The 143,422-nt window shown below is 45.9% G+C and overlaps 5 protein-coding genes, 3 long non-coding RNA genes and 1 pseudogene across 18 annotated transcripts; 6 read left to right on the top strand and 3 right to left on the bottom strand.

The window, feature by feature from the left end:
- The first annotated feature begins 42,612 nt into the window (after positions 1–42,612).
- Positions 42,613–46,912, top strand: LOC100281685 (uncharacterized). The gene is made up of 2 exons (NM_001154605.3): positions 42,613–44,241; positions 46,110–46,912. Exons 1-2 carry the CDS (start codon positions 42,753–42,755, stop codon positions 46,583–46,585), a joined length of 1,965 nt encoding a protein of 654 aa, NP_001148077.1. The 5' UTR covers positions 42,613–42,752; the 3' UTR covers positions 46,586–46,912.
- A 1,692-nt stretch (positions 46,913–48,604) lies between these two features.
- Positions 48,605–73,087, top strand: LOC100276032 (uncharacterized). Of its 7 annotated transcripts, none has more exons than XM_035959483.1 (13): positions 48,605–49,102; positions 55,762–55,824; positions 56,500–56,928; positions 57,530–57,601; positions 58,474–58,599; positions 58,694–58,906; positions 60,633–60,680; positions 70,659–70,820; positions 70,907–71,068; positions 71,920–72,013; positions 72,092–72,210; positions 72,287–72,331; positions 72,555–73,087. In XM_035959483.1, the coding sequence occupies exons 1-13, from the start codon at positions 48,710–48,712 to the stop codon at positions 72,801–72,803; spliced, it is 2,175 nt and encodes a 724-aa protein (XP_035815376.1). In that variant the 5' UTR covers positions 48,605–48,709; the 3' UTR covers positions 72,804–73,087. The 7 variants fall into 7 exon arrangements, with proteins under 7 accessions (XP_035815376.1, XP_035815378.1, XP_035815377.1 ...); XM_035959487.1 differs by having other exon boundaries at positions 48,645–49,133; positions 72,567–73,087; XM_035959486.1 differs by having other exon boundaries at positions 48,645–49,133.
- A 1,063-nt stretch (positions 73,088–74,150) lies between these two features.
- Positions 74,151–82,007, bottom strand: LOC103631520 (protein NRT1/ PTR FAMILY 5.12-like; annotated as a pseudogene).
- Positions 82,008–88,363: 6,356 nt separating this feature from the next.
- Positions 88,364–100,892, bottom strand: LOC109940221 (uncharacterized). The gene is made up of 4 exons (XM_020539562.2): positions 100,717–100,892; positions 99,951–100,495; positions 98,603–99,853; positions 88,364–89,500 (listed from the first exon to the last, which is right to left on the bottom strand). The coding sequence occupies exons 2-4, from the start codon at positions 100,492–100,494 to the stop codon at positions 89,370–89,372; spliced, it is 1,926 nt and encodes a 641-aa protein (XP_020395151.1). The 5' UTR covers position 100,495; positions 100,717–100,892; the 3' UTR covers positions 88,364–89,369.
- Positions 100,893–110,181: 9,289 nt separating this feature from the next.
- LOC103630358 (uncharacterized) lies at positions 110,182–110,510 on the top strand. The gene is made up of 2 exons (XR_002263258.1): positions 110,182–110,314; positions 110,423–110,510. It is a non-coding gene; the product is annotated as an uncharacterized lncRNA (long non-coding RNA).
- A 403-nt stretch (positions 110,511–110,913) lies between these two features.
- On the top strand, positions 110,914–111,818 carry LOC103630359 (uncharacterized). Of its 3 annotated transcripts, none has more exons than XR_002263256.1 (3): positions 110,914–110,998; positions 111,086–111,513; positions 111,580–111,818. It is a non-coding gene; the product is annotated as an uncharacterized lncRNA (long non-coding RNA). The 3 variants fall into 3 exon arrangements; XR_002263257.3 differs by lacking the exon at positions 110,914–110,998 and having other exon boundaries at positions 111,001–111,329; positions 111,409–111,513; XR_002748553.2 differs by lacking the exon at positions 110,914–110,998 and having other exon boundaries at positions 111,019–111,513.
- Positions 111,819–120,036: 8,218 nt separating this feature from the next.
- On the top strand, positions 120,037–124,861 carry LOC100281420 (peptide transporter PTR2). Of its 3 annotated transcripts, none has more exons than XM_008649578.4 (3): positions 120,037–120,311; positions 123,035–123,747; positions 123,823–124,861. In XM_008649578.4, exons 2-3 carry the CDS (start codon positions 123,185–123,187, stop codon positions 124,721–124,723), a joined length of 1,464 nt encoding a protein of 487 aa, XP_008647800.1. In that variant the 5' UTR covers positions 120,037–120,311; positions 123,035–123,184; the 3' UTR covers positions 124,724–124,861. The 3 variants fall into 3 exon arrangements, with proteins under 3 accessions (XP_008647800.1, XP_020394525.1, NP_001147810.1); XM_020538936.2 differs by having other exon boundaries at positions 120,515–123,747; NM_001154338.2 differs by having other exon boundaries at positions 120,055–120,311; positions 122,964–123,747; positions 123,823–124,818.
- A 302-nt stretch (positions 124,862–125,163) lies between these two features.
- Positions 125,164–127,634, bottom strand: LOC103630357 (protein NRT1/ PTR FAMILY 3.1). The gene is made up of 3 exons (XM_008651417.3): positions 127,304–127,634; positions 126,385–127,180; positions 125,164–126,291 (listed from the first exon to the last, which is right to left on the bottom strand). Exons 1-3 carry the CDS (start codon positions 127,410–127,412, stop codon positions 125,394–125,396), a joined length of 1,803 nt encoding a protein of 600 aa, XP_008649639.1. The 5' UTR covers positions 127,413–127,634; the 3' UTR covers positions 125,164–125,393.
- A 75-nt stretch (positions 127,635–127,709) lies between these two features.
- On the top strand, positions 127,710–132,234 carry LOC103630356 (uncharacterized). The gene is made up of 7 exons (XR_554998.3): positions 127,710–128,469; positions 128,563–129,713; positions 130,157–130,213; positions 130,840–130,868; positions 131,012–131,159; positions 131,365–131,680; positions 131,765–132,234. It is a non-coding gene; the product is annotated as an uncharacterized lncRNA (long non-coding RNA).
- Positions 132,235–143,422: the final 11,188 nt, after the last annotated feature.

Below are 143,422 nucleotides of genomic sequence, written 5' to 3'. Positions count from 1 at the left end.
CCTGTCGACCCAGGGCGCCCTAAGATCTCTTTCCCCAGGGGGCAAGATCTAGGTTCCAGCGATGAGGAGTGAAAGTCGCCTAGAGGGGGGTGGATAGGCGGAATCTGAAATTTACAAACTTAAGCACACACTACAAACCTGGGTTAGCGTTAGAATTAAATCCGAGTCTGAAAGAGAGGGAAAACAAATCAACCAAGAAATAAAGCGAATGAACATGGTGATTTGTTTTACCGAGGTTCGGTTCCAAAGAACTTAGTCCCCGTTGAGGTGGTCACAAAGACCAGGTCTCTTTCAACCCTTTCCCTCTCTTAAACGGACACCTAGACCGAGTGAGCTTTCTCCTTAATCAATGGGTCACTTAGACCCCGCAAGGACCACCACACACTTGGTGTCTCTTGCTTTGATTACAAGTCACTTGAGAATAAGAATGGGAAAAGAAGAAAGCACGATTGCAAAAACCAAGCGACAAGAGCGACAAATAACACACAGATCACTCTCTCTCTCAAGTCACTAATCACTAATGATCACTTGTCTCAATTGTGGAACTTGGATAGATTGGAAGCTTTGACTGTGTCTTTGAATGGATTGCTAGCTCTTGTATTGAATGTGAAGGATTGGGATGCTTGGGTGTAGTGAATGGATGTGGTTGGGGTTGTATTTATAGCCCCCAACCACTTCCTAGTCATTGCTCCTTTCCTACCAACCGCGGACGGTCCGCACCCCTGGTCCGGACGGTCCGGCCCTGCACATCAACGGCTAAAATCGCAACGATCAACAGTAATGGCTATATCAACGGCTATAGAGCATTTAATGCGTCGTCAGATGTCAGGTAAAACAGTCTCGGACGGTCCGATCGTGCACCCCGGACGGTCCGCGAGGACGTTAAAATTACATTTTACCGAACCCGTCACCTTCGGGTTTTTCTGGTTTTCACCGACCGGACGGTCCGCGCCTAAGGCCGAACGGTCCGCGCTTGGTCTCGGACGGTGCTTGCTTCTCCGTCGAACGGTCCATAGTGTAGACTTGTGTTTTTGCAGTGTTCCTGTCCGAGGGTCACCTTGGTGCCGCGGACGGTCCGTCGCAAGGGCCCGGACGGTCCACGTGTAGGTGTTTTTCCAAAAAGCTTCTCCTGTCCGGAATAATCTACGGTATTTCGGACAGTCAACTTAGAATGGTTATAGATGAACTTATGCACCTGTGAAATGACCAACTGGGAAAACTGGTTAGTCCACAAGGTTTGTGATGGTCGTCAAACACCAAAATCGATTATAGGAAATGTTGAGACAATTTCCCTTTCAATCTCCCCCTTTTTGGTGATTGATGCCAACACAAACCAAAGCAAATACAAAGTGTAGAAATGTAACTTAGTTTGCTTTTTGACAGATGTGCATAAGTTATTTTGAAATGAAAGCATTTCTAAGCCTATAAGTTTGACTTGATATATTTAACATTTTGGACCACATTTGCACCACTTGTTTTGTTTTTGCAAATTCTTTTTGGATTTTTTTCAAAGACTTTTGCAAATAGTCAAAGGTATATGAATAAGATTGCAAGAAGCATTTCCAAGTTTTGAAATTTCTCCCCCTGTTTCAAATGTTTTTCCTTTGACTAAACAAAACTCCCCCTGAATAAAATTCTCCTCTTAGTCTTCAAGAGGGTTTTAATAGATACCAATTGGAACTTATACTTAGATACTAGTTTTGAAATTCCATCTTTAAATATACCAATTGAAAATATCATATCAATTGAAGAAATATCTATCATAAGATACCAATTGAAAAGACAAACATAAATTATCATTTTGAAAGTTTTTGAAGTTGGTGGTGTGGTCCTTTTGCTTTGGGCTTAATATTTCTCCCCTTTGGCATTAATCGCCAAAAACGGAGACATTTGAGAGCCCTTTTTTTACTTTTTCCCTATTGGTAAATGAAATATGAGTGAAGATTATACCAATTTGGAGAGTGACGTAGAGTGACAGCGAAGGGTAAAAGATATCGGTAGAGCGGAGTGGAAGCCTTGTCTTTACTGAAGACTCAATTTCCCTTTCAATCTATGACTTAGTAGAAATAAACTTGAAAACACATTAGTCATAGCCTTGGTACATATATAATAGGAATTATGCATTTGTACCAAAATGAAAGAGATATGATCAAAAGTATATAAATGAGCTATATGTGCAATGGTTCAATCAAAATTCTGAGAACCAAGAATGTTTAGCTCATTCCTAAGTTTGCTGAAGGTTTTCTCATCTAATGGCTTGGTGAAGATATTAGCTAATTGTTCTTTGGTGCTAACATAAGCTATCTCGATATCCCCCCTTTATTGGTGATCCCTCAAAAAGTGATATCGAATGTCTATGTGCTTAGTGCGGCTGTGTTCAACGGGATTATCCGCCATGCGGATTGCACTCTCATTATCACATCGGAGAGGGACTTTGCTCAATTTGTAGCCATAGTCCCTGAGGGTTTGCCTCATCCAAAGTAATTGCGCACAACAATGACCTGCAGCAATATACTCGGCTTCGGCGGTAGAAAGAGCTACCGAGTTTTGTTTCTTTGAAGCCCAAGACACCAGGGATCTTCCCAGAAACTGGCAAGTCCTTGATGTGCTCTTCCTATCAATTTTACACCCTGCCCAATCAGCATCTGAATATCCTATTAAATCAAAAGTGGATCCCTTGGGGTACCAAAGACCAAACTTAGGAGTGTAAACTAAATATCTCATGATTCTTTTCACGGCCCTAAGGTGAACTTCCTTAGGATCGGCTTGGAACCTTGCACACATGCATACAGAAAGCATAATATCCGGTCGAGATGCACATAAATAGAGTAAAGATCTTATCATCGACCGATATACTTTTTGATCTACGAATTTACCTCCCGTGTCGAGGTCAAGATGCCCATTTGTTCCCATGGGTGTCTTGATGGGCTTGGCATCCTTCATTCCAAACTTGTTAAATATATCTTGAATGTACTTTGTTTGGCTGATGAAGGTGCCCTCTTGGAGTTGCTTGACTTGAAATCCTAGGAAATACTCCAACTCCCCCATCATAGACATCTCGAATTTTTGAATCATGATCATACTAAACTCTTCACAAGTAGATTTGTTAGTAGACCCAAATATGATATCATCAACATAAATTTGGCATACAAACAAATCTTTTGCAATGGTTTTAGTAAAGAGTGTAGGATCAGCTTTACCAACTTTGAAGCCATTAGTGATAAGGAAATCTCTTAGGCATTCATACCATGCTATTGGGGCTTGCTTGAGCCCATAAAGCACCTTTGAGAGTTTATAAACATGGTTAGGGTACTCGCTATCTTCAAAGCTGGGAGGTTGCTCAACATAGACCTCTTCCTTGATTGGTCCATTGAGGAAGACACTTTTCACGTCCATTTGGTAAAGCCTAAAGCCATGGTAAGTAGCATAGGCAAGTAATATGCGAATTGACTCAAGCATAGCTACGGGTGCATAGGTTTCACCAAAGTCCAAACCTTCGACTTGTGAATAACCCTTGGCCATAAGTTGGGCTTTGTTCCTTGTCACCACACCATGCTCATCTTGTTTGTTGCGGAATACCCACTTGGTACCTACAACATTTTGGTTAGGACGTGGAACTAAATGCCATACATCATTCCTCGTGAAGTTCTTTAGCTCCTCTTGCATAGCCAACACCCAATCCAAATCTCTTATTGCATCCTCCACCCTGTATGGCTCAATAGAGGACACAAAAGAGTAATGTTCACAAAAATGAGCGACTCAAGATCGAGTTGTTACCCCCTTATGAATATCGTTGAGGATTGAGTTCACGGGGTGATCTCTTTGAATCGCTAGGTGGACTCTTGGGTGTGGTGGTCTTTGACCCTATACTTCTTGATCATCTTCCTTATCTTGATCATTGTCATCTCCCCCTTGATCATTGTCCTCCTCTTGAGGTGGCTCATCCTCTTGATCTTCATTTTCATCATCTTGAGCCTGATCCTCATCTTGAGTTGGTGGAGATGCTTGATTGGAAGATGACAGTTGATCTTGTGCTTGAGTGGGCTCTTCGGATTCCTTAGGACACACATCCCCAATGCACATGTTCCTTAGCGCGATGCACAGAGCCTCTTCATCATCTAGCTCATCAAGATCAACTTGCTCCACTTGGGAGCCATTATTCTCATCAAACACAATGTCACAAGAAACCTCAACTAATCCAGTGGATTTGTTGAAGACTCTATACGCCCTTATGTTTGAGTCATAACCAAGTAAAAAGCTTTCTACAGCCTTAGGAGCAAATTTAGATTTTCTGCATCTTTTAACAAGAATAAAGTATTTGCTACCAAAGACTCTAAAATATGAAACATTGGGCTTTTTACTGGTGAGGAGTTCATATGATGTCTTCTTGAGGATTCGATGAAGATAGAGCCGGTTGATAGAGTAGCAGGCGGTGTTAATCGCCTCCGCCCAAAACTGGTTCGGAGTCTTGTACTCATCAAGCATGGTCCTTGCCATGTCCAGTAGAGTTCTATTCTTCCTCTCCACTACACCATTTTGTTGAGGTGTGTAGGGAGAAGAGAACTCATGCTTGATGCCCTCCTCCTCAAGAAAGCCTTATATTTGAGAGTTTTTGAACTCCGTCCCGTTGTCGCTTCTTATCTTTTTGATCCTTAATCCGAACTTATTTTGAGCTCGTCTCAAGAATCCTTTTAAGGTCTCTTGGGTTTGAGATTTTTCCTGCAAAAAGAATACCCAAGTGAAGCGAGAATAATCATCCACAATTACATGACAATACTTACTCCCGCCGATGCTTATGTAAGCTATCGGGCCGAATAAATCCATGTGGAGTAACTCTAGTGGCATGTCTGTTGTCATGATGTTTTTGTGTGGATGATGGGTGCCAACTTGCTTTCCTGCTTGACATGCGCTACAAACCCTGTATTTTTCAAAATGAACATTGGTTAGTCCCAAATTGTGTTCTCCCTTTAGAAGCTTGTGAAGATTCTTCATCCCAACATGGGCTAGTCGGTGATGCCAGAGCCAACCCATATTAGTCTTAGCAATTAAGCAAGTATCGAGTTCAGCTCTATTGAAATCAACTAAGTATAGCTGACCCTCTAATACTCCCTTAAATGCTACTGAATCATCACTTCTTCTAAAGACAGTAACACCTGTATCCGTAAAAAGACAGTTATAAGCCATTTTGCATAATTGAGAAACTGAAAGCAAGTTATAATCTAAAGAATCTACAAGAAAAACATTGGAAATGGAATGGTTAGGTGATATAGCAATTTTACCATGTCTTTTGACCAAACCTTGATTTCCATCCCCGAATGTGATAGCCCTTTGGGAATCTTCATTTTTCTCGTAGGAGGAGAACATTCTTTTCTCCCCTGTCATATGGTTTGTGCACCCGCTATCAATTATCCAACTTGAGCCCCCGGATGCATAAACCCGCAAAACAATTTAGGCCTTATTCTTAGGTACCCAAACGGTCTTGGTCCTTTCACATTAGAAACAAGCACCTTGGGTACCCAAACACAAGTCTTGGAGCCCTTGTGTTTGCCCCCAAAATATTTGGCAACTACTTTGCCTGATTTGTTAGTAAGCACATAAGAAGCATCAAAAGTTTTAAATGAAACATTGGGTTCATTTGATGCAGTAGGAGTTTTCTTTTTAGGTATTTTAACATGAGTAGGATGCCTAGAGCTAGAAGCCTCATTCTTATACACAAAAGAATGATGGGAAACATAATGAGATTTCTTAGCATGAATTCTCCTAATCTTTTGCTCAGGATAACCAGCAGGATATAAAATGTAACCCTCGTTATCCTGAGCCATGGGAGCCTTGCCCTTAACAAAATTAGACAATCTTTTGGGGGCATTAAGTTTGACATTGCTTCCCAGTTGGAAACCAATGTCATCCTTGATGCCAGGACATCTCCCATTATAGAGCATGCTTCTAGCAAATTTAAAATTTTTATTTTCTATCTCATGCTCATTGATTTTAGCAGTTAGTTGAGCTATGTGATCATTTTGTTGTTTAATTAAAGCTAGGTGATCATGAATAGAATCAACATTAATGTATCTACATCTAGTACAAATAGTAACATGATCAACACTAGATGTAGAAAGTTTGCAAACATTTAATTCATCAATTTAGATTTTAGTATGACATATTCATCTCTAAGATAGGAAATAGATTCATTGCAAACATTTAAATTTTTAGCCTTAGAGATTAGCTTATCATTCTCAGTTTTAAGGCTAGCAATTGATTCATTCAATTTATCAATCTTAGCAATTAAACTAGCATTATAATTTTTAAGATTGGTAACTGAATCATCACAAGCATTTAACTTCTCAACCTTAGCACATAAATTAGCGTTCTCAGTTCTAAGGTTGGAAATAGTGTCATGGCAAATGCTAAGCTCCTTAGTCAAATTTCCATTTTTTCTCTACTACCTGAGCATAAGCATTCTTCACCTTAATATGCTTTTTATTTTCCTTAATAAGGAATTCCTCTTGGTTATCCAAGAGTTCATCCTTCTCATGAATAACACCTATCAATTCATTCAATTTTTCTTTTTGTTGCATGTTAAGATTGGCAAAAAGGGTAAGCAAATTATCCACATCTTCACTAGAGCTACCCTCATCACTAGATGTTGTATATTTAGTGGAGGCTCTAGATTTTACCTTCTTCCTTTTGCCGTCCTTTGCCATGAGGCACTTGTGGCTGATGTTGGGGAAGAGGATACCCTTGTTGACGACGATGTTGGCGGCACAGCATCCTCGTCGGAGGAGGAGTCGGTGGAGCTCACGTCGGAGTCCCATTCACGACATACGTGGGCATCATCGCCATTCTTCTTGTAATATCTCTTCTTCTCCTTCTTTTCCCCCTCTTGTCATCGCCCCTCTCACTGTCACTAGATATAGGACATTTTGCAATAAAATGACTGGGCTTACCACATTTGTAACACACCCTTTTAGAGCGGGGTTTGTAATCTTTCCCCCTCCTTTGCTTGAGGATTTGGCGGAAGCTCTTGATGATGAGCGTCATTTCCTCGTTGTCGAGCTTGGAGGCATCGATGGGGAGCCTACTTGATGTAGACTCTTCTTTCTTCTCCTCTGTCGCTTTGAATGCGACGGGTTGCACCTCGGGTGTGGAGGTGCCGCCTTGCTCCAAGTTGACAATTTGTCTGGAGCCTTTGATCATCAATTCAAAGCTCACAAAGTTTCCTATAACCTCCTCGGGAGACATTAGCTTATATCTAGGATCACCACGTATTAATTGAACTTGCGTAGGATTATGAAAAACGAGTGATCTTAGAATAACCTTGACCATTTCATGGTCATTCCATTTGGTGCTCCCGATGTTGCGCACTTGATTCACCAAGGTCTGGAGCCGGTTGTACATGGCTTGTGGCTCATCTCCTTGGTTGAGGACGAATCGACCGAGCTCTCCCTCGGTCGTCTCCTGTTTGGTGATCTTGGTCACCTCGTCCCCTTCATGTGCGATCTTGAGGACATCCCAAATTTCTTTGGCCGTCTTTAACCCTTGCACCTTATTATACTCCTCTCGACACAAGGAGGCGAGAAGTATAGTTGTGGCTTGGGAGTTAAAGTGTCGAATTTGGTCGGCCTCATCCGGATCGTAGTCCTTGTCCCCCACCTTAGGTACCTGCACTCCATACTCAACAATATCCCAAAGACTTTTGTGGAGAGATGTTAAATGGAGCATCATTTTATTACTCCACATAGAATAATCCTCACCATCAAAGGATGGTGGTTTGCCTAAGGGAACGAAAAGTAGTAGAGTGCGCTTAGAAATGCGTGAGTAGCGGAGGGGCATCTTACTATACTTCTTGTGCTCATGGCGCTTAGAAGTAGTGGACGACGAGTCAGAGCCGGAGGTGGAAGGCGACGAAGAGTCGGTCTCGTAGTAGACCACTTTCTTCATTTTCTTCTTCTTGTCACCTCTCCGTTGTGACTTGATGGAGGAAGAGGATTCCTCCTTATGCTTGTGACCGGACTCCCTCGAATGAGTTCTCCTCGAGCTTGCGGACTTGTCACCGCCGGTCACGATCTCCCTCTTGGCGTGATCTCCCGACATCACTTCGAGTGGTTAGACTCTAATGAAGAACCTGCTCTGATACCAATTGAAAGTCGCCTAGAGGGGGGTGGATAGGCGGGATATGAAATTTACAAACTTAAGCACACACTACAAGTCGGGGTTAGCGTTATAATTAAATCCGAGTCCGAAAGAGAGGGAAAACATATCAACCAAGAAATAAAGCGGATGAACACGGTGATTTGTTTTACCGAGGTTCGGTTCCAAAGAACCTAGTCCCCTTTGAGGTGGTCACAAAGACCGAGTCTCTTTCAACCCTTTCCCTCTCTCAAACGGTCACCTAGACCGAGTGAGATTTCTCCTTAATCAATGGGTCACTTAGACCCTGCAAGGACCACCACACACTTGGTGTCTCTTGTTTTGATTACAAGTCACTTGAGAATAAGAATGGGAAAAGAAGAAAGCACGATTGCAAAAGCCAAGCGACAAGAGCGACAAATAACACATAGATCACTCTCTCTAAAGTCACTAATCACTAATGATCACTTGTCTCAATTGTGGAACTTGGAGAGATTGGAAGCTTTGATTGTGTCTTTGAATGGATTGCTAGCTCTTGTATTGAATGTGAAGGATTGGAGTGCTTGGGTGTAGTGAATGGAGGTGGTTGGGGTTGTATTTATAGCCCCCAACCACTTCCTAGTTGTTGCTCCTTTTCTGCCAACCGCGGAAGGTCCGCGCCCCTGGTCCGGATGGTCCGGCCCTGCACATCAACGACTAAAATCGCAACGGTCAGCAGTAACGGCTATATCAACAGCTATAGAGCATTTAATGCGTCGTAAGATGTCAGATAAAGCAGTCGAGGACGGTCCGGTCGTGCACCCCGGACGGTCCGCGAGGATGCTAAAATTACATTTTACCGAACACGTCACCTTCGGGTTTTTCTGGTTTTCACCGACCGGACGGTCCGCGCTTGGTCTCGGACGGTGCTTGCTTCTCCGTCGGACGGTCCGTAGTGTAGACTTGTGTTTTTGCAGTGTTCCTGTCCGAGGGTCACCTTGGTGCCGCGGACGGTCCGCCGCAAGGGCCCGGACGGTGTGCGTGTAGGTGTTTTTCCAAAAAGCTTCTCCTATTCGGAATAATCTATGGTATTCCGGACAGTCGACTTAGTATGGTTGTAGATGAACTTATGCACCTGTGAAATGATCAACTGGGCAAACTGGTTAGTTACAAGGTTTGTGATGGCCGTCAAACACCAAAATTGATTATAGGAAATGTTGAGACTATTCCCCTTTCAAGGAGGAAGACGACCCTGCGCTATCGCGGACCGTTCGGCCCTGTGCGCGGACCATTCGGTGCGAAGCAAGGAAGGCGTCGCTCCTGCGCCTAGGTCGCAGACCGTCCGCGGCGCCGCAGAGAGCACCGCCAGGCGGTACACCCCTAGTGATTGGTGCTACCCAGATCGGCGCCAACACACTTTTTGGCGACTCCGCTAGGGAATAGGTTGCAGATCTATAAAATCAGGCTTACATGGCCGATTCTAAAGATCTCAACAGTGCTTCTCCAAACAGCGACACAAGGCTGACTAATTTATCGGTCACTGAGCATAAAAGATTAAAAGATGACATGAAGAAAATAGATGAGGAGGTTGTAACGCCCCGAATTTTGCAGTGATTTTTTTTTTCTTTTCTTTACTCGCCAAAATTCGGGCGTTACCTTTTCCTTTTCTTTTTCCCTTCGCTAAACCTTGACCTTTTCCAAAGTTCTAAGCGGGATTCGGTTTGGAATTCCCGTGTAAGGAAAAACCCTAAATACTTTATGTTGTTTGATGCACCATGCCGAACCTTGCATTTCTTTTGATTGCTTTGAAAGCGCAATTGCATTCATGTAGAAAGATCGGATTTCGAAAATGTGGAGAAGATCTTTTCTTTCTTTTTTTTCCCTCTCTTTTTCTCTCCTCTTTTTCTCTCTCTCCCGCGCCGTGGGCCGACCCCGGCCGGCCCAGGCCCCTGCGCGCCCCCCCTCTTGGGCCTGGAAGGCCCAGCCGCCCCCCCCTCTTTCCCTTATTCCCTAACCCTCTCCCTCTCCCCCCTCATTTTCTCCCTCCCCACCTAAGCCGCCGCCCCTACCCCCTACCCGCCCCCTGCCCTAGGTCGCCGCGCCGCCCCCTGCCGCCGGCCGCCCCTCGCCGTCGATCCCCGACACCGGTGAGCCCCCCCCTCCTCTCTCTCTCCCTCCTCCCTCTCTCCCCTCTCCTCCCTCCCCTTCCCCTCGCCGCTCGGCCCCATGGCCGGTTCGGCCGCCCGCCCCACCCCGCCGGCTCGGCCGCTCGGCCGCCCCGCGCCCTGCCCCGCGCCCTGCCCCGCGCCCCTGCGCGCCCTGCGGCTCGGCCGCCCCGCCCCCTGCTCGGCCGGCTCGGCCGCCCCCTGCGCCGCCCGCCCTCCCCAGCCCGACCCCCCCCCCCCCCCCGCGCGCCCGCCTGGCCGCCGGTTCAACCGGCCGGCTCAGCGGCTCAGCCGCCCGGCCAGCCCCGCCCGCGCCCGCGCCCCGCCTAGGGCCGGTTCAACCGCCCTAGGGCCGGTTCAACCGCCCCCCCCTTCTGTTTTTTTTATTATTTTTTTTATTTTATTTTATTTACTTTCTGTGATCATAATTACTGTATTTTAAGTAGGCTAATCACTGTTCATGCTATAGGAAAATAGGAAGTTTAATTTAAAATTTCGTTATGTTATTGATTCACGTAGTTAATTGTTTACCCTGTGCAATGTTGATCAACTAAAAGTGATTAGGTTTCCATCAGTATATATAAATATATATAACAGAATTATTTTGTTAAAAACCAATTGTGTCATTAGTGCATAAGATTTAACCCCCTGCGAGACCTTTCCCCGTTTCTTTCTAACCATAACAAATGCGTTATCGAATGTCATACTTGATGCATATTCGCTTTATTTGTTATCTTGTATGGTGTACTGTTCTTTTGTATTAAATATGTGGATGTATGTATGTACGTTTGCGCTCGCATAGAGAACGATCCGGTCGAAGAGCCCGAGGAATCCGCAGGAGAAGCCCCTGAGCAGCAGTCGTTTGGTGGAGGCAAGTGTCCTTTGACCTATCTATGTCCTATTCATTCTTTAATTCACCTCCCGCATTACACATTTATACCTAAGGATTGACTAGCTTTTGTTATCCATGTCCTTGTTTACCTATTTGGGTCGGATTATTACTACTTAGTCTGATGCTATTGCTCAACTCTAATCAATGAACATGATGTGATTATCTATGATACGCTGTTTTCCCTTCTCTTATTATGATGTTGTACTTGTGGTTTTCAAGGGGACTCGAGCGGTTTCTCGAGTGCCTCTCCGTAAGGACCTGTTCTATGGATGACCGCCCGGGAAAACAGTGTGAAAGGGAAATAGGCTCAAACCTTTTCCTAAATGATTTTGGTGGTTGAATTGCCTAACACAAATAATTGGACTAACTAGTTTGCTCTAGATTATATGCTCTACAGGTGCCAAAGGTTCATCTACAACTATACTAATTCGACTGTCCGGAATACCGTAGATTATTCCGGACAGAAGAAGCTTTTTGGAAAAACAGGCCAAGCGCGGACCGTCCGGGCCCTTGCGGCGGACCGTCCGCGACACGAGGATGTCACTCGGCCAGAACCAATGCAAAAATCCAAGTCTGTGCTGCGGACCGTCCGATGGAAGAGCAAGCACCGTCTGAGACCACACGCGGACCGTCCGGGCCCTTGCGGCGGACCGTCCGCGACACCGAGTTGACTTCGACCAGGAACTACAAATCAGGGACAGTCCGACTAAACCGCGGACCGTCCAGCTACAACGTGCGGACCGTCCGGCTATAATTCGCGGACAGTCCGCATGTGAAGACCTGGTTCAGCCCGAAGGTGACAAGTTGAGCAAAAGGAATTATAGAGCTGGCGCGGACCGTCCGGGACCAAGGGCGGACCGTCCGCGTGGTGTCACCAAGGCAGATAGCCGTTGATCTAGCCGTTGATCTGTCAGAAGTATCCGTTGAAGATGTCAGAATCGACCGTTGGAGGGTCGCGGACCGTCCGGGCCCTAGCCGCGGACCGTCCGCCAGTGCAATTCCTGGCAGATGCGCCCCAACGGCTATATGGATAGTTGAGGGCTATAAATACCACTCCAACCGTCCACTTCAAGGTGAGGGAGCCCAAGCAACATTCCAAGTCACATAGTTGACATACTCAAGCCCTCCCAACCACCTATATTCATTGATCCATCCTATACACAAGATTTAGTCCACTACAACCAACACAAGTGCCACAAAAGAGAGAGCAAGCAATTGAGAGCTACTCAATTGAGTTTAGCCCTAGCGCCTTGTGAGATTCATTGAGAGATAGTGTGTGCTACATCTTTGTGTTCATTTGCGCGTGGAGTTTTTGACTCCCATTCGAACTTCCTCCAAAGTGTTGGAGGCTTGTAAAAGCTAGCAAGAGACACCAAAGATTGTGGTGGTCCTTGTGGGATCGAGAGTGATCCTTGAGAAGAAGAAGAGCTCGCCGATCCTTGTGTGATCGGGAGAGAGGGAAAGGGTTGAAAAAGACCCGTCCTTAAGTGGACTCCTCAACGGGGACTAGGCCTTCGAGGGCCGAACCTCGGTAAAACAAATCACCCGTGTTCATTGTGCTTTTGCTTGTGATTTGTTTGCTTTCCCTTACTCTAAGTTCTCTTGCACTATTCTTTACTCATATCATTTGGTGTTGCTTCAAGTTAAACTCTCATTTAAGTGAAGCAACGCTCCGCAAGAAAGAACTTGAGTTAGTGCTCTTTTCATCTAAGCTTTCTTGCTTTATTATCATAGACTTATTAGTTGTGTTGATTTATCACTTCCGCATTATTTGAAAGCTATACTCTTTACTAGCAAGAACTTAGTTTTTATACTCCGATAATTGTTCATCTTGTTCTAACCACTAATCAAGGGATCTAGTTGGGGGATAAAGTTTTAATTTTCAGGTTCCGCCTATTCACCCCCCCTCTAGGCGACTTTCAATTGGTATCGGAGCTAGGCACTTCATCTTGAGTCTAACAACTCGAAGTGATGGCTCGTAAAAGATCCCAAAAGAACAAGAAGACATCTTCCAAGGAAAACACGGAGGTAACTCTTGAAATATTACTTTCCGATTGTTCTAATTATGATTCATGGTCTACTAGAGTTATAAATGCCTTTAGAACCGTAGATCCACAATTAGAACAAATTTTAGACAAGAGTATTATCCCTCCCAACTATGATAGGGAAAATGTTTCCGATGAAGACCAAAGATGTATTCGCTTAAACTATCTAGCTTTTGACATCTTGGTTAATTCTCTTAGCAAGGAAGATTATCATGCCCTCATAATGAATCATTATGAACATATTCCCGATGCGCATGATATTTGGACTAGAATTAAAAGCAAGTCTAATAAGTCCAAAAATGATAGTTCATTTTGTGCTTCTACTTCCTTTGGTATTTGTGATACTAACCCTTGCAAGGGAGAAGAAGAAAATGAACGATGGAGACCAAACGATGAATCCACCTCTCCAAAAGGTTTGTCTTCCCATTTCGATTCCCACATGTGTTGTGTAGCTAATGAAAATGATAGCGGAAGCACAAACGAGGATGAGGAGGAAGAAAGAAGCTTTGTGCATCTCTACGCTCGCCTAAGCCAAGAAGATAAGGCGGTCGTGCTCAAACTTCTAGAAAGAGCGAGAGAACAAAGCGAAGCTCGTCAAAGGCTAGAAGATATTCTCTCCATAAAGATGCAACACTTTGACGAGTTGACTAAAGAGCATGAGGAGCTAAAGTGCTCTCATGTTGATTTGGTCCAAAGGTATGAAACTATTTCAATTGAGCAAGATAACGCTTTACATTGTATCGCTCAATTAGTAAATAGGAATACCTTGCTTAAGGACCAAATAGAAAAGCTAAAAGTTGAAAATCTAGTTTTTCAAGATAAATATGATATGCTTCTATGTTCTCATGAAAATCTTATAGATGATCATATCATATTAAACATTGCTCATGAGGTTGTGATAGAAAATTTAAAATCCCAACAACCTCACTCATGCACATGTATTCAAATTGATACTATATTACCATGTGCTAATGCTTGTTGTTCGTCGACAAGCAAATCTTCTTTTGAGCTAGAATCTACAGGAACAAATGATGATTCATATCAAAAGCTCAAAGAAGAAAATGAGAGGCTAAAGAAGAGCTTGACACAACTTAAAGGGAAATGCATTGCCCAACCTTCTCAAGATAACCGTGATCACATGGTGAAGAAGCTTGAGACAGGAACAACCGTGGCATGCACTACATCCCTTGAAGAAAATGTCAAGGATTTGAGGATTGCCATGAGGAGGAAACAAAAGATGGAATTTAACACCTCCTCCAAAAGCCTCAACCACGCCTCCACAAAAGGTAACATCCAAGGTAATGATCAAGCCACACGTCACATTAAAAGGTGTAGTGAATGCTTTAAAGAGGGGCACTTGATTAGGTCATGTCCCTACATCAAAAATGGCTTGATTATTAACAAGGATGATAGACTTTGTTTTAAATGCTCTAAGAAGGGACACTTGCTTAGATCTTGTCCCCATTTAAAACAAAAAGGCATAGGGTTAGAAAAGAAAGTTTTTACTAACTATGTAGCAGGGAACAAGCAAGGAAAGAAGAAAACTTCAAAACTTGAAAAACGCCTATGCTACACATGCCGAAGAAAGGGACATCAATGCAAAGATTGTCCCATTGGTAAAAATCTCACTCCTAACTTGTCATTTGATTCATATATAACTAGGCAACCCAAGATTGCAACTTGTGCTAGAAAGGTAACAAGTTTACCAAGCGCTAGCACAAAGGACACTTGGGTTCCTAGATCTTTGTTTACTAACCTTAACGGACCCATCAAGCGATGGGTACCAAAATGTGCTTGACAAGATTTGTAGGAGAAGGAGATGGTATGAACCTTTGGGGTGCTTGAGGGAGTTAATTCAAGTCTTATCAACTCAAGCTATCAATCTTCAAATGATCTACATATTCAAGATTGACCCAAGGTTACTTCAGTTTATTGCATTCAAAACTCATATCATCTCGGGAAGATATTAATGTTGTAGGAAATAAAGAATCATCATGTGCGGAATATCAAGGCCTACAACATGGAGGAAAGTCAAGGGGTGGTAACATTTATATTCTTAAGTGCAATTATCTTAATTTGTCATGTGTCTTGTGTAGTCACATAAAAATAGAAAGCATTTAAGGATGTTTTAAAATTATGTCATCATTCTTTGAAGAAATTCCTCTCATATGGTAGATTGTGTATTTATCAAATTCTATATTATGACAATCTACATGTCTTTAAATTGTTGCAAGTTCACATGGCATGTCTTTACATTAACTATTCTATTATTGCCATGTTCTAGATATAGAGAGATATTTCATGTTCTTAAAAGAATAAGGTGTCATGTAAGAAATTCAAATACTTAGGACACTTATAAAAGGAAAAATTCTCTCTATAGCTAGAAAAGTGAGACCAATATTTTTATCTAAGTAATTTAAGTAGTCTCACTTGTAGAGAATAAGTTTCTCTATGGAAATGCGTATCTCGTCATGTCTAGGAAATTCTATCCAATAATTCATGTTGTATCTCTTATTGCTTAAGTGGATATGATTCTTTCACATTTATCGCTTTCCAAATCATGATTTAGATTTATTCCTATAATCTCAAAGGATTATTTATGCTTGTTTTATGAGTTAAAATTGAGCATAACATCATCTATGAATAATCTAGTTCATGCTATGGAGTTTCCATGTTTTGTTAATCTAACTTCTCATTCTTTATCAAAATGATTACTAAATGGAAACTAGTGCTTGTGTTGCTAACGTATCTCTTGAGCTTACTTATAAATATGCATAGAAGGGAAAGTACACAAGCCTCATGGGTTGATCTTCACCCAAAAGAAGAAAGGTAAAAGCAAAGGTATGGGAACTCATCTTCTTAAGTTAAGTTTAGTTCCCATCTCAATGAGTATTTAATCTAAATTATCATACTCTACTCTTGAGAGGAATAGATTCTTTATTGGACCGAAATTAACTGAGTATGCATTCAAATATCATTTTCTTAATGCTTATGTCCATTAGAATCTATTTAATGCCTTTGCGATATTTATATACATGTTATCATATTGATTTGCTTCCAAGTGATGATTAACTAACTTCAATATGATAAAGTAAAATCTCCAATGATTATTAAAATGCTTAAAAGGTGCTCACTCATTTTTCTCAAATGAAATGCACTAATGTTAAGGTTTTTACTTCATGTCTGTGTGACTTGTGGATGATGAATCTTGTATGCTAATTATCTAAAGTAATCATCCTTCACCATAGACTCCCTTGCGCTATTAACATGTCTCTTGAGTATTTTCAATAAGTTTGGAAGGTAAAAGAGACAAATATAAAGGGAGGACACTCAAATGAAAAAGAAAGAACATCAAGGACAACAACATCTACCTGGACAATAAGGTCTTCACAACAATCAATGATGTGGTTGTAAGCATTCTAAATCCTTTTTCATTATGAGATTACCAGGCTCAAGTTGTTTATTGCTAAATTTATGAGCCTTGATCAAAATGTATAATGCTTCTCCCTTTATGTTCTTAAAAGTGAATGCATCGAAATCAATTCTTTAAATTACTTGATGCATATCTGTAGGGGGAGTCCATTATTATATTTTGATTATGTTGAGACTATTGCCTTGTCTTAGTAATTTCATATAGTCTCTTGCATGAGAATAATATCTCTATGTAAAGGTACAAAAAGGTAAAACTACTCTATCTCATTCATACATGTACCTAAAATCTTCCTACATTACTTGCATATCATTGTATAAAAGGAAGAAAAAGCATGTTCATGCATTAACCCTGCTTCATACCTAGTTTAACTTCTCAAACATTCATTTTTACATCTTTGTTTAAACTGGATGAAGTAATTTTATTGTCAAGGAGCTTAAAGCTTAACCTTGTAACGAGGATAAGCTGCCTTTTGTTCCAAAAGGTGGATGGTCCTTAGGTCTCTTTGAAATCCTTAAGGGTAAATGCTTGAGATATTTATAACATGCTTTCATAAGTGCATAAAATGTCATTAGCATCACACTTATACTATGACACAATGCACTTTACACTCTTTACGATATAGACATGGTCTCATTAACCTAATTATGTGCACTTGGCATTTTAAACCAAAAATTTGTTTTCCTCTCTATGCACATATTTAGGGGGAGCAATCTATATTGTATATAATTGTTTAAGCTTAATTGATATATCCTTTTTAATCATGACTCTTTCCTTTGGTACATTTGCATATTTCTTATCTTCATTGTGTGCCAAGGCTAAGACTAATATGTTTTCATGAGCATCTCATGTATTAAGTCTTAGATTGAAAGGGAAATGGAGTATTCGGCAAAGACATCGCTTCCACTCAACTCCATTGGTATTATCCACTCTTTGCCGGTATCCCGCCGTCTCTCCGTATTTGGTATAATCTTCACTCATGTTTTATTTGCCAAAGGGGAGAAAGTAGTTATTTGAGGGCCTACATTTCACTCTGAGTATCCGTTTTTGGCGATTCATGCCAAAGGGGGAGAAAGTATTAGGCCCAAAGCAAAATGACCGCACCACCACCTCCTAATTTCAAATTGGTAAAACTAATGATTTTCAATTGGTGATTTTCAATTGGTAAATTTCAAATTGGTATCTTATTATGTTCAAAAGGGGGAGAAAGTAGTATTTTCAAAATTGATATCTTAAAACCCTCTTGAACACTAAGAGGAGGATTTCATTGAGGGGGAGTTTTGTTTAGTCAAAGGAAAAGCATTTGAAACAGGGGGAGAAAATTTCAAAATCTTGAAAATGCTTCTCAAAATCTTATTTATTTATCCTTTGACTATTTTGCAAAACATTTTGAAAAGAATTTCCAAAAGAGTTTGCAAAAACAAAACAATTGGTGCAAGCATGGTCTAAAACATTAAATGTAAATTGGTCTAATTTCAAAGTAACCTTTGCACTTACCTTATGCAAACTAGTTCAATTCTGCACTTATTTATTTGCTTTGGTTTGTGTTGGCATCAATCACCAAAAAGGGGGAGATTGAAAGGGAAATAGGCTCAAACCTTTTCCTAAATGATTTTGGTGGTTGAATTGCCTAACACAAATAATTGGACTAACTAGTTTGCTCTAGATTATATGCTCTACAGGTGCCAAAGGTTCATCTACAACTATACTAATTCGACTGTCCGGAATACCGTAGATTATTCCGGACAGAAGAAGCTTTTTGGAAAAACAGGCCAAGCGCGGACCGTCCGGGCCCTTGCGGCGGACCGTCCGCGACACGAGGATGTCACTCGGCCAGAACCAATGCAAAAATCCAAGTCTGTGCTGCGGACCGTCCGATGGAAGAGCAAGCACCGTCTGAGACCACACGCGGACCGTCCGGGCCCTTGCGGCGGACCGTCCGCGACACCGAGTTGACTTCGACCAGGAACTACAAATCAGGGACAGTCCGACTAAACCGCGGACCGTCCAGCTACAACGTGCGGACCGTCCGGCTATAATTCGCGGACAGTCCGCATGTGAAGACCTGGTTCAGCCCGAAGGTGACAAGTTGAGCAAAAGGAATTATAGAGCTGGCGCGGACCGTCCGGGACCAAGGGCGGACCGTCCGCGTGGTGTCACCAAGGCAGATAGCCGTTGATCTAGCCGTTGATCTGTCAGAAGTATCCGTTGAAGATGTCAGAATCGACCGTTGGAGGGTCGCGGACCGTCCGGGCCCTAGCCGCGGACCGTCCGCCAGTGCAATTCCTGGCAGATGCGCCCCAACGGCTATATGGATAGTTGAGGGCTATAAATACCACTCCAACCGTCCACTTCAAGGTGAGGGAGCCCAAGCAACATTCCAAGTCACATAGTTGACATACTCAAGCCCTCCCAACCACCTATATTCATTGATCCATCCTATACACAAGATTTAGTCCACTACAACCAACACAAGTGCCACAAAAGAGAGAGCAAGCAATTGAGAGCTACTCAATTGAGTTTAGCCCTAGCGCCTTGTGAGATTCATTGAGAGATAGTGTGTGCTACATCTTTGTGTTCATTTGCGCGTGGAGTTTTTGACTCCCATTCGAACTTCCTCCAAAGTGTTGGAGGCTTGTAAAAGCTAGCAAGAGACACCAAAGATTGTGGTGGTCCTTGTGGGATCGAGAGTGATCCTTGAGAAGAAGAAGAGCTCGCCGATCCTTGTGTGATCGGGAGAGAGGGAAAGGGTTGAAAAAGACCCGTCCTTAAGTGGACTCCTCAACGGGGACTAGGCCTTCGAGGGCCGAACCTCGGTAAAACAAATCACCCGTGTTCATTGTGCTTTTGCTTGTGATTTGTTTGCTTTCCCTTACTCTAAGTTCTCTTGCACTATTCTTTACTCATATCATTTGGTGTTGCTTCAAGTTAAACTCTCATTTAAGTGAAGCAACGCTCCGCAAGAAAGAACTTGAGTTAGTGCTCTTTTCATCTAAGCTTTCTTGCTTTATTATCATAGACTTATTAGTTGTGTTGATTTATCACTTCCGCATTATTTGAAAGCTATACTCTTTACTAGCAAGAACTTAGTTTTTATACTCCGATAATTGTTCATCTTGTTCTAACCACTAATCAAGGGATCTAGTTGGGGGATAAAGTTTTAATTTTCAGGTTCCGCCTATTCACCCCCCCTCTAGGCGACTTTCACAGTGCAACCATGAGGGTGGAATGGGGTGCCCTTAGCTGAATAATTAGAGGATCCGGGGTGTAGTTCACTTAGCCGTCGTGCCGTCAATGGGGCTCGGTGTATGCGGCTCGCTCTGCCAAGTTTGGGTTCGCCCCTTGGGGAGGAGTGCGGTGCATTTAGGAAACCTAACGGGTGGCTACAGCCCCGGGGAATCTTTGTAAAGGCTACGTAGTGAAACCCTGCCTATTCACCTTGGTAGTGTTTAAGGGTTTGATCGGCCCGAGGCAAGAGGGAATCACGGCTTGTGGGTAAAGTGCACAACCTCTGCAGAGTGTTATGAAACTGATATATCAGCCGTGCTCGCGGTTATGAGCGGCCAAGGGAGCTCCAGTGTCACACCCGGTTTTAAAAAGGCAAACCGAATGCGAACCATGTACGTGCCAGGATCAGTTATTCACGTACACAGCAGTTACATAATATGGACATCATCACACAGTGCTCAAAATAGTATTAATAAGGGGAAATAATCGATTACATCATACGTCTGAGACGCCCATATAGTTCTTACAATAAATCAAAGTGCGGAAAAGAAACGTAGATAACCGCGGCCTTCACAGGCAGCCGACTGGGGGTTGCCGCTAACCCACACCTAGAACTCGTCGTAATCTTGGAACTCCTGGAAGTCTCCTTCCACAGCTTCATCTTCGCCTGAGCAGTGGTTGCAATGCTGACAACCTGGGGGGGGGGTTTGGTGTGTAGAGCAAGGGTGAGTACACATCAACATACTCAGCAAGTATCCTGTTTGGCTGTAGTGGACTAGCTTTATGTGGGGATAAGTCAAGCAGTTGCTTTTAGTTGGTCAGGTTATTACTTACTAGTAGAAAGCCAAGTTTTAGCATTAACCCAAGTTATTAACCCAATGTATCCTTTCCAAACGGAAAGAATACCACTTACCAGCACCATAGCCATAACCAGAACCATCAATCTCATAACCACCTGTACCACAATGTCTCTGATCAAGTACCACTAATCATTGGAGCTCCCTTGGCCGCTCATAACCGCGAGCACGGCTGATATATCAGTTTCATAACACTCTGCAGAGGTTGTGCACTTTACCCACAAGCCGTGATTCCCATTCTGCCCGGAGATCATGACTCTCCATTGATCACTACCAAGGTGATCCAGCAGGGCATCACTACGAAGCCTTTACAAAGATTCCCCGGGGCTGTAGCCACCCGTTAGGTTTCCTAAATGCACCGCACTCCTCCCCAAGGGGCGAACCCAAACTTGGCAGAGCGAGCCGCATACACCGAGCCCCATTGACGGCACGACGGCTAAGTGAACTACACCCCGGATCCTCTAATTATTCAGCTAAGGGCACCCCATTCCACCCTCATGGTTGCACTGTTTTTCCCGGGCGGTCATCCATAGAACAGGTCCTTACGGAGAGGCACTCGAGAAACCGCTCGAGTCCCCTTGAAAACCACAAGTATATCATAAAGAAGAACGGGAAAACAGCGTATCATAGATAATCACATCATGTTCATTGATTAGAGTTGAGCAATAGCATCAGACTAAGTAGTAATAATCCGACCCAAATAGGTAAACAAGGACATGGATAACAAAAGCTAGTCAATCCTTAGGTATAAATGTGTAAAGCGGGAGGTGAATTAAAGAATGAATAGGACATAGATAGGTCAAAGGACACTTGCCTCCACCAAACGACTGCTGCTCAGGGGCTTCTCCTGCGAATTCCTCGGGCTCTTCGACCGGATCGTTCTCTATGCGAGCGCAAACATACATACATACATCCACATATTTAATACAAAAGAACAGTACACCATACAAGATAACAAATAAAGCGAATATGCATCAAGTATGACATTCGATAACGCATTTGTTATGGTTAGAAAGAAACGGGAAAGGTCTCGCAGGGGGGGGGTTAAATCTTATGCACTAATGACACAATTGGTTTTTTAACAAAAGAATTCTGCTACATATACACTAATGGAAACCTAATCACTTTTAGTTGATCAACATTGCACAGGGTAAACAATCAACTACGTGCGTCAACAACATAACGGAATTTTAAATTAAACTTCCTATTTTCCCATAGCATGAACAGTGATTAGCCTACTTAAAATACAGTAATTATGATCACAGAAAGTAAATAAAATAAAATAAAAAAAATAAAAAAAACAGAAGGGGGGGGGGCGGTTGAACCGGCCCTAGGGCGGTTGAACCGGCCCTAGGCGGGGCGCGGGCGCGGGCGGCGCAGGGGGGCGGCCGAGCAGGGGGCGGGGTGGCCGAGCCGCTGGGCGCAGGGGCGGCCGAACCGGGGGGGGCGGGGGGCGGCGCAGGGGGCGGCCGAGCCGGGGGGCGGGGCGGCCGAACCGGCGGGGCAGGGGGGCGGCGCAGGGGGCGGCCGAGCCGGGGGGCGGGGCGGCCGAACCGGCGGGGCAGGGGGGCGGCGCAGGGGGCGGCCGAGCCGGGGGGCGGGGCGGCCGAACCGGCGGGCAGGGAGGCGGCCGAACCGGCGGGCAGGGAGGCGGCCGAACCGGCGGGCAGGGAGGCGGCCGAACCGGCCATGGGGAAAGGGGGGGAGGGGATGGGGGAGGGAGGAGAGGGGGAGGGGGAAGCTCACCGGCGACGGGGACGGGGCGGCCGAGCGGGGCGGCCGAACGGCGACGGGGAGGGGCGGCGGCCTAGGCAGGGGCGGCGGCTAGGGCAGGGGGCGGGTAGGGGGCGGCGGCTTGGGTGGGGAGGGAGAAAATGAGGGGGGAGAGGGAGAGGGTTAGGGGATAAGGGAAAGAGAGGGGGGGGGGCGGCTGGGCCTACTAGGCCCAAGAGGGGGCGCCAGGGGGCGGCTGGGCCGGCCGGGGTCGGCCCACGGCGCGGGAGAGAGAGAAAAAAAAAGGAGAGAGAAAGAGAGAGAGAAAAGAGAAAGAAAAGAGAAAGAAAACATTTTCGAAATCCGATCTTTCTACATGAATGCATTTGCACTTTCAAAGCAATCAAAAGAAATGCAAGGTTCGGCATGGTGCATCAAACAACATAAAGTATTTAGGGTTTTTATACATACGGGAATTCCAAACCGAATCCCGCTAGAACTTTGGAAAAGGTCAAGGTTTAGCGAGGGAAAAAGAAAAAGAAAGGTAACGCCCGAATTTTGGCGAGTAAAGAAAAGAAAAAAAAATTCAACTGCAAAAATTCGGGGCGTTACAAACCTATCCCCCTTAAAAGAATCTCGCCCTCGAGATTCAGGGCTGGCTAGCAAAGAGCTCCGGGTACTTGGCCATCAGATCATCTTCACGCTCCCAGGTTGCTTCTTCCTCAGAGTGGTGACTCCATCTGACTTTGCACATTCTGACGGTCTTCCTTCGGGTGACTCTATCTGCAACCTCAAGGATCTGAGCTGGCTTCTCAACGTAGGTCAAGTCCTCCTGGACTTCAAGACCTTCCACTGGCAACTGCTCTTCTGGCATACGCAAGCACTTCTTCAACTGAGACACATGAAAGACATCATGCACAGCAGACAAATTCTCTGGCAAACTGAGCTGATAAGCCACTTCTCCTCGTCTTGCAAGAACCTGATACGGACCAATGTAGCGGGGTGCCAGCTTGCCTTTCACTCCGAATCTTCTGACTCCTCTGATCGGTGACACTTTCAGATAAACAAAGTCTCCGACTTCGAAACTCAGCTCTCTTCTTCTTGTGTCTGCATAGCTTCGCTGCCTTGATTGCGCTATCTTCAGATTCTCTCGAACCATCTTGACGTTCTCTTCGGCTTCGAGCAAAATGTCTGGCCCAAACACTTGCTTTTCCCCAGGCTGATCCCATTGCAACGGAGTTCTGCAACTCCTTCCATACAGCGCTTGGAACGGTGACATCTTCAAACTGGCCTGGTAACTGTTGTTATAGGAAAACTCTGCATAAGGCAATCGCTTGTCCCATCCGGACTGATCTTGCAACGCACAGGCTCTCAACATATCTTCAAGAATTTGATTGGTTCTTTCAGTCTGACCATCTGTCTGCGGGTGATAAGCTGAACTGAAATTCAGATGCGTGCCCAAGGCTTCATGCAACTGCTGCCAGAAATGAGAGGTGAACTGCGTTCCTCTGTCTGACACTATCTTCTTTGGCACACCATGAAGACAAACGATCCGAGACATATACAATTCTGCCAATACTGCACTGTTGTAGTTGGTCTTGACAGGTATGAAGTGGGCTGACTTGGTCAAGCGGTCCACTACTACCCAAATGGAATCGTAGCCGGCTCGAGTGCGAGGCAATCCGACTATGAAATCCATACCAATTTCATCCCATTTCCACTGAGGGATCTGCAACGGTTGCAACAATCCAGCTGGTCTCTGGTGTTCTGCTTTAATTCTTCGACAACTATCGCACATAGCCACATGCTCTGCGATTTCTCTTTTCATTCCGTACCACCAGAATTTCTTCTTCAGATCCTGATACATCTTCTCACTGCCAGGGTGAATCGAATAGGCTGTCTCATGAGCTTCCTTAAGAATCAACTCCCGAATAGACTGGACATTGGGGACACACAAGCGGTCTTTGAACCATACCACACCTTCTGCATCTTCTCGAAAATCTTTGCCTTTGCCTTCTAGAATCAATCGCCGAATCTCACTGATCTTCTCATCATTCTTCTGCGCGTCTTTGATTTCGCGCTCCAAGGTAGGTTCCAATTCAACTGTGACTCCTCGCGAATTGTTCAGAAATCCGAGACTCAACCTGTCAAACTCCTTGGCCAACTCATAAGGCATCGGACGAGCGACCATCAGATTGACTTGACTCTTTCTGCTCAAAGCATCTGCCACTACGTTTGCTTTGCCTGGATGGTAATGAATCTCCAACTCATAGTCTTTGATCAATTCTAACCATCTTCGTTGCCTCATGTTCAATTCTGATTGAGTGAATATGTACTTCAGACTCTTGTGGTCTGTGTAAACATCGCATTTCTGTCCATACAGATAGTGCCTCCATGTCTTCAGTGCGTGAACCACTGCTGCCAACTCTAGATCATGGATGGGGTAGTTCTTCTCATGAACCTTCAGCTGTCGGGACGAGTAAGCCACAACTCTTCCCTCTTGCATCAACACACATCCCAAACCTGTGTAACAAGCATCACAATACACCGAGAAGGGCTTGTGCACATCAGGCAAGACTAGGACAGGCGCTGTTGTCAACTTCTCTTTCAGCGCTTCAAAGGCCTCTTGGCATTTCTGGGTCCACTTGAACTCAACCTTGTTGCCTAGCAACGCTGTCATTGGCTTCGCAATCTTCGAAAACCCTTCAATGAATCGCCGATAATATCCGGCCATTCCAATGAAGCTCTTGATTCCTCGAGCATCCGTTGGCGCTTTCCAGTTCAGAATGTCTGCCACTTTCTTCGGATCCACAGCCAATCCTTCTTTGTTGATTATGTGACCCAAGAACAGGACTTCACTGATCCAGAACTCACACTTGCTCAACTTTGCATACAACTGGTGCTCTCGCAATCTCTGCAACACCATCCTCAAATGATCTGCATGCTCTTCTTCACTTTGAGAATAAACCAGAATGTCATCAATGAATACCACCACGAACTTATCAAGATAATCCATGAATACACTATTCATCAAGTTCATGAAGAATGCTGGCGCATTGGTCAAACCAAAAGACATCACTGTGAACTCATATAAACCATACTTGGTAATGAATGCCGTCTTCGGAATGTCCGAAGGTCGGATCCTGAGCTGATGATAACCTGACCTCAGATCGATCTTGGAGAACACACTGGCTCCTCTCAACTGGTCGAACAGATCTTCTATTCTGGGCAAAGGATACTTGTTCTTGATCGTGACCTCATTCAAAGCTCGATAGTCGATACACATCCTCTTAGTACCATCTTTCTTCTCCACAAACAAGACAGGGGCGGCCCAAGGCGAGGTGCTTGGCCGGATGTAACCTTTCTCTGACAGCTCATCAATCTGCTTCTTAAGTTCATCCAACTCTGGTCCAGATATTCTGTAAGCTCTCTTGAAGATAGGGGCGGTTCCAGGAAGAAGCTCTATAGCAAATTCAACTTTCCGCTCTGGTGGCATACCCGGTAAATCCTTTGGAAACACATCTGGGAATTCAGACACAACCTTGATACTCTCAATTGGGTCTGCTTCACTGCTATCGACAGCCATCTGATAACAACTTCCTTTCTTTGGCTCAGGCGGGACTAACTCGGTCACCACTTCCTCTCCTAGTGGGGACACTAACTTGATTGTCCTTTTATCACAACTGATAACTGCCTGATACTTATCTAGCCAATTCATCCCTAGGATGACATCTATTCCCTGAGTACCCATTACTATAAGGTTGGCGGGAAACGCTATCCCCCTTATTTTCACACTTATATTCAAACAAATGCTATCGGCTCGAATTCTACCACCGGCTGAGTCAATTTGAATGGGGGTTAACATGGTAGTAGTTGGAAGATTATGTGCTTCTACCCATGATGCAGTAATGAAAGAATGTGTTGCTCCAGTATCAAATAACACTTCTGCAATATGGGAATCGACTGGGAACATACCTACTGTCATGCCGGGGGTCTCCTGAACTGCTTCAGCTTCCAAGTGATTCAATCTTCCATGATTATAGCGCTGCTGAGAGCGATTGCCTGCTCCAGGCTGAGGCACATTCTGCTTTGCTGGGGCATTGGGGCCTGACTGCTGCTGGGCTGCCTTCTTCGGACATTGCATCACCCAATGGCCTTGCTCTCCACAGTGGAAACATGCCCTGTTTCCAACCTGAGCTGGTGCTGCCTGACTGTTCTGCTGATTTGCTGGGGCAGGAAGACGAGGTGTTTGCTGATTCTGCCTTTGAAACTGACCTCCTGACTGATTGCTCTGACGGTTCTGGTACTGATTCTGAGGGTACTGCCTTTGAAACTGCTGATACTGCTGACGCTGCTGATGCTGCTGAGGTGGACGCTGGTTCTGCCTGAACTGCTGAGGTTGATTGCCTGAAAAGCGAGGGCGACTGCTGCTTCCAGACTGCGGTCCACTGATCTTGCGCTTACGATCTTCCATCTCCTTGCGCTTCCTTTCTGTCATGATTGCTCTGTCAATCAGGTGCTGGAATGTCGGGAAGGTGTGATTCATCAGCTGATACTGCAGAGGGTCAACCAAGCCTCTCAGGAAACGGTACTGTCGCTTGGCGTCGGTGTTGACATCTTCAGGAGCATAGCGAGACAATTGCAGAAACTTGTCCCGGTACTCACTGACAGACAATGACCCTTGCTTAAGGGCCAGGAACTCCTCCTTCTTCACTGTCATCAGACCTGCAGGCACATGGTACTGACGAAAGCTACATCTGAATTCTTCCCAGGTGATGGTGTCGGGGTTGGCATGGGTGGCGAGGTAAGACTCCCACCATGACTGGGCTGCTCCTCTCAACAGACGGGGACCATACAGAACTTTCTCCCTGTCATCGCACTGAGCGGTATGCAACTCCCGCTCCACAGTGCGCAGCCAATCTTCAGCATCCATGGGGTCAGAAGAATGAGCGAACGTTGGTGGATGACCTCTCATGAATTCAGCACGCTTATCTCTAGGCATCTGAGGCATCTGAGGCTGGGGTGGTGCTTGCTGCTGTTGCTGCTGCTGCTGCTGCTGAATGGCGGCCAGAGTCTGACCGATAGCTTGAACTGCCTGAGTCTGCATCAGAAACATCTGCTCAATCGACATCGGGGGCGGGGGCGGCAGGTGCTGCTGCTGGGGCACCTCATCCTGCGGAGCGGCTCGCTCCTGCTGAGCACGCCTTCCTCCTCTACGCCTGTTCTCTGACATCTGCAGAACGCAACCACACATCAGAACTGATCTGGCAAAGCTTGCAGCATAAGAAAAGAGTATAGAATTCTCCAACAGCACTGAACAGATGAGCATCTTCACTGATCTCCAACACAGACCACACAGCTTCTCAGATAAAGAGGAAAGGAGAATAATGGGTTTCCCAACTATATAACTAACTTTATTGACATAGTATGTAAACCAAAATGCAGGGGATACCCACACTCTGGTGACAATCATTACAAAGATCCAAACCAAACATAGTTCATCATGACAAACATAGATGCACAGGATATAGCAAACTACCCTGTCTAACTAAAACTAACTAAGATCGAGACTAACGCTAAGACTGAAGCTTCCATGTATATATTTATTTCGTATTAATTACAAGATCCAACTCTAACGATCTATGGTTCTAGATTTATCTTGGTCTTGCAGGCGGGATTGCCATAAGACTGGTGTCCACGCTGAGGTGAGCGGTACGGGTGCTGAGTCCCAACGGGAGCGGGGGAACCACCATCCAGAAAACGACGTTCCGCGCGCTCAGCCCGCAGCAGGGCGATCTCAGCACGAGCCCTACTCAGCTCGTCTAATGCATGGTCCAGCTCCGTGTTTAGCACGGCGGCTAGGTTGACTGTGCTGCTCAACCTAGGATTGCCCTCACCGACAGGTGAGACAATCACGCCTCCTGTGCTGCCAGATGAACGGCGGGGGTAATACTTCAGGTCAAGACCGTCAGCTGCCCCACCGAAAACCGAGCAGTAGTGCGAAAGCGCACGCCGTGCAGCATCTTGCATGGCTGCCTCAGCTGAGTCCCGCTCAGAGATAGAATAGTGCTCTGAACAGGCCTCTGCACCCTGGAGACTGTCCTCCGGGCAGCGCACCAAGCAAGTCGCCTCCCAGCGGTCCGGGTAGACCCCGCGACTATGCTGGTAGACCACACAGCGATACTCGACGGACCAAGTATGCCGGTCAAATGCCCGACGTAGCAGGGTGTCGAGCGCATCATGGAAGTGACACCCGCGAGCAGCGTCGCGAGTGATGGGTCGAGCAACCCATCCTTCCGGCTCAGGATTAGCAGAGAAGTCGGTGTCGTGGCTCGAGCTGTCGTCGCCTCCTCCGTTGTCTGGGTCTCCTCCAGCAGCTACTCCAGAAGCTGGGGCGCCCAGTGGTGGTGCAGGGGGCGGCTCCAGAGAAAGCACAGGGGAGCAGCTCCTCACAGACTCTATCTCCTGGTGGAGCGAGAGGGAAGAGCTCCGCTGCTCCTGTCGTCGACGTTCCTGCTCCTCACGCAGGCGGTGGTGTAGTCTCTCCAAGTGGCTGGACTGTCCGGCCACGGGACGGCGAAGCGGACGCTCAGCAAGGCGGGAGGGTAAGAAGGGGATGACTGACTTTCGTGCAGTGTGTCTAAGTCGAGCCATCTACAAAAGACATCGCAAGCAAAAGGGTGAGAACAGAATTAATATGACCAGCAAATAATGAATCATAAGTAAATGAAGGATTGGAATAAAACATGATTTTCAGCAAGGTATAGTATATAGTAGAACATAGGTTTGGTCGGTAGGACCAACTTTTGAAGAGATATCAAAGTCAAGGAAGAGACAGAGGTCTATAATCCTTAGAACGACCATTCTACTCTAGGTTAGCGGTCCTACAGTCAGCACGGCTTTGATACCACTTATGTCACACCCGGTTTTAAAAAGGCAAACCGAATGCGAACCATGTACGTGCCAGGATCAGTTATTCACGTACACAGCAGTTACATAATATGGACATCATCACACAGTGCTCAAAATAGTATTAATAAGGGGAAATAATCGATTACATCATACGTCTGAGACGCCCATATAGTTCTTACAATAAATCAAAGTGCGGAAAAGAAACGTAGATAACCGCGGCCTTCACAGGCAGCCGACTGGGGGTTGCCGCTAACCCACACCTAGAACTCGTCGTAATCTTGGAACTCCTGGAAGTCTCCTTCCACAGCTTCATCTTCGCCTGAGCAGTGGTTGCAATGCTGACAACCTGGGGGGGGGGGGGGGTTTGGTGTGTAGAGCAAGGGTGAGTACACATCAACATACTCAGCAAGTATCCTGTTTGGCTGTAGTGGACTAGCTTTATGTGGGGATAAGTCAAGCAGTTGCTTTTAGTTGGTCAGGTTATTACTTACTAGTAGAAAGCCAAGTTTTAGCATTAACCCAAGTTATTAACCCAATGTATCCTTTCCAAACGGAAAGAATACCACTTACCAGCACCATAGCCATAACCAGAACCATCAATCTCATAACCACCTGTACCACAATGTCTCTGATCAAGTACCACTAATCATTGGAGCTCCCTTGGCCGCTCATAACCGCGAGCACGGCTGATATATCAGTTTCATAACACTCTGCAGAGGTTGTGCACTTTACCCACAAGCCGTGATTCCCATTCTGCCCGGAGATCATGACTCTCCATTGATCACTACCAAGGTGATCCAGCAGGGCATCACTACGAAGCCTTTACAAAGATTCCCCGGGGCTGTAGCCACCCGTTAGGTTTCCTAAATGCACCGCACTCCTCCCCAAGGGGCGAACCCAAACTTGGCAGAGCGAGCCGCATACACCGAGCCCCATTGACGGCACGACGGCTAAGTGAACTACACCCCGGATCCTCTAATTATTCAGCTAAGGGCACCCCATTCCACCCTCATGGTTGCACTGTTTTTCCCGGGCGGTCATCCATAGAACAGGTCCTTACGGAGAGGCACTCGAGAAACCGCTCGAGTCCCCTTGAAAACCACAAGTATATCATAAAGAAGAACGGGAAAACAGCGTATCATAGATAATCACATCATGTTCATTGATTAGAGTTGAGCAATAGCATCAGACTAAGTAGTAATAATCCGACCCAAATAGGTAAACAAGGACATGGATAACAAAAGCTAGTCAATCCTTAGGTATAAATGTGTAAAGCGGGAGGTGAATTAAAGAATGAATAGGACATAGATAGGTCAAAGGACACTTGCCTCCACCAAACGACTGCTGCTCAGGGGCTTCTCCTGCGAATTCCTCGGGCTCTTCGACCGGATCGTTCTCTATGCGAGCGCAAACATACATACATACATCCACATATTTAATACAAAAGAACAGTACACCATACAAGATAACAAATAAAGCGAATATGCATCAAGTATGACATTCGATAACGCATTTGTTATGGTTAGAAAGAAACGGGAAAGGTCTCGCAGGGGGGGGGGGTTAAATCTTATGCACTAATGACACAATTGGTTTTTTAACAAAAGAATTCTGCTACATATACACTAATGGAAACCTAATCACTTTTAGTTGATCAACATTGCACAGGGTAAACAATCAACTACGTGCGTCAACAACATAACGGAATTTTAAATTAAACTTCCTATTTTCCCATAGCATGAACAGTGATTAGCCTACTTAAAATACAGTAATTATGATCACAGAAAGTAAATAAAATAAAATAAAAAAAATAAAAAAAACAGAAGGGGGGGGGGCGGTTGAACCGGCCCTAGGGCGGTTGAACCGGCCCTAGGCGGGGCGCGGGCGCGGGCGGCGCAGGGGGGCGGCCGAGCAGGGGGCGGGGTGGCCGAGCCGCTGGGCGCAGGGGCGGCCGAACCGGGGGGGCGGGGGGCGGCGCAGGGGGCGGCCGAGCCGGGGGGCGGGGCGGCCGAACCGGCGGGGCAGGGGGGCGGCGCAGGGGGCGGCCGAGCCGGGGGGCGGGGCGGCCGAACCGGCGGGGCAGGGGGGCGGCGCAGGGGGCGGCCGAGCCGGGGGGCGGGGCGGCCGAACCGGCGGGCAGGGAGGCGGCCGAACCGGCGGGCAGGGAGGCGGCCGAACCGGCGGGCAGGGAGGCGGCCGAACCGGCCATGGGGAAAGGGGGGAGGGGATGGGGGAGGGAGGAGAGGGGGAGGGGGAAGCTCACCGGCGACGGGGACGGGGCGGCCGAGCGGGGCGGCCGAACGGCGACGGGGAGGGGCGGCGGCCTAGGCAGGGGCGGCGGCTAGGGCAGGGGGCGGGTAGGGGGCGGCGGCTTGGGTGGGGAGGGAGAAAATGAGGGGGGAGAGGGAGAGGGTTAGGGGATAAGGGAAAGAGAGGGGGGGGGGCGGCTGGGCCTACTAGGCCCAAGAGGGGGCGCCAGGGGGCGGCTGGGCCGGCCGGGGTCGGCCCACGGCGCGGGAGAGAGAGAAAAAAAAAGGAGAGAGAAAGAGAGAGAGAAAAGAGAAAGAAAAGAGAAAGAAAACATTTTCGAAATCCGATCTTTCTACATGAATGCATTTGCACTTTCAAAGCAATCAAAAGAAATGCAAGGTTCGGCATGGTGCATCAAACAACATAAAGTATTTAGGGTTTTTATACATACGGGAATTCCAAACCGAATCCCGCTAGAACTTTGGAAAAGGTCAAGGTTTAGCGAGGGAAAAAGAAAAAGAAAGGTAACGCCCGAATTTTGGCGAGTAAAGAAAAGAAAAAAAAATTCAACTGCAAAAATTCGGGGCGTTACATCCAGTGATTAGTGATACTTGATCAGAGACATTGTGGTACAGGTGGTTATGAGATTGATGGTTCTGGTTATGATTATGGTGCTGGTAAGTGGTATTCTTTCCGTTTGGAAAGGGTACATCGGGTTAATAACTTGGGTTAATGCTAAAACTTGGCTTTCTACTAGTAAATAATAATCTGACCAACTAAAAGCAACTGCTTGACTTATCCCCACATAAAGCTAGTCCACTACAGCCAAACGGGATGCTTGCTGAGTATGTTGATGTGTACTCACCCTTGCTCTACACACCAAACCCCCCCCCCCCAGGTTGTCAGCATTGCAACCACTGCTCAGGAGAAGATGAAGCTGTGGAAGGAGACTTCCAGGAGTTCCAAGACTACGACGAGTTCTAGGTGTGGGTTAGCGGCAACCCCCAGTCGGCTGCCTGTGAAGGCCGTGTTATCTACGTTTCGTTTTCGCACTTTGATTTATTGTAAGAACTATATGGACGTCTCAGACGTATGATGTAATCGACTATTTCCCTTATTAATACTATTTTGAGCACTGTGTGATGATGTCCATATTATGTAACTGCTGTGTACGTGAATAACTGATCCTGGCACGTACATGGTTCGCATTCGGTTTACCTTCTAAAAACCGGGTGTGACATAAGTGGTATCAAAGCCGTGCTGACTGTAGGACCGCTAACCTAGAGTAGAATGGTCGTTCTAAGGATTATAGACCTCTGTCTCTTCCTTGACTTTGATATCCCTTCAAAAGTTGGTCCTACTGACCAAACCTATGTTCTACTACATATTATACCTTGCTGAAAATTATGTTTTATTCTGATCCTTCATTTATTTATGATTCATTACTTGCTGGTCATATTAATTCTGTTCTCACCCTTTTGCTTGCGATGTCTTTTGTAGATGGCTCGACTTAGACACACTGCACGAAAGTCAGTCATCCCCTTCTTACCCTCCCGCCTTGCTGAGCGTCCGCTTCGCCGTCCCGTGGCCGGACAGTCCAGCCACTTGGAGAGACTACACCACCGCCTGCGTGAGGAGCAGGAACGTCGACGACAGGAGCAGCAGAGCTCTTCCCTCTCGCTCCACCAGGAGATAGAGTCTGTGAGGAGCTGCTCCCCTGTGCTTCCTCTGGAGCCGCCCCCTGCACCACCACTGGGCGCCCCAGCCTCTGGAGTAGCTGCTGGAGGAGACCCAGACGACGGAGGAGGCGACGACAGCTCGAGCCACGACACCGACTTCTCTGCTAACCCTGAGCCGGAAGGATGGGTTGCTCGACCCATCACTCGCGACGCTGCTCGCGGGTGTCACTTCCATGATGCGCTCGACACCCTGCTACGTCGGGCATTTGACCGGCATACTTGGTCCGTCGAGTATCGCTGTGTGGTCTACCAGCATAGTCGCGGGGTCTACCCGGACCGCTGGGAGGCGACTTGCTTGGTGCGCTGCCCGGAGGACAGTCTCCAGGGTGCAGAGGCCTGTTCAGAGCACTATTCTATCTCTGAACGGGACTCAGCTGAGGCAGCCATGCAAGATGCTGCACGGCGTGCGCTTTCGCACTACTGCTCGGTTTTCGGTGGGGCAGCTGACGGTCTTGACCTGAAGTATTACCCCCGCCGTTCATCTGGCAGCACAGGAGGCGTGATTGTCTCACCTGTCGGTGAGGGCAATCCTAGGTTGAGCAGCACAGTCAACCTAGCCGCCGTGCTAAACACGGAGCTGGACCATGCACTAGACGAGCTGAGTAGGGCTCGTGCTGAGATCGCCCTGCTGCGGGCTGAGCGCGCGGAACGTCGTTATCTGGACGGTGGTTCCCCCGCTCCCGTCGGGACTCAGCACCCGTACCGCTCACCTCAGCGTGGACACCAGTCTTATGGCAATCCCGCCTGCAAGACCAAGATAAATCTAGAACCATAGATCGTTAGAGTTGGATCTTGTAATTAATACGAAATATATATACATAGGAGCTTCAGTCTTAGCTTTAGTCTCAGTCTTAGTTAGTCTTAGTTAGACAGGGTAGTTTGCTATATCCTGTGCATTTATGTTTGTCATGATGAACTATGTTTGGTTTGGATCTTTGTAATGATTGTCACCAGAGTGTGGGTATCCCCTGCATTTTGGTTTACATACTATGTCAATAAAGTTAGTTATATATAGTTGGGAAACCCATTATTCTCCTTTCCTCTTTATCTGAGAAGCTGTGTGGTCTGTGTTGGAGATCAGTGAAGATGCTCATCTGTTCAGTGCTGTTGGAGAATTCTATACTCTTTTCTTATGCTGCAAGCTTTGCCAGATCAGTTCTGATGTGTGGTTGCGTTCTGCAGATGTCAGAGAACAGGCGTAGAGGAGGAAGGCGTGCTCAGCAGGAGCGAGCCGCTCCGCAGGATGAGGTGCCCCAGCAGCAGCACCTGCCGCCCCGCCCCCGATGTCGATTGAGCAGATGTTTCTGATGCAGACTCAGGCAGTTCAAGCCATCGGTCAGACTCTGGCCGCCATTCAGCAGCAGCAGCAGCAGCAACAGCAGCAAGCACCACCCCAGCCTCAGATGCCTCAGATGCCCAGAGACAAGCGTGCTGAATTCATGAGAGGTCATCCACCAACGTTCGCTCACTCTTCTGACCCTATGGATGCTGAAGATTGGCTGCGCACTGTGGAGCGGGAGTTGCATACCGCTCAGTGCGATGACCGGGAGAAAGTCTTGTATGGTCCCCGTCTGTTGAGAGGAGCAGCCCAGTCATGGTGGGAGTCTTACCTCGCCACCCATGCCAACCCCGACACCATCACCTGGGAAGAATTCCGAGGTAGCTTTCGTCAGTACCATGTGCCTGCAGGTCTGATGACAGTGAAGAAGGAGGAGTTCCTAGCCCTTAAGCAAGGGTCATCGTCTGTCAGTGAGTATCGGGACAGGTTTCTGCAGTTGTCTCGCTATGCTCCTGAAGATGTCAACACCGACGCCAAGCGACAGTACCGTTTCCTGAGAGGCTTGGTTGACCCTCTGCAGTATCAGCTGATGAACCACACCTTCCCGACATTCCAGCACCTGATTGACAGAGCAATCATGACAGAAAGGAAGCGTAAGGAGATGGAAGATCGTAAGCGCAAGATCAGTGGACCCCAGCCTGGAAGCAGCAGCCGTCCCCGTTTCTCAGGCAATCAACCTCAGCAGTTCAGGCAGAACCAGCGTCCATCTCAGCAGCATCAGCAGCGTCAGCAGTATCAGCAGTTCCAAAGGCAGTATCCTCAGCATCAGTACCAGAACCGTCAGAGCGATCAGTCAGGAGGTCAGTTTCAAAAGCAGAATCAGCAAGCACCTCGTCTTCCTGCCCCAGCAAATCAGCAGAACAGTCAGGCAGCACCAGCTCAGGTTGGAAACAGGGCATGTTTCCACTGTGGAGAGCAAGGCCATTGGGTGATGCAATGTCCGAAGAAGGCAGCCCAGCAGCAGTCAGGCCCCAATGCCCCAGCAAAGCAGAATGTGTCTCAGCCTGGAGCAGGCAATCGCTCTCAGCAGCGCTATAATCATGGAAGATTGAATCACTTGGAGGCTGAAGCAGTTCAGGAGACCCCCGACATGACAGTAGGTATGTTCCCAGTCGATTCCCATATTGCAGAAGTGTTATTTGATACTGGAGCAACACATTCTTTCATTACTGCATCATGGGTAGAAGCACATAATCTTCCAATTACTACCATGTTAACCCCCATTCAAATTGACTCAGCCGGTGGTAGAATTCGAGCTGATAGCATTTGTTTGAATATAAGTGTGAAAATAAGGGGGATAGCATTTCCCGCCAACCTTATAGTAATGGGTACTCAGGGAATAGATGTCATCCTAGGGATGAATTGGCTAGATAAGTATCAGGCAGTTATCAGTTGTGATAAAAGGACAATCAAGTTGGTGTCCCCACTAGGAGAGGAAGTGGTGACCGGGTTAGTCCCGCCTGAGCCAAAGAAAGGAAGTTGTTATCAGATGGCTGTCGATAGCAGTGAAGCAGACCCAATTGAGAGTATCAAGGTTGAGTCTCGGATTTCTGAACAATTCGCGAGGAGTCACAGTTGAATTGGAACCTACCTTGGAGCGCGAAATCAAAGAAGCGCAGAAAAATGATGAGAAGATCAGTGAGATTCGGCGATTGATTCTAGATGGCAGAGGCAAAGATTTTCGAGAAGATGCTGAAGGTGTGGTATGGTTCAAAGACCGCTTGTGTGTTCCCAATGTCCAGTCTATTCGGGAGTTGATTCTTAAGGAAGCTCATGAGACAGCTTATTCGATTCACCCTGGCAGTGAGAAGATGTACCAGGATCTGAAGAAGAAATTCTGGTGGTACGGAATGAAAAGAGAAATTGCAGAGCATGTGGCTATGTGCGATAGTTGTCGAAGAATTAAGGCAGAACACCAGAGACCAGCTGGATTGTTGCAACCGTTGCAGATCCCTCAGTGGAAATGGGATGAAATTGGTATGGATTTCATAGTCGGATTGCCTCGCACTCGAGCCGGCTACGATTCCATTTGGGTAGTAGTGGACCGCTTGACCAAGTCAGCCCACTTCATACCTGTCAAGACCAACTACAACAGTGCAGTATTGGCAGAATTGTATATGTCTCGGATCGTTTGTCTTCATGGTGTGCCAAAGAAGATAGTGTCAGACAGAGGAACGCAGTTCACCTCTCATTTCTGGCAGCAGTTGCATGAAGCCTTGGGCACGCATCTGAATTTTAGTTCAGCTTATCACCCGCAGACAGATGGTCAGACTGAAAGAACCAATCAAATTCTTGAAGATATGCTGAGAGCCTGTGCGTTGCAAGATCAGTCCGGATGGGACAAGCGATTGCCTTATGCAGAGTTTTCCTATAACAACAGTTATCAGGCCAGTTTGAAGATGTCACCGTTTCAAGCGCTGTATGGAAGGAGTTGCAGAACTCCGTTGCAATGGGATCAGCCTGGAGAGAAGCAGGTGTTTGGGCCAGATATTTTGCTTGAAGCCGAAGAGAACATCAAGATGGTCCGAGAGAATCTGAAAATAGCGCAATCAAGGCAGCGAAGCTATGCAGACACAAGAAGAAGAGAGCTGAGTTTCGAAGTCGGAGACTTTGTTTATCTGAAAGTGTCACCGATCAGAGGAGTCAGAAGATTCGGAGTGAAAGGCAAGCTAGCACCCCGCTACATTGGTCCGTATCAGATTCTTGCAAGACGAGGAGAAGTGGCTTATCAGCTCAGTTTGCCAGAGAATTTGTCTGCTGTGCATGATGTCTTTCATGTGTCTCAGTTGAAGAAGTGCTTGCGTGTGCCGGAAGAGCAGTTGCCAGTGGAAGGTCTGGAAGTCCAGGAGGACTTGACCTATGTTGAGAAGCCAGCTCAGATCCTTGAGGTTGCAGATAGAGTCACCCGAAGGAAGACCGTCAGAATGTGCAAAGTCAGATGGAGTCACCACTCTGAGGAAGAAGCAACCTGGGAGCGTGAAGATGATCTGATGGCTAAGTACCCGGAGCTCTTTGCTAGCCAGCCCTGAATCTCGAGGGCGAGATTCTTTTAAGGGGGATAGGTTTGTAACGCCCCGAATTTTGCAGTGAATTTTTTTTTCTTTTCTTTACTCGCCAAAATTCGGGCGTTACCTTTTCCTTTTCTTTTTCCCTTCGCTAAACCTTGACCTTTTCCAAAGTTCTAAGCGGGATTCGGTTTGGAATTCCCGTGTAAGGAAAAACCCTAAATACTTTATGTTGTTTGATGCACCATGCCGAACCTTGCATTTCTTTTGATTGCTTTGAAAGCGCAATTGCATTCATGTAGAAAGATCGGATTTCGAAAATGTGGAGAAGATCTTTTCTTTCTTTTTTTTCCCTCTCTTTTTCTCTCCTCTTTTTCTCTCTCTCCCGCGCCGTGGGCCGACCCCGGCCGGCCCAGGCCCCTGCGCGCCCCCCCTCTTAGGCCTGGAAGGCCCAGCCGCCCCCCCCTCTTTCCCTTATTCCCTAACCCTCTCCCTCTCCCCCCTCATTTTCTCCCTCCCCACCTAAGCCGCCGCCCCTACCCCCTACCCGCCCCCTGCCCTAGGTCGCCGCGCCGCCCCCTGCCGCCGGCCGCCCCTCGCCGTCGATCCCCGACACCGGTGAGCCCCCCCTCCTCTCTCTCTCCCTCCTCCCTCTCTCCCCTCTCCTCCCTCCCCTTCCCCTCGCCGCTCGGCCCCATGGCCGGTTCGGCCGCCCGCCCCACCCCGCCGGCTCGGCCGCTCGGCCGCCCCGCGCCCTGCCCCGCGCCCCTGCGCGCCCTGCGGCTCGGCCGCCCCGCCCCCTGCTCGGCCGGCTCGGCCGCCCCCTGCGCCGCCCGCCCTCCCCAGCCCGACCCCCCCCCCCCCCCCCCCGCGCGCCCGCCTGGCCGCCGGTTCAACCGGCCGGCTCAGCGGCTCAGCCGCCCGGCCAGCCCCGCCCGCGCCCGCGCCCCGCCTAGGGCCGGTTCAACCGCCCTAGGGCCGGTTCAACCGCCCCCCCCTTCTGTTTTTTTTTATTATTTTTTTTATTTTATTTTATTTACTTTCTGTGATCATAATTACTGTATTTTAAGTAGGCTAATCACTGTTCATGCTATAGGAAAATAGGAAGTTTAATTTAAAATTTCGTTATGTTATTGATTCACGTAGTTAATTGTTTACCCTGTGCAATGTTGATCAACTAAAAGTGATTAGGTTTCCATCAGTATATATAAATATATATAACAGAATTATTTTGTTAAAAACCAATTGTGTCATTAGTGCATAAGATTTAACCCCCTGCGAGACCTTTCCCCGTTTCTTTCTAACCATAACAAATGCGTTATCGAATGTCATACTTGATGCATATTCGCTTTATTTGTTATCTTGTATGGTGTACTGTTCTTTTGTATTAAATATGTGGATGTATGTATGTACGTTTGCGCTCGCATAGAGAACGATCCGGTCGAAGAGCCCGAGGAATCCGCAGGAGAAGCCCCTGAGCAGCAGTCGTTTGGTGGAGGCAAGTGTCCTTTGACCTATCTATGTCCTATTCATTCTTTAATTCACCTCCCGCATTACACATTTATACCTAAGGATTGACTATCTTTTGTTATCCATGTCCTTGTTTACCTATTTGGGTCGGATTATTACTACTTAGTCTGATGCTATTGCTCAACTCTAATCAATGAACATGATGTGATTATCTATGATACGCTGTTTTCCCTTCTCTTATTATGATGTTGTACTTGTGGTTTTCAAGGGGACTCGAGCGGTTTCTCGAGTGCCTCTCCGTAAGGACCTGTTCTATGGATGACCGCCCGGGAAAACAGTGCAACCATGAGGGTGGAATGGGGTGCCCTTAGCTGAATAATTAGAGGATCCGGGGTGTAGTTCACTTAGCCGTCGTGCCGTCAATGGGGCTCGGTGTATGCGGCTCGCTCTGCCAAGTTTGGGTTCGCCCCTTGGGGAGGAGTGCGGTGCATTTAGGAAACCTAACGGGTGGCTACAGCCCCGGGGAATCTTTGTAAAGGCTACGTAGTGAAACCCTGCCTATTCACCTTGGTAGTGTTTAAGGGTTTGATCGGCCCGAGGCAAGAGGGAATCACGGCTTGTGGGTAAAGTGCACAACCTCTGCAGAGTGTTATGAAACTGATATATCAGCCGTGCTCGCGGTTATGAGCGGCCAAGGGAGCTCCAGTGATTAGTGATACTTGATCAGAGATATTGTGGTACAGGTGGTTATGAGATTGATGGTTCTGGTTATGATTATGGTGCTGGTAAGTGGTATTCTTTCCGTTTGGAAAGGGTACATCGGGTTAATAACTTGGGTTAATGCTAAAACTTGGCTTTCTACTAGTAAATAATAATCTGACCAACTAAAAGCAACTGCTTGACTTATCCCCACATAAAGCTAGTCCACTACAGCCAAACGGGATGCTTGCTGAGTATGTTGATGTGTACTCACCCTTGCTCTACACACCAAACCCCCCCCAGGTTGTCAGCATTGCAACCACTGCTCAGGAGAAGATGAAGCTGTGGAAGGAGACTTCCAGGAGTTCCAAGACTACGACGAGTTCTAGGTGTGGGTTAGCGGCAACCCCCAGTCGGCTGCCTGTGAAGGCCGTGTTATCTACGTTTCGTTTTCGCACTTTGATTTATTGTAAGAACTATATGGACGTCTCAGACGTATGATGTAATCGACTATTTCCCTTATTAATACTATTTTGAGCACTGTGTGATGATGTCCATATTATGTAACTGCTGTGTACGTGAATAACTGATCCTGGCACGTACATGGTTCGCATTCGGTTTACCTTCTAAAAACCGGGTGTGACAGAGGTCCAGCGACAAAAGGATCAGGTGCTCAAGGTGGAGGATAAGTGGTTCCTCTCGCACTTTAGGGGAGATTGCCACGAGAAAATCGTCCAAGAGAGGGAAATAAACGGTGAGTACATGTCAGCCGTGCTGCAACAGCTCCCCACAATAGGTGATGCCAGGTCAGCCAATGATATTCCATCTATTATTATTTTTTTGATAATCGGATTAAAAGTATCACAGAGGATATAGAGAGGATGGCACATGCATTAGGAAAAACTCACATGCCTAATTTTTTATCACATAAATTAGACATCGAAACAATTGCGCCAAACACATCGGCAACAAATGGGTTTCCGCAGCCATATTTTGGTATGTCGATGGACTCATATCTAGGACGACCGTCACCGCCATCTCCGCTAAATGATGGGTCAACTCTGAGCACGGCTGGACCGTCCGCACACGATCTCGGACCGTCCGACCCTCCGTCAGACCGTCCGACACCCTACGCCGAACTGTCCGGAGTTACACAGAGCCCACCACAAGGGTCGCAGGTGTTTCCCGACGCGACCGGACAGTCCGAGAATAGTACCGGACTGTTCGATCCACTCGCAGGCCGTCCGACTGCATAGGTCGAACCGTTCGGAGCATCAGAAGTCACTTGTGACCCGCCTAGTGCGGAACGCCGACATAAATATAGCCGGCCACCCAAGCCCCAAGAGCCAGAAAAAAGTCACCTATCCCTGAGCTTGTTTGGCCCACTAAGGCCAAACCTTCTGTTCGCTCTCACCCGCACTCGACACAGAAGTTTTATCAAGTATTTATATTATCTGATCGCAAGAGCCGATGACTTGCATCGAGCTGAGTCCTTACTTCGGGAACAAAATAACTCATGGGGTCAATTGTTTTTGAAGTTTTTACTAGTGCTTTTGGTTCGCCAAGCTCCACCAAAAGACAGAGGGGCATGTGTTGAGCACCAAAAGTAGCGGACGGTCCGGCTCTAGGGCCCGGACGGTCCGCGACCCTGCGATCAGATCAACTCAGGTGATTATCCTTATCTCGTGCGTGGCCATCCATCTAATCACGTGAGAGTTGTTGGCTATCTTTTAGGAACATGTCCAGACCTCCTCCCCTATAAATATAAAGGGGTACGACCGATTGAGAACCTCCGAACACATTCCAATCGAATCTATCTACTTTATTTACCTTTCCTGCCCTAGGAGTAGATGTAGCGTAGTTCTAGTTGTAGTCTTTCGCATATCCACATCCACCCCTATTTGACTCTAGATCGTGTAGATTCGTCATGGGTGGCCTGTCGACTCCAAGACGACCATAGGATTTTATCCCTTCCGGGGGCAAGATCTAGTTGTACACCCAAAACCTATTCCTCGAATTGATCTCTTAATTTCTAGGCGACTCCACGTCGTCTGAGGTCGCCCCAGGTGACATGTCGACTCACGACGCTCTAAGATCTCTTTCCCTAGGGGGCGAGATCTAGGTTCCAGTGAGGAGAAGGAAGACGATTCTACGTCATCGCGGACCGTCCGACCTTGTGCGCGGACCGTTCGGTGCGAAGCAGGGAAGACATCACTCCTGCGTCCAGACCGCGGACCGTCCGTGCCGCCGTAGAGAACACCGTTAGGCAGTACACCCCTATTACTTGGGGCTGCTGAGATCGGCGCCAACAACTCTCACTTTATATTATAAAGTAGAAACTAGATTTACTCCACTCGGATTCAGATTTTTAATGTTTCAGTATGCGGAGCTCTGCCAACTTTTCTAACTGATTCTATCCGTCCGCAGACCGCAGTCCGCTAAATACTATGAGATCATGACCCCACATGCCAGCGCACATAGTCCCAGGCGTCTTAACTTCTACGTTACTCATGCTTAAAAGCGCTTTGAGCACGCCAAGTCGCCGGTGGCCAAGACTAGCAAGTCTAGATCTGACTGCTACTCACGCAGCCACATCGCCCACGTTTACTTATGAGCCAATGACCTATGGGTCCCGCTCAACCGTGGGTCCCTTTTGTCATTGGAAAGGAACAATAGATTCAGGGAAATTTCGAACAGAAAGACCGGATCAGGGAGTGACACGTCCCGAGCACGAGCTCGTCAACACCCGACCCCGTCTGCACTCTAGAGTCTCTACCCGTGATTTCCATTCTAAAAATTATCCTTCCTCCCGTGCCTACAGTCCTACACCTCGACGATGCCAAAACCCTAGCGCAGCAGCGCGAACTACACCTCTCCCCGTCCTGTTCCTCGTGGCGCGGTAGCCATGGCGGAGCCGGCCATCCTCGACCCCTCCCCCTTCGATCTCCGCCACTATCCGGCGCACCTCTTCGACCCGGACATCCCCCTCGCCGCCGCCGACTTCCCACTCGGTGAATTCGCCGGAGACGACGGCTGTGATGGCCTAGACTTCGACGTGCCCGTAGATTTCTCTATCGACGACTTCCTCCTCCGGTCTCCTGACCGCGGGCACGACGGCGACGACTCCGGCGAGGGCTCTGCTGCCGGATCCGGCCCCACCGCATCTTCCTTGGCCTCCCCGGCCACCTCCGGCACTAACTCCGCCGTGGCCAACGTCGGCAACCGCAAGGTGAAGCACGAGGACTCGGACGAGGGAAGGAGCGGCGCCACCCCGAATTGGAGCCTCAAGCGGAAGCAGGTGAGTCCCGGAGAAGCAACCTCGGATGGGGCCAAGTGCCGCCGATCCGGCGATGGGGATGTTTCGCCATCTGCATCGGCGTCGCGTGCAGCCACGGAGGACTCCGATGAGAGGGGCGTGGGCGGCGAGGAAGAGGACAAGCGCCGGACTGCGCGCCTGATGCGGAACCGTGAGAGCGCGCAGCTCTCTCGGCAGAGGAAGAAGCGGTACGTGGAGGAGCTGGAAGAGAAGGTGAAATCGATGCACTCGGTGATAAATGACCTCAGTTGTAAGATCTCCTTCATCGCTGCGGAGAACGCCACACTGAGGCAGCAACTCGGTGGTGTGGGGGTGAGTGGACCACCACCTGGGGTGTATCCACCGCCACCGCCAGGCATTCATTTCCCTTGGGTTTCTGGGTATGCAATGCGGCCTCATGGCTCCCATGTTCCACTTGTTCCAATCCCGCGATTGAAGCCGCAGCATGCAGCAGCTGCAGTGAAGGTATCCAAGAAACCAGATGTCAAGAAGTCTGTGGAGAGCAAGAGTAAGACCAAGACCAAGACCAAGACCAAGAAGGTGGCAAGTATTAGCCTTCTTGGTTTGCTGTTTGTTGCATTTGTCTTTGGCGCTTTTGTTCCGGGGTTCAATCATAGTCTCGGACTGAGAGGAAGGAGCGACAATGTGATGTTTGGAAATTTTGGCCAGTCTGATGCTAGGGTGTTTAGTGTCACTAACCATGGTAAAGGACCTAAAGGCAGTTTCAACAGTAGTGACATGATCAGTACTGATCATGACATGATGACTGGGCATGATGATGGAGCGGGGCAGAAACACCGAGCTGCAAATAACTCTAGTGAGATCTTGCCTGCTTTGTTGTATGTGCCGAGGAATGGAAAACATGTTATGATCAATGGCAATTTGATTATTCATTCTGTGATGGCTAGTGAGAAAGCAGTGGCACATAAGGGCTCAAATAGTCAGTCAGTTAAAGATCACAAGGAGACCAGTGTTGCTATAGCTCGCTATCTGTCACCACCTGGAAAGGATATGAATTCAAAAGAGATGTTCCCGCCAGATGCACCACTGCCACAATGGTTCCGTGAAGGAATGGAAGGTAAGCAAGTCAATGTTTAATTTGTTTAGCAATGTCATATTCTTTGTTTATTTGCGGTAGCACATTCATGAAATCAGGGGTGGGCAATCGGTTTAAACCGACTGTTTGGTTCGGTTTATTCGGTTCAAGTGAAGTTCGGTTTTGGACATAGCACAAACCGATCGGTGCAGAGAAATAAGAGAAACCGACGTTTTCGGTGTCGGTTTGTTCAGTACTGGTTTCGGTTTCTACCGAACCACTGGGAGCAGGACAGACCTGCATAGTATGGCAACAGTGCAACACCGTCGCCGTTAGTCCCTTGTAACGCAACGTCGAGCTTATCTCTGATCTGCTCCTTCTCGGCGTCCCTGATGGCAAGCACGATGGGGGGCGACATGAAGCCGCGAAGCAGGCTCGGCGGCTCGCCTAGCCCTCGGCGTCGGCGAGCACAAGCACCTACTGGAGGAGGACAGACATGATGCACATCCGTAGGTGCTCCTCGGCCTCCGTGCGCAGTGCTGGGAGGCGGTCAGGCGGTCAGACGGGGCGGCAAGAACGGACATGGTGGTTAGACGGGGCCATCGTCCGGGTCGATCTGGGAGCTGGACGTCGAACGAGAATGGCGGCGTGGCAGGGAGCCAGGGATGGGGAGTGCGTGTGGACAAAGCAAGGCCTTAATTTATTAGGATGTTGTGGGGGTGGGGGTTATCGGGCTCAAGAATTGTTGTGGCCTTGTGTGGATTTTTATTTTGGGCTGGACGCCTGTGCGTCATTGATTGATGGGCTAACGTGGGGATATGGAATGAAGTGTATGCTTCGGTGGTTCGGTAGTCCGGTGTCTGGTACATGCAAACCGAAGCCGAACCTAGAATATCGGTGTACAAAAAATGGATCCAATACCGTACCGAAAAACCAAAAAACCGAAAGTTCGGTTCGGTTTCGGCTCGGTTCGGTTCAGTTTTCGGTGGTCGGTATAAAAATGCCCAGCCCTACATGAAATTCATTTATCACCATGTGCAGACATTCTCTTATAGTCTTCTGTGATGTGGTAATCGTTAATGATTCTTGTATTTGTTATTCACGGTATGGCAACATATAATATAAAATTTAAACTTCAATTAATAATACAAATATAAATGGTAAGTTTGGTCAAGTTATTTTAGAAAAGCGCGCAAAAGGCATGTTAGATTGGGAGATAAAGCTACTACCTTGAATCATAACTAGATGGTGTTTTGGTTGGACATAAAAGTTGAATTTTAATTAGTTACGTTTTGCTCAAAATTCCAAAACGTCATCTATTGTGACCAAAGGGAGTATTTAAAGTTGCCAGCTAGTAACATGATGTGGTAGCACAGCAATAAAATGGCACTATATTCATACCTGAGGTATCTTTTGCCATATGGACTCATAAGAACTCATGTGTTGTTAATGCTTGATTATAGAACTTCTGTGGTCATGTATAATGGCAGTAAGGGAGTTTCAACTTGCACGGGGTGATCTTTGTATGTTCAACTATACTATTGCTCTCTTTGCCAATTTCTGAGGTGGCGAAGTACATAATTTTTCAGCCTATGCTCACAAAAATCTTACAAGCTTTAAGCCTAGTTCAAATTTCAAACTTCAAACATGGAAGTAAAGTTTCTGCATTTTAGGATATAGTTTTGACCTATAAGCTGAAGTTTGCTGTATTTGATAAGATATTTATTCTAGTGGTTATTTTTCCTCATAAAATCTGTGTTCATTTCTGGTATTTCAGCAATGTTTAGTAGGCACCAGATTTTTGGCTGACATTTCGTTCGAGAATCTCCAACTGTCTGGTTGACATTTGATACACCTTGAGTATTTATCCACAGTGTCTTACTCTGGGATTTGTGCGTAACAATTTTCAGGACCTGTTTTGAACTCGGGAATGTGCAGTGAGGTATTTCAGTTTGATATTTCTCCAGCTTCGGCCAAATCTGGTGGCATTATACCTGCTTCGGCCAAATCTGCCTCAAGTGTCAATGCTACCCAGAAAATTCTGAAACCTTCTCCTGCTTATAGGGGCAAGCTGAAAAACAGGAGGATCATGTATAACGAGGCAATTCCACTTACTGGAAAAACAGCGAACAACACAAAGCCTCAGGCTTTTAACAGTACTGCTGAAAGCAGCAAGGTACCTGATACTGATAGCAAGCCTGCATCATCAGTTATCGTCTCTGTGCTAGCTGATCCCAGGGAGGCTGGCAATGGGGATGGTGATCCAAGAGTATCACCAAAACCCCTCTCCAGGATATTTGTCGTCGTTCTGCTCGATGGTGTCAGATACGTGACTTACTCGTGCACACTTCCTTTCAAGAGTGCCAGCCCACACCTTGTGAACTAACCTTGGGGCCGGTGCAGCTTTCTGGTCCATGAGCGGCTAAATAGTTGGGGTTTTCTGATGCATTGGAGGTAGATGAATGAATACAGTAATGTGGTGTTGCTTGCTAACAATGAAAACAGACTTCAAGACTCGCACTCGGCCTGAGGTAATTTGAGTTTGTCGAAGGTTTGTAGTGTGGACTGGCGAAATGTTGTGCAAGTTCAACCTTAACCCATGAGGTTTGTGCTTCTATGTAGTCGAGTTATTATACTCACCTCTTTCTCTGGTACTCTTTATTGCGGAGCTGGAAAATATAACAGCTGATGAGAGAAGACAATATTTGGAAAATAACTTTGTACTAGTATATATTATATATATAGTGTACTATATATAGGGATGTAATATGGTTCGGAAAATATCCGTCCGGATCCGGATTCTAAGATGGTGAACACTGGTTCGGATGGAATTTTCGGATATGCGGACTTTTTTCTGGATAACGGATACGAATACAGATATTTTGTTCGGATATCGAATTCGAATACAATGTATCGGATATCGAATATTCGGATATTTTCTCGGGTAAATCTTCTTGGATATCTGGATATCTTATCCGGATAGTTGTGTGCATTTTATTGATTTTTTTAGAAATAAATTAATAATACACAAATAACTTTAGAAATACATGAAAATTTATGGAGGCATACTATATGTCCACATATAATTCTCTAAATATTTGGACTATAAAATCCATAATATGATAGTGTTTCTTTCATTTCACTTTCATTTGTTATGTGAATTACACGTGAAATCACTCTAAGTATCCAAGTTCACTTTATCATTTTCATGTGGAGGCTTGAGGTTATATTCTTATAGAATGTTTATTAGTTTTGGTAACTTATTTGTATTTTGATAATTTTATGTAAAATAAATTAATAACACGCACATAGACTAAAAATTCATGAATTTTTACAAAAAAATGTGACATATGTACACATATAATACTAAAAAATGTTTGGACTCAAAGAGTGGATGCATGATTACAACCATGATATGTGTGGAATGATGTCTTACACGATATATGACAGAAAATTTGTTACCGATAATATCCGTATCCGACTAGTTCCGTATTCGACACACAACTATCCGTATGTGTATCCGAGAACATCCGTATTCGTATTCGAAACTATCAGTATTCGAATCTGAATAAAAATATGAAAATAAATATAGTTTTAGTGATATCCGTCCGTATTCGATTCAATTACATTCCTAATTATATATGTATTATCTTGCCTTTAGAATTTCTAATGTTTTGATGCCTCGCCCTTGAATTTCTAGTGTTCTTAGGCCAGTCCGTGTAATCTGGCGTGTAAAACGCTGTACTGTTCCCTGGAGTTTGAAGTAGGGAGTGCAATAGGGAGTGAAATATTGAATTTGAAATATGTTGTCTGCATCATTCTTCTTAGGGGTGTTTTAGCAGTTTTTATTTTATTTTAGTCTCTAAATTACTATGTGCCGTTTGGTTCACATATTTATAGTGTAATTGATAATTCATAACACTAAAACATGTTTAAAGGGGTGTTTGGTTTATATGGACTAATGTTTAATTTATCTATTTTATTTTATTTTAGTCCATAAATTGTTAAATATGAAAACTAAAACTCTTTTAATTTTCCAAAATAGAATAAAATGAATGGACTAAATTAGTCTCTAGAAATCAAACACCTTCGATTCTAACTGTAATGACGTAATCAGATACTGTACTATTTATATTGTTCTATTTAAACTTATTATTATCGTAGCTAGTCAAGTCTTTCTTAACCAAATAACACTTTATAGGCATCACGAATATAGGAAATTCATAAGACTTTATTGCATATAGCCTGTTGGTTTGGTTTTAATCTGTACTAGTTTATACTATTTTTACAGTGTTTTATTTCTATAAATTGTATATGTAGCAGTACGAACAGCTGATATTAATCCGAAGACAACGATTTATTTCCACTTTGCATAAATTTGAGTGTTCAAACGAACACGAGGCCTCGTATTGACCCGGAATAAATCTCAGTCTAAAACCCACTCGCCACTCTTATCCACAGGGCCGCGCAAGCGCTCTGGCTTCTTCCAGTCCAGTCCACCATCCGCGCCATGGCGATGGCGTTCGCGGCTGCCTCCGCCTGGAGCCTCAGTCTTACAGCCTTCTCCCTCCCGCTGCCCCAGTCTCTGCGCCCGAAACCTAGCCAACTCCTCCATGGCGCGACCAGCTCGTTCCCGCGGCCACGCCGATGCGGGTGGGGCGCCGTGGTGCGCTGCGCGAAGCGCACGGGGAAGCAGCGGTACCCGTCGGAGAAGAAGCGGTTGAACAGGCGAAAACAGGAGTTGCTACGCCAGGCCGCCCCGGAGGAGGGGAGCAAGGGGCGGGAGTCCGGGTACTGGCGGCTCTCGAAGCTCGCTGTTCCCGCCCGCGACGACCCAGGCAAGGACTTCACCGGCATCTCCCTGCCGCTACTCCAGGCCATCGCCAAAGCCATCAAGTTCCCGGTACGCATCAGCCATCGCTTCAAATCGATAGGTCAGTTTAATTCAAAATGCCCTGCAATTGCGAGGTATTTAGTGAATCAACGATAGCTTACTGAAACAGAGGTTTCGGTACGTTGAACGGTAGGATTGAGCCTGCCATCTTGCTTAAAAGAACAGTAGGCTTCAGACTTCATGCATTCGACGTGTTGGAGATAACTCTGCTCTATATCTGCTCTGTTAGCCAGAGGCTTTTGATTATGGCCCTGTTTGGGACAGCTGCTGCTTGTTGAAAAAGCAGCTTATCTGATAAGCTGGTAAAAAGCAGCTTCTGCTTGTTGGCTGCTTTTAGTTCATTTTGAGAAGCAGTTGAACTGATAAGCTGCTGCAGAAGCTGCCTGTTTGGCAGAACTTCAGCTTAAATTTGTGAAGAAGCTGAAAATAAGCTGTGCCAAACAGGCCTTATATAGAGGTACAGAACCTTGGCAGCCCCACACCTCTTGGGCTGCCCAAGGTCTTTAAAGACTGTAATTAACTAACACAGTTATCTAGGAAATGCTTAGGAAGCAGGGCTTATTAACTACATTTCTCCCCCTAAGACCTGCTTCAACTAGTCTTGATCTCCTTGATCCCAATCCTGCTCCTCATCTCTTCCAGCTTGGTCTTGCCCAAAGCTTTAGTCAATATATCAGCGAGCTGATCTGCAGTGGGAATGAACTCTGTCTTGATGCTACCTTCTTCCACACAATCTCTGATGAAATGATGCTTGATTCTAATATGCTTGCTCCTGTCATGGAAAACAGGATTCTTTGCTAAAGCCAGAGCAGACTTATTATCTACTCTGAGTTCCACCACTTCAATTTTTCTTCCCAGCAAATCTGCAAACAGCCTTGACAACCACAAAGCTTGGGTTGCAGCTGTTGTCATCGCCACATATTCAGCCTCACAGCTAGACAGAGCAACAACTCTCTGTTTGACAGACTGCCAGCTGACCAGGCTGGTTCCAAGGAAGAACAAACATCCAGTTGTGCTTTTGCTTGAATCAATATCTCCAGCCAAATCTGAATCACTGTAACCCACAAACCATGATTTGCCTGTTGTTCTGGTGTAGCATAGCCCATGATCTAGAGTACCAGCCAGGTACCTCAAGATCCTCTTCACAGCCTGAAGATGTTCAGTTGTTGGCTTCTCCAGGAATCTGCTAACATACCCTACAGCAAAAGCCAAATCTGGTCTTGTGTGCACTAGGTATCTCAAGCTGCCAACCAGTCTTCTGTACTGAGTTGGATTTACTTCCTTTGCTGTACTTTCCTTGCTCAATTTCAGCCTTTCTTCCATGGGTGTAGTGGCTGGATTACAACCTGCCATACCACCAAGTTCAAGTATCTTCTTAGCATAATGGGTTTGCTTCAGGGTAATGCTCCCCTCTGATTGTCTTACCTCAATTCCAAGATAGAAAGACAGAAGACCCAGATCACTCATTTCAAAGGTTTGCTTCATCTTTGCCTTGAAGGATTCAATCTTCTGCTGATTGACTCCTGTGATGATCAAATCATCAACATAAACTCCAATTACCAGTAGGGAGTCACCTGATCCCTTCCTGTACATAGCAGCTTCATACACATTCTGCTCAAAACCCATCTGCTTGAGAGTCAGATCAAGTTTAGCATTCCATGCCCGAGGGGCCTGTCTTAAGCCATACAAAGCCTTGTGTAGCCTGTACACTTTCTTCTCCTCTCCTGATACTGCAAAACCTGGTGGCTGAGTAACATAAACCTCCTCCTTGAGTTCTCCATTCAAGAACGCAGACTTCACATCCATGTGATGTACTGCCCATCCTTCTTGTGCTGCTAAAGCAAGCAAAACACGTACTGATTCCATCCTTGCAACTGGTGCAAAAACATCTTCATAATCAATTCCCTCCTGTTGAACAAAACCACGGGCCACAAGTCTTGCCTTGTGCCTAATCACAGCTCCATGCTCATCCTTCTTCAGCTTAAACACCCATTTTAGTGAGATTGGGCGGTGACCGGGACGGGGAGAAACAAGTTCCCAAGTCCCATTCCGCTCTACTGATCTCAGCTCCTCCATTGCTGCTTGCCAATCTGAATCATCCTTGGCTTCTTCATAGCTTGTAGGCTCACCAGAATGGGTGAGATTCAGTTCTGCAAACAGCCGCTGCGCCGACAGAGGGGTTGGCTGATCACCAATAATGTCATGAATCTTTCGATAACGGAGTTCTTCACCGTCATGGTAGGCATCCACCCTTTCATCATCATCCTCCAAGGGGGTCACATGCTCTACCTGAGGACTTGCTGGAGCTGGTGTGGGTGTTCTGGGCGACGTAGATGCCTCCGCTGCCGACTCCTCTGCTTCTGCTGCATGCTCTCCTGCACTTTCCGGAGAGAAACCAGGTGATGCAGGATGTGGCGCAGGAAATGGTGAAGGCGACGCTGAACCTCCTGCTTCAGGGAATTCCTCCGCCCATGGGAATTCAACAATAAATTCTCTGTCCGCTGCTTCTGATGTGCCTGCTGCCGGTGATTCCCAGTCCCAGCCACACCCTTCGTCGAACACCACATCGCGGCTGACACGCACGCGCTGGGATACTGGATCATAGATACGATATGCTTTGGCCCCTTCCGCATAGCCGATAAACACACCAGCCTCGCCGCGGTCATCAAGCTTGTGAAGTTGAGTGAGCCGTCGGGTATAGGTCACACAACCAAAGACCTTGAGATGGCCGACTGTTGGTGCCCGGCCATGCCACGCCTCATAAGGAGTGACATTCTTCAGTGCCTTTGTCGGGGATCGATTCAAAATGTGCACAACTGTCATCACAGCCTCCCCCCAAAACCGAGAGGGCATTCGGCGTTGCTTGATCAAAGCCCGTCCCATGGCCACCACTGTTTGGTTCCTGCGTTCAACAACACCGTTCTATTGCGGTGAATAAGGGGCACTGAAATGCCGTTTAATACCTTCGTCAGCGCAGTATGCAGCAAACTCCGCGGCGGTGAATTCACCGCCATTGTCGGTGCGCAGGACCTTCAACTTGCGCCCGCTTTCCACCTCTGCTGCCACCTTGACCTTCTTGATTGCTTCTGCCGCTGCGTCCTTGGATGGCAGCAGCACATCCCACATAAAGCGGGTGGCGTCATCGACGAGCAGCAAGATATAGTGGTTGCCCGCCGGTGTCGCTGGCGTGACCGGGCCGCACAAGTCACCGTGCACCAGCTCAAGCTGATTCTGGGCACGGTATGCTGCTGCAACTGGAAATGAACGCCGCCTCTGCTTGGTGGTAACGCAGGTGTCACACACCTGCTCAACATGGTCGACCACCGGCATCCCGCGCGCCATCTCTTCCTTGCTGAGTCGCCGAATGGCGTCGAAGTGCAGATGGCCGAAACGCTCATGCCACTGCCACGCCTCAACATCCTTGCGCGCCGTAAGACAGATAGGTTGTGCAGCCTCAAGATGCAGAATATATAACCTGTTCTTCCCTCTATGTACCTTAGCGAGCAGACGACGGTTCTTGTCCCAAATGCGAAGCACGCCATGGTCAATCACAACCTTGGACCCTCCTTCATCAAGCTGTCCCAGACTTAGGATAGAGTTCTTCAGCGCCGGAATGTAGTAGACGCCATGAAGAACCCTCTGCTCACCGGTCTTGGCTTGGAAGATGATAGACCCAACGCCCTTGATCTCTACCTTCGACGCGTCCCCGAACCGGACCGTTCCTCGAACGCTAGTGTTCAGATCAGCAAAGAACTCTTGGCGCCCGGTCATATGATGCGTCGCTCCGGAATCCAGGTACCAACCGCTGTCCACTTCTTCGTCCACGCCAAGATAGGCACAAGCACGTGGCTTGGAGAACTCGACGTGCTGTGCCGTGTAGCTGTGCGCCGGCGTGCTCTGTTCCAGGCTGATAAAGCCATGTGCCAGGAACAAAGCGCCATCTTCATCACACTCGGCGTACTGGACGCGTGCCTCATGCCTTCCTTGGTTCCCGCCACGCTGTCCAGCCTGATTTCTACCGCCGCGGCCTCCACCACGGTTGCCACCGCCGCGGCCAGCACAGTTTCCACCTCCATCGCCGCGCTCTGCATCTTCACGGCGCGGCTGGGGACACTCACGTGCCCAATGGCCCTCCTGGTTGCAGTTGAGGCAGGTGTTGGGGCCGACGCGGCCAGCAACATTGCCATCTCCTCGTCCGCCACCACGTCCACCGCCTCTGCCTCGTCCTCGTCCACCACCGCAGCTACGTCCACCGCCACCGCGCTGATTTCTGAAACCAGAACCACCTGCATCTTCTCCCTTCTTCTCCTTTCTGCAGCACGCTCTCCACTGCTCTTCGGTGTACAACAGCTTGCCGTTGATGGCCACCGGCTCGGTCAGCACTTGTTCCTCGCGATTGTCCACCGCCTTGAGCCTTCCAGTCACCTCCTCAAGAGTCAGCGCCTCGAAGTCGAGAAACTGCTCAATGGCGACAACAATCTGCGCGTACTTGGCCGGCACCGTGCGTAGAAACTTCTCCACCACACGCTCCTCAGTGATGTCCTTGTCACCATGGATGACAAGTTGCTGGTGCAGGGTTGTTAAACGCATGGCAAAATCATCCACTTGCTCGCCGGGGTTGACACTAATGTTCTCCCAATCGCGGCGTAGGCGCTGCAGCGTTGCTCGACGGACCCGGTCCACGCCGATGCGGGTCGCAGCGATGGCGTCCCACGCCTCCTTTGCCGTAGCCTTGTCGAGGAGTGGAAGGCCCATTTCCTTGGGCACGACCCCGACAATCACTTCCAGCGCACGCCTGTCATCGCGAAACTGGACAGGGCCGCCCTCGATGGCGTCCCAGAGATCGCGCGCCTGCATCCTCAGCTTCATGGTCTGGCTCCACTCGTAATAGTTCGTCTTGTCCAGCATCGGCCACGACGTGCCGCTGCCGGAGTCGCGGTACACCACCCTTCCTTGCGGCGACTCGTAGCGACCGCCGCCACGACAGCGCCTCCGGTCCCGCAGTGGTGACTGCGAGCGCCTCCTGTCTCGCGGTGGAGTCCGCGTCCTCCGATTCCTCTCTGTCTCCTCTTCCTCCTCTTCGTCCTCCTCATCATCTCCCTTCTCGGCGGCGATTTCGGCCCGCAGCTCCTGCGCCGTCCTTGCCGCCGCTTCTGCAGCAGCCGCCGCCGCTGCTTCCTCTGCAGCCTTCAAACGTGCGGCCCGGCCGGAGGAGTCGCCCAGCTCTCCTTCACCGGGTCCCTTGGCCTTGAGCCTGGCAGCACGCTCAGCAGAGGTCGACATGGAGTGGAGAAGGTAAGGAGATGGCCCTGTGGCTCTCTGGTGTCTAACCAAGACTCTGGTACCAAATGTTGGAGATAACTATGCTCTATATCTGCTCTGTTAGCCAGAGGCTTTTGATTATATAGAGGTACAGAACCTTGGCAGCCGCACACCTCTTGGGCTGCCCAAGGTCTTTAAAGACTGTAATTAACTAACACAGTTATCTAGGAAATGCTTAGGAAGCAGGGCTTATTAACTACACGACGATGGTTAACTTTGTATGCTCGTAGAAGGTTTAACCGAACTTGGTTACTGCCATTTAGCTAACACACGATCTTATCCACTCTTGGCATGTGAACAATCCCATTTTTTCCTTGAAGAAGCAGGAGAGCTACATATCATTGAATTAAGAAGAAAAATGGGCAAGAGCCTTTGCAAACACACACCACACAAAAAGTAAAAGCCAGATGCAGTGGTTTAATTAGCCTTTCACGCAATCACGCCTATTGCAGTGAAGAACACATGACCACGACCTAAACTCCACTGTCGTCTAGCTGAAGTGGAAAGAGATAAGATATGCCTCACGTTCCATGGCCCCATCCAAACCCCACAAATGCAGCTCCTCACTATGCGAGCAGAAGAGCTGTAGCCAGGTTAGGAGATGCCCCATCAAACACACAACTATTGTGGTGCAGCCACAAGGTCCAGGCTCCGAGTATGATAAGAGAATTGACACCCATCTGGAATCGATTGTTAACACCGCAAGAGAAATTGTTCCACTCTTCCAACAAGCAATCTTCTAGCTGTGGCACAAAGAAATGGAGACCAACCTTCTGCAGTAACTTAAACCAAAACTCACGTGCAAATGCACAACATAGTGAAAGATGGTTGATTGTTTCCACAGATTAATCACAGTGATGGCATGCAGAAGGATGTGGGAGTCCTCACTGAGCAAGACGGCCAGCTATCCAGCAATAACCATGAGTGATCAGCCATAAAATGAAATAACATCCATTTCTTTGGGTGCCTATTTTCTTTCTAACTTGTTGGTTTGGGATGTATGTTCATGCACCCGACCATCTAGGTTCGATTCAAATATTGTCCGTGGTGAATGTAGGTTTGACACTAAGCCACTAAGGTAGGATTTGCAAGTGGATTAACATCTGCATGTTTTAAGGTAACGACAACATTGTGAACCTGCATTGAATGAATGCGGTATGTTAACTGGTAGGCTGAGTGTTGTACTGTTGTACTATCCATCTACAAAACTTATAATCCAAATGATCGCCTGGTTGAATCTGCCTTGCTCTCATTATTTCATAGTACAGCGTTCATCTTTTATGCTGTCATTATTGTGGTCAAGACATGCTATGATTATGTCTCTAATTGATGCTGCCATGCTTCAGGTTCCTTCTATGCTCCCTGACGAGGCTTTCACTGTCATCCGCAAGTCATTTGACGCACGAAAGGTTCTTCATGGGATGATATCATTTCTATCTTAGTTGATATTGGGATATGTATGCTTGATGTTGAAACTACTGAAACAATTCATATAAATTGGATTACAAAGGTCCAGATAGGCAAATAGACATGATGTTAAGAAACAATATAGTAAGTTTCACCATGCATCTCCACAGTTAAGTTTTCAGCGTTCTATTGGTGGTTCTGTGCTCCCACTCAGACTGGAAGGCAACATTTCAACCTTTTTCATAGTTATTCACCCGTTCTAGGCAGGCCCACATGTCAGCAATTTGTTGAGGGCAATAGTAATGATATGAACTTATGAAAATTGTGATTTTCTGCAATAGGGATAGTATTTTGTGATATTGTTTCCTCGAAAACATAGGAGAGCCGTGTATCATTATATTAAGAAGAAAAAGGGGACAAGAACCCATGCAACCCTACAAACACCACACACATGCACTCACGCCCCATGAACTATTTTGTGATATCTACTTCCTCCAAAGTCCAATCGACTAGTTTGTCTATGTACTTATCATTTCCTAGACATATTTATATGCAATTCATCATATAAAACTGGATTAGTTTGCACCGCATTTGTAATCGTATTTACCTATATTAGTATCATAAAATGGATATATTTGTTCATACCATCAATAGTAAAATATGTGTTACTTCTACAGGTTTTGAAAGAACCTCAATTCACTTATATTGTTGATATGGATGTTAAGAAGATTCTTAATATTGAGCCAAGGGCATGGGATTTTATTGCTCGGTTGGAGCCCAAACTTGGAGTTGTGGAATACATGACCGAAGAGAAGTTAGCAGTTGATCTGGTCAGCATGCTAAATGTTAGTAGCAAAGGTTCCAATAATGTACTAGGAATTAGAGACACTCATAGTGGCATGATTTATCGTCAACAAAAGAAGCCCAGAGTGGCAGTTATAGGAAGTGGACCATCTGGCTTGTTTGCTTCCCTTGTGCTAGGTGAACTTGGTGCAGAAGTTACCTTATTGGAGCGTGGTCAGCCTGTTGAACAGAGAGGTCGTGACATTGGTGCACTAGCAGTTAGACGAATTCTACAACCAGAGAGCAACTTTTGCTTTGGCGAGGTATTCTAATGATTCCTATTTTTCTTCAAGACACCACCAAAATGATCAGTGGGCTGAGTCGCCTTTGTTAAGCAATATTGAAATAAGCAATTTGTTGATTTCGTGTATATAAAATAAGTCATATGTTGATTTAATAATCTAAAAAATAAAGACATACATGTTTTGAATTTATCTACATATGGATCATTTAACAATGTTCCTGATGAACTGAATGAATTAAAAAAACATTCAGGCGTAACCTTTCATACGACCTTTTCATTTTTGGAAGCTGTTTGCATGCACACATTTGCTACATTACACTATTTTCTTATGTACAATCAAATTTAACTCACACTAAAATATTGAGTCTGAACAACTTGTGAACTCCTTTCTTGATTAAATGTCTTGCCTTTTTTTGCATTATCTGGACCATTAACATGCTTATACTTGTTTAGTCTGATACAAGTATTTCTGGCATGAGATAGGCCCAAGAACATGATTTTGGAGTACCAAGAACCCATTTGGGAATTAAAAGGAGTGATCAAATAATGAACCCAGTGTTCATATTCCTTCATAATCTTAAGGCCATTGATTCTTGATCTTCTGTTCTTAATCATAACAGGGTGGTGCAGGTACGTGGAGTGATGGGAAGCTGATGACCAGGATAGGAAAAAACACTGATGGTGTTCAGGCTGTGAGAATCTTCCTGACCTACATCGATCTGTTCCCATAAAACTTTACTCTCATAGTCTCATATATCATTTTCTTAGTAGTACACTATTTTTTCACGGTGTCCAGGCGTGAGAAAATTCCTACTGTACCTCAGCGGCTCAACCTCAAACATTGTTTTGTGTAATAGCTCACATTCATGTTCCAATTGTTCAAGAGTTCATGACTTTTTTTTGGAATGAAATAGCTTTCTCATAGATTTTAGCATGAACTTTTGATTGTGTTCATTGCCATTTATCTTATTCAGAGATGTGCATCATTGCCTCCTGATCGAAGGAACTAGTGCTGTGCTGCGTTTTTTTTCTTTGAACTACTCAGGAGGCGTGTGCCATTTCATTAAGAAGAGTACCAAATGTACGACACCAAGACACCACACACCAAACCCACCCTTGCACTAGATCACAATGAGCAAGCAAGCCACCTTCAATCAAAGAAAAAGACCAAAGAACAGAAAACAGAACCTAGATAAGGTTACGGATGCCCCGGGCCCTGGCTGAGCTCCATAGAGCTCCTTCCTCTGCTAACCACCAAGGAAATATTTGGAAGCATTGTTGAAGACTCAGTCATTGCGGTATTTCTGAATCTCCCATGCGATTAAATGATCAGGGAGCCGAGCCATTTCTCTTTAGCCTTTCCATTGACTCGACTGTGCGTCTCCCACAACAGGAGAATTTAAGTTTTGAATTTTTTAAATCCCATTAACTGATTTATCAGGTATTTTCTACAGTTTGAACTTTGAACACATTGGCATCTAAATTAGAGTATTTCCTTTTTAATATAAAACAAAATCGTAGATCAAACTTGGTTATTTTATTTACCGTGGGTCTTGGATTGCAGGTTATGAAAACATTTGTTCACTTTGGAGCCCCTCCAAACATTTTAGTTGATGGGAAACCACACTTGGGTACTGATAAACTTGTTCCACTGCTGCGAAAATTCAGGCATCACTTAAGAGAGTTGGGTGTAAGTTTCAGCATATATGTGTTTATTGAGCTATGTAGCTTCTTCTGTTCCGCAGGATCCATTGCATTGATGCACCATGTTCCTTTTTTTACAGGTTACCATAAGATTTAATGCTAGAGTAGATGACCTTATAGTAGAAGATGGGCAGGTAAAAGGAATTGTGGTCTCTGATGTGGAACTACAGCCAGGTCCTGCCAGCCAGAAACTAGCATTTGACGCAGTTGTAATGGCAGTTGGTCATTCAGCTCGTGACACATACAGTATGCTTTGGCAGCATAATGTAGACATGAGCCCAAAAAGTTTTGCTGTAAGTTTCCACTGCTATTAAAATCATATTCTAGGTTGATATTACTTACGTTGGTTGTATCAAGTGGTCACATGACAGACAATTTATAATGGAAGATGAGGCCATGCTTTTTAAAATGCAAAAGTTCATTGGGTGGCATTGTGGAAATGAAGATTTGAAATGATGTAGCACACATCCAATTCATGAGACAACCTGTTAATCCTGTGGATTAGAAACTAATGAGCTTCTGAACATTTCACCATAACTTATCAATGTTCTTTATTTTGACAATATTCTAGTACCCTATTATACTTTCCAGCTTCAAATACGACTTTCAAATGCAATGTTACTAGTAATAACATTTTGTGCACCCACACAGATCGTGCAACTTCCTTAGAAATGCCTGATGTGAATTCATTTGTTGGCTAAACTGGGCCATAAGAGGGTGTTTGGAAACAAAATATTTTTGGAGTTTTGAGGTGAAACCATGGTATTTTTTTTGCCAAGAGGTGTTTGGCTACATTGTAAAAAACTCTGTTTGAATACCATGGTTTTGTAGATACCATGACATTTTTGGAGTATTTGAAACTCCACTGCAACCCAAAGTTTTTGTCTATGACTAGCCTTGCACATGTATACTAAACACCATGGTTTGATATACTTTGTTTCCAAACACGTATTGCTAAGTGCATAAGTGCAAGAGGAAGGGTTTCAATAGTGTCATAATTCTTGGGGCTTGGTGCTTATGGCTCACTCGTAATAAGGCTGTTTTTGATGGAGTGAGCCCTTCCATTAGATCGACTAAGAGGTTGTTTTTAGATGAATTGATCAGTTGGAATAAGGCGGGAGCGAAGTATTTTGGCAGTTTGGGGCTTATTGTCACCTTAAATAGGGTCTAGTGGGGCCTGTCAGGCTTCCCCTCCCCATTGGTTTCACCTTGCTTGGGTGCTGGAGAGGAGGCTTGGGGGTTTGGTCTTTGCTTGTTTTTCTTTTCTGCCCTGCGGGTGTTCTATTTCGGTCCACTTTGGACCTTTCCTCTCTTAATATAATGATGCGCAGTTCTCCTGCGCGTTCGAGAAAAAAAACCATGGTTTGAAATACTTTGTTTCCAAACACGCCCTAAGTATTTGGACATTCTCTTCCTTGTTGCCTTTTATCAACTATCGTTCACTTTGTCCTATTTGGTTCCTTTAGTCTAGCGACTAAAGTTTAGTCTAGAGGCTAAACTTTAGTTTGTACCTTGTTTGGTTCTAGGGACTGAAAGTGTTTAGAACTCATTAAATAACTTGTAAGAACACCAAAATGCTCTTTATCATTCTCCCGTCAGTGCCCCTCTCCTGTGGCAATAGAAATAAATGAGGGGCAACCGGTGGAATCATGGTTTAGTCTCTTTTATTCATCCCTTGAGGGACTAGGGACTAAAGCAGTTTAGCCCCTCCTTTAGTCCTAATGTTTGGCAATTTAGGGACTACAATGCAGGGACTAATCTTTAGTCCCCAGAACCAAACAAACCCTTTATCTTTGCAAGTTACAGTACAACATAATATTCCCTCCATTCCAAATTGTAAGACATCTAGGCTTTTCTGGATACATTCAACTTAATATGTATCTAGACATAGTATATATCTAAGTGCACAACAAAAGCTATGTATCTAGATAAGCCAAAATGCCTTGCAGTTTGGAATGGAGGGAGTAATTGCTTACACTTCAGTTTATGTAACTTAAAGTCAAAGGTTCTTGTTTACAGGTTGGCTTAAGAATTGAGCATCCCCAAGAATTGATAAACAGTATCCAAGTAAGACCTTTTCTTTGTTCTGATCATCTTTGTGGATGACACTGTCCAGTGTGATTACCATTATTTTTCTCAAACATGCAAGAGAGTTGCATATCATTTATTAAGAGAGAAGTGTAATTACCTTTATTACATGCATGATATTTGTATGTTCAAGTTCAAGGCTAGTTTCAAAAGAGGAAAATTAAAGCCAAAGCCAACTATGCGAGGTTTGGAGTGTTAACTTGTATCTAGGTGATCTGTTAGTAATCAAGAAAACAATAAAGATACTACCTTTTGTTTCCCAGCTATTTCACCCAGTTTTCTAGTGCAGATAGCAGCTTGGATACTTATCTTTTAAACAGAGAGCAGGGTAGCCTGTGTACTATAGGCTAAGGAACATGTGTCATACTTGCATGAATTCACTTATAATTATTAAATAGTGCTAGAGATTGATATAGAACCCTAATCAGGCCAGGCACATGTGTGTGTGTGTGTGTGTATATATATATATATATAGGCCGTACATGGGTTGGGCCAAGGCCCATTCAATTAGGATAATACACACTCCAACACTCCCAACAGTCGCAACTCTATCCATTACGAATGTTGAGACTGGACTGAAACTTCGAGAACCTCGTGGACGGGGACCCTCGGTGAAGATATCGATGAACTAAGAGGTGGCCGGGATGTGAAGGACCCCGGCATCGCCGACAATGACACACTCACGGACGAAGTGAAGGTCGATCTCCACGTGCTTCGTACGCTGGTGCTGCTCGGGATTGGTGGAGAGGTAGACTGTGCTGACGTTGTCGCAGTAGACGAGGGTGGCACGCGTGAGAGGGTTGTGAAGCTTCTGGAGCAGCTAAAAGAGCCAGGACGCCTCGGCCATGCCGTTGGCCACAGTGCGGTACTCAGCCTCAGCGTTGGTCTGAAGGTCTCGTCGTAGTCCACTTTGGGACTTTGGGTGAAGCACCGAAGGATCCAATGGGCCTTGTACCGATGCAAGGTACCATCAGCCTTGAGCTTGTGATGGAAGATCCACTGTCGGTGACCACATTGGTGCCCAAGGGGACACGACATCAAGTCCTAGGTGTGGTTGGCCATCAGGGCCTCATATTCCTCCTGCATAGCACGACGCCAGTGGCGATCGACGATCGTGCTATGGATCGAGGATGGGACTGGTGAGAGAGGCGGAGTGGCGGCGGCTGTGAGCACCAGTCGGTCGACGGGACGAAGAACACCGACTGATCGCCGCGTGACCATCGGATGGGCGAAAGGGCCTCTAGCTGAGTTGGTTAGGTGGTCTGAGTAGTACTCCTCAGGTCCTGGGTTTAACTCCCCGTGGGAGCGAATTTCAGGCTGTGGTTAAAAAAATCCCCTCGTCTGTCTCACACAAAAGCACAGGCCTAAGGCTCAGCCCCGGTCGTGGTCATTCTCACATGGGCTTCGATGCCGCTGTGTATGGGTGGGGCAGAGGTTCGGGGGTTTTCTCGACCTGTGTGAGAAGGTCTTTTTCTTAATACATTGCCCGGGGGCTATCTTACTGAGAGCACCTAGAGGGGGGGTGAATAGGTGATCCTGTAAAATTCAACACTAAATTCCAACAAGCTTGATTAAAGAGATATTAGCGCAAGTTAATCAAGTCTATGAGGCGAGCTCTTGCAAACACAAATGATCACAGAGAGGAGCAACACAAGAGACACACGATTTTTATCCCGTGGTTCGGCCAAGTAACACTTGCCTACTTCCACGTTGTGGCGTCCCAATGGACGAGGGTTGCACTCAACCCCTTTCAAGTGATCCAATGATCAACTTGAATACCACGACTTTCTTACTTATAATCTTTCTCCCGTTTGCGAGGAATCTCCACAAGTTGGAGCCTCTCGCCCTTACAATAAAGATCACAAAGAAGACAAAAGAGTAAGGCTAGGAGAGCAACACACACAACACACAGATCCGCAGCACACCACAAGCCAAGACTTGAGCTCGAAACGTAGCACAGAGAGTTCGCAACTCGAACGGAGCTCAAATCACTAACACAATTGATCAAATGCGCGGAGGCAGAGTGTGAGAGTCTTAGAATGCTTAGTGAATGCTTAGGTGGCTCCTCCATGCGCCTAGGGGTCCCTTTTATAGCCCCAAGGCAGCTAAGAGCCGTTGGAGGCAAACTTGGAAGGCCATCCTTGCCTTCTATCGAGTGGCGCACCGGACAGTCCGGTGCGCCACCGGACAGCTACTGTAGCCTGTCCGGTGCGCGATTTCCTTCCAAATTGGACACAGACGACCGTTGCAGCTTCGGGCCCGTTGGCGCACCGGACAGTCCGGTGCCCTTCGCCAACCGTTGGAGCTGCCACGCGTCGCCCGCAGATTTCGCGGCCGACCGTTGGCTCACCGGACAGTCCGGTGCACCACCGGACAGTCCGGTGAATTATAGTCGTATGTCGCCTTCGAAACCCGAGAGCGGTGAGTTCACCGCGGACCAGCCTGGCGCACCGGACACTGTCCGGTGCACCACCGAACAGTCCGGTGTGCCAGACCGAGCAGAAGATTGGTTGCACAGAGCCGAGCTTTTCCCTTTTTCTCTCTTCTTCTTTAGTCACTGTTTCTAGCACTTGGATAACCATGTTAGTACATAAAACAATTCACAAAGTCTAGAAACATACCTTTTGCCTTGATTTGCACTTCTCACTTCATTTAGCACATAAGTACTCAAATACTGTGTTGGACATCTAATCACCAAAATACTTATAGAAATTGCCCAAGGGCACATTTCCCTTTCACTTACCCCCCGCAGGTCTAGTGACCATCTGATGGACGTGGCAAGGGTTGCGGTGGATGGTGGTAGGGTGGTACACCGGTCATGCGACAGGTGGGGGGGGCAATGTACAGGGCCACACATAGTGTTGGTAGATGTGTGCTGGATTGGTGAAGCGAGCCGAGGGTGCTTGAGGAGGCGGGGCCGCGCGTGGCATGGGTGCAGGGGACAGGGCCATGGGTGGCGTGAGCTAATGGGGCCGCACATGGCATGGTTGGGGGCGACGGGGTCACACGAGGGGCGATCGGAGGTGACGGTGCCATGCATGGCACGTGAAAGGTCGCCGGGACTAGACGTAAAGGAAAAGGAGGGATGTCGGCGGGATCAGAATCGAGAGTCTAAGTCGGGATGTGGGGAGGAGCCAACAAGGGAAAAACGTCTTCATCAAAACCACATGGCAAGATATGATGATGCAGGGGGTGAGGAGATCGAGGCACCTTTACCCCTTGTGATCATAGGTGTACCCGAGGAAAAGACAACTAGTGTATCAAAGCATGAGTTTGTGGGGAGCGGTGGTAGAGGTATTAGGATAGCAAGCACAACCAAAGACGCAGAGGTGTGTATAGAATCAGGCGATGGCGAAGAGGGCGAATGAAGGAGTAGGGTGATAGACAGTCTTGGAGGACAGACGATTGAGGAGATAGGTGGCGGTATTCAGCGCCTTCACCTAGTAGCTGGCAGGAAGAGACGCCTGGAAAAGGAGCCAACACATCATATTGATGGTAGTGCGAATCATGCGATTTGCTCGACCATTTTGAGGGGAAGTGTAAGGGCGCAAGCAGCTTAACACCGTGAGAAAGGAAGGAGCAGGAGTGGTTGAACTCGAGACCATTGTCGCACTGGAGAGCACGAATAGGGTGACCAAACTGTGTGAAGACCCAAACAAAGAAATGTGATAGGGTGGTGAAAGTGTCGGATTTCAACCGCAATGGAAAAGTCCGAAGAAAATGAGTGAAATCATCCAGAATCAACAAGTAATATTTATACCCCGAGAGGCTAAAAATAGGTGATGTCCATAGATCACAATGTACAAGATCAAAAGCTTAAGCAACCCGAGAGGAGGAATTGGAGAAAGGGAGACGAGCATGGCGGCCTAACTGACAAGCATGACACAAACTATCAAAATGGCTACTGCTACAAGATATGATAGAGCTACTAGACAAATTGGTCATAATATCGGACCCTAGATGGCCGAGACGATGATGTCAGGTGGTGGCGAAGTGGTCGCAGCCAAAGCATGCGGGGAGGACGTGGCGGTGGAGGATGGGGGGAACCGAAGAGTGTACAATGGCCCGAGATATCACATCGGGTAATAAGGGTCCTGGTAGCCAAATTCTTTACGGATAAACCAAAGAGGTCATACTCCATAAAACAAGAGTTGTCAGTGGTAAAACAATGAACAAAAAGATCCTGGATGATGTTGGGAGCAACAAGAACGTTTTTGAGGTGGAACGGTCCTAGGAGAACTAAGTCAACTACTGAGATAACCAGGAGACTGGAACCGTTCCCCACAACGATAGAGGAAGGAAGAGATGGATGAGGGGGATGGAAGTGGGATACGTGCCAATGTCAAGAGTGGTGTGGTAGGAGGCGAGAGATTTCGCCACCCAATCCAACGTGGTGGCGAAGGAGCCGGTGAAAGACTACTGATCCTAGCTACCGCCTCACGTGGACCAAGTGGGTGAGGTCGAAGTCCTCGGGAGCGGAAGGAGAGGCGGAAGTGAGTTCTGTCACACCCGGATTTAAGGGCAAACCCGGGTGCGTCTCATATGTACGCTAAGTCGAAATCCACACATATAACGACTCAGTGTATAGAGACAAATGCCACAACTTTATCATATAACGAGAATGTCTTACAAAGTAGCTGATAATAAATAAATCAAACTAAGGTAACTATCTCCTCGGCGCCAATCGTTGACTGGGAGACGACACCTAGATCTCATCAAACTCGTCGTAGTAGTCATCCTCCGGGGGTATCTGCTCCTCACCTGTGTGTGTGTGTGTGTGGGGGGGGGGTTATAGTGAGAGTGAGCTCACATACGTTCATCGTTCAGCAAGTGTGAGAAATAATGTGCATAAGCTCACTTATGGTGGGGGCTCATGTGTAGTGTAAGGCTTATCAACAAATAATAGTTAAGGCTGAGCATTGCTTTTAATAAGTTAGTCAAAATTTTATTAGCAGTTACTAAATATAAGTGTATACCAACCCAATTACATAAGGGATCACAATTATAATAAATCCCACAATGCAATGCATATGACAAATTAGGTTTAATTCCATAAGTTAATCATGCGAGAGTCCTGACTTGTTTTTGACCGTGAGCACGACTGATAAACCAGTTTTACACTCTGCAGAGGTTGCACATCTTTACCCACAAGCCGTGTTACCCATTTGCCAAGGGGACTAGAATTTCCATTCATCTATACCGAGGAGACGAGGCAGGGTAGCAATACGAGGCCTTTCCAAAGTTTCACTAGTTCGAGAAAACCCGCTACGAATTCAGGAAGAATGAAGCATAGGAATCTCTTGTCCGAAAAGCTTTTACAGACAGTTCGATCCGAGGACCTCCCTATACTCTGCCCCTTTTGAGTAAGGTAATACTCCCCGCTTTCCCCTTTCGGGTAAGGTAATCTCTCCTTAGCTTTCCTAATTACTTGGTCAAGGGCGTTCCATTCCACCCTTGTGGTAGCACTGTTATCTCAAGTTCAGCTCCATCTCCAATTAACACCATAATCTTATCATGAACAATAAATAATCCAACAATAATGATAAAGCATGATCATGATTCATATATAGCATTAATCCCAAAAACCAGATATAGCAATAGCAAGACTACCCAATAGTTCATTTGTTTGCAAGATGTAGGGTGAACATGACTAGGGTAACCTATTAGGTCCCATCAAATTAACCTGAACATGTCACGATGATTATAGAGAACATTATTGGGTAAAGAAAAGTGATTAAGGGTAACTTGCCTTATTCGAGCTCCTGCTTAGAATCTTCAACCTGCGGGGCTTCAGGTTCCTCGTTCACTTGCTCGTCTACTCGCAACAATATAAACAAACAATATAGGGACAAAAATTAACATTATACCAAACATGGAAACAATATGCGTAAGAATATTCTATGTGTTGCCACGAAACCGTAGGCTCAAGAACCACTAAAATCGGAGTTAAAACGTGGGAGTTATGATTTTTCTAAGTTTTAGGTAATATTTATATACTAAAATTCATTTTATTTATCCAATTTATGAATTCTTACGCCTGATGGACAATGAGCATGATTTCCTAGAAGGTCAGGGGTTACTATGCTAAAAATAGGACTAACTTGCGAGGAAAGTACTACTGCAGAGGAGTGCGGGTTGATTCTCATGTTTTCGGGGGATTATTTTGCAATTTGGCCATGGTGACTTATCTTGAATCGTCCTGGGCCATCCAACCTCGGATCGACGGTCCATATTTAATGAACGAAGGGGTATTTTTAGATCTAATTGCGACCGTAGGTTTGAAGATCCATGGCCCCGATTGAAACACCGAATCAGATGCGCTCGATCTAATCATAGCCGATTAGCCGCAATCCTACGGCCCCCGATCGACTCCCTCCCTCGGCTGCTGGCCACGACGACACAGTACTACTCATGGCGACGCATGCACAAATCAGACGAACACCCACTCTGTGCACCGATGCCTTATCCCATGAACTCCCAGACACTAGACTACGGCTACGCACGATGTGCAACGAATAAACATGGGTAAGACTCACCAAAAATCTCGGAGCAAAACGCCTCCCCCACGTTGCAGCGCGGACGACGACGATGTCCTTGCTCCGGCGACAAATCCTTCACGGTCCTGACTATCCTTCCACCCGATCAAGCCACGGGGATCTTCAGCGTGCTCCTGCGATTACTCTACAGTACTGATTGTGGCTCGGACCAAGGCGAAGGCGAGAAACCACCATGGCGGCGCTCGATCTCTCCCCTCCCTACTCTCCCTATCGACGGTGGTGCTTTCAGTGGTTTGGGGCGCGACGAGCATGGCTGAGGAGACCCCTTTTATAGGTGCGGAGAGATGGTTTCCGAGGCCAGCTGGAGCCAGGGAATCATGGTGACGGTCGTTGCATTGCACCGCAGGGATGGCGGTATTCTGTTACGCGGGCGCGAGGTGGGTGTGGGTGAGGGAGGTTCTATGGAAACGCCCCCACCACACAGTGACTCGGAGCGTCGAGCGTGGGCGGCTTGTGCGTCTGTCCCATGGGCCCACACGCCAGTGGCCCCGATGGCATCGGCGTGGTGTGGCTGGGGGAGGAGTGAAGGTGTGGATGCCCGGTGGAGCCGGGCTGTTGGCGCCGAGCGGTGGGGTTGGGCCGCGCGGGTAGAAAGCGATTGTGGGCCGAAATCAGGAATTTTGGCCTAGCCGTTATTCTTTCTTTCTTTTTCTTCCTTTTATTTCTTATTCCTTTTTTTCCCTTATTAAGGATTTGACTCAAATTTAAGTATAATGTGATCCCAAATTCACATCAAATGCATCAACAAGAAATACCAGCATGGTGCATATTTATATTATTTATTTGATGATTAGTTGCTTTAATCAAGCCCTTTATTGTTGATATACATAAAGATGAAAAGAAATCACATGGACCATGTAACTTGAGGAACTATTTCACCTTTCTTAAACTTCGGGTATTACACGACTGATGCTGAAGAGGGGACACCGAAGGTGGAAGGGCACCGTAGTGAGGTGTGGTTAGCAGAGCCGGCGGATGCGCGACAAGGAAACACCCTCAGCCGGACCCGACCACATGGAGATGGTCTTGGTCCAAAGGTTGCAGAAGGACGGACACATTCGACTGCCGCGCCCGAGGGGACCACCTCCACCACAATCATCCTTGCGGGGTCGGCGACCGCCTCTGGAGGTCGGACGAGGATCTTCGGGAGGAGGGGTGGGGCAAGTGGGCATGAAGGCCTCCCCCCTTGGCGACGGAGGACGAGAGGGTTGGCTAGTGCAAGACACGCCATAGAGAGCGAGGCGGACTCAGCATCTAGGGTGAGCTCCTTCGTTGTGGCCGTCTTGGAAGGAGGGGAAGGACATCGAGCATTTGATGAAGCCTTCAGGTGGTCGTGGCACCGATTGAGACCACATAGAAGATTTAGGACAAGCATGTGATCAGATATAGGCTCCCCAAGATCTCGAAGAGTCTGCCATGCCCTTCATTCGATGACAGTTCTCAGTCAAGGAGAGATCCCCTTAGAAGAAGTGCTGGAACGAGGCGTCGAGGTGGAGTGCATGAGCGTCCCGGTTGTCGAGAAACTAGGCCTCGAGAGCAACTCATGCTTGGCGAGCAATGCCACCCGCTCACGATTCACGAACGACGTCTTAAAGCTAGACAGTGAGCGTGCCGAGAATCCACGAGAGGACCACATTATCCATCCGATGTCAGGATGGGAGCAGGTGGGAATTGGTGTCGACGAGGACATGGTCATCGAGGGCATAGCGCGAAGAGTGAGGAGCATCTGGTCGCGCCAGTGGGTGTAGTGAGTGGACACGAGGTCTAGGACGAGGGAGACGACCGTCTGAATGTTCTGGACACCGGCCACCTAAGCGTGAAGGTTGACGATAACCGCGACCTCAAATTTCGAAGCAGGCAGTGGCACTGGGGCCGACGGAGGAGGATCAACGACGAAGGAGCCGAGGAGGTGATGCTCAAGCTCAGCCAGCTGAGAAGCGAGGGCATGTGCCGTGGTGCACTCGTGCTCCCAGGTGAGGGCTGCAACACGTTAGTAGTCCCGAGTAGCGACCACATCGACCTTGGTAGTGGTGAATGCTACGGTTAAGGTCGGTGAGGAGGGTGGAGCCCACATGGTTGCATTAGCAGCAGAGGTCGGCGCACAAGTGGCAGGGACGATGTCCAATGTGTGGTGGCTGGCCATAGGAACTGAAGCAGGGATAGTCGGGGCAGCCTGTAGGGCGTTCTGGCGGTGAGAGGAGCGATGGAGGTTGTGAAGGTGCACATTGGGGGCGGTCCAGATGTCTGAGTGTGCGGCCAAAGATGCCACGACCGCCCATGTTCGATGGTATGGGGGAGGAGATGCCGGGTAGGGGAGACGCCGGTAGGCGGTACCGCCGTGGGAGGTAACGCAGATGGGGGTAGTGGGGCCGCACTCGTCGACGCGACTGGATGTAGAGGGGGCGCCGACATGTAGTGGAGAGAGCTGGGGCCGTAGAGGAGGGAGATGGCGAGGCTCAGCGCTGTGGCCACCGTGGCTTGCTGGAGATGAGGCGCCGACGCCGCCGACTGTCGAGGGAGGAAGCCGGGGGGAGGGAGGTGTCCATGCCGGCGGAGCGGGTGGGGAGGAGCTCCGACAGGCAGAGAGATCGCCGACGGGAGCAGGGAGGGGCTACGGCGAGCAGGCGTGAGGGAAGGCCACTTACGGGAGCAAGGAGGTCGCCGATGGGAGGAAGGCCCCTGGCGGCTAGGAGCAGGGGAGGTGAGAGGGAAGAAGGCTTGATACCATGTTAGAGATTGATAGAGAACCCTAAGGTCTCCTTTGGAACACAGGAATTTCAGAGGAACCATATACGAATTTCACAAGAACCAATTCGTTTTTACAGAAAAAATCAGGAAACGGGAAAGAAATCCCGCATTCCAAAAGAGCCTTTATCAACTAGGCACATGTATATATAGAAAGACTGTACATGGGCTGGGCCAATGCCCATTACATTAGGATAATACACACTTCAACAGACAGAACACTGAAGCATGGTACTGTGCCTTTGTTCCTGGGCTGTGACCAAGGATCGACATCGGCCCAGGGTAACTCAATCTTTGCTTCCATCAGTGGTTCTGCTGTCCAGTTATAAAGTAATACTAGGGTGAAGGCAGCGATGGAAATCCATTGATTGAATCTTTTCCAAAACATATGAAACATGGAGAAATGGAGTGCAAATTGCCGGAAACAATAGCAGAAAGAAAATGTACTATTTTACTATTTTGAAGTATCTGCTGTGCTCCGTTTGATGTATCTGCAGCCTGTGGGCTTGGTAAATCATGATTTAATGCTCAACTTCTTGTCTGCTTGGTGTAGCTAAGCATATGCGGATGGGATGTTGCAGTATTTTCTCTATTTCTATGATGTGCGGATGCCAGTTTATATAATGCATGGTATTGCTAATGTCACAAATTGCAGTACTCTGAACTGGCAGCTGAAGTACAAAGAGGACGTGGACGGATTCCTGTGGCAGATTACAAAATAGTGAAGTCTGTTGGTGAAAGAGACGCAGAGAATGAACTTGACATAGCTGAGCCAACTCGCAGTTGCTACTCGTTTTGTATGTGCCCTGGTGGACAGGCAAGGCACTCGCTCTCACTCTCCCTCTCTGATACTCCATTTTGTAATATAATGATTTTCCTTCAAATTTTTGAGAAAGCGTGCAGGTTGTTCTAACCAGCACAAACCCATCAGAATTGTGCATCAATGGCATGTCGTTCTCACGGCGTGCATCAAAGTGGGCAAACTCAGCTCTTGTAGTCACTGTATCATCCCATGATTTCAAGCCATTTCAATCCCATGGTCCTCTTGCTGGCGTTGAATTCCAGGTACTTGTTATGAGAATTATGTGTGATAACAACAGAACCACTCAAATTGCTGTAGTAACTTGCGTAATGTGTACCTGTATTCAAATAATGTACATTCAATAAGCAACACACTAGAATAATCACAGGCGTCACAACCCGCAAGAGTTCTTTTTGACAACTTGGAAACATATTTGTTCCTCATGTTTGAACTCAATAATTTAGGCTTTATACAACCTGGAAATATATTTAGTATAATTTGATATGAAATATAATTGGTTGGAGTGATCTTACTGGCCAGTGGCCACTCCATCACTCTGCAAGCGTGCTTGTAGAAGTTCTGTATCCAAGTTGGGTAGGAAAGATGTAAACTATCCATATTGTCTGCTCAGTTTCATCTTTTCATTAACTAAAAGGGTAAGTTGAATTGTTAGCTGTTCTCAAAGGATATCAAATGAATAATTCTAGGGAGTTACGTTAGCTAATTCTCTGTTATGGTACTGTAACCTGGTGATTACTGTTCCTGTATCTAATTTGAAATAAAGACTCAAGTGGGTGGAAAATATTGAATTTTGGCAAATAATGTAACAAATACATTGCCCGCCTTTGTTCATCAACTTAAGTGTTTGAATGGACTTGCTCATACATTTAGCTCAACAATAATTAATGTAAAATGACAGCTTAATCACTGTCAGCCATCTTAAAATTTACGATGGATGTGCATTATGTTCTAGTATGAAATGTTGATAGTTGTAAACATGCACAACACACCTTACTTTTTGCTCTACAGATTTTTTTCTTCATTTATAGTGCATTTTAATGGAAAAAAAATTCCCTCCTTAAGCTCACAAAAAATGGGTACTCGTTTAAATCAGAGACAATTTGAAAGAAGAGCAGCTATGATGGGTGGAGGGAATTTCGTTGTTCCTGCACAGTGTGTCACCGATTTTATCAGCAACAGACTGTCAGGTACTGGCAGTGCTAAAACTTTTAAGGTAGTAAGTAATTATTTAGTTTTTCTTTGATTAACCTGGTTGTCTGTTCTAGTTACAACACTGCCACCATCAAGCTATAGATTAGGAGTTCGTCCATCTAATCTTCATGAGCTATTCCCTCCTTACATAACTGAAGCTTTACAAGAGTCACTAATAATGATTGATAGAGAGGTATGCCAATTCTTATTTTGTGTTTTATGATTCAAATCCCACATGTGGTGATTCATTTGTAATGCAATATTTTCAGATGCCAGGCTTTGTTTCTAGCAAGGCCCTACTTCATGGTGTGGAGGTATGCAAATTGCTTGCTCTTTCCTATGATTCTTCACCTGCTAAATTTCTAAACGCCAAGTAGTTAAACATGAGAAAGTTCACTTCTAGTTTGATAGTGACTTGTTAATCATTTGTGTGTGTTTTCGTGCTGTTCTATTCTCAGTGTTCTTAACACAATGACACACAGTTCTCATGATTATTCGAGAAAAACCCTTTGATTACTTTTATGCTCATTGTTTAAGGTCTGTTTCCAGACCAGGACAAGTTCTCCCTTACAAATTTCACGACATGGAGAAACATACGAAAGTACATCACTGCGAGGATTATATCCAACTGGGGAAGGTGCTGGCTATGCTGGGGGCATCTTAAGTGCTGCTGTGGATGGTATGTATTGTGGTTTTGCTTTAGCTAAACAACTTTCTTTATTCCATGGCGATATAGAGCCATTTCTAGGCAAAACACAAAAACAAACAGGTTTTATAAAGTATTGAATGGACTAGTGCTTGGTATTTTGTTGTTCCAATTTTTTGGGGGAAAAGATCGATGTCATTATAGCTTTAACCATAGGATATTTTTGTCATGTTTAGAGCAGCTGTGATTGCCTTACTAAATTCATCAGCTAATTTGTGCACGGTTGATGTAGAAGGGTAGAGCAAGGCATTGATGTTGTAGGAGAGGTTCTGGTATAGGTATAGCTATGTAACAAATAATTTATAACTTCCTATGTGATGCCACCTTAATTTTGTCAAGATAATTCACCAAGCATAATACCATATATTCTCTTGTGTGATGGATTGATGAACATTAATGTGAAGAAGATTACAAGCTCAAGTATTAACTGAGTATTGTGACCTCCTAGCTCTCTCTTACCGTTTAGTTATGGCTAGAGCTATAGCCAAACGATCTTTAGTTTACCCTTATGCATGCTCTTAGAAGATTGGGAATTCTGAAGTTTATTTGGATCTAGTTCGTAGCCCTGTTTACGTTGCTCTAATCCCTTTTATAGACCAAGGGAGGAAAGCTGATTATATATTGTCTGGATTATGGTTCTTGGTCAATCGTGGCCCAACAACCCTATGCTTATCCTGGTCGTGGAGCCATGCTCTTGGTCGTGCCACAATGTTGAAGATGTCTTGCTATAGTGGCAGACATCTATCGCTGAAGTAGGTATGCCATGCCGTATTGATGGACATCAAAGTCCACGATATTGGTGTATGGATACACCGTAGTTGGTAACCAGTGTAACAATAAGTACTTTATAATACTTACTAGTACATTAGCATGCATGGCTACAAGGTCGATGGCACATATCGAATCGTGGTCTTGAATACGTATGATGCCAAAGTCGTGGCAACAATGCTCCTATCAGACCATAACGTCGCACACCACATTTAGGGGTTGTCATGAGATCATTAAAGTAGATCTTGAACCATGGAATCATGCTTTTAGAGGCTGTCATGCCCTTAGCAGGGGCCAACTACATTCTTTTGACTTGTAGGTGCATCCATACTTAGTCTCTATAGGAGCTCCTTTGTCCCCTTGGGCGGCCCCTGGCCCTAGATTGCTCTAGGGCGTGACCATTTGGATTATTTGAGGCTAGGGACCTTAGAGATCCGGAGGCTGATAGAGGGCTCTAGGCGACTAAGAGAATGTGTAAGTGTCCTGCTATTAAGAGTGCCTCGAGTTTTATGTCTTGTGAACGGTGTGGCCGAACAAACTGAAGTATGGAAATGTCCTGAACATTAGAACGTTCTAGGGTCCTTGGGGTCGGGGGTTTTAGGCTATTCTTTTGGGACGTAATGTCTGAGACAACTTTATTCCTTTGAGATCCCTTGATATCAAGCTCTCGAGGATGATGCCCCCTGCCCTTGTCGGAGCCAAGGTAGGTCCTCGAGGCATGGGGCCTCGGGAGTACATGTTCGACAATAGTTGGACTCGATAATTTCCTTATTTGGGATTTTGAAGCCGTCTAAGCAGCATCTGATGCTATGGTTTTCCCATGCCGTCCGCTTCGTCTCCCCCTCTACGACCGCCGACACTACTACGTTGCTCAGCATGCTGATGGTGAGGCCGATGCCCGTGCGCTGGAGCTGGAGGTGCGTGATGCCCGTGGGCTGCACCGTGACGCGTCGCAGCCATGGCACCAGCAGAGTGCGAGCGAGGGTGACGAGCATGGCAATGTTTGAGAATATGAGCATGGAGGCTGGTGGTATCTCGAGGTGCGCTATGATGCGCATGTCTATGGTGCGCGCCGAGGTGACCAGGAGGATCCCGGCGCCCCAGATGGGCAGCATGCGGACGATCGATTTGAGCTCCTCCACCCGGTGCACCGTGGACAGCCGCCATGGTCGCGGGACGCCGCTGCTTGTCAAGTCGCCATCCGTCACGGTTGCAGCCCGGTCAAAAAAAGCTGAAGAAAGATGTTTTTAATTTGTCTACATTTGGAACATATCTATTTGTTTGTGCAGTAAAGGGAAACTAAGGAGACCTACCTGAGTTGGTTCGTGTGGAGCAGCCGTCCGGCAGTAGAGATGGCAGCGTCGAGCACCTGGGCGAGCCGTGTGCACGGGCTGCCCCCGGGAGCCATATTGACGTACAGAGGGTTGCCCCACATGAACGCGGTGACCGCGACGAGCATGGCGACGATCGGGACGCCGAGCCCCCACTCCCACCCCACGTTCTCCTGGACGTACACCACCAGGGTAATGGCGGCCAGCTTGGCGAGCTCGACGGCGAAGAAGTAGAGGTTGAAGAAACTCCACCTCCGCTTCTTCTCGCCGTGGCACGGCCCGTGGAGCTCAAACTGGTCGGCGCCGAACGCCGCCATGACGCACGGCCGCGTAGCACCGGTGCCTATGGACGTGCAGAACAGCGACAAGTGGAGGACAACAAGTGCCGAGGTGGACGCGCGAGCGCAGCTGTCATGATCCGATGGAACAGGGCGGCGGGTGGAGCGACGGGAGCAGCGCGGAGACGGTCAGGCTGACCATGCCGAGCTGGTAGATGACGGAGCCCGCCACGATAGTCCAGAAGCGGCCGGCGAAGGAGTCGGCGACGAGGCCGCCAATTATAGGGGTGAGGTTGGGAGAAGCCATGGAAGTTGTTGAGCGTGTTGGAGGCGTCGACGAGCGTCAACTGCAGCTGCTGCGTCAGGTAGGTGATCAGGTTGGCGTTGAACCCGATCGTTGCGAACCGGTCGCAGAAATCGTTTGATGCACCACCACGGACATCTTAGCTCTTGTTTAGCTTTTACACTGGCTACAATATATGATAGACGCGTTGGGTAGTAGAGACTAGAGAAACACTTCATCTAGGATGAACGGCACGGTCTTGAAGCCGCCCTGCTTCCTCTTGTCGCCCAGATCCCCTTCGCCATGCCATCGCCTGCTGGCGTCTTCCTCCAACATGCCTGCAAGGTGTGCAGCAGCACGGGAACCAGAGATCCCTCCCTAGGAGTTGGATTAGGCCTTGTTCGTTTACGTCGGATTGCACCCGGAATCGTTCCAGCTAATCAAAGTTTATATAAATTAGAGAAGCAATCCGGCTAGAAATCGTTCCGACCCACCAATCCGGTAGAAACGAACAAGGCCTTAGGGAGAGAGTGAGAGTGAGAGTGAGGAAGAAGAGGAAGTTGAATTTTGACATTTCAGAGTAAATAACACCTCCCCTGCTTCTGCACTGGGTCACCATGTGTTGTTATCTTGGTCCACGTTCCTGCTTGATTGTTTTTTAATCACTTAGTTTCAGGGGAAAGAAAAGCCGATCTAATTACTATCTCTGGACTCAAGTGTCATAAATCAGTATCATAATCCGACATCTTACTTGTCACGGATGCAAGTACAAGGCCAATGTTAGTGCTGCTTGTGCCCGGAACTGGCTTCGGCGTACTACGCATGCTACTAGAACCGCGTAGGCCGTAGCGTCCTACTAACAAAATAAAATTTGTTTTGTCTTTTTAGTAGATTCATATAATACTTAGTGTATATGTTCTATATATATATATATATATATATATATATATATATATATATATATATATATATGTCCATATTCATCAGCATCTAGTTGAATATAGCTATAAAAATCAGAGCTAAAACAAATATTATCTTGGAACGGAGGGAGTATTAAGGATCCAGTGGTGGGCCACGATGCGGACACGCTGCATCTATGACCGTGTTTTACTGGAAACAACCTAAGAACGACATGTCACATCCAATTTGTAATACCCCCTTCTTAGCTTGAAGGAGACAACTACAAGTTATAAAAATATATTAATCTAATATTATTTATTAAATATTATAAATATTATTATATTGTATGTATTATAAATACAAGTTAGGTTACATAATCATGTTTGTTTGGTGTATATGGTGTTCGTGGCCATATTGGTGGTAATTAATTTCATTTTTTGAAGGATGTGCATGAATATTAAGTATCATGCTAATTCTAAGTATCAATGAGATGAGGGAAACTTAGATTAGTGATAAGATTTTTGTTTTTCCTTTGTCTGCACTATAAAGAGGGCATGAATGGGTAGGTTGATGTAGTCGGGTCTAGTTAATGGATGTAATGCACACTTGTTAAAACTAGCTCTAGGTAGCTCCATGACAGCCTGACACAAGGTTGAAAACAAATCCAACCCAAAGAGCGCATGAATTGGATGAGTTGGTGGTGTTGCATGTGCTATGGATGTATTCAGTATGCATTAAACCAGTTCATAGGATGCGTATAGTGAACTAGATTTCATTTAAAGTAATCAACACAACACCTTGTCATCTAGTATGCACTAGACACATTGCACCAAACATGAGCTATTATGAGATAGTAGCCTGGCTAAGGAGTTAATGCACTCATCGAACGTGTCTAGTGGTACACTAGACTCCTCACTAAATAAGAGTTATTCACAGACAAATAATCTCGAGTGGTTGGCTCTATATTCACCAACATGTCTGGTGAGCACTAGACATCAACAACTAGAGGTCCCGTACTGTTAATGATTAGTATTGAAACTAGTTATAGTGTTACTATTTATCTGATGGGGATAGTAGTGTTGCACCAGACATGCTTGGCGCCCCATCCTAAGTGGAGGGGAAATAGCTAGCCATTTGTCTTAGGGCTATTTATACCCATCCATATCATCATTAGAGACTCTCTTGCTCATTTGTTCAGTTAAAGAAACACATTAGAGAGCAAGAGGGAGTCATTGCCTAGTGGGATGATTGAGATTTGATAATCACAGGATTATGGACCTTATTAGTACATAGAGAGTAGCAAGTGTGCATCTACCTTACTCATTAGGATTGTTTAGGTCAAGTGGGAGTGTGTGTTTATTACCCTCGTTGATCGACATCATCTAGATGACTTGGTGGCGATTAGGAGCTTAGTGATCACCTGGTGGATCTTATGGGTGACCAACTCATGGTGTGAGCAGTTATGGGAGATCCACCACCTCAGAGTGATAAAGAATCAACTCAAAAGAAGCACTTGGTCCTTACATGGATCGAGGGGAGCAATATCCTTGTATGTGTTCTCTAACTATGACTAGTGGGGAATGCTGACTCTCGGACACCTTAGGAAAAATGATGTGTTCCTATCCCTCTCTTTACTTTACACATTTACATTCAATTACTTTGATGTCTTTACATTTCTAGAATTGCCATGCTAGCGTCGGATTGAAATTAATGGTGCAAAACTTTGTGCACAGAATATAAATCACTATTAGGCACAAGGGGTGAACTGGACTAAGCGATAGGTTTTAATTATTTTGAGAAATTTTAGATTAGCTCAATTCACCCTCTCTTTAGCATCTTGATCCTTTTCGTTGTATTTAGCAATTGATACCACAAGATACATCATTGCACATCTTGGGGTTTGTCCTATCTATCCTTAGTTTTTTACTTACTGCTTTTATTGCATTCACATGTGCTTTGCTTGTGTGACCTTTTCCTTCCTATATTAGCTATATGTTACTTGTGTAACCTACATAGATTTCTAATCTCTATGTAGGTTAACATTAGAAAAATCTTGAGGGCACATTTGATTAGAGCAGTGTTTTTTCTCATGATAGGTTAAATTGAGCCCTATCATTACTACAAATTTAATTTTAGGAAAATATTGATTTTGTTAATACTGGTAGGAAACAATGTGCTTCTCAGCCAAAATACATGACATTTCGAGAGGTAATCTCTTTTATTTATAGAGGCAACCATATCTTTCAAAATTGATTTAGAGGCAAGCTTATATGTGGCCCACCTCTAAAAACAAGTGCAAGGACCATGACTAGCCCACTAAACAAACCCTAACACCACAAAGAGTCATAGGGTCTCTCTCTCTCTCATCGACCTCCCTCTCTCTTGAAACCTTCACTTTTGCCTTCTCTTCCTAATGGGTTCTTTAACAACAATGGCATCGTTGACTTTACCTCAAGCTAGGGCATCTCCTTTTACCCCATGCATTCTACTACAGACTCTTCGTGGTGCATCCATCCCTTGTCTCCACTTTCATCAACAACCAAGTTTTTTGCTTTGGGATCCTATACTTCGTGATCGATAAAGTCAGCAAGCTTCACCTCTACAACCTAGCTTTGTGATAGGCTAAGGAACTCAATGATTACTTCTAGAACATTCTAAGATAATCAACAAACTTAACCTCCATGATTTGGCTCTAGGCTTGTCGGTGGAGATCGCACTAGATTCATCCTCTGAACTTTTGTTATAGTTGAGGAACTCAATGCTCATTTTCCATAATGCAATCACTTGGTGAATGAATCACACACATGCTAAGTTTTTTCACCCATCAAGTGTCGATCTGCATTTGTGGATTATCCCACTCCATTTCTAACCTCCTCACCATCTCCCCTTTCTCTAACATAGATGGGGAGAGCTAGGGATGCAAGCACCCCTCTTGGGAGGACTTGATGGCCAACATTGATGAGCTCTCACAATAAACTCTGAGGAACATGGTGCTTGACTCGTTAAGAGGCCAAGAGCAAAAAATGAGCCTGTCTACCTTGATGCTAAAAGCAATGCCTCTAAGCTAGTTAAGAAGCCCTTGATCAATAGTGAACACAACAACGACATGTCTCAGGGTCTAATGCCCTTAGATCATGCTACATGTACTAGTCGTTTAAATGTTACTATTGTCACCTCAACATCTATTTTTTGTGTATGGTCTGATGCCTTAAGTCCAACAACATTAGACCAGCAAACGATTTGATGCTCGCCAAAAACGCACTAGAGAGCATCTAGTGGCATCAGACCAGTCTGATGCTCTTCATCAGACAAAATCACACGGTCTGATGCCCATGTTCCCAATCACCAAAAAATGACAAAAAATGATATAAAAGAAATGATGTGACATCCATGTATTTTACATGGCATACAACTCACTAAATTTGAAATTTTATTTTTAAAATAAACTAAATATTGTTTTCCAGCATTAATTGTAAATACAAATTTTGGTTAACATGTATAAAAAATATCACTATATGCATTTGAAGTGTTCACTACAAGAAAAAAGGCAAAGAGTGTCGGCCAAAACCCCACACTCTTACTGAAATAAGCCAACACTCTTAGCCGACACTCTAAAATGGACGCTCTTATTCGTATAGAAGTATGGGGACCGACACTCTTAAGTTAAGAGTGTCGGTTCCACACGCAACCGATACTCTTATGTTAAGAGTGTCGGCCAGTGACGTGGCGGACACTCTTACTGCGCGCGCGGTCAGCAACCTACCTGGGTGCATATAAGAATGTGGGGGCCGACACTCTTAGTGAATAAATTTTTTTAATACCCAATTTTATTTTTCTCCCTCCCTGGATGGGAAGCCTCCATAACAGCACAATACAAGCACAACATTCAATATATCACAACACAAGCACCATATTCAACATATCATAACACAAGCACCATATTCAATATTCATACAAGTTTAAGTCCATAAGAAAGAAGTTCAAATCCATCTGAAACAAGTTAAAGTCCATACAAAACGCAATGATAGTTAAAGCCTCCATATTAATTCATTCCGTTGGTGGGTCATTGGAGCCGCCGCCACTTGTGTTCATCAATAAGTCCATAAACGTGCTCTGATCCGGAGACAGACTAGCATGATGTGAGCCCGAACCCTTTAAAAGAAACAAACATTTGTTAGTTTACCGAGTAACTAATTAAACATATACATAGACTGCAACATATACATGCATGTTTTCTAGTAACTGCTTAAACAACGAAGCAAATAGAGATGCAAAGGATATCAACTTAACGTACTGATCCTGGTGAGTGTGACTGCCCGCGAGGAGGAAATCCCCACGGCATCGGCGGTGGCATCTGTGTTTGCATCGGTGGCCAAATGCCTGGCTGGCGAGGTGCCCACGACATCATTTGCCCTCCTATCACACCCGATGGCATCAATTGGTCTTGGACATAAGTTGCAGAACCCTGAAACAGAAGACACACTCTTGTTTATGATTAAGTAGTTACGGTGATCAACAATAAAAGTAACTATAGATCATGCGAATGAAAAAGTTTAAAATAGATCATGTACAAGCAAACATGTAGAAAGACAGAGAGCAAGCAACCAATGATTATCAGACAAATGATGTTTAGTAGACGATTGTACCTGTGATCCATCCGCCGCTGCAGTGGAGCGGTCCGATGATTGTCCAGACACCGGGTGTGTGATGATAGGGGGTTGTTGAAAAGGCGGCATGCCGAAATGAGTTCCGGCACCTCCGTACATCTGCAAATAGATTATTCATCAGTTTTTCAGTTAATCAGACTTGAGAAACAACGAAATAACAAAAAATTGATACCTGATATAGCATCCAATTTTGCATTTGTTGCATCTGTTGCTGCACTTGTTGCTTATATTGTGCCATACTCTCCTCCATCTGAGTCATCTTCTCAAGCAGCTCTCCTTCACGTGCAGATGGTCGTCGGGGTCGATTTGACCCAGCTGAGAAATTGGACCGTCTAGTGTAACTCCGACGGGGGACAACACCGTCACCGATTGCTAACCTGTAAGAGTATCATATATATAATATATATATATATATTTATATATGTAGTAAATGACAAGACATCACTAAACAGTAACAACGTGACAAGCGCATATACCTCCCATGCGGCACGCCTCCACCAGCCTTATAAGCCGCCTCCATATCGAACTCACCAGTGAGCCAGTCCGCGTCTGGACCATTTTTCTCTCTCACGTTGTCAATGTAGCGAGCCTGTGAAAACATCATCCAAGTCACAACAAAGGCATATCATGTTCATCTTAGAGTCGATTTTCATACTTACCAGTTTCTCTGTCGCATTACTGTCATTCAGTATTTCCGGATGATTCGGATCGGGACCCTTGTGTCCCTCGACAAAGACTTGAAGCAAAGTAGGCTCCACTCCATTTCGAGCCGCCTGCAACACATGATTAGAAAGTCTAGACAAGTCTATGCAATTAACAATTGACCAGGCAATTTGACACACACCATACGTGCGGCCTTGCCAACGTGTCCATCTGCCCCGAAGAAGTGGACCCCTGGCTTGCTCAACCGATTCATACAATTTCTATTAGATATGGCCAAGAACTCCTCAGAAGCCCAATACTCGCACATCCACGCCCAAGCATCCGAATGGTGGCTCAACCAATCCACATCACTCTCTTTGTACTGCTGAGCCGCCAGGTGAATTTCCTTTGCCATATTCGCGTCACAATAGTTCCCTTGACGCTTTTGGTACACCGTGACGGCCCTCAATCGTGCTTTATACATCATACCCTTTACAGCTCTATCTGTTGAGCCATTGAATACCTCACGCACATATGAATCATCCAAGGTATAGGGGTCGCACACGCGAAATTGGCCCTGCAAATTTGAAGATCACCAGAGACTTACAAATGCAAAATCTGAATTCAATTTGAATATCACAAGGGACTTACCCAAAACAAATCCCACACTTTGCTTGTGTGTGTCCCGTCGTTCCCGTACGGCTTGAGATCCCAATGAGCCCAGTAATGAGCAGCTATCTCTTGACCGCCCTCTGTCACCATCGCCGGGTAGGCGAATCGCAAACAAATCCCCAACTCTGTGAGGATTGGTGTGCGATGCCCTGTCCCGTCCCAACTAACCTCCTTCCACGCCCTGGTGCCTTTCGGTTCAATAACCCTCCGCTGATCGAAGGGTTTAGAAGGCTTCAATGTGAGGGACCGACGAAACCTACAAATGAAAGTTTGTTATTTAACAATGAAAATCATTTACTTAAAACTTCAACTTGACAATAAAACTTCAACTCAACAATAAGAATACCTGATGGCACGCCGTGGCGCAGCCTGTGTGGCAGCCTCCTCTGTAGAAGCGTCTGCTCTCGAAATCTCCTCTCCATCGTCCAGTTCTGTGGCAGCTTCCTCAGCCTCCGCGTCCACAGCCGCCTCCGCAGTAGGTGCCATAGTAGGTGTCACTAAATCAGCTGCACGCGAAGTAGTCCCTTCTGTATTGGAGGGTCCGCTGCTACCCCGCATCTGCTCTAGGGAGGCAAGCAACTGCTCTTGCCTGTTCCTGCTTGTTGTGGTGCCCTGAAATGTAAACAATTTTAGATTGCTAGCTGGCCCCAGTAACTAAACTAAGAAAAAAAACAAGTACCTCAAACATGTTAGGAGCACCACTGGAACCCCTCGACCTTCGTGATCTGGATCTCCTACCAGACAAATCCATCCTGAACATCTGCAATAATTCACAAAATAGTAAGTATGTATAAATTTTTCACAAAGTAATGCATATTAAATAAACAAAAACAAGAGTGTGCCATTACATCTACAAATTATGTATCAAAAATCGTCGGCATCAGAGTCCTCTTCAGCGACACGTGTATTAAGTTGTTCAACCCATTGTTGTGTTTCAAGAACTGTTTCTTCAAACCTTTGACGTTTTGAATTTGATGAAATTGGTTCCTCCATTAACTCTGCGGTAAGAGAAGCTAACTCATTTAGTCCTGCCCCTTCGGATACAATACTATTATTGTCACTATTGTCTGCTTGATCACCGACTTCTTGGAAGACAACATCATCATCATCATCGTTGGTGCTTAAATTGTAGTTTTGATATCGGTAAGGGTGAACCTCTGGGTTAACTTTATATGCAACCCACCAGGTTTTAAAACTTTTATGAGGATAACTCAAATAGTACACCTGATGCGCTTGATGTGCCAGGATGATATTGTTGTACTCATTGCCTTTATACCTTGATGCGTGCTTTACCTCCACCATCCCGAATTCGTCAACTCACGTGCCAACATGTGGATCAAACCATATACAATCAAACGTCACAAGTCTCAAAGGTTTGTGACCTCCAAATGTATACTCGGTTATGTCTTGAACAATACCATAATAGTCCTCCAATTGTCCATCGTCGCTATACGAACTTGCTACAACTCCGCTGTTTGTTGTAGCTGCAAGTGGATGACTCGCTTCTAGTTTTGCTGTTCGAAAACGGTATCCATTAATATCATAGCGATCAAATTTTCTTGCGGTCAATTGACCATGTGATATTTGTAGCAAGTCTTTGGAGACACTGGCTTCAGGTTTCTTACACTACAAAAATGAGGAACGGATAAAAAAAATAAAAGGATGATTATAGGGAAGGAGGCGTCGGTGAACATCAAAAAATGTTTCCTTCTTACCATGTTCTAACCTATATGCTTGTGAGTCACCCATACATATCGGACAACGCAGTATGCCGTGGACACACCAACCAGAAAAAATGCCATATGCTAGCAGATCATGAATTGACCATAGATATGCTGCGCGTAGAGTAAAACAACATTTCAGATGGCTATCATATGCCTCAACCCCCTGCCACAACATTTTTAGTTCTTCGATCAATGGTTCCATAAATACATTGATTTTCGTTACAGGATCCTTCGGACCTAGAACAATAAGGGCAAGAAACATGACCTCTTCTTTCATGCATTTGTTAGGAAGGAGATTGTAGGGCATCATAAAAACTGGCCAACATGAGTAAGAAGTGGAATTATTGGAGTAAGGAGTGAATCCATCCGTCGACAAACCAAGACGAACACTCCTAGGGTCTCTTGCAAATTCTCGATCAAAACGGTCGAGAGCCTGCCAGGCCTCGCCATCTGAGGGATGCACTATGACATCCGGATCTTGACCCTGACGATCCCCTTCTTTATGCCACCTCATTTGCTTTGTTGTCTCTTGATTTAGAAAGAGACGCTTAAGCCGTGGAGTGATAGGCATGTACCGGAGTTGCTTGATCGATACCTTTGTCGTAACCTCGTTTCCATCCTCATCTAGCACCACTGCATATCTTGACTTACTGCAGTGGATGCAATGTGTGGTATTTTCATGCTCCTTCCAGAACAACATGCAATTGTCCTCGCAAGCATCAATCTTTTGGTAGTTCATGCCGAGACCAGCTACGAGCTTCTTGCAATGGTACAAGTCTTTCGGCATGTTATGATTCGGTGGGCTGATATCAATAATCAGTTTCACAATATCGTTGTAACATTTGTTGGAGAAGGTGTACTTTGACTTCATCGCCATGAGACGTGTTACCACCTGCAGTACGCTCACATTGGTTCCTTCATGCACTTTAGCCTCTGAGGCTTCAAGAAGCTTGTAGAACTCTCTCACATCCACTGGAAAAGCTTGATTATTGTGTAGTTCTGGGTACTCATTCCTAATATTATCCAACATCTCTTCCATTCGGTCTACATCCTGGTCCACATCCGACTCAATAGTATGGTCCACCTCTCCATGCTCATGCCATACCAGATAGTTCGGCATAAAGCCATGTTTGAAAACATGATACGAGAGCTCCACTTTTTTCAACTGAACCGAGTTCTGACATTTTATACACGGGCACCTCGCTAAACGAGCATCACCAACAAATGCGAGTGCCACGAATTCATCTGCAACTCTCACCCATGCATCAGAGTGACCATGAGTGACACTGTCGAATCCATCGTACATCGCCCTTCTTCGATCGTCACTCATATTCAAAGCTAAAGAAACAACATATATACACTTAGGCACGGAAAAGCCATTTATAAACAGTTAAACACTGAATCAAGTTACATCTATTTTAGCATTGTACCAAGTACATTTACTTGATTCAGTGCCAACGTTTTCATGCCATCTTTTAATTAAGGGAGAAACCTCAAGGATACGAGTAACAACATTCCCATTTGCACATTAGAAAAATATATATCTATAATGCATCACTGCAATTACAGGTTAATCAACAGGTTAATGCATCACTACAATTACACGTTAGAAAATTATATAATCAAGGATACGAGTAACAACACTAGCGGACTACTAAATTTCAGCTAAATCCAATCGAGCGTGGTCAAGACAGTAGCCATCTTCATTACCCGCAATAGTGATTTGTTGCACAAAACAACGAATTCCATTTTTAACTGAACCAACAACATAGCATGAAGGTTATGCAGCGAATCACCTGTGCACTGCGCCACCCGGAGCTTGGAGTTCGGCGAGACCACCCGGCGTCCGGCTTGGCGAGGTCGCTTGGCTCGGCGAGGCACTGCGCCGCGCCTGGAGCTTGGAGCTCGGCGAGGCCGCCCGGCTCGGTGATGTCCGCCCGGCGTCTGGCTAGGTGAGGCCGCCTGCCTCGGCGAGGCCGCTCGCCACCCGGCTCGGCGAGGCCGCCCGACGCTTGGCTTGGCGAGGCCGCCCGGCTCGGCGAGGCCGCTGGCTCGGCCGCCCGCCCAACGCTGGTTCGCGGCGAGGCCGTCCACCGCTGGCTCGGCGAGGCCGCTGGCTGAGTAAAGCTAAGGTAGAAGACGACGGACAAGGAGACTGGGTACGTAGGAGAGACGGCGACGGACTGAGTAAAGCAAGACGCGCGAGCGGCTGTAGAATAGGATTGGGGAATTTAGGGTAACATCCATAAGAGTGTCGGTGTGGAAAAAACCCACACTTTTAAATTAAAAGTGTCGGTTTCTGCGGGACCCCGACACTCTTAAATTAAGAGTGTCGGTACAGCAAAACCCACACTTTTACTTCGATTAAGAGTGTCGGCCCTGACACTCTTTAATTAACTGACACTCCTTCAACGTTTTCTTGTAGTTGTTAGTAGGGTAAATCGTAAATGGTTCAAAATTTCAGCTTGGACTTGAATTTCACTTGTCTTTTGAGATTGAAAGCCTATTGGAAAAAATCATCAAACTATTTGTTTGTATTTTCAGGATTTTTGGTAAAATATTTGTGAACCTGAACCAAATTTGCATTCGGTTCAATCCAGTTTAAAAACATACTCTGTTATCTAAACCTGGCTGAAGCCATTTTACAAACCTCTCCATTTTGACTCAGTTCCTCTCGGTAGGTTACATGGGGGCGACAAGCTATAAGGCTATGAGCATCTTGGATATGCCAGATCTTCGTTGTCCATGGCACATCCCAAAACTATTCGAGATAGGAGATAGAAGCCACGCACGAGCTGGCGCCTGCACCTGCCGGTCCTTTGGGTCAACCGTTACCGACAAATCTCAGTGCTCGATATGTTTCAGATAGGGGAACGATTGTTGTTGTGCAATTAGTCTTTAGGTGACATTAGGCTCTAAATTTTACGCTATAAAAATTTAAGGATCGAATCGAATTAGAATCTGACTCTGTTTTTACTTATTATTTAACTAAAACTAATTTAGAGCTCTAAGGAATTGTGGATATCCATTACCACCCCTATTTTAGACCTTTAGGTTGTAACCAGCGAATCATACATATAACCATGCAAAACATTATTTTGACATATTTTACACTTCAGATTGCACTATTTATATAGTAGAGTTTGATATAAGAGACAGTGGAGACAACCTAGATTATGATTCAACCGGGCTAGACCAAATATCTCATAAGTCATAATAGACCCTTGTGCTGTCTCTAACATAGCGTACATATGGTCGTGTAAAATATTGTTTTATATTATAAACTACATTGTTTATATAATGAAATTTAAAATATAAGATGAGAAACAGAGTTTGCCGGAGAAGGCCTACGGGCTATGGTGAGCCAGTGGCTACCAACATAATCACTCAACTAATTTGTTTACCGGTCTCGCTTAAATATTGTACAATGTGCTATCTTTTTTAAGAAATGCAGACCATCTGGACATGTCATTTTGCTTATATTTTTCTATTTCTTTGTGGTTTATTTTTCAATACATTAGTCTATTATTTCATTACATCTCCATACCTAAATGAACTTGTCTAGCATATTTTAACATACATGATAGTACTAATAATTAAGTTATCATTACAATCCACAAAAACATGAAGATATGCCATTTATGGTTTATTTGTTTTGGCTTTTATTTGACTTCTCCTGGCTAGAAACTGAAACGAGTAGGGTAGTCGTTAAACCGACTTTTAAAAAGATGGAAAGTCAACTTCTAAAATAAACTAGTATATACCCCGGAATAACGTTACGATTCTGAGAGGAGAGACGAGGAATCAACGGTGGCGACAACAGCGTGAGAGGAAGAGTTGACGGTGACAACTTGGGGAGGGAGGACGCCATGACGGAGAAAGAGTCTAGGGGCGGTGGGGTCGTAGGGAGGAAGAGGGATGATCTAAATAATATTGTCCATTGGATTTAAGAGAGACAAGTTATTCAACGATTTGAACCATTGGTTTTAATGGTTGTTAAGTCTGAGTGCAATTTATTTGGTAGATTTAATGGAGGGTGTCAAAGGGTAAATCTCTCCGGCCGGGTGGCGGATTGCACCCGCCCTAATTCCTAAAATAAGGAGGGGCCTAAGCGTCTTGCTTGTTACGAGGTTGTTGGATGAACACATGAGAGCACACGAGGGTTTAGAGTGGTTCGGGCAGCCGGGGCGTAACACCCTACTCCACTGTGTAATGTATTGTGAGTCTGAGCCTGGATCTGTATTGTAACGTCGCATGTCTCCCCTTTTATAGCTGAAGGGGGGCATGCACAAAGGCACTGAGCCCCGACATGTGGACCCAGGGACATAGAGAATATAACACTTGGGACTATAAATATTTGCTGCCGGCCCTGTTTTCTTAGACGGAAAACGGTAGACGGACGGTGAGGAGCTGTCTAAGGTTTAGACGTGTTTAGACGTGTTTAGACGGAATTAAACGGCCTAAACGGTATGTTACTGTAGCATAGTTTCAGCAGGATAAAAAAGATTTTTTCCTAACCTTTTTTGAAGCAAACATGAAGCTTTTGTTGTCCTTGTCCCAATTTGAGATATGTATCTGAAAAAGAAGCGAGATTTGTTAGTATGTGCCCATGTGATATGTATAAGGGTCCATTTGATAGTTGATACACTGAACAAGAACAACTTTCAGCACAAATGGTAGGTTGATAGACACAATAGAGAACAAACACTTTCACAAAGCACAAATAGAAATAGTTCTCACAAATGCCAAACAAAGCATAAAAGCAATAGTCCATAAGTTCATTTTCAACATAGACAAATAGATAAGATAATTAGATAGTGCTAATATAAGATAGATGATGGCAGCTAAAGCCTCCCATCAGCCATCATTGTCTTCCTCCGCATCTAGCTCATATCCAGCTGTGATCACATCATCTTGATCCGACTCAAAGTCAACATCTTCCTCTTGTGGTGCTTCTTCTTCACTTTCAGTTTCAGACAGCGGTGTGTCTTCAACCTCTCTTTCAACAGTCAATCTTGCACTCCTACGTAGTTTTGTGACCTCTTCAGCACCACATGTCTCAGCAATCAATTTCCATGTGAGACCGGTCACCGGCTCAACATCAGACCCTTCTTCATCCTTCTCAGCACCATCAACCATCCATCCTTGAGCAAAAGTTGCATCGGTTGCTACAAGAGGATCTGCCTTTTTATTCTTTTGGGCTCTAATTCTTCTCTTTGCATGAATATGGTTGAATCTAACATACACAAGCTTGTCAACTCTGTCACATGTGAGTCTATTCCTTTTCTTTGTATGGATCTACAAGGTATCAAGTAAATTTGCAAGCAATTAGTATGGCAGAAACTTGACATATGCTGAAATGAACAAGTAAAAAGAAAGGCTTAGTTACGTACCCCTTCAAAACAACTCCAATTCCTTTCACAACCTGAAGCACTTGATGTCAAAGAGAGAATTCTAACAGCAAACTTTTGAAGTAATGGAACTTGTGTTCCATAATTTGCCCACCACTTAGCTGTATAACAAAAATATTAAGATTTCTTGATCATATAATTTATACAACAGCTGAAAGGGAAATGTGCCTTTGGGCCATTTCTAAGTATTTTGGTGATTGAGTGCAAACACAAGTGCTTAAATGTGAAAATATGCCCAAGGATGATCAAAGTGCAAATCACAAGTTAAGGTATGTTTCTAAGCCTTAGTACATTGGTTTTGTGTACTAATATATTTGTCTAAGTGTTAGAAACAGATAGAAGAAGAGAAGAGAAGACTTGGCTGTGTACAGCCAAGGGGCTGCTTCGGTCTGGGGCACCGGACTGTCCGGTGGTGCACCGGACAGTGTCCGGTGGTGCACCGGACAGTGTCCGGTGCGCCAGGCTGCCTCGGCCGAAGAGGCCGCTCTCGGGTTTTTCTCCGGCGACTTCGGCTAAAATTCACCGGACTGTCCGGTGTGCACCGGACTGTCCGGTGAGCCAACGGTCGGCCGGGCCAACGGTCGGCCGCGCGATCGCCGCGCGACACGTGGCTGAGCCAACGGTCGGAAGAAAGCACCGGACTGTCCGGTGTGCACCGGACTGTCCGGTGCGCCAGATCTGCAGTGGTCGGCAACGGTCGGCTGCGCCTGTTAAGGAAAGAAATCGGGCACCGGACAGTGTCCGGTGTGCACCGGACTGTCCGGTGCGCCCGACGACAGAAGGCAAGGATAGCCTTCCAGATGTGCTCTCAACGGCTCCTAGCTGCCTTGGGGCTATAAAAGGGACCCCTAGGCGCATGGAGGAGAACACCAAGCATTCCTACAACTCTTCTAAGCACCAAGACATCAATCTCACGCATTCGTTTCATTGTGATAGCATATAGAGCTCTTGTGGAGTTGTGAACTCTTTGTGTTGCGTTGCGAGCTCTTGTTGCGACTTGTGTGCGTGTTGTTGCTCTGATTTTCGAGTCTTGTGTGCGTTGCTCATTCCCACCTTACTCCGTATTCTTTGTGAACTCAATTGTAAGGGCGAGAGACTCCAAGTTGTGGAGATTCCTCGCAAACGGGAAAAGATCAAAGGAAAGAAAAACACCGTGGTATTCAAGTTGATCATTGGATCACTTGAGAGGAGTTGAGTGCAACTCTCGTCCGTTGGGACGCCACAACGTGGAGTAGGCAAGTTTTGTACTTGGCCGAACCACGGGATAACCACCGTGTCAACTCTGTGATTGCTTTCTTGTGGTTATCGTGTTTTGAGTTCTCTCTAGCCACTTGGCCATACTTATGCTAACCCTTAACAAGTTTTTGTGGCTTAAGTTTTGAACTTTTACAGGATCACCTATTCACCCCCCCCTCTAGGTGCTCTCAATTGGTATCAGAGCCGTTCTCTTCAAGAAAGGGACTAACCGCCCGAAGAGATGGATCCTAAGGGGAAGGGAATTGTGATAAACGACAAGGAGAAGGAGTCCTTCGTCAACGAGCCAAGGGATGACAAGTCCAATGACTCGGGCTCGGGCCACAAGCGAAGAGATGGGAAGAAGAAGAAGACAAGACGCATCAAGGAGATCGTCTACTACGACAGCGATGAGTCCTCTTCTTCTCAAAAGAACGACGACCACGACAAACAAAGGAAACCGGTTAATTCGAACTTTTCATTTGATTATTCTCGTATTCCACATAGTTCGAATTCGCATTTGCTTTCCATTCCTCTTGGTAAACCTCCACATTTTGATGGGGAGGACTACGGATTTTGGAGTCACAAAATGTGTAGTCATTTATTCTCTCTCCATCCAAGCATATGGGAGATTGTAGAGAATGGAATGAAATTTGATAGCTCGGATAGCCCTATGTTTATCAATGAACAAATTCATAAAAATGCACAAGCTACTACTGTTCTCTTAGCATCTTTGTGCAGGGAAGAGTACAATAAGGTGAGCGGCTTGGACAATGCCAAGCAGATATGGGACACCCTCAAGATCTCTCACGAGGGGAACGACATCACCATGCTCACCAAGATGGAGTTGGTGGAGGGCGAGCTTGGACGATTCGCCATGATAAGGGGAGAAGAGCCAACTCAAACTTACAACCGGCTCAAGACCCTTATCAACAAGATAAGGAGCTACGGAAGCACGCGTTGGACGGATCACGACGTCGTCCGCCTAATGCTCAGGTCATTTACCGTTCTTGATCCTCATCTCGTGAACAATATTCGTGAGAACCCCAGGTACACGATGATGACGCCCGAAGAAGTACTTGGAAAATTCGTGAGCGGGCGGATGATGATCAAGGAGGCAAGGTACGTCGATGACGCGTTGAACGGTCCAATCCACGAGCCTCAACCCATTGCTCTCAAGGCATCGAGGAGCAAGGAGGCACTACCAAGCAAGGTGGCGCAAATTGAGGCGGCCGGGCTTAATGATGAAGAAATGGCTCTCATCATTAAGCGCTTCAAGACGGTGCTAAAGGGTCGCAATGGACAGCCGAGCAAGACTAAGACCAAAGGGAAGCGATCATGCTTCAAATGCGGTAAGCTTGGTCATTTTATTGCTAACTGTCCTGATAATGAAAGTGACCAGGAAAAGGGAAACAAGAGGGAAAAGAAGAAGCATTATAAGAAGGCAAAGGGTGAGGCGCATCTAGGTAAGGAGTGGGACTCGGATTGCTCCTCATCCGACTCCGACAATGAAGGACTCGCCGCCACCGCCTTCAACAAATCAACCCTCTTCCCCAACGAGCGTCACACATGCCTTATGGCAAGGGAGAAGAAGGTATGTACTCGCAACTCTACCTATGCTTCTTCAAGTGAGGAAGAATCTAGTGATGAGGATGAAGTAGATTATTCATGTTTGTTCAAGGGCTTAGATAGATCTAAGATAGACAAAATTAATGAGTTAATTGATGCCTTGAATGAAAAGAATATACTTTTAGAAAAGCAAGAGGATTTGTTGTATGAAGAGCATGATAAATTTGTTGAGGCACAAAAATCCTATGCTTTAGAAGTTAAAAGAAATGAAATGCTTTCTTTTGAACTATCTACTTGTCATGAAACCATTTCTACTTTGAAAGGTGTCAACAATGATTTAAATGCTAAATTAGAAGTAGCAAATAAATCCAATTCTTGTGTAGAACATGTTGAAATGTGTACTAGGTGTAAAGATTTTGACATTAATGCTTGTAGTGAACACCTAGTTTCAATTTCCAAGCTTAATGATGAACTGGCTAGTCTTAATGCTCAACTTAAGACTAGCAAGAATGATTTCGATAAGCTAAAATTTGCAAGGGATGCCTATACAATTGGTAGACACCCCTCAATTAAGGATGGACTTGGCTTCAAGAGAGAAGCTAAGGACTTAACAAGCCATAAGGCTCCCATTCCCGCCAAGGAGAAAGGGAAGGCCCCTATGGCTAGTAATGTGCAAAAGAACCATGCTTTTATGTATTATGATAGGAGACAAACTAGAAATGCTTATAGGAGTTATAATGCTTTTGATGATTTTGACTCTCATGCCATGTTTGCTCCTAGTTCCTCTTATGTGTATGATAGAAATGTTACTAGGAGAAATGTTGTTCCTAAGAGAAATACTATTCATCATGTGTCTAGAAAGAATGCTATTCATGCTCCTAGGAAAGTAGTGAATGAACCTTCCACAATTTATTATGCTTTAAATGCTTCCTTTGCTATTTGTAGAAAGGATAAGAAAATTGTTGCTAGGAAGTTAGGGGCAAAATGCAAGGGAGACAAAACTTGCATTTGGGTCCCTAAGGATATTTGCACTAACCTTGTAGGACCCAACATGAGTTGGGTACCTAAGACCCAAGCCTAAATTTGCCTTGCAGGTTTATGCATCCGGGGGTTCAAGCTGGATTATTGATAGCGGATGCACAAACCATATGACGGGGGAGAAGAAGATGTTCACCTCCTACGTCAAGAATAAGGATTCCCAAGATTCAATCATATTCGGTGATGGGAATCAAGGCAAGGTAAAAGGGTTAGGTAAAATTGCAATTTCTAATGAGCACTCTATCTCTAATGTGTTTTTAGTAGAGTCACTAGGATATAATTTACTATCTGTTAGTCAATTGTGCAATATGGGATATAACTGTCTGTTTACAAATATAGATGTGTCTGTCTTTAGAAGAAGTGATGGTTCACTAGCTTTTAAGGGTGTATTAGACGGCAAACTTTATTTAGTTGATTTTGCAAAAGAAGAGGCCGGTCTAGATGCATGCTTAATGGCTAAGACTTGCATGGGCTGGCTGTGGCATCGCCGCTTAGCACATGTGGGGATGAAGAACCTTCACAAGCTTCTAAAGGGAGAACACGTGATAGGTCTAACCAATGTTCAATTCGAAAAAGATAGACCTTGTGCAGCTTGTCAAGCAGGGAAACAGGTGGGAGGAGCGCATCACAGCAAGAATGTGATGACCACTTCAAGACCCCTGGAGCTGCTGCATATGGACCTCTTCGGACCCGTCGCCTATCTAAGCATAGGGGGAAGTAAGTATGGTCTAGTTATTGTTGATGACTTTTCCCGCTTCACTTGGGTGTTCTTTTTGCAGGATAAGTCTGAAACCCAAGGGACCCTCAAGCGCTTCCTCAGGAGGGCTCAAAATGAGTTTGAGCTCAAAGTGAAGAAGATAAGGAGCGACAACGGGTCCGAATTCAAGAACCTTCAAGTGGAGGAGTTCCTTGAAGAAGAAGGGATCAAGCACGAGTTCTCCGCTCCCTACACACCACAGCAAAATGGTGTGGTAGAGAGGAAGAACAGGACGCTCATTGACATGGCGAGGACGATGCTAGGAGAGTTCAAGACCCCCGAGTGCTTTTGGACGGAAGCCGTGAACACTGCTTGCCATGCCATCAACAGGGTCTACCTTCATCGCCTCCTCAAGAAGACGTCGTATGAGCTTCTAACCGGTAACAAACCCAATGTATCTTACTTTCGTGTATTTGGGAGCAAGTGCTACATTCTAGTGAAGAAAGGTAGAAATTCTAAGTTTGCTCCCAAAGCTGTAGAAGGGTTTTTGTTAGGTTATGACTCAAATACAAAGGCGTATAGAGTCTTCAACAAATCATCGGGTTTGGTTGAAGTCTCTAGCGACGTTGTATTTGATGAGACTAATGGCTCTCCAAGAGAGCAAGTTGTTGATTGTGATGATGTAGATGAAGAAGATGTTCCGACGGCCGCTATACGGACCATGGCGATTGGAGAAGTACGGCCACAGGAACAAGATGAACGAGATCAACCTTCTTCCTCAACTATGGTGCATCCCCCAACCAAAGATGACGAACAGGTACCTCAAGTGGAGGCGCTTGATCAAGGGGGAGCACAAGATAATCAAGTGATGGAGGAAGAAGTGCAACCGGCACCTCCAACCCAAGTTCGAGCGATGATTCAAAGGGATCATCCCGTCGACCAAATTCTGGGTGACATTAGCAAGGGAGTAACTACTCGATCTCGATTAGTTAATTTTTGTGAGCATTACTCCTTTGTCTCTTCTATTGAGCCTTTCAGGGTAGAAGAGGCCTTGCTAGATCCGGACTGGGTGTTGGCCATGCAAGAGGAGTTAAACAATTTCAAGCGCAATGAAGTTTGGACACTGGTGCCTCGTCCGAAGCAAAATGTTGTGGGAACCAAGTGGGTGTTCCGCAACAAACAGGACGAGCACGGGGTGGTGACAAGAAACAAGGCTCGACTTGTGGCAAAAGGTTATGCCCAAGTCGCAGGTTTGGATTTTGAGGAGACTTTTGCTCCTGTGGCTAGGCTAGAGTCAATTCGAATCTTGCTAGCATATGCCGCTCACCATTCTTTCAGGTTGTTCCAAATGGATGTGAAGAGCGCTTTCCTCAACGGGCCAATCAAGGAGGAGGTGTACGTGGAGCAACCCCCTGGCTTCGAGGATGAACGGTACCCCGACCATGTGTGTAAGCTCTCTAAGGCGCTCTATGGACTTAAGCAAGCCCCAAGAGCATGGTATGAATGCCTTAGAGACTTTTTACTTGCTAATGCTTTCAAGGTTGGGAAGGCCGATCCAACTCTTTTCACTAAGACATGTGATGGTGATTTGTTTGTGTGCCAAATTTATGTTGATGACATAATATTTGGTTCTACTAACCAAAAGTCTTGTGAAGAGTTTAGCAGGGTGATGACGCAGAAATTCGAGATGTCGATGATGGGCGAGTTGAACTACTTCCTTGGGTTCCAAGTGAAGCAACTCAAGGACGGCACCTTCATCTCCCAAACGAAGTACACGCAAGATCTGCTAAAGCGGTTTGGGATGAAGGACGCCAAGCCCGCAAAGACTCCGATGGGGACCGACGGACACACCGACCTCAACAAAGGAGGTAAGTCCGTTGATCAAAAAGCATACCGGTCAATGATAGGTTCTTTGCTTTATTTATGTGCTAGTAGACCGGATATTATGCTTAGCGTATGCATGTGTGCTAGATTTCAATCCGATCCTAAGGAGTGTCACTTAGTGGCGGTGAAGCGAATTCTTAGATATTTGGTTGCTACGCCTTGCTTCGGGCTCTGGTATCCAAAGGGGTCTACCTTTGACTTAGTTGGATACTCTGACTCCGACTATGCTGGATGTAAGGTCGATAGGAAGAGTACATCGGGGACGTGCCAATTCTTAGGAAGGTCCCTGGTGTCATGGAACTCTAAGAAACAAACATCCGTTGCCCTATCCACCGCTGAGGCCGAGTACGTTGCCGCAGGTCAGTGTTGCGCGCAACTACTTTGGATGAGGCAAACTCTCCGGGACTTTGGCTACAATCTGAGCAAAGTCCCACTCCTATGTGACAATGAGAGTGCTATCCGCATGGCGGAGAATCCTGTTGAGCACAGCCGCACAAAGCACATAGACATCCGGCATCACTTTTTGAGAGACCACCAGCAAAAGGGAGATATCGAAGTGTTTCATGTTAGCACCGAGAACCAGCTAGCCGATATCTTCACTAAGCCTCTAGATGAGAAGACCTTTTGCAGGTTGCGTAGTGAGCTAAATGTCTTAGATTCGCGGAACCTGGATTGAATTGTAGCATACATGTAGTTATGCTTTTGATCATGTTCCTTTTTTGCATTATGTTGCTTATTATGGTGCTCAAGTTGTACAAACACTCCCTGGACCTCACAAGTCCGTTGCAAAGTGATGCACATGTTTAGGGGGCGATGTGTTACAACTTGACCCTTTGAGACTAACCTTGTGCTTGAGTTTGATAATTTAGTCTCGAAGGAGGATTGAAAGGGAAAAGGTGGACTTGGACCATGAAAGACTTCCACTGCACTCCGATGAGAGGGTAACTAATTCCAAGTTCATCTCATGAAATCTTATTGCCATTTGCTCTTAATTGAAGACTTTGGTGAGGCAATGAGGTTAAAAGGCCAAGATTGATCCCGTTTTGGTGCTTGATGCCAAAGGGGGAGAAAATAAAGGCCAAAGCGATAAATGGATCAGCTACCACTTGAGAGATTTTGAAAATAGTAGAATAGAGTTTTTGTTGTGTCAAAAGCTTTTATTGTCTCTCTTGTCAAAAGTTGGCTTCTTGTGGGGAGAAGTATTGATTATGGGAAATAGGGGGAGTTTTTGAAATCTTTGATCAATCTCTTTTGGAATGACTCTCTTTATACTTCAACATGTGTGTTTGACTTAGAGATAGAGATTTGAGTTTGATTTCCAAAAACAAACCAAGTGGTGGCAAAGGATGATCCATATATGCCAAAATTGAATAAAACCAATTTGAGTTTTTATTTAAAGTGATTTTGCACTTGTTCTAGTTGCTTTATATTGTGTTGGCATAAATCACCAAAAAGGGGGAGATTGAAAGGGAAATGTGCCTTTGGGCCATTTCTAAGTATTTTGGTGATTGAGTGCAAACACAAGTGCTTAAATGTGAAAATATGCCCAAGGATGATCAAAGTGCAAATCACAAGTTAAGGTATGTTTCTAAGCCTTAGTACATTGGTTTTGTGTACTAATATATTTGTCTAAGTGTTAGAAACAGATAGAAGAAGAGAAGAGAAGACTTGGCTGTGTACAGCCAAGGGGCTGCTTCGGTCTGGGGCACCGGACTGTCCGGTGGTGCACCGGACAGTGTCCGGTGGTGCACCGGACAGTGTCCGGTGCGCCAGGCTGCCTCGGCCGAAGAGGCCGCTCTCGGGTTTTTCTCCGGCGACTTCGGCTAAAATTCACCGGACTGTCCGGTGTGCACCGGACTGTCCGGTGAGCCAACGGTCGGCCGGGCCAACGGTCGGCCGCGCGATCGCCGCGCGACACGTGGCTGAGCCAACGGTCGAAAGAAAGCACCGGACTGTCCGGTGTGCACCGGACTGTCCGGTGCGCCAGATCTGCAGTGGTCGGCAACGGTCGGCTGCGCCTGTTAAGGAAAGAAATCGGGCACCGGACAGTGTCCGGTGTGCACCGGACTGTCCGGTGCGCCCGACGACAGAAGGCAAGGATAGCCTTCCAGATGTGCTCTCAACGGCTCCTAGCTGCCTTGGGGCTATAAAAGGGACCCCTAGGCGCATGGAGGAGAACACCAAGCATTCCTACAACTCTTCTAAGCACCAAGACATCAATCTCACGCATTCGTTTCATTGTGATAGCATATAGAGCTCTTGTGGAGTTGTGAACTCTTTGTGTTGCGTTGCGAGCTCTTGTTGCGACTTGTGTGCGTGTTGTTGCTCTGATTTTCGAGTCTTGTGTGCGTTGCTCATTCCCACCTTACTCCGTATTCTTTGTGAACTCAATTGTAAGGGCGAGAGACTCCAAGTTGTGGAGATTCCTCGCAAACGGGAAAAGATCAAAGGAAAGAAAAACACCGTGGTATTCAAGTTGATCATTGGATCACTTGAGAGGAGTTGAGTGCAACTCTCGTCCGTTGGGACGCCACAACGTGGAGTAGGCAAGTTTTGTACTTGGCCGAACCACGGGATAACCACCGTGTCAACTCTGTGATTGCTTTCTTGTGGTTATCGTGTTTTGAGTTCTCTCTAGCCACTTGGCATACTTATGCTAACCCTTAACAAGTTTTTGTGGCTTAAGTTTTGAACTTTTACAGGATCACCTATTCACCCCCCCCCTCTAGGTGCTCTCAACAGCCAACTACCAAATCTGATTCAAATACAAATAACAAAATACCTGGATTGAATTCAGGATCCTTGCAGCCAAACAAAGCTACTTTTTTCCCAAAATGTCCAAGTTTGTCCTTAAACTTGTGAAAGTCATTATTGATCACTTCATTTTGCTTCTGAAAATCACCATGGTAGAATGTTTCAATAGCTGCATAAAACCCATCTACCACATCCTCATTGTCAAAGATTGAGGGACTATTGTAGCTATAATAAGGGTTTAAACAATATGCAGCCATGTGAATAGGACAATCCAATCTTTTCTTCATTTTTCCCTCCACAACTTCCATAAGGTTCTTGTACAAACCAGTCCCTGTCTTGTCTAAGTTTCCTACAACCACTCTAATTTCTTCCTTGGCTTTAAGAATTTCACCATACACCCAAGGCATTGATGGTTTAATGTCTCCATCAACAAGGCGAAGAACTTTAACTAATGGCTCAAATACTCTCAAACAAAGAGAAACACCATTCCAAAAGATTGGCTTCACCAATGTGGCTGTGGCTGTTACACCTTTAGCACTTTTCTTCACATGACTAATTTTACACCATTCCTCACTTTGGGACATCATCCTTAGCTGCTCTTTCTTCTCATACAAGCTTTGTAAAGTGAGAAAAGCGGAGGCAAATCTTGTCACACCTGGCCTAATAATATCTCTTTTCTTTGTGAACTTCCTCATTAGAGACAAAGTGCTGTGGTGTGCATAAATAAATATGGTCAATCCTTTTGCTGAATCAATTACATTCTTGAACCTTTTCATCTTTCCAATTCCTTCAAGCATTAGGTTAATTGTATGGGTTGCACAGGAAGTCCAAAATAGGTTGGGTCTCTTGACATAAAGCAAATCCTTTGCTGCCATATTATTTGATGCATTATCTGTGACCACTTGCACAAGATGGTCCTTACCAGCATCCAATTTCTCAATAAAGTTATCCACAAACTGAAAAATCATTTCCCCCGTGTGTGACTCAGCTGAAACCTCTTTTGACTCAACAAAATATGTACCGATGGCAGAATTGATACATATGTTCATTATGCTCCTCCTCTTTTGGTCTGTCCAAGCATCAGTCATAAGAGAGCAACCGGTTTTTTCCCATTCTTGTGCATGATCTTTAATCATCTTCTTTGTATCCTCCACTTCCTCATGCAACAGTTTCTCCCGCAGCTCATGTTGATAAGGTTTCTTTGCACCTGGACCGAAGCGGCCAGCAGCTTCCAACACTTGGTCAAACTCATCACAGTTTATGGCATTGAAAGGTATTCCTGAAAATAAAGTACAGTAGCAGCTTAGCCCCTTCAAAAGTTAGAAAGCAAGATAAAGAATGCAAGATAACACGTAAAAAGATAACAAATCATTTACCTTGCACATACATCCACCTAGCAACATATCTCTTCAATATATGCAACCTTTCTTTCATTACATGTTCAGAAATCTTTTGTTGGTGAAGGTTTTTTTGTGTGGAACCCAAAGAATTGGAGTCAAGAGACATTGTGAACTTGTCCATATGACCCATTGTCCTTGGTTGAGAGCTGCCAATGTCATCAAGGCCCGTGTCATCATTAACATCCATCTCATCTGCAACTGCATCAATAACCTCTTGTTTTTCTGTTAGCCTAGCTATTTTAGCTTTCCTAGAATCATCAAGAGCTTTACTGCACTTGTCTCTATCCTCTTGAGTTGCATTGGGGCATGCTCGGACTTGCCCTTTTCTACCAGCAATATGCAGCTTAAGCCTATAAATCCCAGCCTTGACAACCATAGGACATAACTTGCATTTTATGACATTCCAATCATTTGGATTGACAATAGTTCCATACTCCCACCCTATGTCATCGCTATTCCGCTTAAGTGGTTGCTTGTCCACTGCTGGTTGAGCTGATGGATTGGAAGCCGCCGATGACATCCTACATGTTGCAATGCACAATCAATCATTTGCATGAAGTACACTGTCTGACCCTACTAGCCATGTTGTACACTATCTGACCCTACTAGCATTAAGCCTAAGCCATGAACTAACATTTAACGACAAGAAATAGAGAGCCATGAAGATTGAAGCATGAACTACTATGCATAATCAGGAGCAAACAGCAAACTATAAAATAGAGGAAGCAAGAGGCATCCATACCTGGCAACAAACAAAGGATGGGGAGTCCCTGCTTCAGCTTCCTGCTAGCGCGCCCCCTCTATCCCTGGGCGTGCGTGCCTCTCTTCCACTGCAGAACCACTGCTGAGATGAGAGGAGATTGAGAGGAGAGGAGAAGGAGGAGCCCTGGGCGAGCAGAGGAGAGGAGGGAGGAGCCCTACCTGGGCAGCTGGGTGAGCAGAGGAGAGGATGGAGGAGGCAGCGCCGGCGGCTGGGCGCGCAGAGGAGAGGAAGCAGCGCCAGCGGCTGTCCCTGGCGGCCGTGCGTCGTGCAGATGGAAAAGACACCAGGGAACCCTAGCATTCGGCCAGAGGAGATGGATAAGGGTGCAGAGGCAAAAAAAACACGAGGGAACCCTAGCTTTGGCGCGAAAAAGGCCCGCCAAAGAGGCCTGGTTTCAGTTTCCCCACGTAAAATAACACCATACTCTAAACGGGCCTTAAAACGGCCTGAACGCCGTCCAAAAACGTCTACAAGCCGTCCCGTTCAGCCCGTTCAGGCCGTTTAGACGCCGAGTTGACCGTTTAGACGGTTGACCCGTTTAGGAAACCGCCCAGGCCCTAAACTGGACGGTGGGGTGCCGTTCACCGTTTAGACCGGTCTAAACGTCCGTTTAATACCGTTTAGGATAACAGGGGCTGCCGGGGCAATCCCCTTGTGTCCTGTCGTCCGAGTTCTGTGTATCTTCGGCGTGCAGGGGAAGCTTCTTGTAGAAGGGATAACACAGTGTGCTGCTTGGCACGGGCGCACTGTTCGCCAGCAGACCCAGCAGACGCGCCGCCTGCCAGCGGATGGGACGGGACGCATTAAATGCTGAGAGGGCACGTCGCCCGTCAGCGCAGTGGTAGGCGGCGCGTCCTCTCCTCAATAAATGCAGGGGCTACACGGCTTTACGTCAGGCTCGGCCCGATGGCTTATGTCATGGGCCACAAGCAGCGGGTCTCCGCCTGAGCGGGAAGTGAAGGGCAAGGCCTGGACACGTGTCAGCGGATGAGTGTGGCATGATTTGGTTGGGTAATAGGGTGTTTGGTTTGAGGAATAAGTTAGTTCATCATCTTCTCACTCCTCACTTTTTTGTTTGGTCTATGGAATGGAATTAGTTGATCCATCATCACATCGATCCTCATAGCTATCTAGTTAGTACTAATATAAGGAGTGGGGTCATATTACCAAATTTGAGGAATTGACTCATGATGCACCACCTCATCCAGGATAGAGTAATTCATCAAACCATCAAACCAAACACTCCCTAAGTTTTGCAAAGTTTAAACTAGGTACTATAGATATAGATAAACTAAAAACTGAAAAACATTGAGTGAGGAATTTTCTTTTTCGTATGCTAAAAAACTATTTTGTTAGAAAAAAGAAAATTTTGTCTATATATCAATGTCACTCAATGACACCCAAAGAATAAGTATAAAATTCGATGGCATATAGGGAATCTTTTCTTCAAAAAGTCAACAGGCCGAATGCTAGCTTTTGAACCAAAACTCGGTTCAAACAAACAAGTTAGCAAGACTAGGTGTAGCAAATATCTGTACACCTGGTCTTGCTCGATATGAGAATGAGAATAGAAACAGAAATAATAAACAGAGGAGACGTGTTAAGGATAACGAGCCATCGGGTGAAAAAAAAAGGGAAGGAGAGTGCCGATGTGGACCAGTGCCATTTGCTCAGTTCTCAACAGGAGCTTATGGGCTTATCGGATTTCATGGCTAAAAAAGACCAGCACCATTCTTCTTACGTATCCTTTTGAGATTTATCTGAATTATCACATGGAATGGAAAGCTCCATAACCAAAGTAGTGCGGTAGGCGAGCAGTGTTCCTGTAAATCCATTGTCAAGCTTGTTCTGAGCATATAAATGCCATCGAAATTTTCGTAAAACGATCTTTGTGTTCGAAACATAGCTTAAAGTAAACTCTTGAACGGCAAGAAAATATACTTCTTCATTTACCAGTATAAGAAAATATAGTCCGGCATTAGCCTCAAGCAACATACTGAAATTACAAGGGTAAAATATTTCTATACAAGATATTATCAAAAAAGGGGAAAAATATCTAGTGGTACTACTAGTACTGAAAGGTACTAAAGTGCGCCACGAGGATGTCGTTGCTCCCATGATTGGTATCACATTTCAGGAACATAAATTGTGCCAGCAATGTTTTTGATCGTCGGAAGTGCCATGTTGACTATTGAGGGAGGAAGGCAGCGCATGATAATGGCGTACGTGGGCTCCTCAGCAAGTAGCAATGGTGATGATTCGCCGTGCCGTCGCCGTCGGCGTGCGCGACGCCGGTGCCATGCGCGATAGATGCACGGAGGACACGGGAGGCATCTCATTGCTCCCATGGACCGTGATCTGGACGTACATGAACACAGAGATGTTGCCAGGAGCGCGCCTCGGTCAAGGAAAACGAGGAGAAGAGGCCTGAAATAACGGGCGTCAGCTCGGATCCAAAACATACAAATATGGATTTCGATTCGAATGTCCTTGAATACGAATACAAAACGAATAATTCAATTTGCATTCAGATATTCTGAAAGCATATATATATATATAGTACCATTATTCAAGTAGAGAGGATCCAAACGTACGCAGTTACAGAGGATCCAAACTTAGAAACGCTGACCAGCAGGACGCTCACGCAGATTTGACGTTTGTTTATCGTCCGGAAAGCTCATAACCACCTTTTCCAAAAGACCCGTCAGAGAGTAATATAACAAGGTTATCTTATGATCGACACGGCCATCTGAATTTCACCGAGAAAGAGGTAGAACAGTAAGGCCTTGTTCAGTTGTGGGCCTAGATTCAATCTAGAGTATGTTATGTTCGGTTTTAATGATGTATTTTGTAGTATTATACATTTAGAACAACTCCAAGAGGCCCTCTATATTCTTTCTAATTAATATAAATAGAGTTTTTTTTATAAAGAATACCTTCCAACGACTTATTTAAATGACTATTCAAATATAGACATCTTCTGTTCCGGGTTTCTCGCTATCCAAATATAGAAAACGTGAATGGCTCTCTAGAGCGCAAACAAGATATAGAAAAGTTGTTGGAGATTCAAAAATATAGAAAATGGTTTTTATGTAAATGACTCTCTAAATAATAATTTAGAGAGTAAAATTTAGAAAGACTCTTGGAGATGCTCTTAGTATTTGAGTTTAGTTAGACCACTTTTGCATTTTTTAAACCTCTTAACTACCGACAACCGGAATCAAATCACTTCTCTAGAGTCATGGAACTAATCCAGTCTAAAATCTACAATACTGCATGCATGAGAGAGGCCCGGTTTGCATTCCATGAAAGATTGGTTGCACTTCTACAATGTATGAAAAGTAGATATCTCTAGAATCAATCCAATGGAACCGAACATGCTCTAAGTGTTTTTAGAGTAAAAGTTAGGTGAAAGAGTAATAGATTGATTTTTCTCAATCTCTAAATATAAAGGTGGTTTTATTATAGTAGAAAATATTTTTACACATGTTCCACAAGTTTCTCATAAGTTGGGAGAAGTTTAAATTGAAGTTGAGCAAGTTTGAACACGGACATACAACTCTTGTGACCCCACTTGTCAACACAGTTGTCTTCATTTTTGGAATGATTCACCACCAACCACTCCACACCCTCCCACTTACTCTCTCCACTCTCACACACCCACTCTATATTTGTTCCACACACTCTCTCTACAAAAAAATGAGCAAGGGAATGGATGAGATCATCACCAGCAATAAGGCCATGAAAATCAACCCACATAATCCATCGGGCTTGGGATTGAAGAGGAAGGAGTCCTATCGGGGATATGATCCCCGATCTCTGGGGCCTATCGGTCAGCGAGCACACTGGGAAAAGGTCTACCAATTGGAGCTCGCTGGTGAGTCGAATAAAATAGGTAACGTCTATCCTGGAAGAACCTGTCCCTGGACAAACCACACAACACCGAGCTCGAGGTCGAGCGTGGCGGAATCAGATAGGGGGTCGGGCGTGCCGAAGGAAAACCACTCGAGTGGATCCCGCGTCTGGCCCGAGACCGACCTGTCATAAATGATCGGCCGCATTAACTGCACCTAGCGCCGAGCCACACCAGAGGGACCGGTCTGCCTTCCACTCCTAACCTACGAACCCCCAGACTTCAGAGCACTCATGGCCTATGAGCCCCTTGTACTATGGTGCATTTATGGCCCGCGTGTCCCCCTGCCAGCGGCGCATTCATAACCTATCGGGACTAGGACTGAGTGCACAGGCCGCTGGCAGGGTGCAACACGCTGAGTCGCACTGAGCCCCAGGCTACTAAAGCCATGGGTTGGCATAGCTAGAATGATGGTGCTCAGTAGGGGCGAAGCCAGGATCCGAAGACTGAGGGGGCAGGCTTAGCCTACAAGCGACCAAACCAGCAAGGACACAATATTAAAATAGCAAGGGAACCAACCACAATGCATATATTGATATATAATCTTCATTACAAAAACAGTATAATAAAACATCATCTATTTTGTCAAACAAAATAAAATTATATCTCAATTATTTTGAATTTAGCTCTATGTGTATTAGCTAGATCATAGGCCTTGGTAATATCATCAGAACAAATCATTGCCGCTAATTCCCTTTCAATATAAACGACCAGATAATCCCGTAAATAGGCATCTCCCATTTTGCTTCGAAGACGTGTCTTCACAAATTTCATAGCTGAAAAGGCTCTCTCTATGGTCGCAGTTGACATAGGGAGAGTCAAGAGTAATCTCAATAATTTATCTACCATCGGATAAGAAGAATCTTTACCTAGCTTAACTAATCCACTTATTAAATTAGCCAAAGATGATAAACCCTTTAGTTCTGGATGGTTGCAAACATCAAGTTGAAAATGTGGAAATTGGCACTCTGATTGCCACTACACCAAAATAAGAAACTTCCGAGAGGCAAATAACTTTCTACGGTTTCTTTTCAAAACCGTAGGAAATTACTAATTTCCGAGCGGCAACTAGTGCCTCTCGGAAGTTAAGTTAACTTCCGACGGTTGGTCTATCGCCTCTCAGAAGTTTAGATAACTTCCGAGAGGCCGTCGGAAGTTAAGTTAACTTCCGACGGTTGGTCTATCGCCTCTCGGAAGTTACCTATGCAGGCGTTGACCGATCCGGGTATGCCTTAACTTTCGATGGTTTTGCACTGTGCCTCTCGGAAGTTAGCAATTTTAGGCTAACGGCGCGCGCCCGTCTCTGTCCGTCTCACATTTTGCAGCGCCCGCTCGCCGTCTCCGCGCGCCACCGCCGCCTGCTCGCCCGCGTGCGCCACCGCCGCCGCCTGCCGTCTCCGCGCGCCACCGCCGCCTGCTACGCCGTCTCCGCGCCACCGCCGCCTGCTACGCCGTCTCCGCGCGCCACCGCCGCCTGCTCGCCCCCGCGCGCCACCGCCGCCTGCTCGCTGAAACGCGCCGCCGCCGCCTGCCGTCTCCGCGCGCCACCGCCGCCTGCTACGCCGTCTCCGCGCGCCACCGCCGCCTGCTCGCCCGCCTGCTCGCCGGAACGCGCCGCCGCGCTCGCCCGACCTACCCTCCGCGCGTTCCGGCGCCTCCACCACCGCCTGCTCGCTAAACCGCCGCCCGCTCGCAGTGCGCCCGCCTGCTCTCCGCGCGCCCGCCTGCTCGGCCGGCGCCCGCTCGCTCCACCGGCGCCTGCTCGTCCGCCGGCGTGCCCGTCTGCTCGGCCGCCTCCCCGCCGCCGGGTGCTCAGCCGCCCCACATCCCGTCGTCTCCGTTCCGCCCCGCCCGCTACTCGCCCGGCCCGGCTCCGCCAGTCACAGTCGTCGCTTCAGGTAACTACTTCCGATTATTTATATTATATTTTTTATATTAAATATGCTAACTTCCGAGAGTTAACTGTTTTTAAACCATAGAAAGTTATGTTAATACGGTTAATTAACTTAATAAGCTAGGTGGTGCATGTAATTGAATTATGTTAGTCTCTTGTTTGTTGTGTGTTAGTAATATTTTTGCAAATTCCGGATAGGCACGAGTCACATGATATATACACATATGACTCGTATTGGTCCGAAATTGTCCCTTTTTGGACAGCCTGTTAGTGGATGATAGAGCTATGGATTTATGACGATGACGGGTCCGAACGAGATTTCGGTGACATAACCCTGTTGTTCTCTATTGCACCATTTATGGGCATGTAAATGGAGAACAACGGGGTTATGCTGCTGAAATTTCGTTCGGACTCGTTGCTCGTCATAAATCATTGCTCTATCGGTCACTCATGGGTGGGTTTAGGAACTATCTTTTTCTATAGATGTAGTGACACGATCGATATGTGTTTAGTACCGGAAAAAATTTATGAATCATGTGTTCTACTATTTTAGAATCAAATATGGTGGGCGAGGACCGTCGATGGATGTATGAAGGTTGGCGTATGAATGATCCCTCAGCAGATTGGATAAGAAAGACAGAGGATTTTATTGATCGTGCTTTTGCTATATCAAGAACCGGCACGGATGTGCGTTGTCCATGTAGTATGTGTCGGATTTGTAGATGTCAAGACAAGAGAACTCTGTCGGGGCACCTTTGCAAATATGGCTACATGCCTAACTATGAAGTATGGGTGTATCACGGCGAGGACTTTCCCCGTGAAAATTTGCCGGAAGCCAACAACACTGACGACGTGGAGTACGATAGAATGGACGAGATGCTTGAAGATTTAAGGGAGGATCCTGATTTGGTGTTTCCACCAAATCATGAGGAGCCGCCTCCTCCAGAGGTTAAAAAGTTCTTCGACCTCCTTAAGGCTGCAGAAGAGCCATTGCACGAACACACAACAGTTTCAGTCCTCGCTTTCGTGACTCGACTTATGGCTATCAAGTCGAAGTTCGTGTTCTCGAACAATTGTTACAACGAGCTCTTGAACTTAATCAGTGAAGTGTTTCCACCAAATCACAAGATGCCGAAAGACGTGTATCAGTGCAGGAAACTGCTCTCAGGTCTAGGTATGGACTATCAGAAAATTGATGTCTGTCCAGATAAGTGTATGTTGTTCTGGAAGGATCATGAGAATGATAGTAAGTGTCTAAAGTGTGGCAAGTCGAGATATGTAGAGGTAAAAAACGATGATGGTGAAATGGTCATATCAACTGTAGCCCAAAAGCAACTTCGTTATATGCCTCTTGCGCCTCGTGTTAAGCGTTTGTTTCTTTCGAGGAACACAGCTAGGCACATGAGATGACATAAAGAACGTGAACGAGGGGACACTCATGTGATGACGCACCCGTCTGACAGTGATGGGTGTAAGGCTCTAGATGACTTTGATCCAGAATTTGCTAGTGAAGCGAGAAATATTCGAATTGGGTTGGCGACAGATGGTTTCACACCTTTCAATACGAACGCAGCATCATATTCTTGTTGGCCTGTTTTTGTTATTCCATACAACCTTCCACCTCATCTGTGCATGAAATATGATTACATGTTTCTTTCCCTAATTATTCCTGGTCCAGACCATCCTGGGAAAGGGCTGAATGTGATGATGCAACCCTTGATCGATGATCTCAAAAAGTTATGGAAAGGAGTCGAAGCATACGATTGCTACAAAAACGAGAAATTCACACTTCGAGTTGCATATTTGTGGTCCATTCATGATTTCATGGCATACAGTTTATTTGCTGGATGGAGCTGCCATGGAACTCTAACATGTCCAATATGTGGTAAGGATACAGATTGTTTCCGCCTTGAGTTTGGAGGGAAGATCTGTTACTTTGACTGCCACAGATGCTTCTTGCCCCAAAAACACCTGTATAGGTTCGAGGTTAACACCTTTAAGAAGGGCACTATCGTGACAAAGGGACCGCCCAGGCGTCTTAGCGGAATAGAGATTGAGGCTATGCTTAATAATTTGAAAGAGAATGAAAGTGGTGATGGATACATAGGTTTTGGAACCGAGCATAACTGGACACATAAATGTGGTTTATGGGAACTACCTTATGTTAAGGCATTGATTCTGATGCATAACATTGACGTCATGCATCAGGAACATAATGTTGGTGAAAGCATTCTAAGTACCTGCATGAATCTAGGTGACAAAACAAAAGACAATATAAAGGCTAGAAAGGACTTAGCAAAACTTTGTAACCGACCAACCCAGGAACTCGACGAAAATGGAAAAAAGCCACGTGCTCAATTTTGTCTAAAACCTAAACAGAAGAAAGAAGTAATGGAATGGTTGAAAAATTTGAAATTCCCAGATGGTTATGCGGCCGGGTTTAGGAGAGCTGTGAACTTAAAGACAAATAAAATAACTGGATTGAAGAGCCATGATTATCATATAATGATGGAAAGGCTCCTCCCTGTAATGTTCCGAGGGTACTTGAAAGTCAGTATCTGGCAGGCTTTAGCTGAGTTAAGCTACTTTTATAGGCAACTTTGTGCTAAAGAAATAAACAAAGATGTGATGGAGAAGTTGGAGACAGAAATTCCTGTCCTTATATGCAAGTTGGAAAAAATATTCCCCCCAGGATTCTTCAATCCAATGCAACATCTACTTGTCCACCTTCCATATGAAGCTAAGGTTGGTGGTCCTGTGCAATACAGGTGGATGTACCATATTGAAAGGGCATTAAAGAAGCTTAGTTCAATGGTTGGTAACAAAGGAAGAGTTGAAGGGTGTATAGCTGAAGAATTCAAATATAAAGAGGTAGCAGCCTTCACGAGTGTATACTTTGCAGCCTTCCGGGTTTAGGATGAGCCTGAAGATGAGGAAGAGATAGAGGAGTGGAGACAAGTGGAAGATGAGGAAGAGACAGGGTGGGGTGAATGGCCCAATGATGGAGGGTCGGGAGTTGGGGGAGCTAGTGGGTCAAGGGAAGGAGAAGCTGGTGTTTCAGGTGGAGGTTCTGGAAGCGGGGGAGTTGGAGGGTCTTCACGGGTCCGGAAGCTGCGGAAGACTAGTTGGGTCCCCCCTCCTAAAGAACCAGTTAACAAGGTTGAGATAATCCCGAGTGGAGATGGGTAAGAGCATATTTGCTTTGTTCTTATGTCTTACACATTGATGATAAATATTTTTTTTTGAATTTGACAATTGTGCTTGTGTTGTTAGGGCTTGGCTGGATAGTAGTTTCACCGGCAAAGATCGTGTAAGGCAAGTAAATAAAGTGTTGGGCAATATCTGTCGTATGAGATGGCCTGGATTGGTGATTGAGAATGGTATTGAGGTCCCTGTCACAAGATGGGATCAATACGGCCTTGCGGTTAACGCGCAACATGGGAATGCGCAAGGTGCAGTTTGGCACGACTTCTGTGTATGTTTATCTATCTTCTTGCGAAGTTATCAGCTCAATGATTGATTCATATTATGGATTCTTGACTATGTTTCTTTTTCAGAAATATTATAAGTTGCCTGATGGAGATACTCATACCGAGCATGCACACTCCGTGTTCCATAAGAACGCGACAGATGTTGTTGCGGATATGATGTACTATGTTCGAATCCAGGTGATTAATCAAGCTATGTTGAGTAGTGAAGGACGACGAGCAACCAGTAAGAGCGAGGCGTCACAATATGGACTTTCTATGACTGAGCAAGATTTTCTTCAGGTAATCGATGTTTTTGCTTATGTTGGAAAAAATTGATGTTTTTGCATATGATGTACTGTGTTCCTTGTATATGTTGCAGTTACTTATAAATGAATTGTGTTTCCATAGCATTCGATTCCATGGATAGCCGCCAATGATGCTGCTTGGCGTGCCTTATGCCGTTATTGGGCTTCGGATAATTTCAAGGCAAAGTCTATACGACAAAGTTCCAACCGTGGAACCGAGTCGTATCACAAGTATGGAGGTGATGATCACTTTCGTTTGGCAAAACGAATGGTAAGTACAGGAAACTAGCAGTGGTGTAGTTTTGTTGATTGTATATGACTTGATGTCATTTCTGATTATAATGTTTGTCAAATGTACGTACAGTAAGCTAGCAGTGGTGTAGTGCCCAGTGATGTTCAAATATACCTGAGGGGGCACAGAGGACCTGATCCTGCAAATCCAGATGTGTTGTGTAGCCAAAAGGCAACAGATCGTCTGGTGAGTGTTTTGAAATGCTTGGTAGATTTTGTTCATATGAATTTATGTATGTGCCCAGTGATGTAAGATTGCATTGTTCTTTTGTATGGAGGCTGCATATGTTGAGGCGATGTCTAGTCAGCACGGATCGGACTATGATTGGAGGACCGCACCTATTGATCCTCAGGCTGTGTATGCAAGTGGTGGAAAACCCCATGGAAGGTGTGGACTCTACATACCTTATCTTATTTCATCGGTTTAAGTACAATAGATTATTTTTGAATCTGTCGTGATGTTACTTGTTTGAAGGTACTCGATTTTCGATAACGTCATCGACTCGAGCCAGGTGACGGTTCAGAGGGGAGGTTCGTCGAGGTCTGCTGCTCGTAGCTCCCGTCGCTCTACTCAGGATACTGCAGAAGTTGAGCAACTACGAGAAGAGCTTAGGCAACATCAGGAGCGGCAAAGGGTTCAGGAGGAATACTTGAGGCAGCATGCTGCTCAACAAGAATACTATGCTACTCAGTTTCAACAACAACAAGCACTGATACAAGTAAGTTCAAAAAGATCATTCATTTTAAGTTATGTATTGATTTAAAACACTGACATTAATGTGTTCGGAAATTTGGTAGCAACTAGCACAAGCCCAAGGGATACAATTTCCGATGGCCCCCCCACCTCCACCTTCCATACATTTTCCTTGGCCTTCACCTCCACCTCCACCTACCGAACATCAGGTATGCAAATTTATCATAATTTACTTGTTACATTACGATGTAACTCCGTGAATGTCATTTGTATAGGTATATGAGACTCCTCCAGCTACCTTGCCGGCGCAGCAACAAGATGATGGGTTAGACTTTGTCAATACGCTCTTCGCGAGTGGAGGTAGCGAGCATCACTCTTCGATATTTCCTGATGTTGATCGACAGTAGTGGGCTTTCATTCGATGTGTTTTGTGAGACTTCAAACTTGTGTCTTGTGAGACTTGTGAATTCTTATGTCGAGGTGGATTTGACTTGTGAGACTTGTGTCTTGTGAATTCTTATGTATGTTAGATGTTATATGTGATATGTTGTGTATTGTGGCTGTTATATATATATTTGTGGCTGTTATATATATTTGTTATGTATGCAATGTGTTGAATTGCCAAAAACAAATTGTATATTAAGTGCTGGTCATATTAACTTTCGAGAGGCGTGAAAAACTCTCGGAAGTTAATGGTTAACTTCCGAGAGGCCGTCGAAAGTTATTCCGCGGACGGCGTTAGTCCGTGCTGGACGGCGTCAGCAATTAACTTCCGAGAGGCGGACGCCCCCTCGAAAGTTAATTATTAACTTCCGAGCGGCGGACGGCCCTCTCAGAAGTTTCTTTAACTTCCGAGAGTCCGTCGGAAGTTAGCCTAACTTCCGACTAATTTGTTCCGACGGGCTAACTTCCGACGGTTTCGGCTAACTTCCGACGGTTTAAATAACTTCCGAGAGTTTTGCGCTAACTTCCTACGGTGTAGGCCCTCGGAAGTTAGGTATTTTGGTGTAGTGTGCATTCTTTCTTGATTTGAGAAATCTACAGGATAATACTTTTCCACTAGAGAGCATATCTTTTCTATGTCAAAAGAGTCAAGTATTGGATTCAAGGAAGCACAAAGTGATAAAAGGTCTGTCGCTTGGCCACCAAATCAATCTTCTATCTCATTCAGTTGTTGATCAATTGCGACATTAAGCACATCAAATTTATAATGATGGAAAAATGTGGTGTTATCATTCTTATTTCGAGATTTGGTCACATCAACAAACCTACAAATGTGATAAAATGCAAATAAGATCAATTCATATGATATGAATAATAATTGTGCAATAATTTAGCCAAAGGAAGCATACTTGTGATTCGGATCCAAAATATCGATGTCATTCTTTTCACAAAAGTAATTGACCTCCTGAAGAAGAGGATCCCAACCATCGTTTCGCAAGTTACCAAGTAAGACTTTAGTATTGGAAACTGAATCTAGTGCATTTAAAATATCAATTGACTTCTTTTGGAGTGTTTGACATAGCACATCAGTAATCTTCATAATCTTTTTCCATCATGAGCAAAATAAACACAAAATCAAATTTGACAATAATTTGTAGTGCACCTGCAGCATCACCACGATAATACTTTGAAACTGAACGATCATTTGCAATACTACGTAGGACTCAAATTGTGGCGCTAAACATCTTCTTTAAGCTTTGGATTGACTTGTAATGGGAACTCCATCTAGTGTCCCCTGGCCTCTGTAGAGAGCTCATCTGATTTGCACCTTGTCCAGTGTCAAGCTCTCCCAATTCAATTTCACGAGCTATTTCTTCAGCTTGTGCAGCTAGTAACTCATCATTGCGCTTAGTAGATGAACCAACAACATTTATGATGAAAGTTGCATGCTGAAAGAAGTTGTGTACCTCTTGCACTTCCCTTGATGCTGCCACTAGAGCCAATTGCAGTTGATGAGCCATGCAATGAATGTAATATGCATATGGACACTCGTTTAGAATTAGAGCCTTCAATCCATTCCATTCCCCTCTCATATTACTTGCACCATCATAACCTTGGCCTCTGATGTCTTCTATATACTCAAGCTATTAGCAGTTAAGACAGCACAAATTGAGTTCTTAAGAGTCAATGCAGTAGTATCCTTCACATGAACGAGGTCAAGAAAACGTTCCTTGATAAGTCCTTCTTTGTTGACAAAACGGATGACTATTGCCATTTGCTCCTTTTTAGATTCATCTCGAGCTTCATCAACCATGATGCAAAACTTGCTAGTGCCAATTTCTTCTCTTATTAATTTTTGCACTTTCCGTGCAACAATGCTTAGAATTTCCTTCTGGACATCAGATGAAGTGTATTTGGCATTTCTTGGGCATTTTCTAACACAACTCCTTTCATCTCCTTATTATATGAAGCCAAAAAGCTTGACCATTTCAAGAAAATTGCCTTGATTTAATGAATTCTGAGATTCATCATGGCCTCTAAATGGACAACCTTGAAATGTTAGCCACCTACATAGCATGCAAGGTTGTAAGATATTAAATTATCAAGATGATGATGATGATAATAATGTATAAACATCATACAAAAACAAACTGATTTTTACCTAATGGAATTGATGGTAGACGTAAGCCTTAGTCTTGCTTCTGCAACTAATTTCTCATTTTCTTTAACCATCACCTTGTCAATATGAGCCATACTGTTTTTCAGATTATTGAAACAGCCAACAGAATAGTTATGGGCAGAACCAAAATTTCCCATGTGTTTTAGAAAAGCACATTCCTTTCCTTCATTAACCTTTTTCTAATTGTTAAACCCCTTGACTGTGAATGTATCTGATCCATACTTTCCAATTGGTTTCTTTGAAAAAACAAAACATGGGAGACAATAAGCACGATCTGTATGAGGTGAATACTCTAGCCAACTAAATTGTTTAAACCAATTGCTCTAGAACCGACTAGCATGAGATGCATCATTCAATGGGTACTCATCTAATATAACTTGATATGGGCCCTCCGACATATAAAATCTCCGAGCTTCATCTTGTTGATCAAAAGGTAGCCTCAAAATTTGAACACGTTTACCTGGGTCTCTCTCAAATGTCGTGGCTAAAGTCTCTTGTTGATTTAGCTCAGCTGCCTCAGTATGCAAATTAACTGGATCAGAATCTTGCACATTGGTTAGGTTAGGATTTTCGACAGGAGTAGCTCTAGGATTATCACGTTGGAAAAAGCAATCAATTGTCTTGAGTTTTCTCTTCATCTTGGCTGAAATTAAGTAGATACAAAATTACATAATAACAATGCCCCAAATAAACACAATTGACGGCTGATAATTATCTAATTCATTCTTTTACCTAGGCACCTAGCTAGCTTCTAAAAAATCAAAATCAAAGACCAGACAAACCTGAAACCTTACGTCCTTACCTATTGGTTATTGGCTTGTTGCGCTCCCTACCCGACTACCCCTGTGGCCATGCGTGCTCGCTGTTGCCGGCCAGAGTGTCAGGTGCCCAGCCGCACAGCCCAGGTGCGACAGCCAGGTGCCCAGGTGCTCGCTGCCAGAGAAGTATAAGTGAAAGACGATGCGGCGTTCGGCCATCCAGGTGCTCGCTGCCAGAGAAGTATAAGTGAAAGACGATGCGGCGTCCGGCACGATGCGGCTTCCGGCCATCGTGTGTTGATGGAAAAAATTAAGGGTTTCAGACTACCAAATAATAAACTGGCAGCAAGATAATGGGCTATAAGATACAATATTGGTATGACCTGGTTGGGCCGTTGGGGGTGCCAGGCCCACCCTGGCCCTCCTGGTGGCTTCGCCACGGGTGCTCGGGCCCCATGCTGCCCGCGTGTCCGCAATAAATAATACGAAACAGCCAGGCAACCACATGCACACATGGCTTTACCCTATGGTAGAACGCTCATTTTTACCATCACCCGACGACCCCTTCCTGAGGAAGACACCATGGGCCGACCCCCACCTCCTTAGCCTATAAAAGGAGGAGGACAGGCCCCGGACAGAAGGGGTTCTTTTTCCCCGGAGTGCTCTCGACCTCAAGGATAGATCCTAACGAGACGATGCCCAGATGTCCGACGAACAGGAGGATCGGAGGACCCGGAGGCTGGAGCCCCGACACCAAGCCGAGACTTAGCTAGGACTCCACGTTGTAACCACCTCTACCATGAATAAAATACTTGGGAGTCTCTCCTCTCTCTCTCTTGCCTGCTTGTAACCCCTACTACGAGCTTTGATGATCAATGGTGTCGTAGCGCACGCCGCCAATGGCTGGATGTAGGGACGTTATGCTCGAACTAGCAGAAATCTTGATCCCATTGCACACACCGTCCAGAGCTCGGAACACGCGTAAAAAAATTTACTTGTCAGAGCGAGAATCGAAACACCGACAAGTCCGCTCCTAGAACTAGGAGCAAGGAGGAGAAACCAAGAAAAGGAAGAGAAAGCGAAGAGGGAGGTGAACTAGTTGCTTCAACTTTTTGATAAGTTGTAAGACACCAAAATGCTATTTTTAGGATTAAGTAAAATTCTCTAAAAGATTTAAAATTTAAAGAGTTTTTATAATAAAGTTAAAATAAACTATTTTCCTAAAATTTAAATAAATGTTAAATATAAAAATTTGGCAATGTGCTTGAATTATTTTCTTAAATAATTATTATGGTAAAACATCTTACATGAATTATTCCTACTGAGTTATATGTATTGTTTGAACCATTTGCTTAAATAGATAAATTAATTAATAAGAAAATGCTTTGCATCCATGTTGAATTTTTGTTTGTTGCAATTTATGTTTAAAAAAGAAAATTTAACTTAGCTCTAAATTAGACTTAAATTTTAAATAGAAAGTTGAAATTAGAAGTTCTAAATTAGACTTGAATTTTAAATTTAAAATAGAAAGTAGAAATTAAAAATAAAATATAAGCTAATATAATGTATTGATGTATGTTTGGTTGGTTTGTTTGTACGCTTCCCTTTAGGTAAAGTCGATACAAATTAGTAAATTGCAATAAAATATTTAAGAAAATGCTCCTTTCAACTCACGTGTAACACCCAAAAATTTAATTTAAAATTTAAATAAAAATATATTCTAAGATTTATTTAAATTGGAGGTCTAATGTGATTAGTACTCTAAGCATATAAATATGACAATAATATTTTTGGAATAAGAGAGATAAGTTAGAGTTCCAAACATGTATGATTGGATTCAAACAGATGAGTACCAGATTAGATCTGGCATGTAATCGTCCATCTTCCTGTCTATATAAATACACACCATCCTAACACCTCAAGCCATCAACCATAAACTCATCTCCTCTATAACAATGCCCCACTATACAAACCACAGTATGCCGCCGCCAGCTAAGCTCATAGCCATAAGCCGCAACGACCATCTCGTTAAAGTTTAAATTCCTCCCCAACTCTAGCGATAACCCCTGCAAGAAATTTCTCCATGTCCGTTCATCTTCAGGGGCAACCTAGAACATCGTCGTGATTGGCTCAGTGAGAGCTTCGTCACCGCACTTTCGGTTCGTCGATCGGATCTCTGGTTCATCGTCAGTCTATGAAAAAAACAGAGATGTCCAGCAGCAGCACGAGATCGAAGGGCTAGGTTGAAAGGTAAGTTGGTGGTAGGTTAGATATCTTTCCCTCGTGATAAGCTTGGGGCATTCCGAATGATAGATTAACTACCACCATAAACCTTTTTACATACAAGACTGCCATGCAACACAGATTTTATAGTAGGTGCAATCTTGATAAGTTGGCAATAGCTGGATCATGCCTTTGTAAACAAACCTTTATCACCTTTAACAAATCGATCTAACCAATCAGATCGCATAATGTCACCTATTTCCATACAGTCCTACTAATTTATTAAAAATACGATATCTTATGGATGAAATAATTTGTTTAAATTTGTTCAAATTACATTAAGTTCATATTAATTTTGCGTACATAGTTATAAAATTGTTTTAATCATGCCACTTAATTAATTAAATAAATATTTTTAAATTAATGTTAATTAGCTAGGCAATCTAGTTAATCTAATTTATAGTTCTAACCTATGATTTTTATAAATAATTATTAAAGTGATTAATTTTGCGCCAAAAAATCATGTTCTATCCGTAACTCCTTCGTTTTAACATCGATTTTAGTGGTTCTCGAACCCACGATTTCGTAGCGTCGCATAGAATATTATTGTGTGGTTTGTTTACATCTTTGGTGTAATGTTATTTTTATTCATTATTTGCCTATATGTATATATTTACGATAGAAGCAAAGAACCTAAAGCCCAACTTTGGAGAGATATCTAAGCCTCAGGTTATCGCAAGTAAAAGGTAATTTGTGTCTTTGATCACATTTTTTATCTAAGAATGTTTGTTTCTGATAATCACCATGGCATGGTTAGGTTAAATTGATGGGGCATAATAGATTACCTAGTTTGTTCACCCTACACCTTGCATACAAATGAATTATTGGGTAGTCTTGCTATAGCTTTATCTGGTTGAGGGATCAATATTATATATGTTCATGATCATGCTTTATTACTATTGTTGGCTTTATTATTATGCATGGTAAGATCATTTTGTTAATTGGAACATAGAGCGACCACCCGAGACAACAGTGCTACCACAAGGGTGGAATGGGACGCCCTTGGCCAATTAATTAGGAAAGCATGGTGTGGGAAGCTATCGGTATAAGGAGGTTCTCAGTTCGATCATGTTGTGATGGTTTTTCGGACGAGGGATTCCTATATCGCCCCCTTCTGTTGGAAACTGTAGCGGGTTCTCTCATGCTAGTGAAACTTTGTAAAAGTTTCGCAGTGGATCCCTAGCCATTCACCTTGGAAGTGTCTAAGGGTCTAGCTAACCCAGGTTAAAAGGGAAACACGTTTTTGTGGGTAAAGATATGCAACCTCTGTAGAGTGTAAAACTGATATATCAGTCGTGCTCACAGTCAAGAGCGGCTCAGACCTTCACATGAGTAATTTATGGAATTAAACTTTACCTGTCATTTGCTGCATCGTGGGATTTATTATTAATTGTGATCAATCATTTATTTGGGTTGGTATACACTTATACTTAGTAATTGCTAATAAAATTTTGACCAACTTATTAAAAGTAATGCTTAGCCTTAATCATGCCTTTTATGTCCATCAAATAAGTACTCCAAAGTTTCATAGTGTGATATCTCAAAGATTTTTTTTTGCCAAAGAGACATGGGCTATATGGAAAAATGTTGAGAAAAGAGAAAAATGGACATATGAGTCTAAGCATAGAAAACACAAAGATGAGCATATGAAGGCTTGTGCTTTGGAAAAAGAACAATAAAAGAAAAGATAGCCACGTCTCAAAATAATCATAAGTTAGAGAGAGATCATGCTTGTTAGGATGTATAATAAAATTTATCACCATGTTCCACAAGCATGCACATCTTGGTCTAAGAGTATGACATTTTTCTTCTTGGACCTTTGTTTTGACTTTACAATATATGCAATGCAAGTATGTAGTAACGTTTATCTCTACCTGAGCTCTACATAAACCTTATAGAAGTAGGATGAAAAAGAAAGAAATGCTAAGGTATGCCTTGGTAAGGAATCCTACATCTGTGAGTGATTCAAGAGTACAATTTTAGGAATAAAGGCGATCTATATGGTTTCTTTTGAAAATCCATTGAAAGTTCCGATTACTAAAGATGTGAAAATGGGGGAGAAAAGTTTGTTTCAAGAATTGTTCAACTTTTACTCACCCGATTTTAAAATGTAAGATATTTTAGCTTTTCTAGATTTATGACTTCAGATATATACTTAGATATACATTATATCTAAATATATAGTAAAAGTAATGTATCTAGAAAAAATCAAAACATCAAATAATTTAAAACGGATAGAGTACCTTATATATTTACACCTCTATATTATAGATACTTGCACTCATAAGTGTATCCTTGTTAGATATGCTTCAGCTCCACCTCTTGCTCAACGCACGGCTATCCTACGAGGTACGCACAAAATCTAGAGCAGCAAGTGGTGAAAAGCGAATAATAATCAAATTGACTTGCTCATGGCACCTGATGAGACTGCAGTGGATGGAAGGATCAGTGCCCGGAGCTCCTCAATGATGTTGCGTCTCAATCGAGCCAGCTAGATTAGAATGTGAGCTGAGCTGAACTAGTAGAGTGAATAGCCATGCGTCTAGTCCTAAGGGCTTATTTATTTAGCCGTGGTTTTTAGATTTTTAGCTCAAAAACTGAATTTTGACTTTTAGCTTCTGGTTATTGAATCTCCGTATAAAAAGTAAAAAAAAATGCTTCTTCGAATTGTTTTTTTTTACTTTCAGATTATTTCCCTAGAAGTTAGCTTTCTAGTTTTTAAAAGCTACAAACTTAGTAACTTGCTGTTTGTTTTAGGTTTTGGCTCGCAGAAACCAAAAAACATGAAACAAACTGACCTTAACTAGCTAACTTCGAGTATTCTTCAGCTAAATTTAGATTCTTATAAAAAACTAAAATTTATGTGAACATTTTCTTTTCAATGAAAAAAATGTATAGTTCTTCTTTATGGATCATACTCTAATCCTTATAAAAGAAATTAAAAAAAAGACAGTGGCAGAGCCTTGCAGCACGGTTAGCACGTCCTATTCCCAGACCGCTGCTTTCCCGCGGACATCCATCCAATTCCAATCCAATCTTAACCCGATTCCTTTATAAAAGCGTGCGTACAACGCATACCCGTCTCCAATTCTCACGCCCATCACAAGTGAAGGAAGGCTACTGGTGCTGGTGCCGGCACTGGCAGCCGGTGCCTAACCATATCTACCTCATATAACTTTCCACTGGCCGTAGTCGGCTTCTTCTCTGAACTGAAGCAGGGGGGAGACAAGCGCCATGGCTGAGGATGCCAGAGGAGAGAAGAAGGATGCCTACGCGGCGGCGCCGGCGTCCAAGTTGCCGGCGAAGCAACGGGGAGGGTTCAGGAGCATGCCCTTCATCCTAGGTGAGTATCGTATCCACTCCGTCCTGCTACTATCAGTACTCCATATGCTCGATCTGTTTTGCTTAGATTCCTGCTGGAATTGCTTAGATATCTTGAGCTGCCCCCTCTGCATTCAGCCTCCAACTCTCCATTTTACTTCACGAATTTTATAAATCCTAACCTTCCGAAAAAAAATTACCACCTCCAATTTTTTTTTCATGCAGCTTGTTCACTAAAAGATAGCTAGCAGCAGGTCATGGGGCGGGTCCACCTATAAGAGGCTAAGAGCAGCACCAAAAATCTCACTATGCCCGGTTTTGATCTTCGAATTAAATTTCATTCTACTAATAATAATTTAGATAAAGATCAATTAAGCTAATATAATTTTATGCAAGATATATTTATATACTATTATTAGATATGCGAGTAATATTTATGTGCTACATATTTTACTATAGAGAAGTAAGTCGCGTATTATAAGTTGCAGTATAGAAACATATTCCATTGATACATAAAATCATTTTCCAAACTCTATCTCATAAATTTGAGATAGACTTATACGTAAGCTTTGAAAAGTGATGAAATATCAAAATCCAAGCCAAATAGTCTATTTTATTAATTAATTCTGATTCCTCCAAAATAAATAGATTCAAACGGCCCGTTATTGTAAATGTTTAAGTGTTTTTCTTTTGTCTCCTTCGAATTTTCAATTCCGATCCCTGCATGCACACCTTCCAGTTTTCAATTCTGGTCCCTGCATGCACGCCACCTTTTGGTGTTGCTACGGGAGCGGACGCTGCATCTGCTAACACGAATTGATGGACGATACCACATAGCACGTCAATCCATGCCCATCTGGCAGCCTGCTTTTCGTAGCAGTTTTTGTTGTTTTCCCTCGTGGTCAAACCTGTCTATTTTGATTGGCACGTCACGGGGCAATTAAACTACTAAAAACAGGAACGTTTTTGGATATGATTACATCGAACAATTCAACCTGTAGAACAGTATCAACGTACCATCTGCTTTGTGAGTACTGCAGATTCTATACTGCCAAGCTTTTGATGTCAAGACACCAACCAATGAAACCATTAGCGACATATTATTTCTCAGAGGTGTTGCTTTGTTTACATGTACCCACACGCCCACACACGTTGTGGCTATCTGTTCTCATGAAAACAAAATGACTTTATCCGAGTTCAGAATTATGGTCATGTTTAAATACACTAGAGCTCTAATAGTTAGCTGCTAAAATTAGTTAAAAATATCTAAACAGTCTAAGCTAATAGTTGCTATATGTTTATTAGCCAGCAAATTTTACAAGCATTTTTTAAACTAATGAACTATTAACTCTAGTGTATTCAAACAATCCTTAAACTTCTAGGAAGGATAGCTTAGTGGCTCCTATTTAATAATGCAAAAGCTGAACATTTCTGTCTGGTGCCCAAGAATTCTTTGATTTGTACATGCATGTTACTTTTGCTACCTCCAAAGGCCCTTGTATGCATGAACGATTTCGAAAGTGTGAAAATACATTAACTACGAAAGAGTGAGAGCCCTGGAGGTATATGCTATATATATATATATATATATATATATTCAGTTAGATAAGGTGCTCTAAAATCGGCTTAGAAAATGTGGGCATACTCCAAAGGCGCTGAAAGTCACTACTCACTAGAGATACACCGTTATCTCGGAATCGAGGATTTTTCAGTCATAAAAGATACTAGTGGGTGGTACGCGGCTTGTTTCAAGGGATGCGGTCATGCTACCACCGTCATCACAATCACCGGTGCGGCAGTGCCACCACTGCCACGACGACGTTGACCACCACTAGAGATGATAGTGGATTTGGATCCAAATTTATTTGCATTCTAGTTACTTTATATCCATCAAAATTCATTTGATAAGATTATATTTAGGATTACTCCAGCTCTAAAAAGTTTGGTGAAGTTAGTAGCAAGTCATTAGAAGCTTCAAAAAACTGTGAAGCTAGAATTATAAATCTTTTAGAAAACATTTAGATGCATCATTTTATTTTTTTATTAAATTTAAAATATTTAATATTATTTAAATTTATATTATAAACTATAGCTAGAATTTGAAGCAGTCTCAAACACCCCTTAAAGTCTATTTGGTGTGGCTCTAGTTCTAACTGCTGGAGGAGCATTACAAAATACTTCAGAAAAGAGTTGATTTATGATGAACCGTAAAGTACATAGATTTGATGGATATTTAATTTATACATGTTTTGTGATGATAAATTTGGGCTGTTTAAACAAATTAAAGAGGTTATTTATTAATAGAAGATGTGGGGGGTAATTTAAGGGTTATTCTTTTTTTTTTGTCTTTTTGTATTACTGAGATTGGTAATTTAGATCTAGATTTAGGATGTAGCTTATATTGCTTAAAGTTAGTGAGCTTAATGGACATATGTTTCTAATTATTGTTATTAGAAATTTGAATAGATGTAATGATTATTGTTGACGATGGTGACTAACGTCAACCAAGTTAAGAACTTAAGGGTAACATATTTTTCATTACTGTTAGAATTTTTATTATTTAGTTTTAACATTTCTTGTAAAAAAGAACGCGCCTCCACCTAGCAATTGTAAAATTTTACTGTCTTCGTCGAAGCTAATATTTCTTGGCATGGATGTGCACGACGTACGGCAGCGAATGACTTCTGCGACCGGCTTGCTTCGGTGGGGTTCACGACGAACCTGATCTCGTACCTCACCCTGCAGCTGCACCTGCCGCTCGTGGAGGCCTCCAACATCATCACCAACTACAATGGCACTGCTAACCTCACTCCGCTCATCGGCGGTCTCATCGCCGACTCCTTTGCCGGCCGCTTCTGGACCATCACATTCGGCTCCATCATCTACCAGCTCGGCATGGTCTGCCTTACCCTCTCCGCCGCGCTCCCCTCGCTGCACCCGCCATCCTGCGCCAAGCACGCTGCAGACTGCCAGCGCGCGTCCTCCTACCAGATTTCCGTGCTGTACCTGTCTCTGCTCTGCACGTCGATCGGCACCGGGGGCACGCGCCCCTGCACCATGGCGTTTGGCGCCGACCAGCTTGAGCTGAACGCGCACAGGCACCGGGGCGCCAAGCCCAAGTGGAGTTTCTTTAACCTCTACTTCTTCGCCGTCGAGCTCGCGAAGCTCGCGGCCGTCACCGCCGTGGTGTACATCCAGGACAACGTCGGGTGGAGTTGGGGAATAGGCGTGCCTACCGTCGCCATGGTCGCCGCGGTGATCGCCTTCGTGTCCGGGTACTCGCTCTACATCAGGATGCCACCCGGGGGCAGCCCCCTGGTCCGGTTGGCGCAGGTCGCTACCGCAGCATACAAGAAGCGGAAAGCCGTCGTGCCGGACCCGAGCCTCCTGTACGAGGACAAGGAGCTCGACGCTGGCATCTCCACCACCGGACGCCTTCTTCACACCGACCAGCTAAAGTAAGTTAAGATTAAATGAGAAATAAGAGTCGGACATTTGATCTGCACGTGCTGATTCGTCTTCCCGATCCTTAGGTGCTTAGACAAGGCGGCTATTGTGACGGACGGCGACGTGCTGCCGTCGGGTCAGCCGAAGCTATGGCGGCTGTCGACGGTGCACCGCATCGAGGAGCTCAAGTCGATCATACGTATGCTGCCGATCTGTGCTGCCGGCATCATCCTGGTGACATCGGCGTCGCACAATCACAGCTTCGCCATCCAGCAGGCTCGTACCATGGACCGTGACATCACGCCACACTTCAAGATCCCGCCGGCCTCCATGCTCATCTTCACCAACTTCGGTATGCTGCTGACCCTGGCCTTCTACGATCGCGTGCTCGTCCGCGTGCTGCGCCGCTTCACTGGCCGCCCGAACGGCATCACTCACCTCCAGCGCACGGGCGTGGGACTGACGATCGCCATGCTGTCCAACGTGGTGGCCGCGGTCGTCGAGCGGAGACGCAAGTCCGTTGCCGCTGCGAGTGGGCTGCTCGACGCTCCCAAGGCCACCCTGCCGATGAGCGTCTTCTGGCTGGTGCCGCAGTACGCCATCCATGGCATCGCCAACGCCTTCATGGACGTCGGCCGCATGGAGTTCCTGTACGACCAGGCACCCGAGAGCATGCGGAGCTCAGCGACGGCGCTCTACTGGCTGACCTTCTCGATCGGGAGCTACCTCGGCACGCTGCTGGTGACCATCGTGCACGACAAGACGAAGCGAACCGGGCAATGGCTCCCGGACAACCTTAACCGAGGGAAGCTAGACAACTACTACTGGCTAGTCGTGGCTCTGGAGGTGGTCAACCTCGTCTACTTCTTCATCTGCGTTAAGTACTACACCTTTAAGCCATTGGAGATGGTGAGCGGTGAGGAGGTTGAGCTCTACCACCATGGCAATGGCACCGACGACGCCAAGAAGCAAGGTGTGGAAGCTTAGAGTGAGCAAATCCGGATCCCAACAAGAAGGCTTGGGTCCGGATGAAATAATTGTACTTCGACATCTCTTTAAAAAATAGCACCTATCTTAAAGCAGTTCTGAATTAGTTAACCATTTTGTTAATTATTTTCATCTGAATACCTTCTGGACTCTGAACAATCAGGAGCGGACTTGCTCCAGTCCAGCACAAGGCAAAGCGAACACAGAGCTCTCATAGCTCCGGTTCTAGTAAGAATCACTCCGGTAAAGTCGAGCAGTAAAAATCTAAACTGCTACATGGTCGGATTGGAGTGAATCTAGTGATTCTAGTCTATGTTTTGTACTATAAAGTAAGAGAAAAAAAAATGTTTCCCACCACTCTCAACTTGCTCTTTTACTCTCTAACCTCTGAATCACTTCAGACTATTTGTCAAACAGTTTTCGTCAAATAGATTCACTTCTGCTAGATAATCACTCATAATCACTCTATTAGAAAATCGACTCTTGGAGCTAGATAATTATAGAGCATTAGAGCTGGGAGCTAGAGAATCATTGAGCAGAGTTCTAAAACATAGTCACATGTCAATTACAGCGAGACTTGCCACTTTCTAGGAGTGCAGAAACCGGAAGTGAGATCTACATCTACCCTACCTGACACGCCCAGCAAACAGGTCCCTGAAAGCTTCTCTCACTACAAACTTCCAACCTGTACATGGCAAGGCTCCGCAGCCTCCGGCTGCCGTTCTCCACCATTAGTGCGGCCGGCGTCCACCTCGAACGTCTTCAAGGTGTAAAAATGGAAGCACGCGATGTAGTAGAAAAGATTGAGCACCAAGAGGAATGTAACGAGCCAGTAGTAGTAGTCCAGCCTCCCCTTGTTGATGTTGTCCTGGAGCCACACCCCTCTGGTGGCGCTCTGCACCACCGTGACGAGCACCGTGCCCAGGTAGTTCCCGAGGGAGCCGGCGACCCAGAACAGCGCGGCCGCCGAGCTGCGCATGCTCTCTGGCGACTGGTCGTACAGGAACTCCATGTGCCCCACCGTGGAGAGCGCGTCGCTCACGCCGTGCAGCGCGTACTGCGGCACCAGCCAGAACACGCTGACGGGCACGACCGCGCTGGGGCTGTCGAGCAGGCCGTGCTCCGCGGCCACGCGGCGCCGCCTGGCCTCCACGAGCGCGCCCGCCAGGACGCCGAGGACGGACACCGCGAAGCCGGCGCCCATGCGCTGGAAGTAGGTGATGCCACCCGACCGCCGCCCCGTGTAACGGCGCGCGACGGGGACGAAGACGCGGTCGTAGAGAGCAAGGCTGACGAGCATGGTCAGCGTGGTGAAGATGATCATTGTGGCCGGCGGGATCTGGAAGCGCGGGGTGAGGTGGCGGTCCATGGTGCGCGCCTGCTGGATGGCGAAGGTGAAGTTGTGCGACGCGGCCGCGATCGCCGTGATGCTGGCTGCCCACAGCGGCAGCATGCGGACGATGGATTTGAGCTCCTCCACCCGATGCACCGTCGATACACGCCAGAGGTTCGGCTCGCCGGAGTCGGAAAGGTCTCCCGTCGTCAGTACAGCCGCTCGGTCCAAGAACCTTCACGTGGGAGGACAATAAACAAGTAACCACCTCTGTAATGCACATGAAACCAACGTCTGAAGTAATAAGCAAGAAGTCAAAAGCACTTGCCTAAGCTGATCGGTGTGCAGCAGCCTCCCGTCGGCGGCGACTGGGGCGTCGAGCTGCTTGTTCTGGTACAGCAAGCCGACGTCCTCCGGCACGGAGTCCTTCCCCTTCTTAAACGCCGCGACGACGACCTGCAGGAGCCTCTTGAAGGGGCTTCCTTGGGGCTTTACCTTCACGTAGAGTGGGTACCCCACGACGAACGAGAGCACGGAGACGAACATGGCGATGGCGGGGATCCCGAACCCCCAGCCCCACCCAACGTTCTCCTGGATGTACACCACCACGGTGAGCGCCAGCAGAACGGCGAGCCCCATGCTGAAGAAGTAGAGGTTGAAGTAGCTCCACTGCTGCTCGCCGCCAGGACGCTTGCCGCGCTGGCCGAACTGGTCGGCGCCAAACGCCACGACGCAGGGCCGGATGCCGCCGCCGCCGAGCGCGGTGAGGAGCAGGGAACCGTACAGCATGGCGAGCTGCCCGCCGTTCGCGCGCTGGCACGTCAGCGGGGGCGCAGCGCCAGTGGCACCACAGGACGCGGGGCGGAGCGCGGGGACGAGCGCGGACACGACGAGGCCCAGCATGCCGAGCTGGTACAGCACGCCGCCCCCCGCGATGGTCCAGAAGCGGCCGGCACGGGAGTCGGCGATGATGGCGCCCAGGACCGGCGTGAATGCCGCGGTGCCGTTGAAGTTGGTGAGCAGGTTGGAGGCCTCCACGAGCGGCAGGTGCAGCTGCTGCGTCAGGTATGTGATCATGTTGGCGTTGAAGCCGGCCGTCGCGAACCGGTCGCAGATCTCGTTTGCTGCAATGCAGGTGCAGGGGGGCGGGCATCAGTCGTTCGCAGTAGTATGTATATGCTCATGGAAAGGTTGCTTGAATCGCGATCTGGTGAGAGGAAAATTTCGGTGGAAGCAAGGGCAATCACCCAGTATGAATGGCATAGTCCTGAAGCCGCCCTGCTTCGTCTTCTTCGGCGATGCATCCTCGTCGGCCAGAGCTGCAGTCTCCATGCTTGATACCAGATTGTCAGTCATCCTTACTACTGTAGCCCGTAGGGGACTAAGCTATGGATACTGAGATACAGAAGTACTAGCGCAGCACAGATGAAGGGCTAAAATAACAAGCAATCCAGTGGCAAATTGGCAAGTGGACAGTTTCCCTAATCTAAAACTACATCGGCGCAAGATTCGGTAGCCAGTGGACCAACCCAGCGTGCGAACAGCGAGGCGGGCAGTAGAGACAGGCAAGCGAACGGCGAGTCAAGGAATTCAGATCCGACAGATCGTTGCAGTATGCACCGAGTTATACTTGTTAATCTCTACTAACAATTAATGGGGCAGTCTAATTAAGGGGGCAGTGTGACTGCCCCCGCTCCTACCCGCACGCGCTAATTCCCACCCCGCAACGGCCGCACGCCCCGCCGTCCGCCGCGCGCCCACGCGCCCCTAGACGCCGCCGCGAAATCACCGCTCCCGCACGCCCACGCCAGCGAATCTCGCACGCCCGCAACGGCCGCATCCACCGCACGACCTGCCGCACGACCCGCCGTCCGCCGCTTCCCCCCAATCCCGCAAAGGCCGCCCGCGCCAGCGAAAACCCCGTCCTCCGCACGCCCCCGCCGCGAAACCAGCCATCGCCCGCCGCTCCTCAAGCTCATCCGTGAAACCTCCGCACACCATCCGCGCGTGCCCTCGCCCCGCCCAGCTGCTACCTCCGTGAAATCTCTCGCCCAGCTGCTACCTTCGCGCACTCTACACCGTCTTGCCGACGCTGTCATGCCCGCGTCGTCTTGTTGGGCACCAGATCCGCGCTGACATCCGCGCCCAGATCCAGCGCACATGATGCCCCCGCCTCCCCCGATCCGCGCGTGCCCTCGCCCAGCTGAGCGCGTCGCAAAATCTGCGCCGACATCCACGCGGGCAAACCGCCGCACACCTACATCAAATAGCCGGCCTTCGCAGACCTCCTATGGAAGCATCGTGAAATACGGCACCGCGAAAGCTCCGCGACCTATACAGCTTCCTGTCGGTGTTGGTGTCGGTCTGTAAAGCTCCGCGACCTATACAGCTTGGTGTTCCCCTACACGTTCACGTGAGTTTAGTATGTTAGTTTTTCATTCTTTGATTTTATTAGCGTTCGTTTCTGGTTCTGTCTATCCTCTGACTCTGGTTTTTCTGGTGCTAGCCATCCTCCTGCCTCTCGGGAATAAAAAGCATCTGCTTCTTCATATAGCAGAGGTTAGTTGCGCAGGCATAGCCACCACTGGGAGGAATCATTGATCGTTCGGTGGCTACAAGGTGAGACAACTGTGTTACCAGTTTTTGTGTGTTGCAACATTTCCCACATTCCAGTTACGGGTGACATGCGTAGTTGGGATAATAGCAGAGGTTAGTTGCGCAGGCGTAGCCACCACTGGGAGGAATCGTTGATCGTCCCATGGCTACAAGGTGAGACAACTGGGTTACCAGTTTTTGTGTGTTGCAACATTTCCCACATTCCAATTATGGGTGACATGCGTAGTTGGGATAAAACGTAGTTGGGATAAAACTGCATAAAGAAGCATGTAGAAAGGGAATGCGTACTAATTTTCTATGCATTCTTTTTACTGTAGGTCTTAATTATTTTGTCACTGGTAGGGATCTTCTGATGCAAGCTAATTATTTTTGCTTCTGATCCTTGTTCCGAGTTGTTTACTCTATAGCTACAATTTAGTGGTTCAGAAATTTAGTGAAAAAATAATTGAGACCTTTGAATCACATTACCTGGCATCATATATGTAGTGTTCAATGTTTGTAATTTACTGTCAGTATGTTAATTTAAGCCGACTGTGTTATCTTGCATAACCCACTAACTTCTCAAGCAAATTGCCCCATCTTTGCCACAATGCTCAATGCACTTCATTCATGGACGTCCACTTGAGAATTGACGACTGAAACTGAAAATACGTATTTTGTGGACAATTTAGAGGTTCAGGAATAAAGATGCCGTCTATATCAGTTATTGGGATCGTCCGTTAGCAGTTATTGGACTACAATAGCTCAAAATTGCCAATGAAAAATCACAATTTGAGGTTGAATGCAGTGTCATATTTTATTGGGGTTAAATACTGTACAACCTGTTTCAGATTTTATTGAAGTTAATAACTGCAATTCAGTATGTTAGTCTCTGGAGAATAATGTTTTTGTGTTTCAGTGAACTCCGTGTATTTTTTGTCATGTGTATTTTGTGATGTGTTTCTGGGGAATAAGCTTGGGGTGGATCCGAATTCCGACAGAGCTTGCACTCTGTGCTTATGGAAATGTGTAAGCAGATGGAGATCGATTGCCACTCTGGAGGTAGGGTTGATTAGCATTGTTGAAACTTTTTTACTGTGCAGATAGAATAACTTCTTTGGTGCAAATATTTTACTGCAAATATGGAGATTGATTGCCACTCTTCGAATAACTTCTTTGGTGCAAATATTTCACTGCACAGTTCAATTGCAGAAGTAGAACCTTTTCTATTTTATCTCTGTCGGAATAATGAATAACATGGCCAATAATGTGAATAAATAATGATGCACTTGATAGATACATGTTTCTTTGCTTTTTAGTGCTGCACAGATTGCCTGAATCACATAAATGTTGCACAATATGCATATGGCCTTGCCGCTTTTGGGAGGCAACTTCATGCAATGGGACTGACAGATGCTTTAGAAATCCACCCTGATAGAGTATATACTTTTTCTGTTTCTTTTGTGCAATTTTTATTATCTTCTCACCTTCTATCTCAATTGCAGCATTTGGGCAGTCATCCACAAGCTCATTTGGCCACAACTTATTTGGAGCTTCATAGGGTTAGTATTGTTGTAAATTATTCGAGCATGTTTGGACAACTATCCCTTTCAACTCGTATTGTATATAAAGAATGAATTAACACAGAACACAATCATTTACACTTGACACTACTTGTGCTAAGCATTAACACATTGGCTTCTTTATTTATATACAAGAAGTGTTTTACTTATATTAAGGATGTGGCTGATGCTTATCTCCCAAATTCTCAATTAATAGTCAAGAATGTACCATGCTCAAGGACACTCATATTGATTGCACCTTGATCATGCAGGTACCATGCCAACAGAATGATTAGCTTTTACACACCATGTGTGTTCTCTTTAGGATTTGAAACTGTCTTGTGATTTATTTTCAATGACCAGAGTTTTGATTTTTTAGACTTCTTTTCTGGATGCTAAGTTGTACATAGAGTAGTTTTTAGTGCTCGCCTGTGTGGTTAATCATACAACATAGGTTCTTCAAGCTCATATTTTGGATGCATGCTATTGTTAGAGACATCTGTAACTCACTTGAGTTGGTCAGATTTGTTAATGGGTATGTGCAAAGGTAGTCTTTCCTCCTATAGATTATGTTGATAAGATTATGCTGACAAGATCATATTTTTGTTTTTTGTCCCTTTGTGCAGGATGCCAACTGGTAGGGCTATTTCAGCATGTAAGTTTTATTGATCCTTGCTCCTTTCTTTGTCTTTGTTTTACTACAATTACAATAGGTATTGACATTGTACCATTCCATTTATCTGTTGTTGATTGCTGATGTTATCTGCGAATCTCATGCTGTTTGTTTTTCATTAACAGTTTAGCATGCTCAGTTTACTGGTAGAGTTGTGAGTGAGCTTCCATGGTACGCTAGAGCTACCATTGACCCTGCTATGTAGAAGCGGGGTGCCGGTGGTGATAAATCAAGAGAAGCAACATGCACAAAAATATATGGACAAAGCGACTTGTATGTATACTTTTTACTAGCTAGGAGTATTAGCTAATAGGAACCTTTCTTCAAACATAGTTGAAAGTATGTTTATTGGATACATATGAGGTTAATGCTAATCAAGCATCACTTACTATTTCTTCTTTCTGTTTATGTGTGTTTGTGCTTCCAAAACCTTTTGACTTGTAATCTTATTATATTTTTCTATCTTATATTTTTGTAGGTGGTTACAATAAAAGTTATCCGCAATAGGCAAACATGACAGTCAGAGGGGTATGGATTTGTTGAGTTCTTTTCTCATGCATTAACAGAAAAGGCTCTTCATAATTTATATGGTCATGTGATGCCAAACACTGACCAGGCATCTAAGTTGAACTAGACATCATATCAAAAGGTGATGGAACTGAAGGCAACCAGCTTAAGCCTATGATTGATGTGGAAATGATTAATGTGACTGCAGCTTAAGCCTAATAATACTCCAGCTTCAAAAATATTGAAAGAAGTCAAGCTGTCTCAAGAAATACTGTGAATGCTATCAGGTACTTCATTGAAGTTGAGATGATCTCATCTGAAATTGTACCTATTGGATTTTACTTATGTTTTAAATGTTTGGTTGAATAAAGGGAGGTGTTGGATGCTCCAGCAACTGCAGATGTGAGAGTAGCAAAAATGCTTTTGGCAGAAGAGATGGTGAGCATTTAGCGTTTCAAATTTAGGAACATGTACAGTCCGTGAGTCCCATCCCGGGACATCTTTTCCGACTTACTATATTATGATGCTAATAACTTCTGATGTGTCCCTTGAAATAATAGAAGTTCAGTGGTGTTCTCATTAAAAAGTGTTTCTATGCACTGAACATCAATCAGATTACCTTGCCTATGATTTTAATTTGGATTAGACACCACTGTAATTCGTAAACATGACACTCTGGATATTTTGGTAGCGAGTTTCCTTAAAATAGGTGTATCAGGACTTCTATTCTATGTAAAAAGGTGAAAGGTTCATGTTCAAACAAAATTCTTCTATGACAGCATAGGTGGTGGTTGTAAAGAAAAAACATCAGATTTCAGAGAGCATCCTTTTGTTTTTGCAATCTATTGTCGTTTCAGATTTTCTGAATAATCAACTTTTGTTTCCTAGATATATCTACATTTGCATACTCATCTGAGATAGATACGGAGTACCGGCTAAAACCCACACCCACATTACTCTTAACTCTGGAATGAACAAGGCACCGTGGTTTAGTCATTCCTCTGATTATTTGTAGCATCCCAAAAATCCTAATCTAGGTTTGAAACCCTAATCCACCTTTTCCCCCTCCCTTCATCCTTTAAATCCAATACCTCCACTAGTTTTTCTTTCATCATATGCATACATTTTGTTTGATCACAAAGCACCTCACTTAGATTCTATTTTCTAAACACTTAGAGTATCCACAAAATTTTTGTTCAAAAGAAAAAAGGGGCAAAATGGGAAATAGAAATTAGAAAGTAAAAAGAAAAAGGGAAAAAGCTCTCTCCTCCCCCTGCTGGACCGAATCCAGGCCCAAGCCCACGACCTCCCCTCTCCCACGCGCCCGCACTCCTCCGCTTTCGGCCCATCTTCGGCCTGCCTCCGTGTAACGCCCCGAATTTTTGCAGTTGAATTTTTTCTTTTCTTTACTCGCCAAAATTCGGGCGTTACCTTTTCCTTTTCTTTTTCCCTTCGCTAAACCTTGACCTTTTCCAAAGTTCTAGCGGGATTCGGTTTGGAATTCCCGTACGTATAAAAACCCTAAATACTTTATGTTGTTTGATGCACCATGCCGCCCTTGCATTTCTTTTGATTGCTTTGAAAGCGCAATTGCATTCATGTAGAAAGATCGGATTTCGAAAATGTGGAGAAGATCTTTTCTTTCTTTTTTCTCCCTCTCTTTTTCTCTCCTCTTTTTCTCTCTTTCCCGCGCCGTGGGCCGACCCCGGCCGGCCCAGGCCCCTGCGCGCCCCCCCTTGGGCCCAATAGGCCCAACCGCCCCCCCCCCCACCTCCCCTTTTTCCCCCAATTCTTTCTCCCTCCCTCTCATTTTCTCTCCCTCTCCCTAAGCCGCCGCCCCTACCCCTGCCCTAAGCCGCCGCCGCCCCCTGCCCAACCGCCGCCCTCGGCCGCACCTGCCGCCGACCGCCCCTCGCCGTCGCGCCCCTCCCCGGTGAGCTCCCCCCTCCCCCTCTCCTCCCTCCCCCATCCCCTCTCCCCTTTCCCCATGGCCGGTTCGGCCGCCTCCCTGCCCGCCCGGTCCGGCCGCCCGCCGCCCAGCCCAGCCGCCATGGCCGGCTCGGCCGCCCCGCCCCCCCCTGCCTCGCCCGGCTCGGCCGCCCCACGGCCGGCTCGGCCGCCCCCTGCGCCGCCCCCTGCCCCGCCGGTTCGGCCGCCCCTGCGCCCCGCCGGTTCGGCCGCCCCTGCGCTCCGCCGGTTCGGCCGCCCCGCCCTCGCCAGCCCGGCCGCCCGCAGCCCCGCCCGCGCCCCGCCTAGGGCCGGTTCAACCGCCCTAGGGCCGGTTCAACCGCCCCCCCCCTCTGTTTTTTTTTTATTTTTTTTTATTTTATTTTATTTACTTTCTGTGATCATAATTACTGTATTTTAAGTAGGCTAATCACTGTTTATGCTATGGGAAAATAGGAAGTTTAATTTAAAATTCCGTTATGCTATTGATTCACGTAGTTAATTGTTTACCCTGTGCAATGTTGATCAACTAAAAGTGATTAGGTTTCCATCAGTATATATAAATATGTATAACAGAATTATTTTGTTAAAAACCAATTGTGTCATTAGTGCATAAGATTTAACCCCCCTGCGAGACCTTTCCCGTTTCTTTCTAACCATAACAAATGCGTTATCAAATGTCATACTTGATGCATATTCGCTTTATTTGTTATCTTGTATGGTGTACTGTTCTTTTGTATTAAATATGTGGATGTATGTATGTATGTTTGCGCTCGCATAGAGAACGATCCGGTCGAAGAGCCCGAGGAATTCGCAGGAGAAGCCCCTGAGCAGCAGTCGTTTGGTGGAGGCAAGTGTCCTTTGACCTATCTATGTCCTATTCACTCTTTAATTCACCTCCCGCTTTACACATTTATACCTAAGGATTGACTAGCTTTTGTTATCCATGTCCTTGTTTACCTATTTGGGTCGGATTATTACTACTTAGTCTGATGCTATTGCTCAACTCTAATCAATGAACATGATGTGATTATCTATGATACGCTGTTTTCCCGTTATTCTTTATGATTATACTTGTGGTTTTCAAGGGGGCTCGAGCGGTTTCTCGAGTGCCTCTCCGTAAGGACCTGTTCTATGGATGACCGCCCGGGAAAACAGTGCAACCATGAGGGTGGAATGGGGTGCCCTTAGCTGAATAATTAGAGGATCCGGGGTGTAGTTCACTTAGCCGTCGTGCCGTCAATGGGGCTCGGTGTATGCGGCTCGCTCTGCCAAGTTTGGGTTCGCCCCTTGGGGAGGAGTGCGGTGCATTTAGGAAACCTAACGGGTGGCTACAGCCCCGGGGAATCTTTGTAAAGGCTTCGTAGTGAATCCCTGGCCATTCACCTCGGGAGTGAATAAGGGTCTTGCAAGCCCGGGCCAGAGAGGGAATCACGGCTTGTGGGTAAAGTGCACAACCTCTGCAGAGTGTTATGAAACTGATATATCAGCCGTGCTCGCGGTTATGAGCGGCCAAGGGAGCTCCAGTGATTAGTGGTACTTGATCAGAGACATTGTGGTACAGGTGGTTATGAGACTGTTGATTCTGGTTATGACTATGATGCTGGTAAGTGGTATTCTTTCCGTTTGGAAAGGGTACATCGGGTTAATAACTTGGGTTAATGCTAAAACTTGGCTTTCTACTAGTAAGTAATAACCTGACCAACTAAAAGCAACTGCTTGACTTATCCCCACATAAAGCTAGTCCACTACAGCCAAACAGGATACTTGCTGAGTATGTTGATGTGTACTCACCTTGCTCTACACACCAAACCCCCCCCCCAGGTTGTCAGCATTGCAACCACTGCTCAGGCGAAGATGAAGCTGTGGAAGGAGACTTCCAGGAGTTCCAAGATTACGACGAGTTCTAGGTGTGGGTTAGCGGCAACCCCCAGTCGGCTGCCTGTGAAGGCCGTGTTATCTACGTTTCTTTTCCGCACTTTGATTTATTGTAAGAACTATATGGACGTCTCAGACGTATGATGTAATCGACTATTTCCCTTATTAATACTATTTTGAGCACTGTGTGATGATGTCCATATTATGTAACTGCTGTGTACGTGAATAACTGATCCTGGCACGTACATGGTTCGCATTCGGTTTGCCTTCTAAAAACCAGGTGTGACATAAGTGGTATCAAAGCCGTGCTGACTGTAGGACCGCTAACCTAGAGTAGAATGGTCGTTCTAAGGACTATAGACCTCTGTCCCTACCTTGACTTTGATATCCCTTCAAAAGTTGGTCATACCGACCAAACCTATGTTCTACTATATATTATACCTTGCTGAAAATCATGTTTTATTCTAATCCTTCATCTATTTATGATTCATTACTTGCTGGTCATATTAATTCTGTTCTCACCCTTTTGCTTGCGATGTCTTTTGTAGATGGCTCGACTTAGACACACTGCACGAAAGTCAGTCATCCCCTTCTTACCCTCCCGCCTTGCTGAGCGTCCGCTTCGCCGTCCCGTGGCCGGACAGTCCAGCCACTTGGAGAGACTACACCACCGCCTGCGTGAGGAGCAGGAGCGTCGACGACAGGAGCAGCAGAGCTCTTCCCTCTCGCTCCACCAGGAGATAGAGTCCGTGAGGAGCTGCTCCCCTGTGCTTCCTCTGGAGCCGCCCCCTGCACCACCACTGGGCGCCCCAGCTTCTGGAGTAGCTGCTGGAGGAGACCCAGACGACGGAGATGGCGACGACAGCTCGAGCCACGACACCGACTTCTCTGCTAACCCTGAGCCGGAAGGATGGGTTGCTCGACCCATCACTCGCGACGCTGCTCGCGGGTGTCACTTCCACGATGCGCTCGACACCCTGCTACGTCGGGCATTTGACCGGCATACTTGGTCCGTCGAGTATCGCTGTGTGGTCTACCAGCATAGTCGCGGGGTCTACCCGGACCGCTGGGAGGCAACTTGCTTGGTGCGCTGCCCGGAGGACAGTCTCCAGGGTGCAGAGGCCTGTTCAGAGCACTATTCTATCTCTGAGCGGGACTCAGCTGAGGCAGCCATGCAAGATGCTGCACGGCGTGCGCTTTCGCACTACTGCTCGGTTTTCGGTGGGGCAGCTGACGGTCTTGACCTGAAGTATTACCCCCGCCGTTCATCTGGCAGCACAGGAGGCGTGATTGTCTCACCTGTCGGTGAGGGCAATCCTAGGTTGAGCAGCACAGTCAACCTAGCCGCCGTGCTAAACACGGAGCTGGACCATGCATTAGACGAGCTGAGTAGGGCTCGTGCTGAGATCGCCCTGCTGCGGGCTGAGCGCGCGGAACGTCGTTATCTGGACGGTGGTTCCCCCGCTCCCGTTGGGACTCAGCACCCGTACCGCTCACCTCAGCGTGGACACCAGTCTTATGGCAATCCCGCCTGCAAGACCAAGATAAACCTAGAACCATAGATCGTTAGAGTTGGATCTTGTAATTAATACGAAATAAATATATACATGGAAGCTTCAGTCTTAGCGTTAGTCTCGGTCTTAGTTAGTTTTAGTTAGACAGGGTAGTTTGCTATATCCTGTGCATTTATGTTTGTCATGATGAACTATGTTTGGTTTGGATCTTTGTAATGATTGTCACCAGAGTGTGGGCATCCCCTGCATTTTGGTTTACCTACCATGTCAATAAAATTAGTTATATAGTTGGGAAACCCATTATTCTCCTTTCCTCTTTATCTGAGAAGCTGTGTGGTCTGTGTTGGAGATCAGTGAAGATGCTCATCTGTTCAGTGCTGTTGGAGAATTCTATACTCTTTTCTTATGCTGCAAGCTTTGCCAGATCAGTTCTGATGTGTGGTTGCGTTCTGCAGATGTCAGAGAACAGGCGTAGAGGAGGAAGGCGTGCTCAGCAGGAGCGAGCCGCTCCGCAGGATGAGGTGCCCCAGCAGCAGCACCTGCCGCCCCCGCCCCCGATGTCGATTGAGCAGATGTTTCTGATGCAGACTCAGGCAGTTCAAGCCATCGGTCAGACTTTGGCCGCCATTCAGCAGCAGCAGCAGCAGCAGCAAGCACCACCCCAGCCTCAGATGCCTCAGATGCCTAGAGACAAGCGTGCTGAATTCATGAGAGGTCATCCCCCAACGTTTGCTCATTCTTCTGACCCCATGGATGCTGAAGATTGGCTGCGCACTGTGGAGCGGGAGTTGCATACCGCTCAGTGCGATGACAGGGAGAAAGTTCTGTATGGTCCCCGTCTGTTGAGAGGAGCAGCCCAGTCATGGTGGGAGTCTTACCTCGCCACCCATGCCAACCCCGACACCATCACCTGGGAAGAATTCAGAGGTAGCTTTCGTCAGTACCATGTGCCTGCAGGTCTGATGACAGTGAAGAAGGAGGAGTTCCTAGCCCTTAAGCAAGGGTCATCGTCTGTCAGTGAGTATCGGGACAGATTTCTGCAGTTGTCTCGCTATGCTCCTGAAGATGTCAACACCGACGCCAAGCGACAGTACCGTTTCCTGAGAGGCTTGGTTGACCCTCTGCAGTATCAGCTGATGAATCACACCTTCCCGACATTCCAGCACCTGATTGATAGAGCGATCATGACAGAGAGAAAGCGCAAGGAGATGGAAGATCGTAAGCGCAAGATCAGTGGACCCCAGCCTGGAAGCAGCAATCGTCCTCGTTTCTCAGGCAATCAACCTCAGCAGTTCAGGCAGAACCAGCGTCCACCTCAGCAGTATCAGCAGTTCCAAAGGCAATATCCTCAGCATCAGTACCAGAATCGTCAGAGCAACCAGTCAGGAGGTCAGTTTCAGAAGCAGAATCAGCAAGCACCTCGTCTTCCTGCCCCAGCAAATCCGCAGAACAGTCAGGCAGCACCAGCTCAAGTTGGAAACAGGGCATGTTTCCACTGTGGAGAGCAAGGCCATTGGGTGATGCAATGTCCGAAGAAGGCAGCCCAGCAGCAGTCAGGCCCCAATGCCCCAGCGAAGCAGAATGTGTCTCAGCCTGGAGCAGGCAATCGCTCTCAGCAGCGCTATAATCATGGAAGGCTGAACCACTTGGAAGCTGAAGCAGTTCAGGAGACCCCCGGCATGACAGTAGGTATGTTCCCAGTCGACTCCCATCTTGCAGAAGTGTTATTTGATACTGGAGCAACACATTCTTTCATTACTGCATCATGGGTAGAAGCACATAATCTTCCAACTACTACCATGTTAACCCCCATTCAAATTGACTCAGCCGGTGGTAGAATTCGAGCTGATAGCATTTGTTTAAATGTAAGTGTGGAAATAAGGGGGATAGCGTTTCCCGCCAACCTTATAGTAATGGGTAGTCAGGGAATAGATGTCATCCTAGGGATGAATTGGTTAGATAAGTATCAGGCAGTTATCAGTTGTGATAAACGGACAATCAAGTTGGTGTCCCCACTAGGAGAGGAAGTGGTGACCGAGTTAGTCCCGCCTGAGCCAAAGAAAGGAAGTTGTTATCAGATGGCTGTCGATAGCAGTGAAGCAGACCCAATTGAGAGTATCAAGGTTGTGTCTGAATTCCCAGATGTGTTTCCAAAGGATTTACCGGGTATGCCACCAGAGCGGAAAGTTGAGTTTGCCATAGAGCTTCTTCCTGGAACCGCCCCTATCTTCAAGAGAGCTTACAGAATATCTGGACCAGAGTTGGATGAGCTTAAGAAGCAGATTGATGAGCTGTCAGAGAAAGGTTACATCCGGCCAAGCACCTCGCCTTGGGCCGCCCCTGTCCTATTTGTGGAGAAGAAAGATGGCACCAAGAGGATGTGTATTGATTATCGAGCTTTGAATGAGGTCACGATCAAGAACAAGTATCCTTTGCCCAGAATAGAAGATCTGTTCGACCAGTTGAGAGGAGCCAGTGTGTTCTCCAAGATCGATCTGAGGTCAGGTTATCATCAGCTCAGGATCCGACCTTCGGACATTCCGGAGACGGCATTCATTACCAAGTATGGTTTATATGAGTTCACAGTGATGTCTTTTGGTTTGACCAATGCGCCAGCATTCTTTATGAACTTGATGAACAGTGTATTCATGGATTATCTTGACAAGTTCGTGGTGGTATTCATTGATGACATTCTGGTTTATTCTCAAAGTGAAGAAGAGCATGCAGATCATTTGAGGATGGTATTGCAGAGATTGCGAGAGCACCAGTTGTATGCAAAGTTGAGCAAGTGTGAGTTCTGGATCAGTGAAGTCCTGTTCTTGGGTCACATAATCAACAAAGAAGGATTGGCTGTGGATCCGAAGAAAGTGGCAGACATTCTAAACTGGAAAGCGCCAACGGATGCTCGAGGAATCAAGAGCTTCATTGGAATGGCCGGATATTATCGGCGATTCATTGAAGGGTTTTCGAAGATTGCGAAACCAATGACAGCGTTGCTAGGCAACAAGGTTGAGTTCAAGTGGACCCAGAAATGCCAAGAGGCCTTTGAAGCGTTGAAAGAGAAGTTGACTACAGCGCCTGTCCTAGTCTTGCCTGATGTGCACAAGCCCTTCTCGGTGTATTGTGATGCTTGTTACACAGGTTTGGGATGTGTGTTGATGCAAGAGGGAAGAGTTGTGGCTTACTCGTCCCGACAGCTGAAGGTTCATGAGAAGAATTACCCAATCCATGATCTAGAGTTGGCAGCAGTGGTTCACGCACTGAAGACATGGAGGCACTATCTGTATGGACAGAAATGCGATGTTTACACAGACCACAAGAGTCTGAAGTACATATTCACTCAGTCAGAATTGAACATGAGGCAACGAAGATGGTTAGAATTGATCAAAGACTATGAGTTGGAGATTCATTACCATCCCGGCAAAGCAAACGTAGTGGCAGATGCTTTGAGCAGAAAGAGTCAAGTCAATCTGATGGTCGCTCGCCCGATGCCTTATGAGTTGGCCAAGGAGTTTGACAGGTTGAGTCTCGGATTTCTGAACAATTCGCGAGGAGTTACAATTGAGTTGGAACCTACCTTGGAGCGCGAAATCAAAGAAGCGCAGAAGAATGATGAAAAGATCAGTGAGATTCGGCGATTGATTCTAGATGGCAGAGGCAAAGATTTTCGAGAAGATGCAGAAGGTGTGGTATGGTTCAAAGACCGCTTGTGTGTTCCCAATGTCCAGTCTATTCGGGAGTTGATTCTTAAGGAAGCTCATGAGACAGCTTATTCAATTCACCCTGGCAGTGAGAAGATGTATCAGGATCTGAAGAAGAAATTCTGGTGGTACGGAATGAAAAGAGAAATCGCAGAGCATGTGGCTATGTGCGATAGTTGCCGAAGAATTAAGGCAGAACACCAGAGACCAGCTGGATTGTTGCAACCGTTGCAGATCCCTCAGTGGAAATGGGATGAAATTGGTATGGATTTCATAGTCGGATTGCCTCGCACTCGAGCCGGCTACGATTCCATCTGGGTAGTAGTGGACCGTTTGACCAAGTCAGCCCACTTCATACCTGTCAAGACCAATTACAACAGTGCAGTATTGGCAGAGTTGTACATGTCTCGGATCGTTTGTCTTCATGGTGTGCCAAAGAAGATAGTGTCAGACAGAGGAACGCAGTTCACCTCTCATTTCTGGCAGCAGTTGCATGAAGCCTTGGGCACGCATCTGAATTTCAGTTCAGCTTATCACCCGCAGACAGATGGTCAGACTGAAAGAACCAATCAAATTCTTGAAGATATGTTGAGAGCCTGTGCGTTGCAAGATCAGTCCGGATGGGACAAGAGATTGCCTTATGCGGAGTTTTCCTATAACAACAGTTATCAGGCCAGTTTGAAGATGTCACCATTTCAAGCGCTGTATGGAAGGAGTTGCAGAACTCCGTTGCAATGGGATCAGCCTGGAGAGAAGCAGGTGTTTGGGCCAGACATTCTGCTTGAAGCCGAAGAGAACATCAAGATGGTTCGAGAGAATCTGAAGATAGCGCAATCGAGGCAGCGAAGCTATGCAGACACAAGAAGAAGAGAGCTGAGTTTCGAAGTCGGAGACTTTGTTTATCTGAAAGTGTCACCGATCAGAGGAGTCAGAAGATTCGGAGTCAAAGGCAAGCTAGCACCCCGCTATATTGGTCCGTATCAGATTCTTGCAAGACGAGGAGAAGTGGCTTATCAGCTCAGTTTGCCAGAGAATTTGTCTGCTGTGCATAATGTCTTTCATGTGTCTCAGTTGAAGAAGTGCTTGCGTGTGCCGGAAGAGCAGTTGCCAGTGGAAGGTCTTGAGGTCCAGGAGGACTTGACCTATGTTGAGAAGCCAGCTCAGATCCTTGAGGTTGCAGATAGAGTCACCCGAAGGAAGACCGTCAGAATGTGCAAAGTCAGATGGAATCACCACTCTGAGGAAGAAGCAACCTGGGAGCGTGAAGATGATCTGATGGCTAAGTACCCAGAGCTCTTTGCTAGCCAGCCCTGAATCTCGAGGGCGAGATTCTTTTAAGGGGGATAGGTTTGTAACGCCCCGAATTTTTGCAGTTGAATTTTTTCTTTTCTTTACTCGCCAAAATTCGGGCGTTACCTTTTCCTTTTCTTTTTCCCTTCGCTAAACCTTGACCTTTTCCAAAGTTCTAGCGGGATTCGGTTTGGAATTCCCGTACGTATAAAAACCCTAAATACTTTATGTTGTTTGATGCACCATGCCGCCCTTGCATTTCTTTTGATTGCTTTGAAAGCGCAATTGCATTCATGTAGAAAGATCGGATTTCGAAAATGTGGAGAAGATCTTTTCTTTCTTTTTTCTCCCTCTCTTTTTCTCTCCTCTTTTTCTCTCTTTCCCGCGCCGTGGGCCGACCCCGGCCGGCCCAGGCCCCTGCGCGCCCCCCCCTTGGGCCCAATAGGCCCAACCGCCCCCCCCCACCTCCCCTTTTTCCCCCAATTCTTTCTCCCTCCCTCTCATTTTCTCTCATTTTCTCTCCCTCTCCCTAAGCCGCCGGCCCTACCCCTGCCCTAAGCCGCCGCCGCCCCCTGCCCAACCGCCGCCCTCGGCCGCACCTGCCGCCGACCGCCCCTCGCCGTCGCGCCCCTCCCCGGTGAGCTCCCCCCTCCCCCTCTCCTCCCTCCCCCATCCCCTCTCCCCTTTCCCCATGGCCGGTTCGGCCGCCTCCCTGCCCGCCCGGTCCGGCCGCCCGCCGCCCAGCCCAGCCGCCATGGCCGGCTCGGCCGCCCCGCCCCCCCCTGCCTCGCCCGGCTCGGCCGCCCCACGGCCGGCTCGGCCGCCCCCTGCGCCGCCCCCTGCCCCGCCGGTTCGGCCGCCCCTGCGCCCCGCCGGTTCGGCCGCCCCTGCGCTCCGCCGGTTCGGCCGCCCCGCCCTCGCCAGCCCGGCCGCCCGCAGCCCCGCCCGCGCCCCGCCTAGGGCCGGTTCAACCGCCCCCCCCTCTGTTTTTTTTTATTTTTTTTATTTTATTTTATTTACTTTCTGTGATCATAATTACTGTATTTTAAGTAGGCTAATCACTGTTTATGCTATGGGAAAATAGGAAGTTTAATTTAAAATTCCGTTATGCTATTGATTCACGTAGTTAATTGTTTACCCTGTGCAATGTTGATCAACTAAAAGTGATTAGGTTTCCATCAGTATATATAAATATGTATAACAGAATTATTTTGTTAAAAACCAATTGTGTCATTAGTGCATAAGATTTAACCCCCCTGCGAGACCTTTCCCGTTTCTTTCTAACCATAACAAATGCGTTATCAAATGTCATACTTGATGCATATTCGCTTTATTTGTTATCTTGTATGGTGTACTGTTCTTTTGTATTAAATATGTGGATGTATGTATGTATGTTTGCGCTCGCATAGAGAACGATCCGGTCGAAGAGCCCGAGGAATTCGCAGGAGAAGCCCCTGAGCAGCAGTCGTTTGGTGGAGGCAAGTGTCCTTTGACCTATCTATGTCCTATTCACTCTTTAATTCACCTCCCGCTTTACACATTTATACCTAAGGATTGACTAGCTTTTGTTATCCATGTCCTTGTTTACCTATTTGGGTCGGATTATTACTACTTAGTCTGATGCTATTGCTCAACTCTAATCAATGAACATGATGTGATTATCTATGATACGCTGTTTTCCCGTTATTCTTTATGATTA

The sequence above is a fragment of the Zea mays genome, chromosome 6, assembly GCF_902167145.1.
Source record: "Zea mays cultivar B73 chromosome 6, Zm-B73-REFERENCE-NAM-5.0, whole genome shotgun sequence".
In the NCBI taxonomy this organism is placed as follows: domain Eukaryota; kingdom Viridiplantae; phylum Streptophyta; class Magnoliopsida; order Poales; family Poaceae; genus Zea; species Zea mays.
The sequence above is the reverse complement of the archived record's forward strand: the minus strand, read 5'-3'. Positions and strand labels throughout refer to the sequence as shown.

Excerpts from the sequence above, each read along its gene's own strand:
- LOC100281685 (NM_001154605.3), top strand. The coding sequence starts at position 42,753 with ATGGCGGAGCCGGCCATCCTCGACCCCTCCCCCTTCGATCTCCGCCAC. Across the intron at positions 44,242-46,109 it reads GTTCCGTGAAGGAATGGAAG|GACCTGTTTTGAACTCGGGA; the intron begins GTAAGCAAGTCA and ends AACAATTTTCAG.
- LOC100276032 (XM_035959483.1), top strand. The coding sequence starts at position 48,710 with ATGGCGATGGCGTTCGCGGCTGCCTCCGCCTGGAGCCTCAGTCTTACA. Across the intron at positions 49,103-55,761 it reads CCAAAGCCATCAAGTTCCCG|GTTCCTTCTATGCTCCCTGA; the intron begins GTACGCATCAGC and ends GCCATGCTTCAG. Across the intron at positions 60,681-70,658 it reads AATTGATAAACAGTATCCAA|TACTCTGAACTGGCAGCTGA; the intron begins GTAAGACCTTTT and ends CACAAATTGCAG.
- LOC109940221 (XM_020539562.2), bottom strand. The coding sequence starts at position 100,494 with ATGTCATCGGCGGCTTCCAATCCATCAGCTCAACCAGCAGTGGACAAG. Across the intron at positions 99,854-99,950 it reads TAGGTGGATGTATGTGCAAG|GAATACCTTTCAATGCCATA; the intron begins GTAAATGATTTG and ends CTTTATTTTCAG. Across the intron at positions 89,501-98,602 it reads GGATCCTGAATTCAATCCAG|CTAAGTGGTGGGCAAATTAT; the intron begins GTATTTTGTTAT and ends TTTGTTATACAG.
- LOC100281420 (NM_001154338.2), top strand. The coding sequence starts at position 120,203 with ATGGCTGAGGATGCCAGAGGAGAGAAGAAGGATGCCTACGCGGCGGCG. Across the intron at positions 120,312-122,963 it reads GAGCATGCCCTTCATCCTAG|CGAATGACTTCTGCGACCGG; the intron begins GTGAGTATCGTA and ends GACGTACGGCAG. Across the intron at positions 123,748-123,822 it reads CTTCACACCGACCAGCTAAA|GTGCTTAGACAAGGCGGCTA; the intron begins GTAAGTTAAGAT and ends CCCGATCCTTAG.
- LOC103630357 (XM_008651417.3), bottom strand. The coding sequence starts at position 127,412 with ATGACTGACAATCTGGTATCAAGCATGGAGACTGCAGCTCTGGCCGAC. Across the intron at positions 127,181-127,303 it reads GACTATGCCATTCATACTGG|CAAACGAGATCTGCGACCGG; the intron begins GTGATTGCCCTT and ends CCTGCATTGCAG. Across the intron at positions 126,292-126,384 it reads CTGCACACCGATCAGCTTAG|GTTCTTGGACCGAGCGGCTG; the intron begins GCAAGTGCTTTT and ends TCCCACGTGAAG.